Genomic DNA, 144179 nt, shown 5'->3' on the forward strand with positions numbered 1-144179 from the left:
AAAACTTCAGCATTCCCTGATCAAATAGACAGCATTAGTTATCACATTAAAGCACTAAGGCAATAGTACTTACAAAGTGATCTAAATTTCATGAATGACCTTCATGAAAATAAGGAAGAATGTTCAATAACCAGTTTTCAACATTACACTGATGTACTGAAGAGTTTTTGCTGTACTCTAAGGCAAGAGTAAACGTATTGGTTCTCTTTTCAACTATTTCTTGTGAGTTTCATACCTGCAATTCTATTTTCCTTCTGTTATGCTTTACTTTTACCCAATACAGAATTCAATAATCCATGTATTTTCACTGTGTCTCCACAGTTTCAGCAATAGCTCATGCATACTATCAACATTTTAAGAAGCATTTATAAATGTAATAGTTTTCTTAAGACCTGGGAAATAAAGAATAAAGCCTTTATTTAACATGCAGTAAGTTTTAAAATTATTTAGATTTCCATGCATTTGGGGAAATTCCTATTCTATTTCTATCATCACTTCTTTCTACACATGGGTGAAAGTTCATGCTCTTTGAAGGTAAGTGGATCTAGCTAGCATTGTGGCAGCCCTAAAAAGCCCAAAGGGAACACAAGCCATGCAAACCTGGAGCACAGCCAGTAGCCATGATCTGCCTCAGCTGGAATCAGAGGGCAGCATTTGTAAAAATTATGCTCTACTTTCTGAGCAGGTGTGCCAAATACAGCAGCTGAAATCCTGAAAACAAAATGCCTCCCCCTGCCTGAAATCATTTCAGTGCTTCCAAACAGAACATACTTGTATTCCCAGATACCCATTGATTCACAAGCCATGCCCTGGTCCTTTGTTGTAGAGGAGAAAGGATTGGTCTGTAATGTACTCTTTGCTACCATTGCTTTTCAACTCTATTACTATTCTTCCTGGAGTTCAAGAAAATATATCCTCAAATCAAAGTTTTTCATATGTTTTCTGTTCCCTTTACTCTGAAAAAAAAAACCTGATGAAGCATCAGTTGTGTGATGCTGACTCATAAAGACATATTAAAAAATTTAAATGGAGCCTGACCTAAAGGAGGACGTTCAAAGATATGCAAAGAACACCAAGAAAAATAATGGGAGAAATTACTATGGCAATACATGTATAGTTTGGAGTCTTACATCTACTAGAAACCACTATGCTTTTGGAAAAGATCAAGACAACTGATAGGCATTTCTCAATCAGGAAAAAGAAATTCAGCAGGATTTCACTTTACGTCCACACTTAATTGCAGAATCACTTTTCTAGTTTCCAAAGCGTGATAATATGTGTACTAACTTTAGGATTTCCAACAGTGAACTGAGAGTTTTAATACTGCAGAACTGGGAAAGAAGGAAGGAAAGGGATCAGCACTTTGACCCAACTTCCATTTGCCTTACTTCCAGACTTCAACAGGGTAAATCACTTGAGTAAAGGGAGTAGAACATTATATTTAATTGAAAACTTTGTTTTCAAATTTAACTCTTGATTCCCTGTAGCACAAATTGAGTTTTTAGAAATTCTGCAATGAACATTTAAGGTAGAGCTGATTTTTTTTTAAAGCTGTTCTGTCTGTTTAGTTTATCACAGTATGCCTATGTTGTTATTGTTTCAACATATTTGTGATGAGGCATACCCTTAATTCCTGCAGGAGGTATCTTAATTTGTATTTTTTTACTTAGTTCAAGTTTGACTCCTAACAATCGCTGGGAGTTTTCTTCCTTTTTCTTTGAAGTATTATTTTTTTTGCTTTCATGGTTGTTTTTTAAATTCACTTGTTTTCATTCACTAGCTAGTTTCCACAGGAAAGAAAAGAAAACACAAGAAAAAATTGTGAAGACAGAAAATAAAATAATGGCAATTTGTTCTTTACTGATAAAATAATGATGGTGCGATACGTAGGATGCCAGAATCTGAGCGACTGGAATTCTGGAGGAAACCCAAGGCCATCTGGTCAAAAGTCTAAAAGTTCAGCACTTCTGTGCTTGGCCACAACAATTGTTGTTGTTACTTTAAACAGAAAGTAAATATGTGGGTTTATTTTTTCAAAAATGAACATATCTATAAAATGTTTTTTTAAATTACGCAACATTCTGTCAACACTTCAAGATTAATTCCTGCCTCCTCTTTTTGTCCCTCTTTCAAACATCTCTTTGATAAAAATCATAGAACAATATAAATCTGGATATGAAGAGTTTTTCACTGAGATATATGATGCCTCTACAGAGTACAAAACAGAAGAGGATGATCTTCAGCATATCCTGAGAAATTACCTTCACTTATTTCCCTATCCTTCCCAGCAACAAGAGAATGCGACCTAGACTTTCCACGTGACTGCGAAGAAAGCTAGTGAAAAGGCATTCAGCTACCTTTTAGATGGGTTTCATAGTGAAGACATGATCTTTTCGCATCTATAATACAGCAATTCATAAAATAATAATTCTAAAGATAACCCCTGTGCTACTTCTTAATTTCTCTTGTGTGTAAAACACTGAAAGTTACAAGTTTTAGTATAATGCCACGTATATTAAAATAAACCTAAATGCATCTCTACAAACAAACCAGGTCCCACAAACTTTCATTATTAACTTCTGTTCTTACAGTTAAGATTTCTGCCAATTAAATGGGGGAAATGTATAATACATACAGACCATGTCCAAAATACTGGAATATTATGCTTGTGAGAGGGTTCCTTGTATTTTAATCTTCTTAAAGTCTAATAAAAATATACAACACACTCACTTTTTTATTGATATAATATGGGTCCAGGTCTTCCAAGGGCTCGGACACCATTCCTGGAGGTATGTCGCCATAAATAAATGGCAGTGTCTTTCCTGCCTCCAAGTCGCTATTTGGTTTTGGGCCATCTTCATCATCATCGTCTTTGCGTTCTTGTTTGGATTTTTTAGCTTTTTCTTCATTAACACGCTGTTCAATAGCTGCAAGTGATTCTCTTGTGAAGTAGCGGAAGCTGTCAGGTCCTGGTGGTACCAGCACTGATTGTGCCATCTTTTCATCCTGCACCTCTTAATTACTGTTTAGCCTCTCTCATAAAAAAGTGCTAAAAATATATATACATAAAAAAAAAACACAGAAAAAATTTAGAGCAACACAAATAGCTACAAATAATATAAAAGAATATACCTTCATAGAATTTTCTGTGGAACATCTTGTTAAATTCAGTAATTATCATCCAAGACGAGGCTGCTGTGAAACAGATTTTTTAATTTGTTTTTATTTCAAGACAAACCATTTTCCTTTGGAGCTGGCCTCTTAGAGTTGTCTTGAAGGTATCAATTCTTAAAATATTTAGTTTCAAATTCATTTAGTGCTTATGACAATAGAGTATCAATTCTACAGACTGTATTAAAAAAAGTCACATACAATACAATAACATCTTGCCTTTATCAAAGATAATGCTGTCTGTTCTAGTGAATAAAGCAGGAGATGTTTTCCACCGCATTCAGTGTGAGGAATCAACAATCCTGAAGTGTTTCTAGTTTTGTGTTGAGGAGTGAGACTCCAGACAATTCACCTCCTTATTATCCCAAAAGCTGCACCTTGCACTAACCCTCCCTCTAGCTACAAGGACCAGAAATGACTCCTAGAATCCACTACTGCCATGTACGGCCAGAGGGATCAGTTGCAAGCAATGCAAGATGCTCTTTTTCTTTGGGTACAAATATGCTGCTTTTGCAAAGCTGCCAGCTCAGGAAACAAGATTCAGGCATAAGCACCTGTATTCAGATCCCCTGCCTGGTAACATACTGTGCACTGGAAGAATTGCTGAATTAAACAAAAATGATCTTTAATCATTACATACTGCATTTATATCTTTTATGTCTGATACCATATCGGCTGTATATATTTTGCACAGTTTTCACTAACAAGAGCAGACCCATCTCTTCTTAATGTCTCCAGACAGTTCAGTTAAAAAGAACAAGTGGAAAATATTCCCAATGCAAATACTTTGATCTGAAAACACAAAGGGCATCTTTCCTGTAGCCTTCAAGAATCTTTCTCAAGAGTCTTCCTCCTGAGTAAGCACATTAAAAATATAGCAAATGCAACAAAAAAGTAACAACTTCTGAGTAAGACAATATACCCACGAAACAATTACCAAATTAAAACAATACAATAGTTAGAAATACAATCAGCATGATCCTATTTTACTGTCTCACTAAATATACATATTCCAGTACAGCTGCAACAAATTCATATTTTTGAAGCCCGCTAAATAAATTGCAACATGATGCTTTCCTCCCCTTTTCAACCATACGCACACAGCCATTTACACCTATACGGACATCTACACACATCCAAACTCCTGCAGGTCTCCCCGTGAGCATGCTCTTCCATTGCGGGCAAATGCACCTGGTGCATTCTGTCATGGACGGTCTGTAGCAAACTGCTGCTGGAAGCTGCACTATTAGCAGTAGAAGGGTTAATTAGGAAAATGAAAGTGGTCCTGCAGCAGAATCCTGTTAGATTTTATTGTTAATTACAGAAGAAGAAAAAAAATAAAAGGCATAATCCTGTTTCAATACTGCAGGAAACAATTTAAAAATTCATTACCAGTGAAGAATCTTTCACTTATGTGGGTTTGGAATGGCACCAAGGAAGACTGCAGCTAAAATTCCATCATGTCTTTTCCTTTTTCATTTTTTTCTTTCCTTTTTTTTTTTTTTTTTTAAAGTCTCCTTCTACAGACCACACCTAACTTCCTGCTGAAGGATCCTGGTTATTGAAGTCAAATCTCGCATTTCCTGTGCGAGCCTACTAAGTGCTATAACTCTTATGGCCACTAGATGGTACTGATAGACATCCATAAACGGTTTTAGAAATGGTAAAGAATTTTTGCATACTCGAACACTTGCTTAAACTGAGACTCTGGGACTAAAATACACGGGTTTATATAACCAGCCAGGTCTCAGGATTCTCAAACATTCTTGTGAATATATAGCAGCTACTGCTGATGAGACCATAGCTGTTAAACTGTGAGGGTGACACAGAAAGAAAGTGGGTGGGATAGCAAAGTAAGAGAAACAGAAAAATGGAGGTTGCACAGGCAGTGTACCATCAAAGCAGTTCCTGGGTCTGGATTATCAGCAGTCTGGATTATTTTAAGATATAGCTTGTATGAGTTTTCTAAAGTAAACTCATACAATATATTTGATATGTATTCTTTCTAAATGTGGGAAAGCCAGAGAGGAAAGAATGGCAGCTCTGAATGTTCACTGCAGTGATGAATGCCTGTACAGAAATCACCCACGGTAGCAGGGAGCCAGACTGGATGATCAGGAGCACTGCACACCCCTCCCATGTAACAAATCAGTAAGACAACACCTCTGGGCACCACATCACCTAAATGACATCCTACTTCTTTTCACTCTCTTGCTTTCTCTGTTTTTCTTATTCTTACTGATTTTCATCAGTGTTCTAGACCAGGGTGGATGGGACACTGAGCAGCCTGGTCTAGTGGAAGGCGTCCCTGCCCATGGCAGGTTGGTCCCTTCCAACCCGAACCATTCTATGATTCTATCATACCTTTTCTCTCACTGCACTAATAAAACTTTTTTAGCCTCTTTCTTTCCCCACCATCGATCTTCTGTCATTCCCTCCTTGTCTTATGCGTACCCAAATCTCTTTCAAACTTTTCAAGCAACTCATTCCTGATTCAGACTTTCAAGCAATCATTTACTTCTGCCTCTCTGCCATCTCCTTTCCTTCAGCTGTGAAGTGGACTAAAGGAGCTGTGGAAAGTAAAAAAGAAAAAAAAGCATAGGTCACTCTAAAGTGAGAAAGGTTGGAGAAGGAACGAATACAGTAGCTGAAGAAATGCCATTGTGCATTTGAAAAAAGGACAATGAAGAGAGGGACAAATCCTGATAATTTGGTTCTTTGGTAATTGTAGTGAGAAAATGAACAGTCTGACTGGATCCAAACACTGGTTTTGAAATTTTCAGCAACTAAGAAGAAAATGTGTCAAATGAGAAATGTAATTTAACCACATCACAAATATTGATTTGGGTTTGGATCATTTAAACATTACACAATATTTTAAAATAATGTTAAAAGCCTTTTCTAAAAAGTCTTTTATTTGATAAGGTTTTCTAATTTCACAAATGACTCAATGAAATAAATAGAAATTGTGTAAACACTTCCATGTAACCAATATTTTTTTTGTTAAAAAGCTTTGGATGAAAACTTCTGGCTGGCTCTAATTGGGACTGTGGTTTACTTCGAGCTGCTCTGTAGTCTCACGTAAGAGGATTATGAGACAGCACAGATTCACAGTAGTAATGCAGCTTCTAACTACAAAAGTATTTTCATTATTTATATGTGTGGATATGTACATATGTGTGCATGCAGCTACTGATGAAAGTTGCAGTAAACCAAGTACCTGACAAGCTGGGCTAATTCACAATATGGAAATGGACCTTCATTCTGCCATCAATGGTATATTAAGTGTCTGATTATTTGTTTCTTATTGTATAAGTCTGAAATTACCTGAGATCTCAATTTGATTTCCACCAGTGCTATATGCTATACAATCCACATGCATAGTATTAGGAAGGACAGTGAAAAGTAAAGACAAAAAGGAAATAGCCAGTGGGACATTGTATCCCATTGCTTAGATTCTTGTGTGTACAGTCTTACTAGGCTGTAAGGTAAAAAGAACAAGTATTGTAGAGAGACAGAATAGGTAGGAAATGCAATACGATCTTTGTAGTCTAAAAGAGAAATATATATACTTTTGAAGAGGAGACCACAGTACTACATCTAGAGAAGCTAGAAACAATCCTTAAAAATATATTGAAAAAATTAAATACTACATACTATAGTAAATGTAACAGATAAAATTAGTAGATATAGGAAGGGAAAATGACCAAATGAAATAGTAAATACCAATCAAAAACCAATCCAACATAACCTGCTTCAAAAAACATGGACAAAAATTTACCTAAAATATAATAACTGAACAAGAATAATTCTGGTAATATGTAATTTCCAGCTGCTGTCTAGCTTCCTACCTACAGCCCTGGGTACATTTTATGAGTAGTTTTATCACCAATGCTATCCACCTTCCCACCTCTCTGGCACATCTGAAAGCTTGAAGTGGACTTTGACTTTTAAACATTTTGCAAAACAGTCATGGCCCATATAAAGGGCAGAGTTAAAGAAGTGTTCAGTGTCATATGTAAAGAAAATCTGCATGAGGGTGAATGATTTTTGACAGGACAGAGCTGAGAGAAACTTCTGAGTTTTTTCCTGGCAGTCTAGGAGCCCTTCATCTACAGACAATCTTGATTAATAAAATCAGAAAGCAAACAGATTACCAGATTCTCCTCAGAAATCTATAAAAATTAACTGTCTACGTTCAATGTTAAAGCAAAGCATTAAAATGTACAAGTGGCAACGTGCCATCATTCAGGGGTTTTGTAATCCTTTTACTCTCCAGCTGTGTGTTCCTATACTATGTCACAATTGTCCCTAAGTGCATGACTTTTCATTTATATAGTTCTGAATTTCATCTCATTCCAGTAACATCATCAAGCTCATCTTGTCCAATAGCTTGCTCATTGACAATGCTTCCCAACTTTGTGATAGCAGCAAATTACATTGGCATATTTCTACTTTCTTTGCTGAAACAATCAAATTTTAAATAAAATCTGTCCCAAAATTATAACAGTGACAAGCAACTTTGAGCAAAGTGTAGGTTACTGTGATACTTGCTGTAGTTTGCAAATAATGTTAATACCACTTTGAGAACTTTAATCTTAAAAACACCAAAAAAATCAGAAATTTATACTCTAAAATGAAGTATTATTTTTTGCATTTAAAGAGAAAAAGGGGTAGAGGAGGGAAAATGGAGGTTTTTCTTCTTGTAAATAATATACATTCAAACTTGTAAATTGTATACATTTAATCAAGTACACTGAATCTAGAGAAATTCCTGACACCTCTTCCCCCCATGGTACTTAAAAAACTTACTATACTACTAAAGTATTCATGATGATCTAGATGACTGAAAAACATGTTCGTTAGCTTTGCAGGCTACATGAAACTGAGAGAGCTACAGGTAAACTGGAGGATTAGAATTTGAAATGTTTTGACAAATAACAAAATGGTCTTGAAAAATGATGCAATTCAAGAGATACAAGTCCTACATTTTGTATTTAGGCAAGAATAAATAACTAAAAAATTAGAGGATTAGGAACAAAACCCCACCAATAGCTCTACAGGAGAAGATCTAGAGTACTTAACTGCATTACATACCAAGCATGAGTGAAAACTGTCAGTTTTGGAAAAAAAGCGCAAGTACTTAAATTTATAAACTTGTGAAATCATCTTCTACCCTTCTAGTTGGAGCAGTATGTCCAACTTGGGTACTGCATTTCAAAAAATATGGGGCCACCTGGAAAGAATTCAGACCACAGTATAAAAAACAAAACTTAAGAGAAAACATCCAAGGCATTGTGGAATTTGAGTTCTTTCTGTCTTTATTTTACATTGAAAAGTTTGATGGAAGAGACAATGACAGTCTTCATATGTCTAGAAAGCTCCTCCAAGGAAGAGGCATATAGGCAAACAGGTTGTGGGGTTAAACTGCAGCAAGAGGGACTTGTTAGGAAAGTGTTATTTTTACTTTTACCAGTGAAAATAGAGAATGAACAGAGCAGACAGACCGCAATCCTTCAAGGCCTTTAAGAAAGGCTAGGCCTTGTAAAAAGAAAGATCAGTGATGAACGTGAGATTTGTAGCAAAACTGATCAGAATGAGAATCAAGAAACTTGTAACAGGCCCTTACTGTTTTAGGGTCTTAATGAGCATAGGTTTCTCATTGTTTTGTGCTGCTCCAGCTGTTAGTTTCTCCCTGGGCCTCAAGGGAGCAAAAGCTTATTGTTTATATACCAGAGCAGCAGAAAATAATGGGGTTTTGATTTCAGTCACTGTTGGCTGAGAAAATTCTTGAAGAATCAGTGGGGTGCAGGATACAAAAGAGTGACATCATATGCAGGAAAGTCCCAAGGACTTCTTTACGAAGAGACGAGGGTGCCTAAGGAAGCATTGGTGTCGAATAGGAGAGATCTTCCCCCAGTTTCTCTTTGCTCACCCCTGTCTCCTTCCAGCATTTTCATTTTCCCCTAATCCAACAAAAAGAAATAAAACCAATCACATTTAGAAAAGCTATTTCATAGTCCATTCTCTTACTTGCAACTAGCATCACTACTGTTCCTATACATGGGTAGAACAAGTGCTGGAAAAAACCCTGTTCTGTCTCAAAGGGCTATAGACCTTCTGGATATGTCAGCACCCCATGGCACTGCATGAAAGATTGTATATGATTGCCCTGTATGAAGGTGGAAGGTTTACAGCTGGTGTGGTACATCTGTTAAGGTTTATGGTCTTACTACTCCACTGCTGAAATTAGTGGACGGAAAATAAAAATCAGTTTTCCTGCAACTGAGGTCTGTGTGTTTCATGCTACACTGCATCGTGTCATCAGTAGTCAGAGCTCTGACAGAGGTCTCTTCATCCAGTACCTATGTGCTGAATTGTGAATTTGAACAGTAGGTGTTTCTATATAACAATTTTTTCCAAATGGCTTGGAAGAGTTATATAAAAATACAGCTTCCTACACATTGTCCAACATTTTAAATGAATGCATAACTAGCAAGTCACCTTTGAAAATACATTTTCTGAAAATCTTAAGCTGATACAAGGTGGTGCTGTCAGAAGGGACAGCCCCATTCTCCACCCATTCTTGTCCTGGTCATTTCCCACTGTGATGGCTTCGAGCACTTCTGCATCTCTGCATTTTAGCCATATCAGCTCACTGGACTGCCTGAAAACTACAAATAAGTGGCCAGATGTCAAACAGACCAAAGAGCTGATCCACCACACTACAGAAATTAAGAGGCTTAATACGTCCCCTCACTTTTAGAGTGCAAAGGACTAGCTGACTGCCTACAGTGTCTTCCAAATTTTAGTGCTTCTCCTAAGTGCAAAGCTCAATAGGGCTTAAAGCGCCAGAGTATGAACAAACAGACCTTCAGTGCCTGAATGCTGAAGCTGAACAGAGCTTTAACAACTGTACAGTCAACAAATATTAGCATGGATCCTGTACCTAGTGTAGAACCCAGTATAGGTAGAATAAAAAAACCAAAAAGGTTTCTCAAAATGCCCAAACCCTAGCAAATCTAGGGATGAAACAGGGCTAGCATTCAGTAACAGCAGCCTCAGGACTGCTCTTCCAAGATCAGAAGGTGACCAGGATCAACCTCCACCTTTCAACATGGATATCAGGACATCAGGACAGCATTTTATGCAAAATATGTGGCAAGAGTCATCTAGCGTGAAAATAGGTATACAAAAACCTCTATTGGGAAAGTTTGGGGGTTCTTTCAGATCAGTTTTCTCACTCAGTCTAAAAGTTATTTCAGGGTACTGCCCATAGGGCTATGGCAAGAAGTGCTCCAAGGAAGTATGAAAAATACATTGCTAAAACTTGGTTGATTGTTATTTTTGCTGTTAGCCAGTAACTGGCAATGACTTGCATTTGGTTATAGCTACATGCTCCATTTTCCTCTTTATCAGAAATGATCTCTGAACAATTGCTGATTTTCAATCAAATGTCAGTGAATGAACAAAAACGTTACTTGTTTTTTTCAGGTAAGACACCCTGAAGTACTTCTTTCTAGCATTAGACAATTTGGTATTTTTCACTTGTTGAAAATACCGTTCTCTTTCTGTGTACAGTAAAACAAGCATTCTGCCAGACTCAGGTGATAAGTTCCTCCAGTTCTCCAGGACTAGAGGAAAAAGAAAAGGGCAATTCACACCTGGGAAAGATTCAAAACAACAGTCCAAGTTTCCCCTTTACAAAAAGGGATACATACTGTCTCCAAAGCAAACAGCAAAGTGGGAGACAAAGTAATGGGAGAAGAGCATTTGCCAAATCCCTAATGAAGCTGGTTAAGTGATTAAGGCCTTTCAGCCATCAGAGGTGGGCTTTTCATCAAATCAATCTTTGCCCTGATATCTGTTGTGAAGAATGAATCCCCACAAGTACATTCTTGTATAAGTAAGTGTCAAGCTAGATATATATCCATTTTTAGTGTGTTTGTGTGGGGAGAGTGACTATACAATTCAAAGATGTAATGATAACAGAAGTGCCATATGTACGGGATGAGCTAGATATTTCCAGATGCCTGAATAGGAGAATGTGCTGATTACTTATGCTGTTAATAAAACATGCTGTGATTTCTTTCCCAAAAAACCAGAACCCTGAGTTTAACATTCCCAGTATGGGCATTATGTAAAGATGTTTAGAATAAAATCTCCATTAATCGTAACTACAGCATGGCTACAGAAAATTCAGTCATATATAATTTAGATCCTTTGGGATAAAGGATGCCAGGTTGATGGGAAATTTTAAAATGCCCCTAATAACTGCCTAGAAATTTTGGATGAACAACTTCAGTCGTGATTCTGAACCTACTGACAAGTGGTGTGGAAAATCCATTTCCACTTTTATAGCCTCTTGCCATCTTCTGTTGCAAACACAACCTACAAACAAAACTGCTGTGGTGGTTATTGTTTACATAAGCCCAGGTCAGGCTGCCACAGAAAAGCCGGGCCCAGCACCCCTCAGGCCAGGGCGCAGGGGCCCAGCACCCCTCAGGCCAGGGCGCAGGGGCTGCAGCCGGCTTCCACTCCAGTCCCAAAGGCTCCTCTGGCCTTGGCGGAGCCGGCGAGCGGCGCCACGGGCGCTGCGGAAGCCTCGGGGGAGGGCAGGGCCGGGCGCACGCCGCAGTGCCGAGCCGAGCCGAGCCGAGCCCACCCCACCCGCCGTGCCGCCTCCAGAGCCCGCCCCCGCTGCCGGGCGCCTCAGGTGCGGCAGCCGGGCCGCCGCCCGCGGCCTGCGCGGGTGCCGTTGCCACACGGGATTGCAACGAGCGCAGACGGGCAGCGCGGTGCCGCGAGGGAAAAGCCAGGCCGGGGAGGCGGGCGGGGAGCGGCCGGGCTGTGAGGGGACGCGGCTCTGCAATGGCGGCGGGGGCCGCCGGCACGGAGCGGCGCCGAGGGGAGCGGAGAGCGGTTGCCTAGCAACCGGCCCGGCGGCTGCGGCACCGGCACCCGCGCTGCGGCCTGGCAGACAGCGCAGCGCAGCGGCAGCGCCGCCCGCGGGCTGCGGGGACTCCCCGCGAAAACCTGCTCCAGGCAGATGATTTTTTCCAGAAGGAAAGCGTCCCCAGCCTGCTCCAGCGGGGCCTAATCAAACGGGGGAGGCAGGAGGGGCGGAAAAGAGCGGGCTTTTAGCGTAGCGTAGGTAGCGGCAGGGTTGGGGGGAGACAGGCGCGGAGGGGGCCGCGCTCCGCGGGCTGCGGTGGCTGCGCCTGCTGGAGGCGTCGGCCAGAAGGAGCCGAGGCCCGCTGTCCCCAGCCCGGTCCGGGCTGTCCCACCCAGGCGGGCAGGAACCGGGGAGCACCATCCCTCCGGTGAGGTGTGTTCACCGGCTGTGTTGGGTGCGGACAGTCAGCCATGCTGCTGCCGCCTGCTTGCGGGCGGCCAGTTCCCTTCTTCAAGTGGGGGCGGTTGTTGTTTTTCTGGGGTTTGTTTGGTTTTTTGACTACGAAATGGTGACTAAAACCATAGAAACAGACATGGGGAGCTGGATGCTGGGACGGTTTTTACATCATCTTCCCTTTTAAAAGATGTTGCCCTTATTTCAAGCTGTTGGTATGTTTAAAAAAAAAAAATATAACCTCCTCCACCACATGCTAAATAACCCTGACCTTAGGTTTGGTCTATAGAAAGCACATCAGGAGGTACGTATCTAATTTGTAACTTTGCAAAATAAAGAGAATCTGAATCTAAATGGGGTATTCTCTAAATAGTCCTGCAATTGCAAAGATAGTGCATTAGTAACAAACACAACTGCCTCGTGAGGAACTTATTTCTAAAAGCAAAACACAATAGACACTAAAAGCGTGAGGACCATCCCACAGAGGGGAAACAAACATCTCCATGGATAACATATGAGAATTTTCCCCCTGGGAACTGCACTGCCGCTGACAGGCTCCCTGCGGCTGCACAGCACCAGCTGCCGAGGGGATCCTGCAGGAGTTAACGTAGCTTGAAAGAAGAATTAACTCCCTGGATATCCATCAGCTTCCAAGGGCAAGATGCCACAGACTGTATTTCCTCATCAGCACTACTCATGCCCCTACCTCCATGTCCTACTATATAACTGCACCTGGAAACATACCAAGGTCTCTGAAGCAGGCAGAAACAGAAAAAGGCATGACTGAAAAGCACAACTCCCTTTCCCACACCTGGTCTCCACCAGATTCCCTTTGCCACTGGAATGGAAGAACTGGCTTTGTTTCAGGGAAATGCCACTTCAAATAAGCCAGAAGCAAAGTCGTTTCAGTGATACTGGAAATTAAGTCATAGATGAAGTCCCATGTTTACTTCTAAATATTCTTTTAGTCTTACAATGGTTTATGGGTTAGCAGTTGTTACTATATCCTTAGGGATAAAGTGCAGATGGGTCCAAGCTAGCTACTAGTTACAGGTTGTCTTGTTTCATAATAATTACAGATGGGGCTGATGGTACTGTTTGTTATTGAGATACTTGACCTGTCCCATTTTCCTTTCGTTTTATGCCGCCACCCCCACCCTTCCCTTGCTTACTTAAGCCAAACTTGAAGCACTGGGGCTAAAATTTCCTTTTTTGCCTGAGGCTGATTTTTGGATGGAAGCTGCAACTTAAATGATGCAACTATTTCTAAGAAAAAGCTACAGATATATATTTATTTCTAAAATTTTATAGCTGACAATTTTCGAAGCATGAATATGAAGCCCTGCAGAACCTCTTGCATAACAGCATTCTGCATTTTGGACTTTTCTGTTGGAGTGATAACTATAACATTTACTCAGAGTTGAAAGCTTTTGAAAAAGTAGTTTGCATATATTTGGAAGAACACCCCAGAGGTTTAAAGGTGTGAATTCCAGAGATAATGCCTTTTCTGTTGATGTTTGAGTGTCCAGCTGAGAGGATTTTCCTGCAGCTGGTCTTTGTGGACTGTGCTGACCTAAGAGTGGGAATGTTTTCCTCTTTCTGTTCTTCATGACCCTATACATTGGTTATTTGAAAATAATAATAATAAAACAAAACAAAAAAACCCCAAGAAACCAGAAGGAAATACAGAAAGAAGAAAGAATACAGAAAAAAAAATAGGAAGAAACAGAGACATATCTGGGATTGAAGACTGGCAGGAGAAAAAACCTCCAGGGAAGTGATATGTGGAAGAACTGTCAGCCTGGATAAAGAGATTGTCTCAAAATTAGCTGTAGTAGTCCTGGAGGCTGGTTGGAGAGACGTGAAAAGCTCAAGGACTTGCAGATTATTATGACGAAGAAAATAATCTAGGTTGATCAGTTTGGCCTCACAGGAGACTAGACTGGGAAAAAGTGATGGAAAAGGGAAGAGGGGTAGGGAGGAGTCAGTATAAGGGGGCAAGCTGAGACAGGACAAAGCAAAAAAGCTTCGGCTCGATGGGCAAGAAAGGGAATAAAAAGCTGAAATAACTGGACTGCAATTAATTGGAGGGATGGACAATAAGATCTGAAACTGAGTTTATAGAGTACTATATGCATACTTCACAGACCCCTGAACCTGTCATCTTTAAACATAACTTCAGTAACTCCTGATTGTTCATATGGGTATCAGTATGATCTCCCTAAAATTGTGTACAGACACTCCAATAAGAAACACTTATTACTGCAGGAAGGAGGACTCAAATGACAGCATTTGCAAGAATGAAGATCTCACTTTCAGTCCATTTGTCAGTAGATACTATAATGCAACACTCACTGTCTTCTGTAGTACACAATATGGATGAGCTCTTAAAAGCAGTGAGATTTGTTTTGGAGGAGACTTCCTTGATTCATTGGTGCTGCATGTGGATTGGGAGAAGTGACTAGTGGGAAGGAGAAAAAGGACAATAACTACGTGGGCAAAAAGTACTGTCCTTTGTGCAAGGTCTGTATGCTGTCCCAGAGAACTGGATGTCACCTCTACCTGTGTCATGAGTAGGATTCACCTTCCGTGGTGTCAGATGTCTGTATCTGTAGGCATGCACGTCTAAGACAATCTGAACTCCTTTCATATCCACTGGAGAAAAATGGGTCCTTCAAAAAGCAATTCTTCTGACCCATTTTAGATATCTACCTCGAGGAGGCAAGTTGTGCCCTAGAAGTGCCTGTTTCTCTACACTGTATAGGGAGATGGGATGAATTCTACTCAGTGTTCCAATATGATGGCAGGCAACTCACTCAAATCACTCTTTTCACAAATCATATGTTTGATTTCCAGAATGTAAAGACAGCTTTAGTTCAGTGTCCCATAACTGACTGCTTGATTCTGCCACTTAACACACTTCTAATGCAATTTTAAAAATGTGAAATATTTAGTGGAACCTTTTATTTCCGCACTGCTTTATTAAATATCAGCCATTTATTTTTCAACTATTAACATTATTCCCACTTCACATTTTGAGAAACAGAAGCACATGTGGTTTTGGAAACAGAATGACGTATGAAAATATATGTTGCATACTGATACACATTAACAGAGGCAGGGCGGGAACTGAATATTCCTGTTCTAGTACTTCGCATGTATGTTAATTACTGTAATTTTAATAGTTATGATTTATTGCAGCTCTACCAACTGTCCAAAACTTCACACTACAGGCATCTCTACAGATGAGTAAGTATATCTTTTAAATGAAGATGTCACCAGTGTGACAAGGTTGGATGTATATTCAAAATTTGGCAACCAAAAAGGAAAAATTAAACCAAACAGCATGAAATTAGATCCCATGATGAATAATATGGCTGGTGACTTGTGCAGAACAGCCGGGTGTTACACAGCATTTCCCAGCCTATCATGCAGGAACCATTAGAACACTTAAGAGCTACAGCTTCATCCCCCCTCAGCCTCCCATGCAAAGGAGGACGGCAAACATCACCACTACTCCCCGGTGACCTGACCAGCATGTTTGTTTCTCTGAGTAATGAAAAGCTTAGACAGATATACAACATTAGGAAGCAACAAACAACTCTCTATTAAATTTAGAAGATTTTTTTTATCTGAAAGGAAACAGAGTAGTTAATTGGCCCACAATTAAATAGAATTGCCATTAAAAAAAAAAAAAAACAACCCCAAACCAACAAACAGCTTGCCAGGGCCGGTTTCTGCTTGCCTTTTATAGTGTCCTGATAACCTGTCAGATCAAGAAATAAATTAGGAATATTCTGAACACTATAACATCATATTTATGGATCAAGTTATCCTGAGGGACAAAGTGCATATGGCAGACATATGCAGTTAAGCAAGAACAGAAAGATAATATCACTATTCCATCAAGAAACTTGAAGGGCCTGAGGGAGCAACCCAGACTCATAAATACAGGACCAGAGAGATCACTGTGAGTGTTTATTCTGACACTGCACAGTGTGGCTTATAACAGTCCCCTGATTTAACATGACCCTCAGCTGGAACACGCCAAACTCGTGAGAGTCTCTTACTGTGTCACCTGATGGCAAAGTATTATTCCAATAACATGGGTGCCTTATTTTATACTTAGACATCACTTTTCTGGGTAGTGAAGTTAAGAAAACTTCTATGCCACTTCTCCTTTCAAGTATAGGGATTTGTCAGAAATGGAAAGCTGAACAGTTACACCATATATTTACCCAAATCTAACTATCTCCTGATTTTTTTCACAAGAGAGGAAAAACCTCATGAAACATATCTCAGAGAACCAACAGCAGTAAAATTCAATCACTCTCTTTAAAAAAGCAGATTCAGTTTCAAGGTAACTTGAAAAAAAAAAAAAAGGTGAGGCTTGTTCATTATAGTATCCTTTTATAACTATGGGGAAAGGAAGGATTGTTCAAGATAATCTACGGAAGTCTTGGCTAAAATACAACTGCAGCCCATCATAGCTGGGTGTTTTGGAACCAAGGTTTGTTCAGTGGAGTTTGACAATTTACTTCAGTTTGGAATTATTTCTAACTGTAAATTTTCTTTGAGTATATTTCATTTGCATTTGTTGGTACATGTGAATAAAGCAAGGGAGCAGATGTTGAAAACCTCCTCAGGAGAGTTTATCCTTTCCCACTATGTTTGAGCCAGCAAAACAGGTTCTGATTAGAGGGAATACAAGAGCTCCCTAAAGAGTTCCTAGAAGCATTCCTGGCTCACAGCATCACCTGCCACCTGGAGCTGTACCACTGCAAAATTTTCCCACTGGAGCCATGCACACCACACTGCTCACCTTTGTACAGGAACACAGATACACGTTTCAATATTTGCTTTACAATGGATTCTGTTTTTTTCTCGTATGAACTAAATTTGTGTACACTCCTAAAATTTCACTTTTTCCCCCCCTACATTAAATTGCTTTCCCCCATCAATCACTCTCTTTTAGATTCCCAGAGGATATTTCCTTTCCTTATCACAGTTTCAGAGCTGTTTGCCCATCTTCACAATATTTATACCAGCTCACTCAATTCCTGCATCGTATCCATCATCTCTCTCACTAAGGACAGATTATTTTGAGAACGTGTGAATCCTTAAATTAATTTGGAAGTGAGGTCAATACTGAGAAAAGCCATATAATCCCTTTCCTAGCAATGGAGAATGCTTCTGGGTTCCCAGCCTCTGCCACTCCATAGAGCAAGATATCAACATGAGTAATAGCACCCAAGTGTCCTATATAATATTAAAGGTCATCATCTTCATACTCCAAGGCTTACATTCAAATTTAATATTTGTTTTTTCTTGAAGGATACTGGTGGAGTAGAGTAACAAATTTCTCTCTGTGCAAAGACTAGCCTGCCTTCAGCTTGGCTTAGAGGGCCGAAGCTTTGCTTCAGATCAAAGATCATGTAATTCATAACAACTACAGCTGGCAAAAGCACAAGTATATTTTTACAGTCACAAATGTTGCAAAATGCTTTAAATGTTAACTTTCACAGAAAATATTGAAAAAAAATAATTTGAAACAATAACTCTTGAAAAGATTTTGTTGTGTATGTTTAGTCAACAAAACTACAAAAGCAAACTGTCTGCAAGATGTAAAATGTTATTCTATTGAAAAGTGACTCTCAAATCTGCCCAGTAACACTTAGTCTGTTGCTTCCTAACAAAATTGATTTCCTTAATAATGTTAAAGATTTGCATCTTACCATTGCTACTGATAGTAAAATTGGGCATTTTCTGTTGCGTCTATTAGTATTTTGCAGAAACCAAATAAAAATAAAACAGCTTATCCTGCATCTCAGCATTTTCAAAGCATATTCTCATTGCTTTGCTAGGAGAATTTTTCAGTAGTATTATTGCGGTACCTAGGAGGCTGTCTACTGTCAGCAGTTTTGTGTTACTTCCCATTCTACAAAATGGAAACCTGCCCCTGCACTGCAAAATGTAACCTGTGTGAATGCATTTGCTATCAGGTTGTTTGCACAGCCATCACTGAAAGCTCAGCCTGGATACAATCATGCAGTGTTTGCCCCATGTCTGCTTTCAGGTTAATGCATCTACAGAAGGAATATTTTTTCATTCTGCCTGGTTTCGGTAGTTATCTTTTAGTTTCCATGGTTTTATTATTGACTATCAGTAAAGCGAAAGCATATGAAGCTCACACACTCTACAAATATACCTGTTATCCTCTTGTGATATGACCTTGTGTGCCGCAGTCCCAGTTAGAACAACCTCGCCAGACTTCCAGCGTGGAAAACTGATCTAACAAAGCTTGCCTTGTGGCCCAAAAGGTAGGATTTTCCACTGGTTTGCATTTGGTACAAGTATTTACTTATAAACAAAATACAATGAGTATACTTAGAGATAGGCAGTCAAATTTCAAATTCCCTGGGCAGAGTTCTTGTTTCATAATAGTTGTGGTTGTATAGAAATTTGCCATACACTTCCCTATAATCACATCGTTTGTTTAGATGCTCAGGTGCTACTTCAACCTTCTTTTTGTTGGCATCTATTTATGGAACTCATTTTTAAACAGCAAATTCAGACCAATGTCTAGGGCAAGGACACTTGTTTCTGACCTTGCTCTATCTGTATGAAGTTTATGATGCATTAAACTGGCCACTATTCTTCTTGAGATCAGACTATCAATTTTTTTCTGCATGGGTGTGACTCCATTTTGTATACGTATGTGGAATCTGGCTCCTAGTATATCTCTGATCCTACCGAGAAAAATGCAGGAGTCTAGAACATGGTGTATTGCTTTTGAGAACTTGAGTCAGACTCCTAATTTCAGTGTGAGTCATTTACATTTATCATCAAACAAAACTGCATTAGGGTCAAAGTCTGCTGAGGATTTTGCAGTTACTCTGAGGAAGGTGAGATGTGGTGAGGATGTTTCTGCCCCACTCAAAGCCTGCTGGTAATAATGTCAGAAGAATGACAGCAGCAGATGTGGAAATATTGTAGCTTTAATTCAGTTAGCTCAGTACCAATGACCAGAAAGCTATGGAGTGATAGGCTAGCAGGCCGAATGAGTAGCCAGAATAATCGGGTGGGTTGGTACAGTTCCATAAAGCACGTACACTGCATTTGAAAACATAGTACTAAGCTGAGAGCTGGCTAAACCTACTGCAGTTGTACTTTTTACTGCAGGGTTGAATTGTACCCAATATTTTTGGCTAAAGTGAGTCCTTTGACATCCTCTAAACATACTCAAAAGCTGTATGTTACGACTCCATTTAAGCCCAGACAAGCAGCACCATATGGCATAAAAATCAGGCATCTCCTCTTATGTGACAATTCCACATTAGACCACGAGAAGACCTCTTACTGTATGTTCAAAACCTGGACACCCATCGTCTTAAAACACAGTCTGCTAACGTTACATGTTATGAGCTTTTCCGAGTAAGGTAACTATACACTGCATAGAGCAATCATTATGTTCTTTAACACGAGCCTCTTTCTTGATGGTGGAAGTCAGCATTTTTGCTGCATAATGGGAAGTAGCTGTGGGGATGTCCAGAAAGAGGAGTGAGAACTGGCTAGTGCTAGCAGTTCAAGAGCTCACCTGGCCAAAATCAGATTCTGCCCACATTCAAGGGAAGATGAGCTAAGAATCAAGAAGCAACTGCAATTGCAATTACACAAAACCTAAGAAAACTTCATATAGAAACAATCACTGAACTTCACACAGAAAGACCTAAAAAATTTATTACTGATTTTTTAATATTTTTTGATCTTTTTTTCTATATAGTATGAACAGAGCTGACAAAATTTTGTCTGCTTAATAATTTCCATCATGAGAATCTCTTCCTAATGCTTTCAGCTTTGCCAGACATTAATTGTTGGGACTGAATTTCTTTGTGCTGTTGGTCTCATCCTGATTTCTTTCTTTAATGGCACTATAAATGGTGAGATACTTCTTTCAATGAAGTTACAAAGAAAAGCTTAACTTGACAATGCGGATCCATGTGTCCTCATGACACTTCTTAATTCTTTCAGCTTGAATGCTTATAACAACAAAAACTTCACCACTTAATAGAAAAAAATACATCTGTAGTCTGCTTATTAGGAAAAGTTTGAAAGTATTATTTTACTAATCTACAAGTTTAAAAACCAAAAGGCAAGAACAATGAATCTATGTTATTAGGTTTTTTAATAGGAAGATTAAAAACCATTTTTGTAATTATTTAATGAGTATGTTGGTAATACTGCAGCACTAAAATATATTTCCCGCCATATTTTTAGAACTTTTGCTACAATCTCTTTACTCTGAATTTTGTCAAGCAGGCTGCTCAAGCAATATAAGAGTCTGTATTTTGTTGTTCCTGTTTAAATTTCTTGAAATCTGGCCACTCAGCATCTCTCTAAAATAATTGCTAAACGCGCTCAGAAAAAGCTTCTTAGCAGCTTGCAATAAATACTTACAGAGCTGCCACATGTTGACTGTGTTTCTGCCTAGCATTAGCAATTTAGTGCAATTGATAGCAATAGCTGCTGAGGCATCAAATGCTGAAACCAGGAGCAGAAGCAAAGCCCTTCTGCTGGTCCCAAACCAGCTGGAGGCAGGAAGAGGAAGCAGCCTAACAAATTGGAGGTGAGGGTAGGAAAAAAGCACAATAGTAGGTTCAGAAGCAGAAATAAGAGAGGTAATGTTGTGAGCTTGGAAACAATAGGAATTTGAACTGAATAACATGAACGTAGTTATTCAATGCTTCTTAAAATTGTCCTCTTTCAGTATTTTGGTCCCAAACCCTCTTTACTGCATGTCTTCCCTAATATGCAGTGATTACAGAATTATTATTTTCCTCCTTAGCTATTTTTTATGATTCTAAGCCTTATGGTATTTAGTGGTTCACACCACCATTTGCCTCCCCACATTAATATCTCTTTGAAATCAAGTACATTATTTGAAGAAGAACAGGAGATTCAGTCCACCATTGGCATAAACGTCTTTTAACCCAGCACTTCTGAGACTCGTAGGTGTCAGCGAAAGGAGAAGGAGGCATAAGAAATGGATTATTTCGAGTGGCTTCAGGAAGCCTCTAGAAAGGAGGCCTTCACAATCCCCGATGCCTGCTCAGCAAGCGAGGGCAAAGAGAGAGGAATGGGGGGGCTTTGATGCATGAGAGGTTGCTCCCACCCTGGGGGAGTACAGGACCAGGGTATGCTGCTGCAAAGGATCCACACTGTCCTCTGGAGAAGCTGTGCATGGCCTTAAAAAAATGGAAGCCACACAGTAAAAAGCTTGTTCGTGATTTTCAGGCTCCAGCGGAGAGCTGTATGCATAAGAAGGGGTTGCAGTTGCATTTGGAGCCTAGTACGATTCAAGCGAATAGGCTATATTAGATTTCAGTGTCCTTTCTGTCCCCTCTGCAGGAGAGTTTAGGGGCTACTCAGGGGTAGAGCAGGGCTGCAGGTCATGACCCAACACATCAAGGTCCGTGATGAAGAAACTGAGCAAGCAGCGCTGACAGCGTAACTGCTGCTGGCCTCTTGCTCTGGCTGCAGAGTGGGTCTGCTGGTCCCTGCTGCAGGATCTGATGTTTATAGGTATAGAAAGTACACTTCAATTAGAGTCGTTCAGATGAACAATACTAACAAAAGGGCTTAAATATCTCCTAAAATTAAGTTTTACAATAGGCCCTCCCAGGGCCGGCTTTCTTTTGGGGACAACTTTCACTTGAAGTCCTCCAGAAACATCCGACTTCATTGCCTCTGAAGGGTAACTGGATCATGCTTTGAGGCAATATCACTATTTATGTGTTCATATTTCCCCAAGACTAATGTTCACAAGTAACATACTCAAAATCTGTAAGAATTCAGCTTCAATATTTTCCTTTAAGGCTTGCAGAAGCCAAGTGGATTTTCTTTTTATTTTTTAAATGTGAAAGTAAATCTATAACTCATCTTAAAGCTATATGTTTGTTTACCCTACTAACTGCATTTTATGAACTGCAAAATTTCTGTGATTAAAAAAAAATACTCTCTCCCTGAACATTGGTGTAGTCTAAAAATCAAGAGAACAGAGCCAGGTACTTATCTACTTGCCTAATACTAATAACGTGAGTCATCCTATTGACATGCCTTTTTGTTGTTGAATTGGGGCCTATAGACATAAGAGAACATCATTTATTTAATGCTTTTGTCACTGGAGGAAATTGCAGAGCATTTGGATGCGATTATTAGTCTTTTCTCCAGATCTATTCAAGAATGGATGATCCTTTACCATCTAGTCAAGATATCTTCAGACATTACAATGGCTGAGCCATACCCATATATACATATTGTAAACATTGGTCAGAAAAATCCAAATGAGCATAGGTGGCAAGAATGCTGTGAACCTTCTTAACATTTCACATGTATCTAGGGAATCATCTAAAGCCAAGGCAGCATCTAGCATTCAAATCCCAACAGGCAATTTTCTGTTGCTTCACTAATCACCACTAAAAAATAAAGTTTACCTTTTCACAGGTAAGATTAAGTGCTTTCCTACTTACCACTTTATAATAGAAAGCAAAATGCATTTAAACTAATCACATATTCTTTTTTCTCACATACTGGCTACAGAGCCCTTTCTCTGGTTTATGACTATGTAAATCATTGCATTTCTACATTATTTTTCCCTGACTAAATAAATTATTGCTGTAAAAGAAAAAAACTGGAGGTTTGAAAGAAGAGTCGGGGGTACTGCATGAGCTTCCCACCTCCTGAGTCATTCTGCTGTCTCTCCCAGTATGTATCATCTAAAAAGATGATGAAAGGAATATTTTTTCCTTTCTCATGCAATATGGAATTAAGTTTTTACAATAAAAAAATCATTCTTATATCTATAAAATGATTCACAAAACACATGTGTTGCATATGACATTTGCAGCAGTGCAAAACCATGTTTAGTCACAGAGAAGTCCTCCATTCTGTCTTCCATCAGGGAGAGGCTGTTTTGGGAGATGAGGGAGGGGAAAATCCTGTAAATCTCCTATACCTCACAGAAACAAAATGATGAATTTAGGAAGTAAAGAAAGCCTCTGACTGAATATGGTATAAAGAAGCAACAGCACATTTCTGCATTAAAACTGGGTAATACCAGAGATCTAATTGTATGCTTTAAATTACAGTCCAATTTGTATTCTGGATACAGCACCAATATAGCCTCCAGCAGAAAAAGAGAACACTTGTGGATGACCACCTCAAAACAACAGCAACAAATTACCACTATTAGGATGAAAAATACAAACTCAATTGTAATTATAAACACACAATCTTAAAAATACATAGGACCAGAGAACTCCCAAGAGCAACAACATTTTTTATTATTGTGCTAAGACCTAATTAAATACTATGAAAAATCCATGCAGTGGCAAAGATGGCTATTACTGCCTCTCCTCTTGTTCTATTAATATTAATTGAAAGCTAGGTGTGGCACCACAGGAGAAGAATCTTGGTACAAAATAACTGGAATCTATTGACTAAGCATTTTAATTAAATATTGTATTGTCTTACCTGATCAAAAGAGAATTACAAATCATGGTATAAGAAATATCCATACACTTGTAGATGATGAGGCTCCTTCTACTGCAGGTTCAGGTTCCTGGGAAAAGAAGCTTGTAACTCTTAATTTCACTGAAATGAAAAAGGGAAGAAGTAAAGAAAGAACCTCGCCATGAAAGCAACAAAGGAATCTCTGCAGTATTCTGTAGTCACTTCGCCTGCTTCCTGTTCTAGAGATTCACTCTTTGAATCCCAGCATCGATCAGAAAATTGGTTGTGGGGAATAAAAGAGGAAGGGGAGGGAAAGGCTGAGGGGGAGGCAGGCGGCGGCACGCTGCGTGCGAGCGCCACCTGCCGGCGCCGACGGGAGCTCGGCCGGGTTCTTGCGCCGTCAAAACTGTATTTCTGTTTTATAGTCGTATATTAGCCCTTGATTACACAGCTTTTAAATGAAGTAAGTAGGTTAGGACTAACGAATGCTTATATATTCTTAAAAATTGGTTTGAGATTTAAACTGCAAAACTTTTTTTTGAAATAATGAAGTAGGTATTTGGATACATCTGTACACAAATAATTGCAGAAAACTAAAGGTTCTGCCAGATGTCTTTGTTTCACTATGTACTAATGCCATTATGTTTAAAAATGAAGAAGTAATTCTTTATTCAGAAACACCACTACAAGTGGTTGAGAATAAGAGCACCTACTTTTTTTCTGTTTGATTATTGATTCTGCAAAATATAAATTACATTTATATCTTTATAAAAAGCCAGAGGGAAAAAACCCCGTAAGATGAAAGGAATTGTTGCTTGGATTTAACAAGGACTGTTACATTGTTGCTCAAGAAAAATTTCGTTGTGGTGATCTGTTTTGCTTATTTTCATCCCAGGCTGTCCTGAATTTTATAGCATCCTGAAATGGCTCTTTCATACTCTGGAAGCTATTAGTTGCAAAAGACTAATATACAAGTTGTCTGCCTCACCTCAGTTGTCTCTAGCCATGATCCACCTGACAGCAGTTTTGGATTTACTGTTACTAAAGCATGCCTTATACTGGAGAGCTATATAGCTGAGTGTATCTACTTTTCTCTCTCTATTTCCTTAAAAGCTTTCTATCTCTTAAACCTGCTTTGTCACGTCAAACAGCTAGCACACACCTGCATGCAGGGCTGGCTCAACAATTCTCAGCTCTGGAGGAAAATTTCATTGCACCAAAACATGGGGATTGGGAGAGGAAAAAGTGCAAAAGTTAACTAGGAATGCATCTAGATGAAACACATGGATTTTTTTAATTGGGATCCACGATCTAACTCATCAAAATGATCACTAATGTCAAGACAGGGAAGTTGCTGGGGAGACTCCCTTTCAGTAGCATCTCATATTTGTATCAGCTTAAACCATTCTTCACGGTTATCACAAATCCATGGAGTGACACTTCTTCAGGAAAAAGATCAATTTGTGTGCTTGACCAATCCCTACAATGGGATCTTAGACCATGAAAGAACTCCAAAGTCCGAAAATAGTTCAAGTAATGATAATAGGTCAAAATACCTCATGTGTGAGCATAGACTGAGTATTTTAGAAATCCTATTGTCACAAAAAAATACGCTCTCATTTGACCTTGTTTTAAGGAAATTTTCCCCTATCCCCTGTAATACTAATTTATATAAAAAGTAGTAGTTATACCTTGAAAAAGGATTTCACTGAAAAATACAGACGATTTTTACTCACCCCTATAGCAGCGCCTGAACGGCGGGGGTGGTGGGGGTGGGAGGGGGGTGGGGTCGGGCGCTGTCCGCGGTGCTGAAGCGCACTCTGCCATCCCAGGGGACCTGGCACTCGAAATGCCCGGAGTCTAAAGGTCTAAAGGTCATGTGACTTTAAATGCTTGTGAATATACTTTGGCAACTTTGTATAAACATGGAAATGTACCATGAAAGGATTTAGGCCTACTATAAACCTATATTGGTGAAGGTGATATTCTAAAGCTTACTTTAATGAAGTCACCCCTTGAATGTACTTTTCACAAAACAGTTATTTCATTGGCATATGTAACATTAAAACTTCGAATATTAATTTAAACTACTTCACAAACCAAACAAAAAATTCTATGCTATCTAAAAAACCCAAAGATCATTTGAATTAATAATATCTGCGATATTAAAAGTGAGATAAAAGTATTATAAGAGATTTTGAGGCTGTATGAATCTGTATTACTTATAATAATACTAATATATAATACTTAGCTGTAGAGCAGCCATTCAGTTAAAGGAGTACTGGGAAGAAATATGCATTTCAGCTCCATTATAAACACTGTTTTCTCTCTCCCAAACTCAAAGAAACTGTTATTCTTTTTTATATTCTGTAATCTTAATCCTTCTACAGCCTATCACTCTTTCAATTTTTTAATCTGTAGGTATATGACAATGACATCTTAATAGTAAAGCTCATTGGCAAAGATAGATTTGCTTTTCTGTATCTCTGTGAAGAGTACAATGAAAATGAAATATGATAATATCTCATATATACCACAATAAAATGCCACAATAAGTGAAAGACAATAAAAAATTAACTGCTGAAATTCACAGGAATTTTCTAAGTTTACATTTTCCTATAAAGACTGCATTTGTCAGTGGCACAAACTTGCCCAGTTACAAGTACATGAGAAAATAAAGAGGTTTTTCTGTGAAAAATTCAGAACACTGTAAGAATCAACAAAACTCAGTGAATCTGTCAGAGGTGGTTCTGCATCTACTAAAGCTCTCCAACAACACCTACAAACATCGTTTATTTATGGGTTAAGTAATCATTGTAATAGTAATTGTATAGGCATAAAAATATCCCTTGAATAAATCTCATTTTCTGATTTTCTGATTTTTTTATTTAAATATCTTAAAAACTAGGATAGCTAGAGGAGTCTTTCTGCTTATTCAACCAGGCTGATAGAGCTCCTTTCTACCACAAATTTCTCTTTTCCTCTCAGAGCATGGCTAACAGTCATCTGTATAAAAAATAACCATTCTATTAAATCATGCAAAAACATTTACCCGGAAGAGATGGAGCAAAAGGTCAACCTTCAGTTTCCACAGTGCATGGGATGTTAAGCCTAAGGAGTAATGCCAATAGCTATTCTGGCCAACAGACACTTATCTACGCTTGTCTTTTACATGCCTCAAAGAAATAGCTGTTTCACATATTTAGAACCCTTACTTTTCCTTGTCTTTTTATCCATAAATCTCTCAACTTTTAAACTCTAGACCTGAATCTGTAAATTGCTAAGGCAAAAGACAGGTCTGCAGAGTGAGCAGGTTCATGGTTCCTTGAAGTGTCATCTTATTAAAAGACATAAATGAATCTCAATCAAAACTTATCAGTCTTTGTTTAGTTCTCATGAAATCAGAAAACCTATCATTCTTGCCTTTAACGTCTGAGAGTCAACTTGGCAAATTACTCATTGAAGTGAAACTGAACTTTAAGATGATTCTAAATATGAAGCATATTTTTTGACCTGTTCCAGAGTTACTTTAACAGAAATTACCCTGGTGACTACTAAAAATTGGCAATCTTTTAATTTTATTACATTTCTTTCATATCTGACGTCTTTGCATCTGAGGTGTATTACTGCAGGCTGCCAGTTTTTTATGTCTGCCAAAGAGGAAAGAGAGCTTTGGAATTTAAAAGATTTCTGAACATTTTTCTACGTGATGAAAACTATTTGGCAATCTTGATAATTACTTTTGAAAAATAGAATATGTTAAATCACATTCGTGTTTTCAAATTGTAAAGCCAGTCATTTCTTGGCTGCCTAGGGCTAATACTGAAGTCACTTTTAATGGCCAATGGTGAAGACAGATTTGAAAAGGAATGTGTACAACAGTTTTTGAAAGTACATATCACTTCCATTTGCTCTTTGAGACATTAGTATGCCCATAGTCAGAACCATTAAGGCATTCACTTGTGCTAACTTCATGATTCAATGCACCAAAGAGTTTACATGTTCTGTATCTTTATCATTCGTGGCTGAAAGTAGATGAAAGTAGAGTTATTTTCCTTTAAAATACTAGAGTCAACTGTTTGAAATTTTGTATCATTTCTCTCAGCATAGTATATTTTCATGGTTTAATTATAATGGTACTATTTTTAGTGTGGATAACTGCTAGGCTTACTGTGAGATGCAGAGAAACCGTCTAATGCAAAATCAGCTTGGCAAGTGTATGTTATTAAACAGAGCAATTCTTCTAGACATTCCAGCTTTTAAAGACTGGCAAATAAATAAATCATAACTTGAGGTTTGCTTAACAAAACCTCCCCTCTCTCCAAGTGATGATTACCTTTCATCTGACCAATTAAACCACATGACTCAGTAGCAATAAATGGAATGAAAACATATGAATGCAATCTTTCTGTTTATAGGTGTCCTGGGAGAACATTATTACATTTTGTTACTAGCTCTGCGAGCACTACTGCACTTGTTGCAGAGGTATCATTTAATTCATTTGTCCATCTCTTAAAATCTGTCTATCTGAAATTGTATTTGTTCACTCTGAAATTGCTTGCTTGCATTTCATCTTTCTTTATTGGTCTTGTCATACATATATAGTAGATTCTTTTGAACATGCTCTGTGTCCTGTGAAAATATATATATATATAGTGCCTAAACCAGCAACTTCCTAGGCCTGTCTGGCCTCTTTGGGCATTACAAGGAATATTAAAATACTTCTTCAGTCTTGCTCTCTACAGCATGGCTGGCTAACAAAATTAGTTTATCCTATAGCCCCTTCTGAAGTCAGGAATTATTATCTCCATTCCATAGGTGAGGAACTGAGATACAAACATACGTTATGTTCTGGAAGTTACACAAGAAGCTTCCAGGCCTTAGATACTGAAACCTTATTATCTGGGTCAGCACCTGCTCCCTATTCTAACTCTTATTACTCACATAAATATTTAGTGGTTTTCAGAATCCTCCTGAGCCTGTATATCTGTAAATTCTTAAGTTATGTGTCATACAAAAAAGTATTTCCTATTGAATTAGTTGCCTTCTACAACTCTCCTTTGTTGTGTTGAAACATACAAAAGAAGTGTTATCAAGCAAGATTAACAAGATTAGAAGGAATGTTGCTTCTAGCACTTAGAAATTCCTAAACTACTTATTGTGGTGGCAACAGATGCAGTGCTACGTGCTAGAGGATAGAAACATCTAGCATGTACATGGTGGGAAAGCTACATTTTCCCAGTTAACCTACAGAACTTTTCACCCGCTCTCTCACTAAGTAATTAACAATGCCAAGTGAAGTTGGCTGTGAAGCTCCTGCAACCGAGTATCACGCTAGCTAGACCCACCTCTAGACTGAGGATTACTGGCATAAGAAAAAATCTTTTTACTGACCAGTTATTTTATTATTGTCTGCTGCTAATTGTCTTGAACTTAGAAACCTGTGGCACTGGCTACTGTTAAACCACTAGACTAAACAGATATCAGTCTCATATGATGATCTTATTTACTCAAAACATAGATACAAAAGAATCCTACTCTATATACTTAAAGCGTGTGTGTATATGTATATACTGTATATATAATGTGAATATTTTAAGACATCTCTTAGCTTTGATTGTTGTGTACAATTAGTTCAGCTCACAATAATTTTATAATTTTGATTGTAGTTCATCTGAATGACAGGAAAGTTGTAACTGGAGATTAATGTTTTGGAAGCACTTAGGCACATGTGGAAGGTGGTCAGAGTGGTTTATGCTTGGAGACTTATTTTTAATTCTTATTACTAAAATGGTGGAATTATTTGGTATGGCCTTCATATCGTTTTTCTGCAACAATAGAAAAGGTCTAACTATTAGTAGTTACATTAATGTTAGAACTATTCTGTTGTTATTGAAAGCTATAACTGTTAAAGTACAGATTGCTAATCACATATCTTTATTATGATATTATTATGAATACCTTAAAGCAGATAATTGTTCAGATAGTATGCTTTATGGCCTGTTAAACTACTTGAGCAGTCAAAGACTTAAGATACTATGAAGTCCTTATACTTCTAAGTGATCCTATACAAACAGAACATTATGTTTTCACTGATCCTACAGAGAGGACTGGAGTTGAGGCATAGCCTCAGGCTCCTCTTTATTTCAAGAAGTTCTGCAGTTCTGTGCTATAGCATTTGACTGCTTGCCACTTTTTGTATTTTCTTTCCCAGTTTTGAAATTCCACATGTGCAACCTACATGTTTTTGAATAAAAAGACAGACACTGCAGAAACTCCTTTGCCAGCCTACCACAGATCTTCCTTAAATGTTAGACCGGATTCTTCCACTGCAGTTGAGTGTATTGCCTTCCCTAAAATTTGCTTACCACCCCATGCGGCAGGCAGATTATTAGCTGGAAAGCCACTATATCAGGTCCATGGCTTGTAAATATGCATTATTAACTCTGGTACAAAAGCAGGGTTTTTCTTATTTTGCACTCTAGAGACAAAAGGAGAAAGAAAAAGAGAGAAACCAAAGGTGGAAAAATAGGTTTATACACTTGTGTCAGCCAGTCTTGAACTTGAATTAAAATCATATCCACCACACTTAGCTAAATACTGCTGTTGAGGTCACTTTCAAAGGCTAATACAGGTAAGTAGTTGAAGGAATAGTTATAACAACATGTCTTATATTTTGATGCCTTTAACTATGTTAATATTCACAGAAGTGCCTGAGAATTATTCAAGATAACTATTGCCTGAAAATAATGCTATTAGTCAAACAAAATATTTGATGTTAAAACAAGCTGATGTCTGTGTTGCTGAGTAGTTACATGCAGGCTATGTACAGGACTTGCCCTTATATGAGACCTCATACAGGAGCAGTATCCAGTCATGTTTAGCACTTCAAAATTATTTTTCTCTTTCCAACTAAGATACCTCAACATTTCTGTTTCAGCTGTTTAGTTAAAAGTTACTGAATAGCTTTGCATTTATTCACTCATGACTGAAAGCATAACTGCACCTGGGGCAGGATTCCCAGACAAACAGATTCTTTAGAAATGTCAGGGCTTTTCAAGTTATATTGTTAAATGTAACTTCTGAAATAAACTTCCAGTGATGATTCTTTAAAAGTTGTACTAATATTTTAAATTGAAACCAGTGCCAGGCTGGCATTGTTATAAATGACATTTGTCAAAATAGTCTATTTGTTGTTGTCTTTTGAATGACCACTTCTGATTTTCACATCTGGCAGTTAACTATTCGGTGGGGTGTAGTGAGGCAGAAGAAAGGAGGGAGAGAGCTTTTGTATACGTCGTATGTATATATTTGGTATACACATATTGCATATATACATGTACTTGCATAGCATGCATTGCATATATACATTTTATATAGATTTGTGGTGAAAGATGATTTTTTAAAATTAAATTTTCATGTTAAGAAATTTAAGAGTGTGTGTGGGGAAGTTGTTCCATATAAATGGTTTGGTGTATTTATAGTATAAATGTGTATTTATGCATATTGCATAATTATTTGTTTCAGCCCTGTTGTTTCACTGGTAGATCAAAAAAGGGCAAAGGAATTCTTAAGAACTCGATTCAAACTCTGTTTCATTAAATCAAAGACTCTGACTGGTTTCAATGAACTATACAGGCAATCCTGTACATTGATTAAAAAAGAATATGAGCCATATATGAGCCATATTAATAAATGAATATTTGCCATGGCTTTGTTTGGCATGATCATTTCTACAAATAAAACTTTACTTTTCTGGCTCTTTTTTTTTTTTTTTTTTTTTTTTTTAGTGTGAGGGTTGATAATTGAACTGTTTAAATCAGTGACGCAACATTGCTCAAATATCAGACCTACGCCTATGAGAAGGCTATCTTGGTATAGACTAATACATTATGTATAGTCATTCTGCCAACTGGTATATTACAGAAGAACGCAATTGATATAAGGACACCACCACAGAAAAGCAGGACTAGGGGTTCTGTAGTAATACGATGTTATCCTAACCATCTTTTGGAATGTTAGCACACAACAATTAGTTATTCTAAGACAACCCTGTCATAAAAGTTGTCAGAGAATCAAATCTCTGAACCAACTCAGGTTTAAAACATGTTTTTACACACTTTTTTCTGCTGGAATTATACTGCTGGCATTAAGGACTGTTTCCTATGTTTTAATGAGGTTGAAATCTTTGTTCTGTAGGTTAGAATTTCTTATTTTTCCAGCAGAAACAGATTCAACATGTATAACACATCTTAACTATGATGTTACTAGATGATAATTATATTTTAATCATGGCATAAAGACTTTCTAAAGAAAACATGCAAAGACAACTAAGAAAAATTTTTATCATTAAAAATAATAAATAGAAGAAATGCAGCATGTAAGCAAGTGAAAGTTCTATCCAAGGACTGGCTTGATTTTCAAAACACAGCACAGTTTCAAAACAATGTTCCCAAGCAGTTTAAAATCCAGACATCATCTTCCGTTCATCAACCTATGAAAGCAAAACCAATGCTTTAGAGAAAAATGAACATTTTTATTAAAAACATATTCCTTACTTCTAGAAGTTTGAAAATGTAAATAATAAAATCAAAGGGAGACCAAATATTTGTATTTTTTTCATATAAAACTGGGGTATATGTTCACACCCTCAAAGTCTCTTTGAAATAAAAGGGGGGATTTGTTTGAACAGATTGATCAGGAGCATCACAATGTGCCCCAGTCAAACAAGGGAAGTAATGCAGCTGCAACTGCAAGCTGGGGGCACATCTCTCTCACTTAATATACAGAGATTATTCTGTACATACAGAATACATACAACCTCTGAAAATGTATTTCTGTTTGCTGTTATTAGCCAAATTCAGGAATTTGGTGTTTGTATCTGTCGATCATGCAGCAAGCTTAATTGAAATGGACTACTCAACATAAATGCTTAAGGATTCTGGTTTATGTATGCTAATTTAAATAGGGGTATCTGTATGATATTAGAGATAAGGGACACCAGTTGTAGGCAGTTGTCACCACTACTGCTGCTTTGTGTAGTTGTGATACGGTAGCAGCCATCAGGCTGGATACATGCTGGCTGCCCTGGAATCCTTGCTTCCAAAAGTATGTGACCAGTGGGACAGAGAAGGGGCTATCTGTAGCCACTGCTGAAAAGGTACGCAAAGGAAATACAGGGGCTGCCAGAGAGCAAAATATTGTCTCATATACTCTTTTTTTCTTGTTTTGTGGAATAACATTTGTTCATTAAATCCCACATGACTGAATAAAGCTGGTAGCTTGATTTTAAATTAGTTGGGAACTCCAGTGGTCTCTGACCCAGGGCTATGAGTTATTATATTGAACACACTTGCAGACATTGCTTAACGGTTCTACATCTTGCTTTCCACTGACACAATACTCCTCAAACTGACATGCAGGACAACGGAATATGTTGCCTGAAGCACATTGTTCACTCAATACTGTTGCCCATGGACCAGGCAATGATGGAGCCACTGCTCTAATAATTCTTCCCAGGATGGCCAGAGGAACCCTAGGTAATCAGATGGAAATCTGCACATGCCCAGGAATCCTGTCTAAGGGAAAGACTTTGAGCTATGCTTTTTACATAAGCATAGTACATTTTATGCACAATAAAGAAATTACCATGATGCCAAAAATGCATGGTAGTATTTAATGAATAAGAGTATCAAGACAATCAGCAAGTTCATCATACATGAGTTAGCAGTGCAGTCAGTGTGTGTGCTTTCTTATTTACAGTTCTGTCTCCCTGTGGATTTTTAAAGGAAACAGCACATTTAAAACTAAGTGCTCTGCTGAATGTATACAGACAACTGTTTTTAAATTTAATTATTTTAAGAAAAAAGTCTTTAATAGGGTTATTCAATAGTCACTGTGGTTTTATTGGTCTGTTCCGCTTCTTGCCTGGAAGAACTTACTACACAGGAGCTGTTTCAAGTGTAATGCAGAATAAACTGGGATAAAGATGCCTCCTAAGCTGACGCTTTGTACGTGTTCATTATCTTTACCAGTAGGTGGAGCTGCCACGTTAGGTGCTGCGTTTTTTTCACTTCTCCCCCTCCATTCCCCCACCCTTCACCCCCTCCTTCTCCTAATAAGCTGTTTTCTGATATATGTTGGGTACCATCGAGTGAGACTGAGAACAGGAAGCGGAGGTAGAATCAGAGAGGATTCTGGAAAGGTCTCTGTGTTTTCTTTTCCACAGAGAATACAGAAATGATAATTAATTAGTAAAGCTTTGTGGATGGAAACCTGGACTATTTCAGGAGGAGACATATATTATCATATTATTCTTGGATGCTGGGCTTTGCAGTGATTTATCATTCTCTTTCAATCAGGTAAGATGGCAAAACATTTAATTGTACCCATAATAAATCTTAGCAATATAATCTTTTCCACATTTTGGAATCAGATTGTACCCTCTGGTTTGCTGTTAAGGTAGAGCCAAAGATGGAATAGGGAATTCAAAGCCATTTTGTACTGACTGATTGTGATGATGGTGTGATTTTTTTTTTTTTCATTTTAACCTCGTTAAATCTGATATCTGGCCTCTTACTCTTAATGTGATGTTGTGATGCAGTAGTCTTGCAAAATCAGATCAATTCATAATCAAGGTATACTAAATTAATTCCTAGCATTTTGTAGAAGTGACCTTGTTTCCTAAGAAGAAAAATCTGGTGATATTTAGGCTCAGGAGCAGCAGGTCTCATAAGATTCTGAGCATCTCAGATTCTGATAATCCAGGAATAAAATCTGTGTGGTTTGTAACAGCTATTTTCAATATATATATGGTATTTGAAGAAATTCCCTTATTAGCTAGATTTTGAAAAGATATATAAGAAAATATTTTCTTTCTGTGCCATTTTTTGCATGGTTGGTTGTCTGTGTGTATGAGAGAACAGGCTGACCAACTGTTAATTAACCAAAGGTCCACACTGATGATAGTTCACATTTTGCCTGTAATATTACTGTCTAGTTTAATACGTGCTTCTTAATATGACTGTTGAAAGAAATCAGCACAAGGATTATTATATTTCTTCATATTATTGTCCGTTGATATATTGTCTCATTCATTGTTATCAGTAATAATTAAATCTGTCATTTATTAAAGGTAAAAGGAAAATATTGAAGATCACTTTGACATGTGAATTCTTTTACCAGTTGTGGTTCTGCAGACACATATTCACATTAAAACTATGTATGTTACCATAGCGTTATTTTGGAAATTATTTCCAAGAGAAAACGGCGGGGGAGGGGAGGGGGGAGCCAAAAAAGCCCAACTATACAACAGAATAAAGAGCCTACTGTTTGCAAAACACCATCTCAATACATACCAAAAAACAGAAAGCAGGATTTGGTCTCAGGTGGCACTCAGAGCAGCAACTGAGGCCTGTACCTAAAGTAGTGATGTTTTTAAGTATAAAAGTTTTTAATTTGTGTTTTTTATGGTGCCAAATCATTGTGCCTGTGGTGTCCTTGTGTAACTTCAAATTAAATAATTTATAATAGTGATGATGTTTGTTTTAAAAACATACCATGTTTTTGATTTCATAAGTGATTTGTCAAGAAAACAGTTTCAGAGGACTTTTTAATAGTTTAATATTTAATCTTTGCTTCTTGCACATCTCCATTTTGGGTGGAAAGATTGTTAAAGACTGGAATGCGACCTGCTGCAGTAATTTGAAGCTTCATAGCACGTCTTAAACAGATGTGTTGTTTATTAGGACTTGATATTTATAGAAATTACACTTGTGTTGTTAGGTTATGATTTTTCTCTCTAATGAGCAGAAATTAGAAGCCTGTACTGATTTTCTTAGCAGTGCCAATTAAACTCAGTCTTGTAAAGTTCTGTTTAGATAATACTAGATGCTAGCAGAGGTAGAGACTTTCATGTTTTCAATGGAGAACATGAAACAATTCCTCTGTGCCCTCTCAGATTCTGTCAGTGGTAGTCTGGTCATTTTCCTTTATTTTCAGGTAACCTGGAGTGGGGAAGGATCAAGGAAAAGAGAAAGTATAGAAAACATGGGGTTTTTAATCAATATGCTGAATGACAAATTTTGTGTTTTCATCTCTTTTTCTTCATCAGATATCATTAAATGAGTTAACTTGTACCTTAAGAAGATCAGGCACAGAGATAAGTTTATTTCGCCTTATTATTCGCCTTACTCTTAAGAAGAGTAAGGATTTTAGAAGCAAAAAGGATGGTGGGATGTGAGATGGAACTTTCTGACTGATGGTATCCATTTCCTTCTGCTGCTCACATTCTCAGCCCTATATAATTTGTTATATGTATGCTATGTATTAATTACAGTGCTGGAATCCCACAACTTTTGATGGATCACAGAATAGCAGATGCTAAGAGAGTTCTTTTTATAAGGCAAGAAAGCTGTTATCTTGTTCTCTAAAGTGCAGATCCTGGCCCTTCTTATCCGTATTCTGTTCTTGCCATAAGGTGACAAATGAAAAAATTGCTTGAACCCTGCTTGAGTTAAACCTAAGGTGAAAAAAATGCAAATGTCTGATATTTGGTACCTGATTTGTTAAGATGATCTGTTTGTTGAACTCTGAAAATGACTATTGAAAGTAAGTTTCAGGAAGTTACATATACTCTGTTCTTTATCAGGAAATTCTAGTTAGAAGTTAGAAACTTAACTTTCAAAGGTCTAATTAGGTTATTTGCCACTCAGTGTAACTCTTCCGTATTTTATTAGCTTCTAGCTGTTAATCAGTAATATGTACTGTTGCTATTTGTAGGGAATATTGCTTTTTAATCCTCAAATAAATAAAAGGTTTAAAATATCATCATAAAATTGATGCTCACTAGTTCAGACTGCTTACAGAACAAATATACACATTGAGCTGTGGCTTCAGTGAGTCCATCAAACCAAGTGTCAACCACCATAAAATCCATCTATAGGAAACTGCGTCCTCTTCATTGGAAAGCTGCTGTTACTTATTACAGCTACTACTTCTGATTAAAAGCGCTGAAGCGCATTGCCAATGGCATCTCTCTCTGAGTTTGCTATTGATTGCCCTCCCATAGGACCTTGATATTGCAGCTGGTATCTTGCAACCAGTTCATCTGCTTTCATCAAAATCTTCTTTATGAACAACTGGAAACCTTAGTATATTACTGTGATAGTGTTATTGCTTGATTTTCCTTGTCTTATGATGAGGTAAAGCTCAGGGACTAGGGATAAGAGCAGCTCAGGCAGGGACTGTATTACTTCAAAATATAAATATAGAGTAGGAGCACCATATGCTCTTGAGTAACCATAACTTGTGTGTACTACCACTGTAATCCTAAACAGAAGTAAGCCAGTTAAATTCTAGGTCACAAAACTATTTGGTCTCTCTTTTCTTCATTATCCATCCTCAAATGATTTAATTCCATTAGAAAAAAAATCCTGAAACAGAAGTACCAGCCAACCCACCCCAACACTGTCATTTCAAATTGTTAAACTTTAAAGTGGTTGCCAGTCTTGGTAAGGTCTTGCTACAAAAAATTACTGTTCACTTACTCTACCAACAAAGACAGATAATGGAATGTGTTTTACAGTAAAAAATGCAACTAAAAAGTTAAAATTTAATTGAAGAGCTTAAGGTTTTATGAAGCTCTTTCACATGTACAAAACTTAAGGAACAGGTTATGCTCAGATTAATTATTTGTCTGGTTATTCATTCTTTATTGTTATTGATCTCTTCTTACTGAGTAGTTTTACTTAGGCAAGTATAATCATAGAGCTGTCATGTGCGCAGGTCCTGTTTTCAATCTGGAATTGTTTATCTTGCTACTTCTGTGGATTCCTAACTTGATCTGTCAACTTGCTGGATGTTCAACATGTGTTGAAGTCATTATATATGTATAGATCAGATGAACAGCACATACAGCTGACTCCCTATACCTGCACTGCATCAAGCACATCCTCATATTTCTTTGCAGGATTTCTTGAATGAAAGTATGAGGGACACTAGTAGATTTGGAAGGATATCACAGATGACAGTATGGAAAATGGCTGAGAAGAGTATCAGTACTATTGGCTCTGTGATCCCCTTTATATATCCCAGTATAACCACTTAACAGGAAGATCTTGAGATAGATACATAGCAGGCATTTTCCATTTATGGATGATTTATGCTTGTTAGACATTGCTTATTTAAGATTAGGCCCTCCTTTCTGAAACGAGAGGGGAGCAGTGTTTCTGGTCTTTTAGGGTAATTTATTTTAAGAACAATGTAAAGTGAGAAACTTCTTTTATGTGTGTGTGAAATTTGGGGCTAGCACAAATTGTTGCATGCTCTGCTTAACTATAAAATAGGATTATATATGATTATATATGTTTCTAAGAAATTACAAGAACTTCTAAGAAATTTGTATTCAAAACCACTACGGCAATGCAGATTGTGAATTAAAATAAGCAAGGAATAAAGGGAAATTAATTGTTCACAGGAGAAATAGTTACTCTTATATATGGCACCGTAGCACTATGTGGCCTGGCTACTGTAGTCATTGAGAAAAAACCTGCCATCTTTTCTCATCAATTATGTCTTTTCACTGTCTGGTAGTCCTGGGATAGGAGTAGAAATTTTCTGAGCCTATATAGCCTGAATATGGGCCCTTTTGTGTCAAATTCTTGCCTACATTGCTTCGAGTATCCTGAAAAGTCTGCCCTTTCTTACTCGTTATTGTACTGTCTTTTAATATTTGGACACACTGAGGAATTTCAAATTTATGTTGAATAAAAATACATTCTCAGAAAGCGAAAGTCCTTGCTTTGGTTTTAAATATGTCCAAATAAGAAGTTTTCAGATGTGAAAGTGAATGCATTTTCTTTGCAAACATCTCTCACTGCCTTCTCAAAAGACAGGCACAGAGTACAACTGTGTTAACTGTACCAAGACTTTGATACAAGAATATTTTTATCTTTCTATTCATATTTGAAATATATGTGTGGCAATCTTGGAAACCTGAAGGTGAATTCACCTGTGTCCCACCTAAAACACAGGAATTTTTTTCTCAGATGTAGTTAACATGATACCAACTCAATCTCCTTGAGCACTGAAATTTCTCTACAGTTACTACTGTTAAAAGCATTTACTTTTGAATGTATATCTAATTGCGCTGTGGTTAAGTAATAAGGATCAAGCTGGTGGACTACAAAATCAGGGTATTAAGTTATAGGAATGAAGAAGCCCTATGCATTTTAGAAAAGTTAGCCTAACTCCACAGTGACAGTCAAAAGAAGACATTTTTCACCATGGATAATTGGTTCTTATTTGAACAGATATTTGATTGTGTTTTCTTAAAAAGCACTCTTTAGAGGGAAAGAATACCCTAAACCTAAACTGTATCCAAAACCTCAAGTTTCCTGTGATAGCTTTTATGTTACACAGAGAAAGAACACTTTGAAATGATGAGTGAAGGCATACACCTAACTTGCACTCTTGCACCCTATCAAGGAGCAAAGCAAATTGCACTTATCGCCAACAGCTTTGAATCTTTTTTAAAAATTCTCATTAATTTTATTTTAACTTAAAGCCCAAACAGCTGTAAAACTTGTGTATGGTAGATGAAAGAAAAAGTGCTAGGGTTTACATTAAGAAAGGCAATTGTTATTTTAGGTCTTGAGTGGAAAAAACTTGATGACAGAAATAAGTAGTTAATCTCAAAAGGGCCAAAAAGTCCAAGGTCAGATTTAACTGAAAGAGGGCAATCCTTCGTTCATATGAAATGTCTGTCACTAATATTTAAGGCCAAAATGTTCATGTGAAGAAATCTGTCTTGAGACAGAAATTCTGACCAAAAGCAATATAACAAAAAAATTCAACCTGTGTTAGGAAGCAATTTCTTCCTACTGAGTGAAGATGTAACTGAGTATCAAGAGTCTTCCTGAAAGGTTTTTACAAACACCAGTTTAAGTTACTTGCCGTATATTTCCTACATATCAACTCACTTTAGTATGTGTTACAATAGGAAGAATACTAGCATTCTAGTAGCTGCTGTAACGCTAGCTATTATTCTGTAGTGTATATTACTTAAAGCTGTAGGCCTCTAATCAGTACAATATTTCCTGAATGTACTGAAATTTCAGCATTACAAGAGACACCTTTTAAAGAAGTGGTAGAACTTGTAACTCACAGGCTTTGCCTCTTTGGATTTATTACATAGGGGTAGTGGCTAGGTCAAAGTCATACTTCCATAATCCATTTAGAAAATGTTCCAAACGTAGGGCTTGGTTAAGTTTTGTTAGGTACTTCCATGATGCCTGAATGAACTTAAAGAAATCCATGTACAGTTTTCATATGCTGTGTTAAACCACAGATATAAAGCACTCTATTTTCCTGTTGACTTTCTGTGCTTTTTCCTACTTGTGTAGTAATGATAACATTCAGCCAGGAATTGTGTGTAAGCCTCTCAAGCCAGAAGTTCCAATTTTTTCTCTTTCAGTTTCCTAGACAACTGTCAGAGTCTAAATATGATCCATTAATCTTGTGCTATACAAAATTTATTCTTTCATATTTTGTATTGATTAGTTTCTGGGGCTTAGCAAGGCTAGGAAAGTAAGTGTTCCAGCTGCATAGTTCTTCATGATTCAGTTAATTTTCTGAGTTTAGTTTTTTATATATTTTTAGGTTTATAAGCAATATTTTCTGTTGCAAATGCATTTTTGTAAGTTTCCCTAGAAAAATTTAGAAGAGTATTACTTTATAAACAGAGCTTTTGATTTTTTTTTTACAAAGCAAAATCAATACTGTGATCTATTTAGATATTGCTAACTGGTGTTTTATTGTGACTTCTTTAATACCTTCACAGTGGATAATGGTATGTTCTAGTGTTCCACTTATCAGCACATTTAAATTTTAATATGAGTACAAAAATTACTAGGAATTAGCTAAATCTAGATTATGGGGAACACTCAACAAATAATTCTGAATCTGGACAATTAATTTTGTGTGTAACTGTTTCTTGTCAATCTAAAACTGGGTTTTCATTTCTATAATCACTTAACACTTCACATGTCCATATGGTTGCCCACAATTTCCGTTCATTGTCTGACATTTGTCTCTAACATGTGATTTCACTTAGTTGAAGCCATCACTGTCATATTGTCTTATAACCATCTTTACAAGAGTATCTAATTTTGAACAACCTGATTTCTTTTCTAAATCACATTTCAGATGGAATCACACATTTTGCCACAGGATAAAGTGACAACAATATGCAACTATCTTTTCCAGGTCATCATTACGTTGAAAGGGAGCTCAAGTGCATGAGGATATAGGTTGAAACTTTTTTTGAAGCAATATCATGTCTCAGAATTTGAAGGATATTCTAACCAGCCTTAAAATAAATGCTGATGCCATATAGATGGAAGAGCTTGAGAAATAGTCCCCCAGGAAAGAACATATATAGTCTGTCCATCAGGAATCACCACTGACTAGGCCTGAGATTTTACCTATGATTCAGTCATAGAAGCTGAATCAGGATAATCTACCCCAAATAAAAATTATTTTGGTCAATATCAGCCAAAATAATTCTCTATCATCACCTTCAGCTACAGTAAAACTGTATGATCTGGACCTGCCTATAAAAATTTCTAGTCTTGAGGTGAGAACCAAAGTCATTAGATTAAAAAAAACCCGAAAGTTTGGCTTTTTTTTAGTATATTGCAATATCTACATTATACAGGGGGAAAAAAAAACCTAAAAAATATGAGATGAATTATTAATTGAAATCCTGTAATGAAATTACTCTGACATGGCCCAGGCCTATTATAAATTCAGGATAAAGGGCTCACAATTCTGCCAGCCTCCTTCCTTCAATTATTGCTGTGACTCCCATTGATACCACTGTACTACCAATAATGTATGGCATTAGTAGATAAAAACCTGCATCTCTTATCCGTTGGAGATACAGCAAGTACAAACACAGGTAGGATGTAATAAATAGGGAGATGAAGACTAGGTGATAGGGTTACATGTGAAAAAAGGTTCTTTGCCTTGTGCTCTAATTCAAAATACGGATTTATTGAAATTAACCTGCGCTATTAGTGTTATTAACAATTTTCACATAAAGATTAGTTCCTCAACACACATTGACTATTAATTCCTTACATTTTGCAAATGGGCAAATATTTTAACTGTATAGAAGTTACGCTCCCTCTTTTGAAAACAAATGTCATATCAATGCTTAGTATTAGTGATTACTCTTTTATTAAGAAGCTATAGTATCCCTTTCATATTATTTTAAAACTTGCACGTAACAGCACTTACACATTTTGCCTATTTGCACTGTAGCTGACTGTGAGCTCAGCTTGCTACTTCAGGGGCAGAATCCAGCCACCCAATAGGCAAAGGGATGGGGAAATCCCCTATGTACCCCCAGGGAAAGTTGCATTCAGTGGATAATATGCATTGGTGGATGAGTATCATTGGTGGCAGTAGGAGAGTCATGATCCCCTGAGGTTAGCGCTGGAGGCACAGCTTTCAGATGTCTTCAGTGGAACCTCTCCAGTAGTGACTCACCACAGTAAGATGTGCTGAATCAGTGCATTACTCAAAATGACCAGAACATTGAAGGAGTTTTCTGCTAGCAATCGTTGGAATGACTTCACGTGACTATCAAATAAATAGAAGCAATAATTGTGGTACCACTTGCTGTATCTTTAGGAAACATAATTATAGATTAATAGTAACTAGTATTAGGTAAATTCTCTGTTAGTTTTTGAAATATATTTTTCTGTAGGGGTACTTGAAGATCTGTCTTTAAAAACAAGAGCAGCAGTGGTCTAGTAGAAAACTTTCACTTTCTGTCTTCCCACCTTCTGTGTTCTCTTTGACCCAATCTGTGTCTACACAGATTTTATTTTATCTACAGAGTTTCTACAGTGGCTACTCATTCTTACTACATTTGGAGAAAAGTATCATTAAGGGCTGCTTTGGCAGGAGCAGACACCTAGGAGAGTGATGTCTGTTTCTTTTCTTCTCTAGGAGTAAAACCAAAATAACAACAACATTTAAAAGTACAAAAAGAGCCATAAATTTATCTAGTTCAAGTAAGAATAAATGCCTCAAAGACATTTCATCTCAATCTCAATGTCTGAAGACTAAAATTTGCAAGTTGTAAGGAGACCATTTAAAGTTAGTGAACCAGATACTCAGATTATTAAAGCTTTAAAGACTGAGGAAGCCATAGCCAAACTTTGGTCAGCTCTTGCAGTGGTGCAAGCTTTAAATTGAAGAATGTGGAGAAGAAACTATCTTTTTCTGCTATTAAAATGCTTGAGATGAAAAAAAAAATTGTCACACAAACACTCATACCAACATTCTCTAAGATAAGTAACATGAAGATGTGTCCATATTTTCATACAAATATAGACTGAATTAGCTTCTCTTCCTGGTTAAAGACAGTGAATCCCTTAGGGAATAATGTTACACTGTGCAGTTCCCTGAGTGACAGATGAGAACACCCCTGTTAGCCTGGGCACAGTTATCCTGTGTCTACTAAAGACTGCACTAGTTATGCAGTAATCTCAACAAGACCCATTTTTCCCTTTTAGTTAAAGCATGCAGGTAAAAGAATAAATGGATTTTTTGAAACATATCACTCAAAGGATATTCTTAAATGGACTGTTGGTCTGTGTTATGTTTTGTGGACAAACCCATGTTTCATCCTGCTTTTCCTACATCTTTTTGCTTTTAGGTTAGAAAAATGTGTCTACACGAATACGTAGAGTTATCTTTGTCTGCCACAATTAATTTTGAGAAGCTTTGGACACAGGAACAAAGAATTAGAGAGTCTTGAAGAAACTTCAGTCTTGAAGAAGCTTCAGCTCCCAAGGAGAAACTTTTCTTACCAATTGCATTTTCTGCTAGAAATGCGGCCTTTTTGTTTTCATGATAGCAAAAGATCCAGTGGCTAAATGCTGAGATTTGGCATTTCTTAGAAAAATAAAGGTAAGACTATCTTTTCTGCTCAGCCAAAACAAAACAAAAGTGATGTTTCAGTTAAGATGACCATTTGATATAGCACTATATATCTTCACTAAAATATCGGTGGGGAAATGAAACAAACATTTTAATGAGGTCTAGCAGTAGAAATTTGTGTTACATGTATTGTAGCTATTTTCCTTTAGAATGTAAGAATCTTTAACATTGGAATATATTTGTAAAATATTAAGTAATTAATTCATTAAGTACTGTATTCCAACTAGGCTGATGGGCCAAGACACTCTTCCTCTTAAATTGCATATGGTTTTCATTTAGCCTTTTTCAGGTTTCTCCAGTACTTCAAGTATTCACACTAGATCTCTTTCCACACTTTTTCAGAGGCAGCTTATGGTGTTAAAGAAAATGTAAGGCAGACCTGCATTTAAAGACTTCTTAGAGGTTTTGGTCACTTTTTATAATTAAATGGGTCAAATGATTTGTTTTGGGGTTTCTACAGCTTGCGGGTATGTATTGTGCACTGAGAAATGCAGGTTCATTTCTTTACATATCTAGTTTGGATTACTCCAGTTTACTAAGTAAGCATATATGGCCTTGATATAAGAATCTTAATCCACTATTTCCACTCCTATGCAGGAGGAGACAAGAAACAGGAACAACTTAATTCAAAAGTGAATGTTGCAGGTAGAGAGAAAAGAAAAGAGATGAGTGTGGAATGGCAGTGGGCAAAAACAAAAAAATAAGTGGGGGGAAAGACTATCCATAGCAATGTCTTGATGAGGTAGAGCAGCGTCCAAAAATATCCTCCCAAGAAGCAGCTTCTGGATCTTTCAGACAGGTCTGAGATTACTTTCCAGTCTCTAATCTAATCTGAGTGTTTTCCCATTGGCCTAGAATTTCGCTCGTCAGACTGAACGTCATGTATTACATTCTACCCAGATTTGCAAACTCTTACAGTACTTTTATTGAGGTTCTTAAGATTTAGTTGATGTGCTTTCACACCTTATTGCAAGTCATTACTGAGGACATTAAATAAAATTGCATGTAAGATCCCTGAAGCACCACATTAGTATTAATTCATTAGTATTTACTCTATTTACTGTTCTTCAGACAGGTTTCAGCCAATGTGAACTACCAATTCATATTTAGCCACTTACCACTATCCTATTCTAAATCCTTCTAAAGTAAGGTTTTATTAAGGATGTATTATTTCTGTTACATACCCTTATTAGTTGATTTCATAGTCTCATAACAAGGAAGTATTTTTGTCTTCTGTCATTTATTAATTTTATTAATAAATACCTGGTGGTAATTTAATTATTTTTATTTTGGATAGTTACGTAACACTAATGCCTATAGGCTACTGAGGCTGACTGCACAAATCCAAACAAAAATCATAGTCATTCCTACAGATAAATTACAGTCTAAGGAAAATGAGACAATAGATGAATGATAAATGTTGGAAGGAATGGAAAAAAAAGAAAGAAAATCCTACATATTAGTCAGTTAGGACCTGTAAACATAAATTACCATAGTTTAAACTAGTAGATTAAATAATCGGCAGGTTCTTAGCAGGTGCTAAATGCTGGAGGCTGTTTTCAGCTTTGAGGAAGTATTCCTTTCCTTGAAAATACCTACTTTTGTGGAACCAACATTCATGGATTCCTTGCCTTAGGACCTGTGCATAGTTTTGATGTGATATCTCGTTATATATCTCAAACCTGCAATTCATTGCATTGACCAATTTGAACTACAGTGACATTTGAGAGCTCTTTTTTTCTCTTTAGAGTTCTGTTTCTTATTCAAAAAATTTTAAAGCAGTAAAAAATAGTATAAAGATGCCAGGAAAAACAAAGTAATATTTTATGAAAAGATAATAATCTGTAACTGTAAAAAATACTTCAGTGTGCTTCAGCAGATAAGGGGATAGTTTTTGCTTTGTGAAATTATCCTCCATGCAAAAGTACCTTGAGAAATTTCAATAAAAATATTTTATATTTTTTTATCTGTATAATATATTAAAATATTTTAGGACATCTTCACAATGAACTAATATTTACCTATCCTTTTGTTTTTAGGACAAATTGAATGCACCATTACCCAATTTGAAATTTTATCAAAGCATAGTAATTTAAACATAATAATCTTCAGTTCCAGAAAACTAATGCCTGAATTTTGCAAAATAAGTTTGCAAATACTGAGGGGGAGTTAAGATAACTCATTTCTTTAGACTCTTCCTGCATACCCTCCCTCTGTACTCCTTTCCTCCTTGGGACACGGGTAGTTTCTGTTGAGGCAATTTCCTGACAACATCAGCACAAAACAGCTACACTTTTTACTTCTAAAGCTGCAGAAAATAATCTCTAGCTGATGCTGAAGTGGTGCCACTAGCCCTGTTGTTTCTGTCTCTCCTACTGTGGGAGCCCCACCTTTTTGATTTGGACAAGGATCTTTACTGGCCTAATGTGAGACAGCCGGTCTTATTAACACTAATGATTTAGAGCAGAGTTTGTAATCCAGGTTTTAGCATCTGAGACACTATTGCTGTGCTTGGCACAGAGGAAGATACTGTTCTCAGATTACAGCCTCTTGAATAAAGGATTAGCATAAGAAAATTACGATAGTTGGTCATTTTACAGATTCAATTTGCTGTCCTTGCACTTATTCCAACTCTAATCAAATACATGTGTGTTTGCCAATGTTGCAGTTTTAATGGAATGAAAATCTCAGTAGTCAGCTCTTTCAAGGTTTCAGCAGGAAAATAATTCTAATGCCAGCGCTGTAAAAGCAAAAGAAACCCCATACCAGAAGAAAGACTGCAAGCCTTGCTATATCTCCACCTTGAAAATTGTGAAGGGTGTATGTGGTCTGTTTCATGCAGAATGCAAATAACCTGTTCAGTGACCTGATGATTTTAATAAATAATCATAGTATCCACCTGGTTCTTACACTGACACTTTCACTTTTACCATTTGCCTGATTTAAGATATTGTAAGAATAGATACTTTCAGGCCACTTCTCGCTTTTTCAAAGATTCACAAAAATTAACTTGACATCATTAGCACAGATATTTCACTTACTTTGAGTCATCTTCTGTGTAAATGGTGAGACGATAATTATATTAAAAAATAAAATTTAACAAGTTTTCCATGGACATAATATAATTAACTGAAATATGCATAAAATTTAGAACATATGGATTCTGCTTATTGCTTGATCTTATTATTTAAAGTAAGGGACTGGAGGAAAACTGGAGAAGGATTTACAGAATGCAATGCTCAAATATAACAAAATGGATTTATTTGGCAAAAGCATGTCTTTATTAAATTGGAGCTTTTTTTTTCTAATGAAATCTATCAAATTTTAGATCATTACGCATATGGTATCTAGGTCCAAATTGTATTTCAAATATTTGAAATTATTTTTGCTGAGCTGTATCAGGTACTGAGGGGCCTGGACCACATGCATTTTTGAGACTATTCCTTTAAAGATTGATAGCTAATGAAGGCTATTCTGAAAGTATTACACAGAATTCTTTGTCTGAATTCTGTCCAGTATCATTCATGACCTGGCAGTTTAGTTACTGGATAACAAGCGATTTTAAAACCAGTGAAGGAAGAAGAGGAAAGCTATCACTTACAAATGAATGGTTCTTGTTCAGGGCTCAGTGTAGGAAACAGAATTACTTTTCTTTCATTGTTCTATTAAACTACTGCATGTATATCAATAGTAGTCAACTACATATTTGTGTATTGTTCTTTTAAGATTTGTAATCTGAATGAAAACACTTGGGGCATATTTAGTATAGGAAAAATCTTGTGTAACAGCAGCAGCCAGGGAAGACACAACTGCACCAGACAGTAGTGGAGGCAGGACTCAAGTAATGTTTCCAATTTGTCAAGAAAACTTCTTTAAAAACTTGTTTTATGACTCTCTGAGAAATACAGTGAAACCCCAAGTCTGCTAATATTACTTTTCCCAGTCATTCATTGACCCCTTTGTGAACTTCTAGCAATACAGATACATATATTTCTAGTGAGGACAATGTATTTTGTTACACCATTCATAACTGTAACTGTTAACAAAAGAAAAGCAGCCTAACCAAATGCACTGAACTATAAAAAGAAGACAGACCCACTGATGACTCTAGGAGGGTGCACCTTTTGAGACTAGTTTCATAGAAAGGGCACCTAGGTCAACAATTTGAATCACAGACCTGCAAAATGTGAAATAAAGGAATCGATTATTCAGAAAGACCAAAGGGAAACCTCAAACGTATACTTATGTTTATTAATACTGGATGGGCAAAAGCAATAATCAAAGGAGTGTGGACTGTATCCAGAGAATGTGTGTGCTTTTAATTCTCAAATAAAGGACAATTTTTATTTAGGATCCTTATAACTGGGAGTTAAATTAATAAACAACAGGTACGAGCAAAGGCTTCCATCTTGTGCAAACTAAAAATTAGTAGCAGAAGTTTCAGTGTAGCAACAGGTGATAAAGTTGTCTGCTGGAGTCTCTGTTTGGCTTAACACTTCATTTTTCAATTTATACTGCATCAGTACATCCAGCCCCTCCAGGATCTCTGTGATTCCACACATTACATTAACTCATGGGTCTCCAGGATCTTCCTTGAGAAAAGCTTTCTCCATGTCTACATTCTAGTATATTTTATTTATGAATTTAGGGACAAGTACCTCAGTTCTGGTTTTGTGTCACTTAGATGCTTAGTGCTATAATCTACCCACCTAGATTATTTCAGTGATCTCAGTGCTGATTGTACACACTGATGCTGTGCTGTGCTCCAGAGATAAAGACTTGAGGTGGCACAGGAGCAGGTTTACCCATCATATCATTGGATTGGTAATTTAGATTTAGGAATGTGCAGTTTCATGTCTTTCCTCCAGTTTTCTGTTGTAGATTCTTAAAGCACTTCTTAACACGCCCCTCTACCTTCATACAGTATTACATTTTGCGGGGGTCATTTGAAAAGGAATCCTTTATTCAGTAAGATCATTACTGTAGCGCTTCATGTGTGTGTGTATGTGATTCCTACAAACTGCTCCAGGAAGGTGATAAGCTTTAGGAGAAAGACTATTGAATGAATGCAAATTAATATAATACTATGTCTCAAATCTAGATGTGTCAACCAGATGTTGCACATTGATGAGGTAACGTAGGGAAGACTACATGGCTTCATGTACAGAAATCACAATTAGAACTCTTTTCAGGCACTGAAACTCACTCTTAAAGATTGGTTTTCATAATTAAACTTATTACTACACTATGTCACAAACTTTTCCAAAGTAGACATCAAATAAGGCTATATTTTCTTACTTGGTGGCACTGCTCCTTAACCAGATCTGCTTTCCTTCTGCTATTCTCTCCCTCTAACGATTCAACCTTCTCCATTGTGCTGTACAATGCATCAGTTTAAGCAACTGGTCCTGCTGTAGAAGGACCTGGAAGAGAGAAAAGAATATTATTTTCAGCTGATGCACTGCAGGGCTTCGTGAAAAGACCTGTTGTAGAGTGGAGAGTTTGGTGCAGAGAACAGGAAGAAGCAGCAGGGACTAAATCATCCAGCACTGGCACCAAAGACATTCGTAGGGAACCAGAATCTCAGATTTCAAAGTAGTTTTAGCCTGAAATAAACTTATGACATGTGCGGCATATGACATAAATATAAATCTTATGACATAAAAAAAAGGAGCGGCATTCTTTTCCCACAGTCTTGATCATACATCCTGTTTCCTTTTACTTAAAAGGCCTGTGATTTTGATTCACAGCTCACGGACAGTCAGTAAATGCAACCTAACCTGCTTTGGTATCTAACATTAACCCTCAGCACAGTAAACTTGTCAGTAAGAAAGAAGTATGCTTGTTTCTCTCATAGTTCAGTTGCTGTCATTTAAGCAGCATTAATCGGACAAAAACTTCTTTTGTGTTTAATGAAAGTACTTACATGTGTAAAGTTGGGTTACTGATACTTGAAGAAATAAGTGAAGGTATAATACATTAACTGGTAAAATACAGGTTTACAATTTTCAAGAGTACCTCATAGAATATATATTTATGCTTTAAAAAAAATCTTTAAAATATATATGTTGTTAAAACACTTGTATCAGTATTTTGTTCTAACTGGGAGAGTCTAAGGATGTAGGCAAAGCACTGTTTGTGGGCAGAAGTAGTGTCTTTTTCTAGACCAGCAGGAAAAAGCTGAAAAATAATTTATGAAATATCTAAATAAATTCTGAGCAGTTGCTTTTAACTTTCATTCAGCCTTGAAATATGCTGCTTCTATTTCAGGCCTGGAAAGGGTTTCTGAGCAAATGTTGGACTTTTTCTGTTGGTACAATCTAGTTTTCCTAAATCATCTAATTTTCTTTTATAGGTCATTCTTATGCAAGAGGCTAAAAGTAATTAAATTTGCAGGATGAAAACATGGCACAGGCACTGCTGGTACCACCAGGACCTGAAAGCTTCCGCTATTTTACTAGAGATTCCCTCACAGCTATTGAAAAACGTTCTGCAGAAGAAAAAGCTAAAAAGCCCAAGCAAGAACATACAGATGATGATGATGAAAATGGTCCAAAACCAAACAGTGACTTGGAAGCAGGAAAAACACTGCCATTTATTTATGGTGACATACCTCCAGAAATGGTATCAGAACCTTTGGAAGACCTGGACCCATATTATATCAATAAAAAAGTGAGTGAATAATCTTTTGCACAAAACAGAATGTAATTTTCTACACTGGAAAAGTTCAATCACAAAATAGGATGGTTGGAGCCATGAAGTCACTAAATATGCAGAAACAGAAACATCTTTTCATTTAACAGAATTGATTTATGCTCTTCTATATTGTGAATCATTCAACTTCCATGGAGTTACTTGTTACTTACTTCATTGTAAGGAAGTTATAGCTTACTTGAGCTTGCCTGAACTCAAGAACATGACTAAGTTTTCCTGATTTCAAGGTAGCATTAAGACTGGTATGACAAATAAGGTGTTCCAAGCATGGCTTTGCAGTGGAGATCATTGTAGATAACCAGGTAGCATCCATTCAGGTTAGTGAAATAAAGGACTGTAACTATACTTCATATCTGTTACAGCAATATAACAAATGTAAACCTATATCTATGCACATATGTATAAAAATATATATATATATATATGTAGCATGTATTCTGTGTAAATCCTGGGTCATATAAAACTACCACAATGAAAACTGTTGCTTTAGGTGCTTTGGATTGCTATGACAGATCTCTGCTGCACAGCTGTCAATTGGACATCTGTGGCAGACACAACAGAAAAGCTGAGTTTTGAGGAAGGAATAAAAAAAAAAAAGACAGTTTTGTTGAAAGTTTTCATACAGATAGAGCAGAGTGAAGAGTTCTGTGTTGTGAGAGAAAAGTAATGTGCCTGAGTTATGTGTGAGGCTATAACACAACTAGAATATCAACAGATGTGTTCCATGAAGAATGTGAACTAAACCAGGTGTACTTCCCCTTCTGATCTGCACAGTCATACAAAATCCTCATTTTCACATGATCCACAAGCCAAGGACTTGGAGATAGAAAGGCTAGTTCAAACAGATCCATTCAAGTAAAAAGTTTGCCCCTTGAACTTTTAAAATGTCAGGATTGGCAGAAGAGTATATGGGTTCTGGTCTTGCAACAATAATGCATGCACTCTAGAAACAGACTACTATTATATGACTTCAGAGAAAGACAAGGAACTAACAAGTACATCTCCATAGCTGGAATTAGTTGTAAACTGTTAAACTACTCTAGGATCTGAAATAGTCCAGCCTGCAAATAGCTAAAACCACCTTATGTCCTGTACAGTTTAGTAAAAGTTACAGTTGACAGTAAAAGCAGGTTCTCTGAACTCTATCTGCTTGTTTCTGCATTCTCCTTTAGCAACATCAAGATGTGATCAGTTCCTGATAGACCTGCAAAGTGTTGTGGATAATAAGAGTGAAGGAAGATGAAGCTGTGGATAGTAACCCTAAATTAAAAAATGCGGAAGGTGTTTTATGGACAAATGCTTGGGATTATCTTTTCCCATCTCTTGAAACAGAGAAGGAAATGAACACAGTTGCTCTGACGCTCTGATGACAAAACATCCCAGGCTACCATTGAGATAAGAAACTCTATGTTGAGCAACTACAAAAAAATGAAGACATAAAATATTTTAAACTGAAAAGAAGCTCATCTTGTTAGGAAAGAATCATGCCAATAGTACTCTCAATTTTGTGGCTAAATTTGTGTTTACCTTTGGTTCACAAACCTGTTTTTAAAATTATGGCTTCAGTAAAAGGAACTGAAAATAAATCAGAATCCCTAAGTAACGGCATAACCTAACAGTTGCCAAAGTTAAATAAACAGTGCTGTAGATAATACAAATATTAACATTATTAAGAAAATTTAAAGAAATGAAATCTCAAAGAAGGAGTGTTCCCAAGGGTTATTTTCATTTATATGCTTTTGGTTATATCAGCAGTTCCATGCAGATCCTTACTTACAATAGAATTGTGTGCACTAAGCCCTTTTCTTGACTAGCTGCAAAAAAAATTGGGAATAAAGTTGTGTAAATAAGTTTAGGAGTAAAGTTTTCTAAAGAAGTCTTCTACAAATGAATCAGAAAACCTGAGAAGTAGTGAAGTATAACTTCTAAATGCCAAAGCAGTCAGGTTTTTTGGAACAAAAGCGTAAAAACTCTGCCTACTGATAGACTTAGTCTATGAGAGTAATTTGTAAACTGCAGAATCTTTTGTCATAGGTAACGTCTGTATTTACCAGTCTAATAAGCTCAACAGAAAACAAATGGACATCTTAAATGATGAACGAGAATTAGTCATGCCTCCTCCAGTTTAGAGCAGAAACTACTCTTAATCATCAACTTGTCAATGCAGAGAAAATCATCCGTGAATTGTAGTCTGTCCTCAGGCTCTGCTACAGCGGTGACCTTGGGACAGGCAACATCTTTCTAGCATTTCTATCTGGCTGCAGGACTGTAAGGCAGAGACAAATGCCAATGAGTGTGAGTCCATCCTCTGTCATCCTCAATGCTGTGCTTGATGTTGTTCTGTGAACAGGCACTGGCAACACTTCTTTACCTGTTTTCTTTCCTACTGTAGAGATACTTGCTTTCTCTCCCAGAGATGCCAGACCAGATAGGCAGTAAAGGCCATGGAGAGGGCAGCATTTTTCTGATCACAGCCAAGTTTTTACAGACAATGGAAATCAACATGGAGAACAGTGATACTATATAGCTCTGCTGAGAGTGTAACAAAGACTCTATTATGGTAACACAAAGCAGAGCCATTACCATTGACAAAGAGCAAAAGGAATGAAGAATAGTCATGTCCTGAGGATATTTCAAACAGCACCAAAGATGCAAGTAAACCTTACACACAAATACACTTGGAATAAAAATGAAAACACAGGCAATGACCGCCAACAGGAACAGAATGAAATGAGCACGAACCACAGGTTTATCAGGTCAAGTTTTAAAATACAGTAACTACCTAAATTTGGTGCTCACATATAGGGAAAATAAGAGCATATTGTTAAAAACTAAACCAGCATTTTTTTGAAGAAAATATTTGTTGTTATAGGATGCCAAATTCTGGCATATGTACACCTCAGACTACTCAGAATGATGTCAGCTGGCAATTTATCAATCCCTTTTATTGTTTCACAGATATATTTTTAGAAGACACAAATAGTTGATATTGTTATTAACAATCTGAAATTATAGCAAAATTTGTTTTAAAATTATGGTTGTTTAGTGACAGGTGTTCGTCCTTGTCACCATATATATGTGTGAATATAATTCTGTCAAGTATTTGTTCCAAATTCAAACTGGTGTTTAGAATGGCTGTTTTGCTGTTTTGGTTTTGTTTGTGTTTGCTTACAAGGTAGAATATATTTGATTAATTTGAAACTCTGACTTTAATCAAAGACTTCATTAAAAATAAAATAGAAAATATTTTAGTGATGAAATGTTGCATTTTGCTATTATTAACTGAAGTTGGTGCTGATACTTCCCACCAATTTTAATAACATCAATATTCAGTCTACATGCTGGGAAATTTAGCAAATTGGAGAACTGGCAGTAGAAGGCTTAATCGACTGTGTTCATAGAAATCAGTTATTTTCCTATCACAGGTAGACAGTAGAATGGAGCGTGAAACTTCCAGGTGGAGAATGGATTCTTCTAGGAGGTAAAGACATTTATGTAGTCAGCACTGTATTTTAATTTTGTATTTCTTTTTTTGCAGACTTTCATAGTATTGAATAAAGGAAAGGCAATTTTCCGGTTCAGTGCCACATCTGCCTTGTACATTTTAACTCCTTTTAATCCCATCAGAAAAATTGCCATCAAGATTTTGGTACATTCATATCCTTTTTTCTTAATGTTGATTTAAGGGTTGCCATTTAAAACTGTAATTAACAAAATAATACTTTTCATACAGATATACAAATTATGTCCATGTGGGTGTACTATGCCAACTAAACATATGCTGATCACACTTAAAAAGCAGCAATATCACATGTGAATTGCAGTATGATCTTCATTCCTACTGAGAGAATTCTCTACTGAGCCACCTAAAGCTGTCAGAGTTTAAATATCAGGCTTTATATACAAAAGGAGACCTTATCCCATACTAAGCCCTGCAGCTAAGGCCAAATTTGGAGCAAACCATTGCACTTGAATATATCTAAGGTCACACTTTTACCAAGACTAGCAGTACTATTCATGAACTAGACTCACTTAGCAAGGACAAAAGAGTATGAATGAAGGGCTGCTTTGTCAGGAATCCTTCTTGAGCATTGTGTTTTCAGCACTGGGGTAGGTGTCCTATAAAAGATCCAGGTCAGAATGAAGGAGAGTATTTTCAAAAATATTTCAATCATGTTCAAAGAACAACTTGGGCGTAAACAATCAACCTCTGCCTAAAGATCTTTTAGAATGATTTTGCTGGCTTCAATGAGTAATTACGTTTGGGTACTTATTTCATATTTTTACAGACTTAAGGATGTGTTTAAGTTTCATTTAAATCCTAAACCTGCCATAATTCCAAAAGTAATGCATTGTTTTACAGTAAGTGCACCATAACATGCCAGATGGTATACCATTTAGAATGGATAAAATTACGTGTGAAACTGTATTTTCAGATTTTATTTGGAATGTCGTGTTCTTTGTACATATTTTTATACACTTAATATTTCTAGTACTAATTTCAGTTTTATAAAACTGCCGTAATTTTTTTACTTACGTGCCTTGACTACAATCTACATTATTCAGCATGCTTATCATGTGCACTATTTTGACCAACTGTGTATTTATGACCATGAGTAATCCTCCAGACTGGACAAAGAATGTAGAGTAAGTTAAACATCTTCTTTATTTTTACATCTTTTTTTGTGTGTAACTCCAAACCAGAAGCATTTATGGAAAGTTGCATGCCAGCATGGGTTTTTCCAGAGTTATGCAGAATCAGATTCCATGAGATCATCAGTATCTTTCTGGTTCCCTCCTGAATAATTCAAATGGTTTAAGAGTAATGTCTTGTTTCAAAATTATGTCTGAGGAATATCTGAACTTCTACCATAATGTACAAACATGAGCTCTCTTCCTTGGGTGTTCTGAGCTGTAAATCAGAAAAGGAGCTCCAGAACTACAAATGTGATTTAAAATTGTTGCATGCCAATGGTGAGGCCAGCCATATATTTCATGAGTATCCATGATCTCAGCACAGTGGGACATTCATCATGGCTCACTGATGCAAACTCACAACTGCCAGCCACAGCAAGCACACACAGCACTCAAACCACTAGAAACTCAAACTGCTCAGAAGGGGCCATACCTATGAAGGAGTAACAAAGAGCTGGCAGAGTAAGGAAACCACAAAGTATCTCTGCTTCTCTTTCTTGTTCACAGTTATACATGCATATTTGCTCTCTAAGCAAATACAGATACACATTTTCCTTTCAAATATTATAGAATCATAGAACGATTTAGGTTGGAAAAGACCTTTAAGATCACCAAGTCCAACCGTTAACCCAGGACTGCCAAGTCCACTATTAAACCATGTCCCTATGCTCCGCGTCTAGATGTTTTTTAGACACTTCTAGGGATGGTGATTCCACCACCTCCCTTGGCAGCCTGTTCCAATGCTTGACTACCATTTCAGTGAAGAAATTTTTCCTAATATCCAACCTAAACCTCCCCTGGTGCAACTTGAGGCCATTTCCTCTCCTCCTGTTGTTTGTTACCTGGGAGAAGAGACCGACCCCCACCTGCCTACAGCCTCCTCTCAGGCAGTTGTAGAGAGCGATGAAGTTCCCCCCTGGGCCTCCTTCTCTCCACACTAAACAGCTCCAGTTCCTTCAGCCACCTCTCATAAGACCTGTGCTCCAGCCCCTTCACCGGCTTCGCTGCCCTTCTCTGGACACGCTCCAGCACCTCTACGTCCTTCTTGAAGTGAGGTGCCCAAAAATGAACACAGTACTAGAGGTGCAGCCTCACCAGTGCTGAGTACAGGGGGACAACCACTTCCCTTGTCCTGCTGGTCACTGTTTTGGATACAAGCCAGGTTGAGTGTCTTTTTTTCTTTGAAATAATACTACTCATGAAAAACCTGGTTCTAACCACTTGTGGGTTCTTTCACTACCCCCTGTTCTCCAATAACCATTATTGACTTCTGTTTATTTATTTCACTGCATTAAGGAATCTTACTCTGAATGCTGTATTTAGAAACTGCACTCTGTTCCCAGTATGTTCAACATGACTATGGCTTGTTAGGGTTGCTGAGAGTCTGAAAGGAGACCAGTAGGGTCTGTAGGCAGATTTCCTTTATCCCAGAGGTCCACACAGACCCGTGTGGGTCTGAGGAAGTCCCTGCATTTCGCTGGTTATAACTGACTATTCTGTGTTTTTAAATGAATGGTTGTTCTCACACGAGGTAAATTGGTAATCATGCTCCACACCTTTAAAAAATAGCAGTCTGGGCATGCTTTCTTATATTTAATGATTATTTATGAAATAAACTTGTATTAAAGGCATGAGTATAGTTATTACCAAGAACTGACTTTCACAAAGCTCTCTGATTTTTACATTTAAAAAAAAAATCTTCATTTTTTGTTACACTTAGACATCTACCCGATTTGTGAATGCAAGCAAATAAACAGGTCTGTGAGTGCCGGAGAATGTAGATATAAAGACCAAAGTCTGAACGTATCTATAAATACTAGAGTCTGAAATTATTTGCAAGCACAAAAGCTGAGATTAGATCAACCTTTTAGAAAATGAACAGTGTATATGTGTCAGGTTCAAATTTCATCTACTGAACAATGATTATATTCTTAAATGTTTGGGGCAAGTTAAGTTCATTATTTCCTCCATTCACTTCTACATACTTCTTTTCTTGTAAGTCATCTTTGATAAAGAATGGCATTGTCTATAAGCATAAATATGCAAAAATTCATTATTCCTGCTCTGCTGTTTTTCAGGTACACTTTCACTGGAATTTATACCTTTGAATCACTTATCAAAATTCTTGCGAGGGGCTTCTGCTTAGAAGGTTTTACTTTTTTGCGAGACCCATGGAACTGGCTTGACTTCAGTGTCATTTTAATGGCGTAAGTGGTTCAAGAACTTTTTAAGCTTTTAGGGCATGAAATTAGTGACAAATATTATTATAGTACGTATATTGATTTGAAGGTATTTAACTTCTGTAACCTGTGAAGTTTAGGCACTGTATCACACATTCTAGTGCTCATAAATGAAAGTAAAATATGGCAGGAGCCAGCATCGAGCTGAGGGACACTAATTTCATGTCCTACATTTTTCTGCTCACCAGAATGGAAGCCATACCTTTGACTTCATGTCACCACCCTATTGCAAACTAATTAGTTTAATTAGCTGTTCAAATACAAATCAGTGAGTTTCGCTTCATTGAAATTTAAGCAAAATTGATGAAAATAAAAATTATAACAGTGAGGTGTACTGAAGAGACAGGTAAATTTTGAAGCATGATTACTAATATTGGCACAGAGGTTTTGAAAACCCACATAATTAGTATAAGCTCTGCCTCAATTCTGAATAACTGTGATTTAATCCTACAGGTATGTAACAGAATTTGTAAACCTAGGCAATGTTTCAGCTCTTCGAACTTTCAGAGTATTGAGAGCTTTGAAAACTATTTCTGTAATCCCAGGTAAGAAGTAGTTGGTGTAAGGTGTTAGGCCCCTCGTATCTCCAACTGTTATTTGTGTGCTGTCATTGTGTTTGTGTGTGAACTCCCCTATTACAGATATGTGACAGAGTTTGTGGACCTGGGCAATGTCTCAGCGTTGAGAACATTCAGAGTTCTCCGAGCTTTGAAAACAATATCAGTCATTCCAGGTGAGAGCTAGGTTAAACACCGAGGCTGACTTTCGTTCCATTGAAGTTGAATTCACTTCTTTTGAGCATAAGTCTTGCTGTTTGCTGCTCGTGTTGCCAAAAAAAAAAAAAAAAAAAAAAAAAAAAAGTTAAAAAAAGGCATGGATCATAAGCCTGGATTATGATTCTTTGCCTTTTCAGCACTAGCTTCTTTTATTTTGCAAAATCAGCCTTTGAGTTTAACAGATTCTTGCATGAAACATAAAATATGAGGCCTATGGGTTATTTTGCTTTGTTTTTCTGCATTTTGTTACAACAAGTTGTCTCTACATTAAAAAAGCTTTAGCGCTATGGCTTTCTTGATTTTGAATTTTTTCCTTTATTTTACACCTAAAATTGACATTAGTCTTAAAGACTACCAAGTAACAAAAAAAAAAAGCTACCAAAAAGGACATAAATATTGAACAGGAAAGTTTATCAAATGCAAATGTTTTTTTTTCTTCAAAATTACTTGCAATTCTATCTCTGTACTGTCTTCATACTATTGTGAAGTCATATGTAATATTAACTGGAAACTGAATCATTGGCAGAATATTAAATGCAGAGAAAAATTAAAAAATTAAATCAAAACTGTAAAAGGAAAGCATGATTGATAAAATTTCCTGCTTGAGAATAACATTATGTATTCAATTTATTGGAATATATGTACATTACATATTCATAAAAAAGAATCTTTTTCTTTCATCTTCACAAGCTCTGAGGCTGCTCATGAAGCTTTACTTTTTGAAAAATAAAAAATATTTTTTTAAGTGTCTGCATGACATCTTAATTATACGGGAAGGGCAAAGATACTCTTTGATAAATCTGTGGATCTTTTCTCTTTGCAGGCCTAAAGACTATTGTAGGAGCCCTAATTCAGTCTGTGAAGAAGCTCTCGGATGTAATGATCCTGACTGTGTTTTGTCTGAGTGTATTTGCACTAATAGGGCTGCAGCTGTTCATGGGCAACTTGAGGAATAAATGCCTGCAGTGGCCTCCAGACAATTCTACTTTTGAAATAAATGTTATTTCCTACTTTAACAGCACAATGGATGAAAATGGTACATTTGTTAATATGACAGTGAGCACATTTAACTGGAAGGATTACATTGAGGATGAAAGTAAGAATGTCTGATATAACTATTTTTAATATATTTTTGGCTATAGTATGCAACTATTTGTGTACAAACAAAGAACATTTGTATTTCTGCCTTATGTAGAACTGCTTAGGGTCACTGACTGACAGAGATCAAATACATACAATAAACAAGTACAATAACCAGAAGGGCTCCTAAACAAACTACAAAGTGACCAGCAGCTAGCCACTTCGATTTTATTACAATTTACTTTTATTTTGCTTTTTAGTACTTTCCACTTAATTTGATTTATTCACGTATATTTCTAATGCTTTCTACACAGCTCATTTTTACATTTTGGAAGGACAAAGAGATGCCCTACTTTGTGGTAATAGCTCTGATGCAGGGTAAGAGCCTTTCAAAAATCCTCTGGTATGTTCTGTAGAAAAAGAAATAACATGAAACCTATCTGTAGCAGTTGTAACTCTGTATTTAGCCATGTTAAAGAACTTACAGAGTTTTGCTGCTAAACAATGATTACTTAATTAAGTCAAATTATTTTACTTTCTGACTAAACAAAATAATAAGTTATTCTTCCAGCTTGATTGGAAAATGATGTTGGTGTTAATGATAAAAAACTCTTGTAAAGTCTATTTTGGAGATGCACTGACTGAAGAAAGTAGGATGAAAGCAAAGGTTAGAACTGAGAAAGAGATTATGTAAAATATTAAGAAGGCGTGGTATTGACTTCATAATTCAAGACTGAATCTTTATTTTTCAAGCCTAACTCTTTTCCATTACTGGAAAATTCTGCCGTACATATGTGCCCCATTATGAGCCTAGAATTCTTAGCTGAACTCCAATACCTAAATGGCAACAGTGAACTCAGCATTATGTGGGAGATCCCTAAACGTACAATTGGAATTAGCTAATAATATTGTTTAATCTTTCTGTAACCTTAACAATATTTTAGCAATTATTTCTGCCAGGAAATTATTCATTTGGCATAAAGATTTTATTTGCAAAATGAGACTGAGGAGAATTTAAATATTTAGGCCATTTCAACAGCTGGAAAGGGTATCTTTCATTTATAGTCTTATTAGTTCTTTTCTTAAGACTTTTTTTTTTCCCTGAGTGAATTTAAATGTAATTCATGGATTTCCTGTGGAAAAATAATGCATATTGTTCCAAAAAATAATAAATATGTTCTAGAAAGAAAGAAAAGTTGTAACAAAGTACCTCCTCTTTGTTTTTCACATAGGCAGTGCCCAGAGGGATATATCTGTGTGAAAGCTGGTAGAAACCCCAACTATGGTTACACAAGTTTTGACACATTTAGTTGGGCTTTTTTGTCACTCTTTCGGCTAATGACTCAGGACTTCTGGGAAAACCTGTATCAGTTGGTAAGAAATTTTTATGACATCTAAAGTAAACTGTAGGTGACATACAAAAATATATGATAGGCTTATTTGTAGATGAGCTGAAAGCATAATGTTGTTGCAGTAACAAAGATAAGTGGTAGAATAATACATAGATATGCTTTCTACTCCCTAGACACTACGTGCTGCTGGGAAGACATACATGATATTTTTTGTTCTGGTGATTTTTCTGGGTTCTTTCTACCTGATCAACTTGATCCTGGCTGTGGTTGCCATGGCCTATGAAGAACAGAATCAAGCAACCATGGAAGAAGCAGAGCAGAAAGAGGCAGAATTTCAACAGATGCTGGAACAACTGAAGAAGCAACAAGAAGAAGCTCAGGTAATGAAGAAAATTTTATTTGCCGAACAGCCTTGTTCTTCAGGCAAGGATAATATTTTTTTTATGAATTAGAATATGTATAAATTGCATAAAAATGCAATGAGTTACAGAAAGAAAAAAAGTCTTGTTTACCACAAAAGTTATAGAAGTGCAAATAGGCAATGAAAATCAGGAAGTAATAGTGCCTAGGGGTATGGTTCAATGATGGACTTGGCAGTCCTGGGTTAACGGTTGGACTTGATGATCTCAGAGGTCTTCTTCAACCTAAATGATTCTATAATTCTATTAAGATAAAATAAAACAAAACAAAGAAATAGCAAAAAGAAAAGCTAATGGTACAGAAGAGAGTTCCACTAAGGTCATCAAAAGACTAGAAGTAAAATATTTGTAATAAGGGTGTTCTAGAAAACTGATTTCTGTAGCCATAGCTCATGATACTTTTATGTTACAGATCTTACGAACAGCATGAAGAAAGTCTAGTGACATTACTTCTGGTTTACAGTCTGAGTGAGAATTGCCAGGCTTGCTGTACTTAATAGTTCTTCCCCAGCATTCAGAAAATAGAGGGAAGTATTGAAATCAGAGTTATTTTAGGTTTCTACCAGCAAGGTATTTCATCATGTCCCTAATTCAAGCACAATGAAGTCAATCAGAAGTTTATATATCCTTAGAACAGACTAGCAATATTTATAACAAAGGTATTACTTCAGAGTACTTTTAAAGTAACCTTTGTTTTCTGTGAAAAGAGAATAAAATTATTTAAATTTTTATGCAAAAAAAGACATTTTAATATATATATTTGTGTGAGGTTTTCTTATCTGAAAGTAAAATATATGCAAGAGTTCAGCTCTGTGAGTCAGACATCTGCCTAGTTTCTGGACTGATTTTCTATTGCTTTTCATATGGCATATCATAGTTTTCAACAGGACAATTTTTATTAAATGATAACAAATTAGAATCTTCTATGAGACTATAGTTTTGGTAGTATTTTACAGCTTCTTTCAGTAAGTTAGAATGATTCTGTAAAGTGCTGCCAGAAAGTGAAACTGCTTCTTTTTCTTGAAAAGAAAGTTTTATGCATGACCTGTGAAATCTAATTAGCATATCTCTATTTTAGGCATTAAACCTTATCACTTCCAAATCACTAAAGAAAAACCAGAATCCTACAAAATTCAAATAAAAAAAAAAAGTTAAATATCAGAAGGGAATAGGTGGTTGTTTTTTTTTAAAAAAAAACACTGATATTTTCATCCATGAAAAACACTAAATCACATTATATCAAAAAATACCAGGAGGCACATCTAGATGTTTGTGTGTTTAAGAGGGGGGCCAGAGATGAAGCTGATCCAGAATTAGGAGAAAAATAGAACCATATGAAACAGAGAATACAGGGAAGGCTGGATAATAGCCCTGGAAAGTTGTTACTTTTTTAAATGAATGTCCACTCAATTCATTATTAAGGAAAGCAGTATTACAGTGAAGATCCCTTTTGTACATGAAAATATTAGCTGGAAGTAGGCATTACAAGGTGAGACAAAAATGAGTATGGGACCCATCTCTTCACTCCCTTGACACTGAAAATACTCATCCATAAACCTAAGTCATCACAGCAGTCTTTGGATTGCTCCACTTGTTTGACCTTTGATGTCAGTATTATGAAGTAGATGGGTGATAACTCAGCGTCTGCTGCCTTTCTTTCTGTTAGAGCATTTGAAGGACAACATCATGAAACCAGTGTGACAAAATTTTGAGTATAATTTTTTTGAATTGAAAACACTTCAGAATCCTTTTAATACCCCATTTAGCAGAAAAAGTCTGTATCAAGTCAACTTGTATAGCATGGGTTAGATATTGTGGTGCGGAAAGCCATTAATTCATACTATGAGGTTTCAAACTATCCTTTCCTGCTGTAGAGAGATATGTCATCATCCCTGAAATATGTGGCATTGAATATATGTTTTGCTGGATAATTACTGGTCATCTTTGTTATATAATTCTAGTTTATTGCCATTTACCACGCCACCCTTTTTTTGTAAGTTCACAGCAGCCTGTCAACTTCCCAAACATAATTTCCACTGCAGAATTTCATTGCAATCTCCCAGGCAGTTCTTTCTGGGAAAAGTACTGGAAACACTCTCAATTCTTCCTTTATTTGATGACTAAATGAACTGGTTTCCCTAACGAACCAAGTGAGGTAGGCTGGCCACTGTCAGTGAAGGTACTGGTCCTAAGTTTTGGGATGGCTTTTTGCTCCAGTAAGTCATCTCATCTCTTTGTATCAGAGAAGAAACCTAAACTTTTTCTCCTCTTTGGCCATGTCAGCAACAGACAATAGAGTTACTTGTGTGTATCTATAATAAAGACCCGGAGTGCTGTTACAGTGGGAAATGCAGGAAAGCAAACGTGAAGAGGGGTTGCAGACATGTCTAGAGGCTGTGCCTGTTGCCAGGCAAGTTTGGGGAGTGTCCTTGCTGTGAAGACAGTGAGGAAAGGATGGATTCAACTTCTTGCAGGCTGCTAGTTGGATTATGATATACTAACTCATATGGTGGATGCTAGGAATTAGTTTTCTCAAACTCAAAAGGGATCAGCTAAATTAGATTATGACATGGGGCTTTTCTTGAGAGAAAATGGGGAAGCAGGTCTGAAATACATGAAAAAACATCATGTTTCTACTTTTTTGACTGCCTTAATTTTAGACCAGTGTCTTGTGCAGCGAGTAAATTTGCAGGCACACCAAATTGGGAGGTAGTGTTGATCTGCTTGAGGGCAGGGAGGCTCTGCAGAGGGATCTGGACAGGCTGGACCAATGGGCCAAGGACAGTTATAGGAGATTCAACAAGGAGAAGGGCCGGGTCCTGCACTTGGGTCACAACAACCCCACACAACACTACAGGCTTCGGGAAGGGTGGCTGGAAAGATGCCCGGAGGAAAAGGAGCTGGAGGTGCTGCTCAACAGCCAGCCAAATATGAGCCAGCAGTGTGCCCAGGTGGCCAAAAAGGCCAAGAGCATTCTGGCTTGTATCCAAAACAGTGTAGCCAGCAGGACAAGGGAAGTGGTTGTCCCCCTGTACTCAGCACTGGTGAGGCTGCACCTCTAGTACTGTGTTCATTTTTGGGCCCCTCACTTCAAGAGGGACGTAGAGGTGCTGGAGTGTGTCCAGAGAAGGGCAGCGAAGCTGGTGAAGGGGCTGGAGCACAGGTCTTATGAGAGGTGGCTGAAGGAACTGGGGCTGTTTAGTGTGGAGAGAAGGAGGCCCAGGGGGGAACTTCATCGCTCTCTACAACTGCCTGAGAGGAGGCTGTAGGCAGGTGGGGGTCGGTCTCTTTTCCCAGGTAACAAACGACAGGAGGAGAGGAAATGGCCTCAAGTTGCACCAGGGGAGGTTTAGGTTGGATATTAGGAAAAATTTCTTCACTGAAATGGTAGTCAAGCATTGGAACAGGCTGCCCAGGGAGGTGGTGGAATCACCATCCCTAGAAGTGTCTAAAAAACATCTAGATGCGGAGCATAGGGACATGGTTTAATAGTGGACTTGGCAGTCCTGGGTTAACGGTTGGACTTGGTGATCTTAAAGGTCTTTTCCAACCTAAATTATTCTTTGAGTCTATTCTATGATTCTTAGTCTTTAAGGAACAATGTTTTTATTTTTCTGCTGAGGCTGATGCTTCAAGTAGTTTATGCTATTAAACAATGAGGAGCTATACAGCTCAATACTTTACCTTCAGTTCAATTTGTCTGTGTATATTTGCATATGCAGGGGTGTACAACCAGCAGTATTACCACAGTGGTAATAAAAACAGTTGATAAAAGCCTATAAAGTTGTTAATTTTTCACCTACTAAGAATACCTTGCTTTGTGACCTGACAGGCAACAGCAGCAGTAGCAGCAGCATCAGTTGCATCAAGAGATTTCAGTGGTGTAGGGGGATTAGGAGAACTCTTGGAAAGTTCTTCAGAAGCATCAAAGTTGAGCTCAAAGAGTGCTAAAGAAAGAAGAAACAGAAGGAAGAAAAGAAGACAGAAAGAAATGTCTGAAGCAGAGGACAAAGGAGATATTGATAAGTTCCCCAAGTCCGAGTCAGAAGACAGTATTAGGAGGAAAAGTTTCCGCTTCTCCACAGAAGGAAGTCAATTGACATATGAGAAAAGGTTCACATCTCCTCACCAGGTACAGCACTATTTTTTTTATTAAATCATGTACATCTACTCTAGTTTGGTTTTGAATGACATTAAAGCAGCTGCACATGTTGGAATTTATGTAAAAGGTGAGTGAAGAAAAAAACCAGTGGTAGTACCATTAAAAGTGTTGAAGTTTGGTATGGTTTGACCCATTCTATTAGAAAAGGGGTAAAACCAACATACCAAAGATAATTGTAAATTTAATTAAAACATTTCTGAAAATTAAGATGCATCTGGTAGGTTGGAGAAAGAATCAAAGACTCTTTGATCAGTACTCACATATTTGCATTAATCAACCATAGGTTCTCTGTTCTGCATCAATTTTAAAACTGTACCAATATGTGGGGTTTTTTAGCAGACCACATCATCAAAATACCCTGCATACGAAATTCCACACTATCATTAGTTTCTATTGTTTTCCTTAATTAGCATCTTTAAGTGGCAGATAATGAGAGAAGTAGCTCTAGTAGTTTACAATAAAGACAAACTATGTAGACATCATCTGGACTTATAAGGATTTAGTCATACTGTTCTTTTTCATTACAAATTCATTATACAAGATGGAGCATCATTGCAATCATAGAAAAAAATATTTAGGAATGACCTCTGGAAATCATTTAGCCCAAACTTCAAAGCTCTACTCCCTTAAATCAAAAGATCTCTTCCATCGCTTAAGGATACCTTTGCCTATTTCAAGTCTACACACAGTTATGGTATTTGTAGAAAAATCACTCAAAATGCATCTCTTCAAAATAATCTTGTCTGCTCTCAGCTAATAGATGACCTTTAGCTACCAATACTACCCATGTTTAACTACCAACGTTTATGGCATTTAATGTTCATATCAAGTGTGTTACTTTACAGACTCAAATATGAGATTCAGTGGCAGAAATGCTTCTCACTGAAATAAAGGCACTGAGGGGAGGAAAGCTTAATTTGAAACAAAACCTCAGTAATTAGTCAAGTATAAGGGATGATGCCTAGTCTGAAAAAGATACGTTGCCTGCATATAAATGAAATAAAACTGAGCTGCTACAAGAGTGGAAGGATTACAGGCTGTAGAACTGGTAAAGGGAGAGGTGGTTTATCTTGTTAGTCATGCAGTTAGCTCCCTGGTGAAATAGGTTGGCAGAGCATGAAACGACACAGTCGAATGGTAAGAGGAGATTATCATCATCTGCCCAGTTGGCCCCTGTTGAGGTTTAGTCCTTTGACACAGTATTCCATTGCAGATGAATGGTGCAGCCTGCAAGAAAAGCCAAGCTTTCCTTTCAGACCTTACTTTCCAGGAGCATGTAGACGCATAGGTTTCTGCCTCTACATGTGTTAGAATTGCAGCCATTTGGGCTTGTATCTTTTGTCTCAAACCAACAGGGGCTTGCAGAGCAGGCATTACTCCTCCCAGATCACTGAGGGGCCTGATCCAATTAGTTGTGCTCAGAACATGATAACACATATTGGAAAGATTGGACTACAAACAAAACATAGCAGTCATGGAAACATTCTCTAAAAAAAACCAAGGGCAGTGGTAGTAGTCAGATGCAACCTAGTGAGTGTGTGGTTTCTTGAAGGATTGTAGATTGGCCAAATACATTTACAAATATATGTACAAAGGGTGTAGTACCACTTGGTCAGAATTCATTGTTATGCTCTATAGCAGCTAAAGCTTTTTTTTTAGATAAAATTATCTTTCAGCATAAACAAAACAGCACTTTTTCTCCATCCAAATTTACATAAATGGGTTAGCAAAATAATTTGGCTGATATTCTTCAAGTAAATTGGCCTGAGGCTGACAGCCAGCATAGAAGATTTCAGCCCAAATTATTAAGATTTGGTATAGTTGTAAAAGCAGAAAAAATACATCTCATAACAATAAAAACACCTTCCAGCCTTTATAACAGGCAGTACTGCCAGTTCAGAGCACACATTATGTCTGTGTATGTATAAATCTGAGTATGAATATACAGAGTTACATATGGATTGATATATGCACATATTGAGTGTTTGGTTTTCACAGTATTAATATAGGCTTATATATTACAGTGCAGTTTTCACGTTCACTTTAATTATCATGGGATAAAACCCACTGCTATTGCAAGTGAGCATTTTCCACCTGCAAAACGAGTGAAAAATTGAGAGCCATCTTGAACCAGGTTTTTTATGTTCCAAGATGAGAAGATCTGTACAAATGCAGAATTGAAGAAAGCTTAATGCAAGGTTTCTTTTTTCTGCAATAAGTACTCATTTTATTTATTCATGAATGCTGTTAATAAAATATGTAGCAAGGGAGAAGAACATTCCATTAACCAGCTTCTACTGTAATTAAAAGATGAATTACCAACAACCACTAATTTATTTTTCTCATTTGTAAGAGGATATCTTTAGATAACTCTGTGTCTCATGAATGGCTGCTTTAAGCTGCCTGATGGCCAAGTGGTACCTTCTGGTAGGTGTGCAGCCTGCTCTAGCCTCCACAGTGCTATATGCACAAGTATGCTATTAGTCATGTTCATACTGTACGTCCAGAGTTTCCCCAAGCCACTGCCTCTGTCTTTTAGTTTTAGAGTACTGCATACATTGTTCCCACTATTGAGCTTATTGTGAAGAAGGCAGACAAGTTGTTCACATCAGCTTAGATGGAATTTAATGCCAAACTTGAGACCACTTCTGCCTCTAGCAAATAGAATAGAAAACAATGATCAGTGACCATTATCAATTGTTGTCCATAGGAACCCAGGGGATGAAGAAGGGAAGGAAAGTAAAAGATTTTAACTCTGTTCTCTAATAGAAGGAATAGAAGACAAATACCTGCAAAACCTTGATAGTGATGTTGACAACTGTGTCCAACAGTCATAGGTCTAAACAAATTCAGCCTGCCACCTTTGTTCAAAAATGTTCTGCACAACTTTTCCTCAGTCCTGATACATTACATTAAAAAGAATTTTTCCCTTCTACTTCAGGTCCCCTAATGAGCACATTCCCCTGATACTGATAGTATTGAAGAAAAAAGTGGCTACCCTTCCTCCAGCACTGTAACTATTCTTTGAAAAGCCAAGAACTTCGAACCTCAGTTCTAATGCTGTTTTGATTTGTATCAATTCTTTTACAGTCTTTGCTAAGCATTCGTGGTTCCCTGTTCTCACCAAGGCGCAACAGCAAAACAAGCATTTTCAGTTTCAGAGGTCATGCAAAGGATATAGGATCTGAAAATGACTTTGCTGATGATGAGCACAGCACTCTTGAAGACAATGAGAGCAGAAGAGATTCTCTTTTTGTTCCAAATCGACATGGGGAACGGCGCAACAGTAATATTAGTCAGGCAAGTGTGTCATCTAGAATGGTACCAGCTGTTCCAGTAAATGGGAAGATGCACAGCACTGTGGATTGCAATGGAGTTGTTTCTTTGGTTGGAGGACCTTCAACTCTAACTTCACCTACTGGTCAGCTTATACCAGAGGTAATTATAAGTAAACAGTTTCGTTCAGGCATGGAATTTTTTTCTTATTGGTCACCTCTGCATGTCTTATAATTTCTTAGAGCTGTGAGAAATAACTTGCAATACTTTCTAAATAACAGAACATAAGGGGAAAAAAGTCCTTAACCTGGTATGTCTGAGCCTCAGCAAAGTATTATATTCTCCTTGACTATAGCAAGGGATCCACACATAGAAAGAAAAAAGCATAAATTGAATTTAACAATTTGTATACAATTTCACCTGATCAACAAAGGTAGACATTTGATAGGTAACTTGCAAATACATACAGGAAACCACTTGCAAAATTAAGCAGAATGCAGTTACTAATCCCATGATAGTTAATTGAAATAGCCCTTACAGAATTTACGTTGAAGATGCTTTTCTTATCACTTACTTGAGGAAAGTACGTAAAAATCCTCTGTACCTTTGTAATTACTTTGTATTTCAGTCTGTTTCATATTTTTTCATACATAGTATTTTAATATATATTCAGTATGGTATTTTGGTGGCTATAATGGCATTGTATTTAACCTGAAAATATTTTGATAAGTATTGAGATTTCATTACTACTGTTACACATTTATTTTTATTTTTGTTTCTCTCCTATCTTGATATAGACCTTCATACCAGAAATTCAACCAGATTACCTCAGAGGTTTTGTGTTTATAGTTCTATTTCAGAAATACATTCACTTGAAATTAGCCATTTAACTCAAGAGCTTTCTTTAAAGAAACAGTACTAGTGAATGCTCAGAAATGGTTTTTCATCTTCACACTCAGATGACTTTGAAATCCCTTATGAGTTCTGCATGTGTTTTTGTTCTTTTTCTGGATATGGAGAGAATAATGAGAAAAAAAGTGAGTGGTTTCCATGAATCACAGAATCAGAAAACCAGAAACCAAGATTTAGGAACTTTTTAATCCACTCCTGTGTTTAGATCCCCAGGCCACACTCCAGAAGAAAAGAAGAGCAGCTACCAGGACACCTACACGCTGCAGAGTAGTGACACATTAGGCACATTTAAATCAGAGCCGGGTAATAATGCTTAGCAAAGGCGATTAGAAGCCATACAGAACAGAGAAGGCTTGCACGTTCACTGCAAGAATATATCACAAATTCAGTATGAGCTTTTCAGTAATAATTAGGTAGAAGAAATACTAAATAAGGTAATTTTTTTCTCATACAAAATTTTCCAACTACACTTATCACGTTAGGAATGTAGTATATAGAATTAGAGATATAATCAATTCCTACAATTATAGTTATGTTTCTTGTATCAGAGTTACTTTCTTAAATAGTAGTTCACTTTCTGTACTCATGCTTTAATTATTTAACATGATTAGCTGCTGGAAATTAAGGTGACAAGTTTCAACTTTGATCATTTTTTCTTGAAAGAATAATAATAGTCAGTAGCAAAGAGATACCTAGCAAAACTTTTGTTCACTCATTGCTCCCACATTGCCTTGGTATTATGTCCCCCACTTGATTATTTGTAGCACTGTACAAAATTCCCACTGAATTTCTCAAATTCCTACAGGAACAGAAACCTTCACTTTGTAAGAGAAGTCTAGGATGCTGCACAAAGATGATTTTGATTATCAGTACAGTATTATACAGTAAATATTATTAATTGGCTGTTGAAAGTTGGTTTAATTCCTCAGTATTTCATTTACAGGGCACCGCTACAGAAACAGAAATAAGAAAAAGAAGACTGAGTTCTTATCAAATTTCCATGGAAATGCTGGAAGATTCTGCTGCCAGACAAAGAGCAATGAGTATAGTCAGCATACTTACAAATACAATGGAAGGTATTTGATGCATTTTATCTGACAGGCAGTTCAGTGAATTTCTGTTAACTACATGTGCAGCACAATTATGTACATAATTACCTTTGTACGTGTAAAACTGGACGTGTGAAATCTCTGAACATCAGGTACAAAAGGCTTTTGAGAATTTCTAAGATCATTTACTAACTAGCATTTCTAAATGCTTAGTCATTTAATTTTCATGACACTTTCCATAATATTACTCTATTGAGTGGACTAACAACGACAAAATAATCATAGCTAGGGGACTGCCAGAGCCCCAAACAGAAAGTACAAGGATTTCTTCATATAAAACATTAACAGGATCAATTAAGACACACAGGAATTGCTATGAATGGCAGTGATGTGCTAGAACAGTCATTGCCTTAAGGCATAAAATCCAAGGATAGACAATAGGAATTTGGAATGAAAAGAAATAGTTTTAAAGAAAACAAGCAACTGTAATCAACCCATGGCAACGCGCATGAACTGCCTTCCTTAAGCATTTCTTAAACCTTCTTAGGTAAGTATATCAAAGATAAAAAGATACTGTATTTACTATATGAGAAAGCATACATTGTTGGAAATGTTTTGCTTATTTAATGAAAACTGAGTACACTCACACTACATACATATGCCATTAAAATACTTTTATAAGCTTAAAGGATCTATCTGCTGGATACTGGCACAGTGTGACAGCTGCCTGGTGGATGTCCGACAACACATGTTCTAAAAGGGCAAGAAATTACCAAAAAAATTTACAGTGTTCTTAGGATTACTTTGTCAGAATTAAAATATAGTTGAAGTCCTTTGCTCTCAGATAAACAAATAGACCCCAAACTAATAGTCAGGAATATAAGGCTTATATCACCTGTTTTCTTCTAAAAGTATCTGCAAGCCATTCTCACAAACACGTGAAGTGTGAACTGTTGGTACCTCTTGATTCTTGTTGTGTGCAGTTCTTAGTTCTCCTCCCAGGTAGAGAGGATATCTCCTTAGAGGGTAATGGCTTTAAGCTGAAAGAGGGTAGATTTAGATTAGACATTAGGAAGAAATTCTTTAATGTGAATGTGTTGAGACACTGGAACAGGTTGCCCAGGGAAGTTGTGGATGCCCCATCCCTGGAAGTGTTCAAGGTCAGGTGGAGTGGGACTTTGAGTAACCTGGTCTAGTGGAAGGTGTCCCAGCCCATGGCAGGGTGGTGGAACTAGGTGATCTTTAAGGTGCCTTCCAAACCAAACTATTCTATGATTCTATGATTCTCTTCCTCCAGTTGAATAGTTTGTCCTTCCATTCTTCTGGCCAGAAGAAACAAGTCAATGTAACTATATCATCCTGATAGTCACCTCCTACCCACATCTGGTTTCCATTATTCCAGAAGTTGCTAAGTGCAAGCAATGGAATCTTCTGTGCCAACTCAGTGTCCAGTGTGAGTGGTCACTTTTGTTCAAGGCCAGTCCCATCCCACATCTCAGCATCCTGAGTTACATGTTCAGAAATGTGATTATTCCACCCAATCCATATATTCCTTTGGAAGCACTGCCTTTGTTATGAGGACTTTCACTACTTACAACACCCTTTTCTGCCTGGAGGCTACAGTCTGATTTAATGGAAGAGCTTGTTAGTTTCAATGAGTTTGAGGCCTCTGGCAACAGCTTTTAATTTCCTGCAATTCCACCCATACAGGACAATATTAGAGGCAAAAATCAATTCACCGGGCCTCAAAGTGTAGAGTTTAGCACTAAATCCTTATTAACAAATACAGTAAAACAGCATGTTTGCTATTTTAGCAAAATCACCCATAAGAGTCATGATGATGGAGACCTTGTGCTGTAAGGGATGTCTGAAAACTGGCAAATTGCAGATTTGGGTTGATGCCACTATGCAGAAATTTAATTGAAACTGTTGTGGCCATTTCTTACATATTTTGTAGTCTAAGTATTTCTCACTTAAGCAAATATCAATCTTCTTTCTGGGCTGTCCTTAAACATCCCATCACATTAGACATTCATCCTTGCTATTATTAATTCAAAATTTACTTATTCTGTGACTTTGGAAATATTGACAGTGAAATGGAAGAAAAAATAGTTTGTAAAGATTCTAATTGAGAGCAGAGCTGTTCTGCTAATACTAACATTCTCTTCTCTTCCTCAATTGATAGATGCTGCAACTGTACAAGAATTTTCAAAGTCAAATGAAATTTTAAAATAAGAAAACAGGCATTCTGTATGTTAAAACTATTGATTCAAATAAGCAATGATAAGTATACACACTGAGTCATTTATCTGTTATGATATTGTAGTGGTTTAATGTAGTAGCAAATATAATACTTCTAGTAGCTCAAATCAAAATATGTACTCATGTTATATACTTAACAAAAAAAAATTATATATATTTATATATAGCTCACTGATGACGGAGTCATGTTAACTTTTAATATCCAAAATTAAGACATCTGCTGTAAGTCAGTCAACTAACCTAAGCTAAATGTCTAAACTCTCCCTACTGTCATGGGAAAGTGACAACCACATTTCTCTGTTTAGATAGATGTCTGAGATGATTCACCCTTTAGAGACAACTTCACTGTCCACTGGTTGTAGAGGAGCTTAAATAAACTAGAAGTTTAAGATGGCTAAACATAGGTGAGGGATATCCTGTGTCAGCATGAGCTGTTTATTTGAATGATTTAATCTTTTTACATATTTTAAACAAAAACTTCCAATAGATATAATTGGAATAGTCATTATTTGTTAATTTTGTTCTATTTTTTTTTCCAGAACTTGAAGAATCCAGACAGAAATGCCCACCATGCTGGTACAGATTTGCAAATACTTTCTTGATCTGGGATTGCTGGAGTCCATGGTTAAAAGTAAAACATGTCGTCAATTTAGTTGTGATGGATCCATTTGTTGATCTTGCTATAACTATTTGCATTGTTTTAAACACCTTGTTTATGGCCATGGAACACTACCCAATGACAGAACAGTTTAGCAGTGTCCTTTCTGTAGGGAACCTGGTAAGTGCTTCGTCATGCAGTACTTGGGGTAAAAATACCTGTTTCTAAAAGAAAAAGTGCATAAATGCTTTACATTGGTTTAAAATTTATTCCATTTTGGTTTTTATAATCAGCTTAAAAACTGTATATATGATTTTCATAGATAAAGCGATTTTTACTGGAGCCTTTAACTTTCATGAATTATTTTGTAACCACTATAATGAAATAACTGAATATGTGTGGAAGTACAGTCTTCACTGGATTGTCATATTTCTTGAAGTCTGCCTTGGGGTTTTTCTGTAAAATATTAAGGTAGATTATCTAATTTTAGCCATAGTACTGATATTCTAGCACAGAAAATATTTTTTTTCTGCAGGAAATTGATGAAATATTCAGATGTCAGAATTTCTCTCTGTATTTTTTTAAATTACACTACAGTGAAAGTACATCTCCAAGAAAGATATATTTCTTGTTAGCAGTAAGTCCTTGCCACTTTAGGTAACTTGATCCAGAGATTTAGGGTTACATGTAATTACTTTTCTGAACAGCTGTCTAAATGTGGCATAACACTTAAATGTTCTTGTCTGTTTCTCTCAATTTGCTTCTAATGCTCAGGAAGCAGAGGACTGACCCTTGAAATTGTTTGTTTCAGAAGAATATTTGTACATTTTTAATTTTTTACCAGGTCACATAACTACCAGTAGTTTACACAGGAGATGTATGGATTGACTCACACAGCATGCAGTCCTGAAAATCAGAACCAACCAAATGTTCTAAACTAATAATTCAGAAAGATTAGTTTTGAAAATTCTGCTAATATTTAAATGGAGCAGTAACAGATTTCTTAGTCCAAGTATGTTTTAAAGTCTAAATATTTTCTTTATATGTACTGGTAGTACATCCTTCTATGACTTTTTTTAAAAAATAGAACTAAAATTGAGCTTACTACCTATGTGTTCTTGTGTGCATTAGTTTATTTTCTCCTGGACAAAGATCTGATTGCTGGCATATTCTTATATTCATCACAGATTACAGAATATTGTCTTTTAAAATGTTGTTCTGTCATATTATTAGAACTATTTCTCTCAAAAAATTTATACTTACAAGGTCTTTTGCCTTTTCACATCTCATATTTTTATGGTTTTTTTTTTTTATTCTAAGCTAGCAACAGTCATATTTTTAACTATCTTTGTAACAATCCAGTATCCTTAATTAGGACTATATATATCTGCAGTGAATACTAGTCCTGCTGGTTTCAATTAAATTCTCTGTTTCTCACTGTATTAATCTATTAACCTTAATTTGGTGATTTCTATTCAAAATATGTTAATTTACTCTTTGCTTGTGACATCATGGTCTGTTTGAGGATAAATTAAATATGACAAATATGACTCTGTCCTTTCTGTAGCATTTTAACAAGAAGGAAGAAATAGTTCTAAAATGCAATGATTCATTTTCATAGTACTAAAATTCATTCAGTACTTAAAAGTCTTACCTAATTACAAGAAAACTTGAGTTTACTTCTGTTAAAATGTATTTTTATGTATTTGAGGATGAAGTTATGCTCAAGAGAAGTATTTTGAGGATGGAATGGATTATTTTGTGAACAACATATTTCAAATTGAAATGTTTCTCATTGTTTTTTTTTCAATTATTTTGACAAGTATGACAGTTTTGTCAAGTATAATCTTCGTTGTGTTCTATATACCACAGATAGCAATACCTGTTACATTCTTCTGATTATTTCATAGAATCATAGAATGGTTTGGGTTGAAAGGGACCTTAAAGATCATCTAGCTCCAACCCCCTGCCATGGACAGGGACACCTTCCACTAGACCAGGTTACTCAAGCCCCATCCAGTCTGGCCTTGAACACTTCCAGGGATGGGGCATCCACAGCTTCTCTGGGCAACCGGCTCCAGTGCCTCACATTAAAGAATTTCTTCCTAATATCTGTTCTAAATTTACCTCTTTAGTTTAAAACCATTACCCCTTGTCCTGTTGTTACAGGCCCTACTAAAAAGTCTGTCCCTGTCTTTCTTACAAGCCCCCTTTAAGTATCAAAAGGCCACTAAAAGTTCTCCCCATAGCCTTCTCTTCTCCAAGCTGAACAACTCCCTCAGCCTGAAATATCAATTTATTTGTATAGTGTTTATTGCTATATTTCTGGTTTCTCAAAATAAAACACTTAAAAAAAATACTAATATTTACACTTGGACAATGGTGAGTATTTCCACAGCATTATATCTACTTCCTAACCTTCTTAAATTAAAAGGTAATAATGAGTATAGTTAGTGTTACATAAATATGTCTGCTTTGCTTCCATAAAACTTAACTGTAGGAGGACTGAGAACAAGCTGGATAAAGAGCTATCACAAGGCAGAGTAGTATACTGTAGTAGACTTCTGGATCATCTAGGATACCTTTTGCATGTTGTGCAGATTATTCAAAAGATTTTAGTGGCTTTGCACTATGCTTCAAAGCTTCTTTATTATGCTGCCACAAACCACTGATCACTACTCATTGCAAAAGCGTTAGGTTAAATTCTGGACTTTAAAACACTAAGAGGCATTGGTAATTTCATATTTGGGACTTCTAGATATTTCAAAGAACATTATCACTATGAAGTTCTTTTTCCCAAAAGGAAATAACTATCACACAGAATAGTAACTGTGCATGAAATCTCTATATCCTTACAAAAAGCCCAGTCTAAGAAACTCCAACTTCCCCTGTCTATTCCACCCATACATTTCAACTCTGACCTAAAAGACAGAACTTAGAAAGTCTGTCCTTAGAGAGTCTGACTTTAGAGAGTTTTTTTCTAACACTTGTGTTTACACTGCAAGCAAGAAAAAAAATGCTGTCAAGTCTTCTTTTGCTGTACTGGAACTATACTCTAGAAACAGGACTGAAAGCACTGGATCATATCACATCATCTGCTGGATGGATAGTTCAGCACATATCAATCAAATACAAACCGGAGCTGAACTGCTGAATGGTGAATAGCTTTTAATCAATCCTCTGCCCTCCTGTATCTGTCCCGATTTAGGGTTTTTTTAATTATCAGTTTTTAGTCTTTAGAAATACTTAGATGCCATTTTGAGATAGTAATCAGCTCTTTTTTATAGTAACAGGTATAAGTAACAAGTGTGAGAACTCCAACTGGCTTAGAAAAATTTACTGAGGTATATAAATTTCTCATAACAACTCAACCAATTAATTACATTTTGTTTTAGGTATTCACTGGGATATTCACAGCAGAAATGGTACTAAAGATAATTGCCATGGACCCTTATTATTATTTCCAAGAAGGCTGGAATATTTTTGATGGTATTATCGTTAGCCTTAGTTTAATGGAACTTGGTCTCGCAAATGTTGAAGGACTATCTGTTCTTCGGTCATTCAGATTGGTAAATACCTTGATAATTAAACACTTGCATGCATTTTGTCTCAAAAAAAAAAAAAAAGCTAATATCTGTACTAATTACTAGTGTCTAAAGGATATATTATATACTTAAATGGCTCACACGTTTTTCATATTGTCTAATTTGAAAGCTATATTTGATAAGTACAAGTTTAAGGTATTTGACAGTTGATATCCTTTGATATCTTTTGATATCAAATTACCCTATTGATATCCTATCCTACTGATATCCTTTGCCAGCATAAAATGCTACCTTTTGAGAAGTTTGTAAATCTTCATTATAGTGATTTCATTAAGGTTTATCAATGCTGAATAGCTGTAAAAACATATTGCCACCAGCGTAAAGAATCTTAACATTTTTATTCTTTGTATTGTGAATATTATTTTGTGTTACTTATAAAGCCCCTACGTAGGTCCTTTCTTCACAACATTTACTTTAATGAGCATGGAGAATAAACATTTAGTAACTCTATTACTCATAACAAAGAGTCATAACAATCTGACTTTAGGATATCACTTAAAATGAAATATTATTGAGCTTCTACTAGAAATGTCTTTTTTATAGCAATTAGTGTAGTGTACAAACTAAGTTCTAGGTACGTTTACTACAGACACAAGATTCCTGATTTAAAAGTCTCTATTACTAATAGTTATCACATTACTTGAAAACCTAGGTTATTTCCTAATATATAGAGCAGGAAGTAGTGACTTGGTTTATTATCACCAGTTGCAATGGTATCCAACTTCATATACCATGGTTTGGTTACTGAATATTATATTTAAGTTAGTGTTTATGATTTGAATAGACATGATAATATCAGCATCAAATTGTTGCTTCAAAAATTGTTGTCAAACTAAAATTGGAAGACCTAGTGTGGTGCTGAGGGAAATGTGGAACCAAGCCAGCAAAGAGGGTTTAGTGAAGGTGATGGAAAGAGTATGAACTTCCAAGATGTTGTTAAGAATTGTTCAGTAATCATCTGTAATTAGATGTTTAAATAATATTAATAATACTAAAAATAATAAATTCAAATGTGGTACAAACATAAATTATGGGTTTTTTTCTATGTGCATCACTAAGATGAAATGCTGAACACTGCAGTTTAGGCAAATACTCCATGCTGCCTAGTTTCCATTAAAATAATAATATGTTCCTACTGAAGAAAAAATTAATCTACAGAAACTGATATTCTCTGCTAAACAACTTTGACCTAGCTTCTGTTTCATAGCTAATACCAATGATACCTCTGCATTTCTGTTTTTCAGCTTCGAGTTTTTAAGTTAGCAAAATCTTGGCCAACCCTAAATATGCTGATTAAGATTATTGGCAACTCAGTGGGGGCTCTGGGGAATCTGACCCTGGTGCTGGCCATCATTGTGTTCATTTTCGCTGTGGTTGGGATGCAGCTGTTTGGGAAAAGCTACAAGGAATGTGTCTGCAAGATCTCCAGTGACTGTGTGCTTCCACGCTGGCACATGCATGACTTTTTCCACTCTTTCCTGATTGTATTTCGAGTGCTGTGTGGAGAATGGATAGAAACGATGTGGGACTGCATGGAGGTCGCAGGCCAAACCATGTGCCTTATTGTTTTCATGCTGGTCATGGTGATTGGAAACCTTGTGGTACGTGATGAACATTTCTGAACGTTAACTCTGATACAAAATGTACATAACTTACAGCTAGACAATGAGAATGTTTGTCATGCTTCTATTTAGAATTAAAAAATAAATCTGGATGTGCTAGGTTTTGGGTAGAAACATGATGATTCTCTTCTCCCTTTTTTCACTCATTTCCATACACTGAAGTACTCACTATGGGTCCAGGAATTTAGGAATACACCAAAATCTCAAATCAAACACCCTATCATGGGAGTGCTGCAGCAAATTTAGAGGTGCTGTTTAAATAAAAATGTCTTCCTAACTAGTCTTGAAATAAAGCTTATGCTGCACCAGCTTCTGGGCAGCTGCACCTTTGGAGAAAAAAAAATCTAATGGACTTTTTTATACCCCTTACAGCTAATTCCAGCACTAATGCTTCTGACTTAATAAAAATAAAGCATAATGTAGCTGTTCTTATATAAAATATCTTGAATTTATGTACCGAAATTTTGGCCTCTTTAGGTGAGGAAAAAAAAAAAAAAAAAGAGTATAGACTGATTGGATGTCCATTCTAAAAATGTGTTTGAAAGCTTCTAACTAGCAAAATTATAGAAGAAACCTTTATAAAAAAAATTTAAAGCAAGCTGACAAGTTAAAATGCCAAAAGTTCAACTGATAAATATTGGATCGGGGTGAACTTAGGATTGTAATTAGAATGCACTATTTATATGTTTTCTAAGTTTCTTTTACTGTTAATCTATGCAGTTTGTTCTGATATGCACATAAAACTGTATTTCATTACCTGTCAAAATTCTCTTATTTTAGTGATATACTTTAACATGATTTAAATTTTTATAAAATAGAATTCAAAATGTTTGTATTCTAGTTGTTTACATTACCATGCAATCTTGAAATTACATTCCGCACAAATGTGCAGAGCGCCAGAAAGCTAATTATGATCAGTAATCTGCTCTACTGTTTTTTTAGAATCATAGAATTGTTTAGGTTCAAAAGACCTTAAGATTGTTGAGTCCAACCCTTAACCTAGCACTGCCAAGTCCACCACTTCTTATATGTATTTATTTACTATATAGCTTTATTCTCTCATCTTCTAGGTGTTGAACCTATTTCTGGCCTTGCTGCTGAGCTCATTTAGTTCAGACAACCTTGCTGCTACTGATGATGATAATGAAATGAACAATCTCCAGATTGCTGTGGCAAGGATTCAGAAGGGAATAGATTATGTTAAAAAAAAAATACAGGAGTTCATCCAAAAAGCCTTTGTTAGAAAGCAGAAAGCTTTAGAGGAAATCAAAGCACTTGAAGAGCTAAACAAGAAAGACAGCTGCATTTCCAATCATACTGCTGTTGAAATAAGCAAAGATCTCAATTATCTTAAAGATGGGAACGGAACCACCAGTGGTGTAGGCACAGGAAGCAGTGTGGAAAAATATGTAATCGATGAAAATGATTACATGTCATTTATAAACAACCCAGGCCTCACTGTGACAGTGCCAATTGCAGTTGGAGAATCAGATTTTGAAAATCTAAATACAGAAGAATTTAGCAGCGAATCTGATATGGAAGAAGGCAAACAGGTAGGATTTTTTGTATCTTAATAATTGTAGTCATGCATTTACATATTTCTTAATTACTTACTTAGAATTGTTTTAAAACTTGTATCTCATGTAAATATGTTTTATATTTTAGTATTTTATGTAATTATAATTCAAGAAAAAAATTACCCTATGTGATGGTATACTACAGGGTCTTTAGAGTTTACATTTTTAATCCCCTGTTTACTAGCATTTGGAAGATGTATCATTTTAAATATGATTATTTCTTTCACAATTTTGTCAGGTTTTAGGACTAGCACACATTTCATAAAGCATTCTTTCTGCAGTATCTGTAATGCAATCAGGATTTATGGAATAAGAGTATTGTAGAAGGCCAAGAAACAATCAAGAGTATACAGCTTTGCATACCAAATCAAATATAAGCAGAGAAAAAATATTTTTTTCTATATTTAGGATAGTTCTAAAAATGAACACTGATACATTGTAAATCTGTGATGTATTCTGGATTATCTAGAAAGTTTTCTGGGTAATATTTTACAGATTTTGTGTTCAAAGACTATGGCTGGCTGAAGTAATCCAGATACTAATTAATGTCATGGTAAAGCAGTATCTCAAGTTATCTTGGAGAGCAGAATAACCTTGTAATACATATGCATGTGGAAACAGTTTACTTGAAAGCCTTATTCTATTATTATTGCACAAAGAGGTAAAAGTTGATCTAAGAACCAGAAGCCATGTACTCCAAAATATAACTGACTCCAATACCAGAAGTGATCATGAATAGGTGATAACGGTATTCAAGAAAAACTTTGTATGTTGGAATAATGATCAATGACAAGCCAATAAATGTATTAGCACAATAAAATTTTATTTGGTGCCATTAGAAATGTAGGAACTCTGAGGTTTAAGGGATCAGGACCCATGGATAAATATGTTTTCAATTAGATTAGAAGCTACGATGTTGTGTGATAACTCATTAATATAAAAGGGTTTGTTTACCGTAAAGCAAGCTCTTTTATAAAGGAGTCCTGCATTCATGACTGTATCATGGCTGTTTAGCTGCCATATTTACAAATATGCTATACTCCTCAGCAATACCAAACTATATTGCATAACATTAATGGATAGCCATGATTCAGTTTATCATAGAATAGGGTTTTTTTGCTAAAGAATAGAAAGGAACATAGTATGTGTGTGTTTGCAGCTGCAAAGATGGTTGCTCTGCATAACAATTCTGAGATTAAAAGCAAGATATTCTATCTGAGTTGCTCATTTATGAGGCAGACATTTTCAGTGCAAGTATATGATAGTATAGGAGTAGTGCTTATCCATGACAGTTTAAGAATACAGGAAGTATAAAGTGATACCATTTATGAGAACAACTAGTATAAAAATAAAAGCTGTCAGCGTGAGTCTGGGCCTGAGAGTAAGCTGATCTAATAAAAGTTAATTGCCTTCCACTATGAACCTTTAGCAAAGTCTTCTAAGTCTTCTCATATATTCTGATGTCCTTTAAAATGACATTTTATTATAAATTTGCTGCTTTCCTCGTGGTTAGTTTTGATAAATACAGTGATGATTGCCTTCCTAGTAACTCCATCTTATGAAGTTATAGGCTCAAAAACTTTCCAAATATGTTACTTTTTAAAAAGCTTGTAATATGCATTAGGAAGCTGGGAGGTTTATAAAGCTGTGCAGATGCTAAATGTGGTTACATGACGTATCAGCTTCAGCAGCAGATCTGGCTTGGGAAGTTCCTGTCCACACCTGGCTCTTGATCCCCTGGCAGCCTCCTTTACCACTTTCTCCGCTACAGTGTTTGTGGGTCTGTACTATAAGGCATGTCACTGGAGTGGTGTTAGTTAAATAACATCATCCCATAGGTATTATTTGTTTATTTCTTCTTTAAGATAGATTGAATCATTCAGTTTACAGTGTACTGCCATGTATTCTATCAGAACAGCTGAGGACAAAACAAAATGCAATGCAAAGGCAGAAACTCCTCTGTTTTCAAGTGAATATATGATGTAAGTACACCTCAAGAAAATGGAGTAAATGCCCTTGTTATGCTGAGTTCAAAATGATACAAATTTCAAGGTGACTTTCATAAGTCAATTGCTCTGTTCATTCCCATCTTTGTTTGGTCCGGGCATCATGCTTTTTTGTTCTAAGGCCATCCTGAAATTTCATTACTGTAATAAATCAAAAGGGATTTTGCATTTTTTTTATGGACTTCAGATGTATCCTTATGTCTTCAGGAAGAAACCAAATCCAAAACTCTGTAAAAACAATTCGGAAGTGAAAATTTCAGGTGACTGTGGGAAACCTGCCAGTAAGTGGTGGATGGTGTTTATATTAAGAACTTGTGAAGAAATTTTCAATGGGGATAGGATAAATTTAGGATTTCTGTGGAGCCTCAAGATTTCCACAGAATGTAATAATCATTACTATCGTGAAGATGGAGCATTAGTGCTTCCCTCAAGTTCTGCTCACACACAAATGTTTAGCATTTAACTGTTTGATATGTGTTTGTACAGTGCAAGTGTGCATATTGTGAAAGGTATTTAATAAGACAGGAATTTCTTACCAGTGTCCTGAAAATTGTGAATTCTATATTAATTGCACTTTCTGTTCTGGATTCCTTATTCCATTCCTTCTGGATGATTTTTAGGGAAAGGATAAAGTACTTTTTTTATTGTGTGTATAAAAGTCCATCTGCTTTGGTAATACATGAACAGATACCCTGGCATATGACAGGAATTTTTGAAGATTCCCAATCTTCTCCTACCAAGTCAACAGTACTGTTGAATCTTTTGCTGCCTTCTGATTGTCTTTTGAGGAAGATAAAGAGTATATTGGTGCAGTGTTTAAATTACCTCTCTAGACCGGTACACCATCATTTGCTTTATTTTGCCTCTCAAGGGATAACACTGAGACAGCATTCCTGCTAGGAGAAGGCCTGATCTGCAAAAGGAGGGGTAAGACATGGGGCAGAACTTTCCCTGCCTTAACTGTGGCAGTACTTAGCACTTAAAATACCCTCAGAAGGTATCCTCTTTATTAACTTCTTATTTAACAACAGAACTGTGAGAAGCTAGATATGCACAGGAACTGTAAAATGAACCATTTTTTTTCTGGTGTCTTACTGACTGTCACTGCTGTTAAGAGAGTGGTTATTTAAAGTCTGTCAGCAATAAATGTCATGCTAGAAGTGGGGCAGGAACTCTGTGCCCCTGAGAAATATGCCAAGAGCAGGTCATTACTATAGAAATTGTAACTGCAAATAACTCTAGCCAGCAAGTGTCTTTCTGAAGGCTGGTTCCTTTCTTTTTCTTTCTTTCTTTTTTTTTTTCTTTCATAAAAAAAACCTTTCTAATTAATTTGCTAGTTAATAACTTCCCAAATCTGCCAGCATCAGTGCTGGAACCTGGTTGCACGTTCCAGACCTAAACAACATCTTTCTAACACATGTCGCTAGAAATTTGGAATGTCTCTGTTTGGATGAAAGAAAACAGTAGCATGTATTAGTTTTCAGTTACCCACTTCTTTAGAGTAATAGTTGGCTGAAAGTACCTAAAAAAAGCAAACATTTCCTTGATACTTTGAAAGAATTTTTTTTAATATCTACTAAAGTGGTGCAATACCCCATGAAATAACCATTAGAAATAACAGATTTCTGCTATGAAAATAAGATACTCAAGATAATTTACTTTGAAGATAATAAGAAAATTAGAAGTAACTAAAGGGGATAATTTAGTGGTTTTTAGTTAGCATTGTGGATGCTGTTTTTGTTACAAAATATGCTTGCTAATCAGTGAAATGAATAGACTATGTTAATCTTTCCAAATACAAGACTCCTAACTATTGTATTTCTGTAGCACTTAACAACTGTTCATTACATCTGAATCACAACTTCATGAATAAAGTTTTGGATTTCAACATGGAAAAGTAATTCCAAAGATATTCATCTGTTACAGAAAGCTTATTTCACAACTGAAGAAATACATATACCTACAGGCCTCTATTGTTCAGAATTTCAAAAGCCTTTCTATCTACATTTTATGTACAGTAAGTGCAAATTCAGATTGGAGAAGTAAAGCTGCTCAATTAAATTCTGAAATCAAACCGGATGGTTTTAATAAAATTAAAATTATCCTTCATATTCTAATCCACTGAATTTTCAAAACAATAAGTTCATTTTTCTGACTGGCTTCACTAGTTCCTTTGTGACTTAAGTGAAGTAAAAAGAAAGGAACACAGTTATTGCATTCCCAAAAGTTAAGCATTGCCATTGTACTTCAATAAATTTCTTAGCTAAAACATACCCAGTAATGATTTGATCAATTTGTTAGATGATTTTTTATCACATTCCTTTTAAAATACCCAACAGTCAAAATTCTCCTTTTCTAAAACTGACTAGTTCTTGGACAGTGTCTTCAAAAGTTACTGATTCTTTAAGTTATGGACTAGCTGTGGATAATCTAATGAATGAAACCGTATCTCTGGATACTGATGGGTATCCAGACACTGATCCAATCCCCTTTTGAAACAGAGTGATTATAGATTCAGAAGTATATAGCATACTGAATCTAAACTAGAAACTTACACAATATGATACTTCACCAAATTTAATTTGAACAGAAATGAAGGAGGTTTATTTTCATTGAGATCTATAAGTTCCAGCACCATTATTAGAGGATGAAGGAGACATGGGAAGACGTGCATCTTCAGAGTATTTTGCTTACTGTATGTACATTTTTTGCAAATATAAGAGATAATCCCATCGTCAGTTAAATGAAGACTAGAACATTAAACCAAAACAACCCTTAAGATTTTCCTTAATATGCATTAAGTACTACATAAATACTGGAATATTTTCCAAATCCGCTAACCATGTCTTTATTAATTCATTCTGGTTTTATTTATGAATCATAATTTCAGAGTGTGGATTATTAGGTCTAGCTTCTGCGTTTCTTATTTCTCTAAAATAAACTAAAGTTCTGTAGAGAAGTTTGTTGAACATTTCAGGTGGTATGTATTTCCCTTTTTGCCAAATGATCATAAAATATTTAATAATTATGTTTTAATTGTATTAAAGCCATGTTTGAATTAGAGATTCCAAAAAGAGGAAAACTAGAGATCCTGTGTCTTGAACTTCACTGCCTACCATTCTTACTTCTCACAGGGGTAAAACCAAGCTGGAGCAATCAAGAATGCAGCTCTGGTGCTTTTTAACCAGGTAGAGCAACGTGTCACCACTTTCACACAGGTTACCTAAGCAAGTTATACATATATATGTATATATATATATAATCACTTTTTAATGGATTTTGACTGGCCTGCATGCTATTCAGCTATGTACCTTCCCTATCCATTGCAAGACAGTAGAAACATGCACAGCTGCTCTCTGCAGAGTCATGGGACTCACATCACAGCATGGTCAGGTGGGATTGGCAATCCCGACGTACGTTTCTTAACTCTGCTACTGATTTTTCTGGGTATTTTAATACAGTCTTCAGCAGTAACTGCATGCTCTACAGGTTTTGAAGTATGGATCATAAAAGTACTGGAATGTTATACATTAAAGAGGCCAAAGAAAAAGGGAGCATGCATAGTTTTTACAAAATAAAAACAACCCTTTTTGATTCAGCCCTTATAAATGTAAATATTTAATGAAATGTTTTAAGTGATTTATGTGATGATTACTGCCACAACTTCAGCTTCTTAATGAATAACATTTAAACTATTGTAGTAGCTAATCGTATAAAAATTACACTGTTATACCATTAAATCTACAATGCACTGTAATTCAAATATTCAGGGTGCTACAAACTACATTCTGTATTCATTTGGGCAGTGCGTATCTTGAGTTTTATAAACTGTAAGCAGAGCAAACAGTTTCACAACGGCTAAAATTATACCTAGCAAATAACCCGCCCTTAATAAACTTTGAAAGCAAAGCGTTTTACAAATACCCTTTTCTTAAACTTTAAACTCCTTTATAAATAGTGGTACTTTGAAATGTGTTTCATGACAGCAGTCTGTGACTGAGTTGGGGGACTTCACTTGGTGTATGTTAGAAAGACTATGGAGTAGCGAGCACCATTTTTATAAAATTCCTTGTGTATTTACCCCAGGGTTTTTTTCATTATAGGCAAGCCTAATCTCCACTGGTGGATAATTGGCAGAGCCTTCAGGAATAGGGACAATAAATAGTGCACAGCAGCCAAAGTTACATGAAACTAAGGAAGCCAAATTATCCTAGTACAATTAGGCATCAAAATTTTGTTGGGATTGAGATTTCAGCCCTACATCAGGATTCAAAGCTATTTCCTTCAGGCAGAGTCTTACTGGCTTCAAAAGGCTAACTAAATAGTTCAGTTTCATTGATTATGCCATAGTTTGATCTATCTATATTGTAGTATAAATTTCCCAGAGCTGCCAAAAAAAATAATATTGGTGTGTATTGTGAAAATTCTTAGATTTTACTGATTAAATTTTAAACCAAGATATGCTTCAAACTTCAAATAAAACTCTTAAGGAAAGAGATTTTAAAGTTTTCTTAATATTGTATAAAAGTCAAATATCATAACATCTGAGATTTAAAGTCAGTTTAGAATCACTTTGGAATCACTGATCCCCATTATTTTATATTTTGTCACTCAATTACAGTGCAGCTTTCAAGAATCAGAGTACAAAACCACATGGCTGAATTTCTAAAGGCAATTTGTAATGGCTGAATCCCCTTATTTTATTGTCACTTGAATCATGAAGCCATTTGTAAAGCTTAAAATTTTAGTAGCCTGCTCTTGCTCTTATTGAAATCTAGAATAAAATCAAATGAGAGCAAGACCGGGTCTTAAGTGAATGCATTTTCTTGTAAACGGGCACATTAACATGCTGTTGGTCAAAGCTTGTTTTAATGATCCAAGCTGTTGAAAAAAGATGCACTGCTCTGAAAGGACAGTATGGAGGCTGATTATACGTATATTAACCAAGTATTTGGGTTGGTGATGAAGCATTTTTTTATGTTTTATACTATACAATAATATTTATAATACTGTTTTAAAAGAACCATAATCCCATTGAGGTAGTTTTATTTTTTATTTTATTTTTGTTTGTGATTTCCACAGTATTGCTCAGGCTTCTGCTGTAGTCAAGCATGTTGTTTTGCTGATTCAGGCCTTGAGAATGCTGCATCATAAGCAATTGCTTTCAAGTGTATCCTTGTAAAGGAAAATGTGAAGATGCAAATACGTATTTACAGGGCATGGCGTGTCCTAGAGGCTAATAATCTCATTTATAAGGTGAAAAGAAGATTGTGTTAATCCATCACGTATCTTGAGTTTCCTAGTAGTTTTATTAGTTTTATTGTTAGGAAAGAAATCATTAGTGACCTTATTTAAAATGCAATGGTTCTTTCCTAATTTAGGGTCTTGAAGCAAAAAAGAGTATTATTAACTTAATGAGTTTTTTTAAATAATTTGTTTAAGATGATTTAAAAAATAATGAAAATGCTTTATGTGAAAAATAATGAGAAGAATTATTGTAGGTTTTGTTTGTACTGATTATAAATCACATTTCTGTCACTGGGTTTTTAGCAGCTATGCTGACAGGACTATCTGCAACAGAGTTTACATGGGAAGATGCAGATAAAAATTGGTTGCCTTTTAACTGGCATTCATAGATATTAATAATTAATGATTAATATGAACCTTTATCTTGCTACTATTAAGCATTAATTGACTTAATGATGATGGATCAGGCCATGAATTAGTTTTAATTTTCCTAACTCAAATGTGGGAGATTATTATTGTCACAATATTTGATTTTTATTTCATGAAGAAACTGCCTATAATTTCAGTAATAGGTTTCGGACTTCTTATTTCTTTGTATTACAGTGATAGGTAATAAGATAGTTAATCTTATTTTCTTTTTAAAAGAGAGCCTTTTGTGTGGATAATAAGGTGGTGTGCTAATTATGCTTAATATAGTGTACGCTAATGTGCGGTTTGGACTGTACATGTAATACAGAAAGCAAAGCTTAAAATATTCTCACGATGTGAGGTACACAGTATTTTATTTCAGATTTACTGATCTACATGACCAGTAATAAGAGTATTCCATTTAGAGGCAATATGTCTGTAATTATTTTACATATATAAATTTTGGAAATCATAGAGGAAGTGCAGTATGAAAAAGGGAACATGATATTTTAACATGTTTGCTAAGCAAAAATTAACCACTGAAAACATCCAAATCTCAATGTACTTACCCAAATAGTTTCACATTTGTCAGCGTAATTTTCCATGTAGGGCAGGTCATAATATTTAAAAAGGGAAAGACTGGTTTTCAAACTCATACCTGTGTGGTTTTCAGAAATCTTTTCTCTTATGCGATATGTTCTTTATTTTTGGTCCCAGTGCAGTAACAGCCATGCAACCTGAGGTCTGAGTGACCCTATGTTGACTACATCTGCACATGTGTGTGAAAGGCAGCCTCTTGAAACTTAACCCTGAAATTATCCATCACCCAACATGATTATTTTTTTTTAACTTCATTCATCTCATGTAAGAGTTGAATATGGGGAAAGAATGGCTTACCAAACTATATAAAGATATATGTGCCATTTATATTATTTCTGGCAGAAAAAAGCCCTTAGCTCCCAATGCATGTTCTTGGAGGGATTGCGTTGTAACTGAAGAGTTAAATAACTAGTTTTAATTTGCAGCAGTGCCCCTGAAGAAGTGAATACGTGAATACATGGAAATGCCGCTTCAAAAAGTTATTGTTTTATTATTCGATGCAAAATCATTCAAATAATCTGAAGAGGGTTTTTTTATTATTATATACTAAAATTACCACTATCTTGAAAACTAAATATGAAAAGTAATTGGTATTAAGCATTTTCTCAGAAAAAATGTATAGAAATGTCTTCGTATAGGTCAACGGGTATGACCAGATCTGCTTAGTTGAAAACACAAATCTAGTCTGTGACAAAATGTTACATCAGTGCCTGTACAATTAGAAGTATTTAAGTTAGAGGTGCATTCTACATCCCCCAAAATTCCTATGCATTATTGCTACATGGTATAAACCAGAAGTATTTCACTGCTTTTTAATGTTGCTTTCTGATTACAAGCCCTATTTCACAGTAAAAGTGAATGTATTTTGGAGGAAAACAATTAAAGACACAAACAGTATTGACAACTGAAAAGAAGTTAGAAACTCTATGTCTGATTATTGCATTAGTTGTGTACATCTTTAGCAGGTTTGTCCTTTCAAAATAGGCTTTATTAAAAGGACAAAATTATGGGCAGTCTTGCATGACTGATAAACACCTTGACCTGATCCAAATTTCAATGTACTTGGTAAAAAGTTACATAATACGTAAAAAAGTTGCTTTATATCACTCTCCAGTTCTTAGAGTTCTCAGATCTAGAAGTGCTTTTACCATAGTAAAAACTATAGTATTTCACTATACACAAAAGTGGTAGAATGATAGAAAAATTCAGGATGAAAAGACCCCAGGAGGTCTCTTAAGATGCATAGGAGACTGGAATGCAAAGAAGATATTTAAGATCTGGTTATTTATGCTTTTTGCAAAAATTTAATTGTGCAGAAATTTGCCATTAAATGCCATTAAATTTACAACTTTTTAATCCAGATATGGTGTATATTTGTGAAAACACCATCTGTAGTGGACATGAAGATATATGTGGAGCTTTCTGTTAGTTCATTTCGCTGGGAAAACTAAGACACATTTTCAATATAATCCAGTATAGTAAAGAAAATGAAATAACTTGAGAGTGTGGTACATGCAAGCTCTCCAGTTTTAATACTACTGTGAATACTTCAGAAGTCTTATACATGGATCAGGTTAGTAGCCAAATTATATTTAATTGTTCCCTATGAGAAGATAACCTGGGAAACGGAACTATACAATGTACATGTCATTACGATGGAGATGCATATTTATCACTATAAATTCCATGTTCTTCAAAAGTCAAAGAATGGCATGATTTGATTCAGTATAATTTTTTACAGAATATGTATCTAATAAGAAATTTTTTTCCTGTGGTACTTTACTTGCAGAAACTAAATGCATCCAGTTCATCAGAAGGCAGCACAGTTGATATTGCTCCTCCTGGAGAGGGCGAGCAAGCAGAAATTGAAAGTGAAGAAGCTCTTGAACCAGAAGCCTGTTTTACAGAAGGTTGTAGAAACTGCTGATTTAAGAGATGTATTAGTAAAATGGCATTATTACTAGGCACATTTAAGTTCTTGAGAGTTTCAAATCTGGTGAACCGCCATGACCTCAACAATCAAAAGAAAATACTCTTTGCCTAGAATGCTGGAAATCAGATGCCAAAACAAGGTTTCCCTGGTCTTTGAGTAACTTTATCTGCCTGGTCACTGCACACATCTTGTAACTAAGAAACTTCATTAACTTTTCTATTTTAAAATGCTTTTCAGTTATTTGAAAGGGCCCTTGAAATTTGGAACAAATTAAATTTTTTGAGACTCCATCAACAAAGGGAACAGTTACATGCCAACAGCCAAAAAAATCAGTTTTTTGGATTGAGTTTACTCATGATTATATCTACTACCGTCTGGTTTCTGTGTATTCAGATATTCAGATATTTGAAGCCTATAAAAGAGTATTCCACTGTTTAAATTAAAAAAAAATATATAAAATCTGTTAATATGTTGATGCCGCAGTAGAAATTGACTTTGAAGTAATTTGCTTTTGGATCCTAATATCTCTTAATCTAATGCAGGTTGTGTGCAGAAATTTCCATGTTGTCAAGTAAGTATAGAGGATGGCAAAGGAAAAATTTGGTGGAATCTTAGAAAAACCTGCTACAGCATAGTTGAGCACAACTGGTTTGAGACCTTCATTGTCTTCATGATTCTCCTCAGCAGTGGAGCACTAGTAAGTAAAAAAAAAAAATTGCAGATGCTGAAATATTTAGATATCTCCTTAGAAGCAACATCAAAATTCAAATTTTCTTCAGAAAGACTTGTTTTGCTTGGAGTTGTATAAAACTACCTGCATTCCATCTTTTCAGGATGGAATGAAACTTGGCCCAAATTTGAAAAGGTTTGTTGAAATTCACATGCACTTTTTTAGTGATACTTTTTGTTTACTACTGTAAAGTTGGCACAATTTTATTTAAACGAGCATTCAAGATTTAAATTGCCTGCCAACTTTCAGCATGTTTGTCAAGAGATTTGTGTAGAAAGGACCATTGTTAACTGTGAATAATATAGCTAAATGTATAATTTTAAGTCTGTAATTCCTTCTAGGCTCAGCCACTTGGATTCTGCTTATGAAAGACCATACAAAAAAAGGAATAAATACTTCATTCTGTTCCTTTTTTGAAGGCAGGAGATAGGCAAGAGTGTGACAGCAAATTAAACTTTATAGCTACTTCCCAACATGTAAATCATTACCCACTTTTCCAGCTTTACTCCAGTTGAACACTTGCTACAGTATCAATGTGCATTGTGTACATTCTAGCAAACACATTGCTCTTTAATTTGACATTTAGACATAAGTTTGATTGATGAAGGATAGAAATGTAATCTCCCTAACTGCTTTCTAGAATGGAATATACATAACTGGAACAGATTGTTGTGTAAGAAAAGGGGGGGGGGGTTGTGTGTGTATGTGAAAGTTTCTTAATACCACAGCAGACAAAAATTCGTTCTTTGAGTTTATTTCTTCTTTCACTAGTAAAATAGGATATGTAAATATTCAACCCCAGACAGGGCAGAATACATAAAGTTGCTCCAGTTTGTAGTATGGTTAAAGATGGCAAATACATAAAATAAGAGTATGCAGATGAACAAGAGGAAATTTTAGCTCTGACCTACTTATTTTTTATTATTTACTCATTATTATTATCATGTTTATTCTGTGAAACAGTAATATTTTCATATGTTTTTTCATAGGCTTTTGAAGACATATATATTGAACAGCGCAAAACTATCAAGACCATGCTGGAATATGCTGACAAAGTTTTTACATATATTTTCATTTTGGAAATGCTTTTAAAATGGGTAGCATATGGTTTTCAAATATATTTTACTAATGCGTGGTGCTGGCTGGACTTCCTGATTGTTGATGTAAGTACACAGTCTTAAATATTGTAAAATTCATTAAAGTTCTTTATGTTGTAAACCTCATTACTACTAAGTAATCTTATAAACATGCAAAAATAATTCACATTGTATAGTTATACTGCATTAGTAATAAAGTGATCTGGATGTGTTCTTTAAAGTACATTTATATGGCAAAAGGAAAAGGGTGTCATCAGGCTGCTCATTCTTCATGGTTAAGAAGTTCATACCCAGGTTGTATAAAATGTGAGGTTTTATAAGGAAAAAAACCTAATTTTGTAACATTCTATTTTTAATGGACTCTGATCTTATTACCTCATTGCTTAGCAAATAAGACACTACATTGTGCCAATTTCTTCTACAAACACTACAGCTTTGCAAGTGAAACAATATATTTGGTCCAGATTTCATCTGAGTTCTCAGAACTTTGTCCCCCAAAACTATCCTGTTATCATTTTCAGAAAGGCAGTGGTTATTTGGTCTAAAAATTAATTAGTTTTAATAGGGTGATGATCTGCAATAGTTAAGTCAGCTATAACTCGGCAGGGTTTATGATTGAAGAGAATACAAGGTTTCTTGGCTGCTTTCCCAGTTGTGTTATACTTCTGTGCAAAGGCCTTGCTTGTGTTGTTAGAAGGGATCAAAGCTGGTTTTACTCCCAGGATATTTTGGGCTCTTGCCTTCACACATTATCTGACCCAGTTCATTGGCTATACATGTCCTCAGTGTGGAACTGAGAGGCGGCATCTCAGGGCAAACGTGCAATGTGCAATTATAGTAATTTCTGCCCAAGTTACTGTATTTCTTGAGAAGTTTGCATAAATCCTGTTCCCATAAATACTTATTCCTTACAAATATATGATAGAAATTTATTGGATTTCTGATTCCCAGAAGAAAAAAAACTTAGCTTGATTTGCCCATAACTCAGAATGGAAGACCTTCTCTTTTTTTTAAACTTTATACTGTTAATCTCCAGCTCTGTCCTGAAAATCTACACTAGAATGGAGTAGTGTGAACGGTTTTCTTAAGAGGATGTTAATGCAGAAGACAGATGCTCCAGGATTATGTTAAGAATGATTTTTTTAGATGAACTACAACTCATGTTTTAATTATTCTTTTTGTAACATAAACCTAAACAGATTATTCTAAGCCATACCCCATGGTTTCTGAATAATAGTTTAGCTTCAGAGACACTGTTATCTAAGCAGGCTCTCAGAATTATAAAGAACATCATCATAAGCAAAGCAGCTTATTTTGCCAACTTTCTAACTTTATAAACAAAAGCATGACTAAATGAGATTGGAACCTTCTACTTTTGAAGAATTATATTAAATGTTTCAGAAAGTGGTAAAAAAATGTCTTACTGTGCCTGAGGCTAATTCAGCAAATCCTTTAGCACCATCAGACAGCACTTGAAAGAAATATATGAACTCATGTTATCTTTCCATAGAAAACCAGAGAACCTACAGGCAGTTTAAAAAGGTGTGATTCAGTGACATGCTCCCAATGAGAAGACTAGTAAGCCCTTCTTCATTAGAGGTGACTAAAGTTAATCAAATTGTTTAATTCCATCCTCTAAAATTCTAGAGTAAACGCTGGTATCTCTCTAGGGCTTTGACCTTTAGTATCTTACATACCTGAATCTCTCACTGTGAGAAATAGCCATAGTTGCTCTCAGTGATTGTGACCAAATTATATTTTAATAATTACACAAAGAAATTACAATTTTCAGCTCTTGTCAGTTTGCAGCCATGACAGATGACCCTTGGTACATCTGGGTACCTCAGTTTAAGACCTTATCATGCCATCTCTCCGCCCCACTCCTGCTATATAAAACAATATCTGTAGCAAGGAGCAGATATTTGGAAGGAGTGCCTTATCTACCCAAAATCACAATCTGGTAAATTAGTTCGAACACATTTAACAGTGGTTTAAGTAAAGAGACTGAATTTTGGATGCAGGCAGCCAAGAAGCAGGGACATATTTGCTTTTTTGGAGGAGACTAATTCTGGCAGAGATAGCCAGGGAAAGGCATGAGACAGACAAACCCAGTACAACTAGATGCTACAGAGTACGTCATCCTATACCTTGGTTTTTGCTCTTACCCTCTTACTCCAGAAGCCATCTGTCATGAGTTTATTATGTGTTGGTTTTGTTGTACAGCTGTAATGACTCTAATTGTCTTTGTTGCTTACAAAGCTAGGAGATGGGACATCAGGGAAGGAAACAGGGAATCTGGGGATACCCAATGAGTTTGTCAGTTACTAAATTTTTTTGTGTAGTTTTGTGTTACGGTATGTATTCTTAGATAATTTTAAGTGGATACCATTTTACACTGTATATTTTTAAACCTTGTAAATTAGTCCTATAATTCAGCATAGGCACTTTATTTCTAAATTATTTTGTTAATTACTTGTACTTGAATGAAATGGAAATAAGTAACATTTAAAACATGTCATGTTTTTGCCAAATACTGTGGGGCAGTAACAAATCTGCAAGTAGAATGAATTATTTGACCTTCCTGCAATTGCTTATGCCTGGTAAAATTTCAATGAGTACAGTTTTTGAACAATAAAATGTGGCAAAATAACCTTTCAGTTGGGCTTGTTGTATAGTACGTTAAAAGTTCATCATATTGATGACATACATAATATTTCTTCATATAGCTAAAACTGTTGCATGCTTTTTGTTAAAACAGTTAAAGTGATTTAATTAAACTGTGTTCTCAACCTTTTTATTAGCTTTTCAGAATAATTAACTCAACAGCAACATTCTGGAAAAGATAAGGGTCACATTACACTAATATACTAAATGCTGCATGAACAGAGGAAGAAGCAACTGCTGCCCTGACAACCTCATAATAAAAATAAGATGAGCATATTGATGTGCTGAGAAACCAGATACAGACAGTCACTTTGTCTTCCTAGACAGTCTTATATGTCTTCATGTGTATCCTAACATGGTACACTATGATAACATTACCTAATCCATAAATTAATGAAATTAATTGATTAATTCAACAGAATATTCAGATGATATATGCATGAAACCTAAAGCTCTTGTTCAATGAGTTCAGGAACAGAACCATAGCTTGCAATTATGCATCTAAACAAAACAAATTTTGAATACGTGCCAGTAAAATACCATAAATTAAGAGTCATTCACCAAGTACATATAGAAAAAATGATAGCATCTTAGCAAATGACCATAACATAAGAAAAGCTACATAAGGCATAAAAAAGGCTACATTGAGTCCAGTGTCCTGTCTCTAAGAATGTCAAAAATGCCTACCTGGAAAATTGATAATATAGTATCCATCTTTCAAAAAATAAGAAAAATCATTAACTTCTCAATAGAAAGAAAAATCTTCAGTGGTTCCCCCCCTTCCCCCCACCCTCCACCCCCCTCCAAGTCTTCCAGTTTAGTTTATTCCTCCTAGTTAAGTGTAATACCCAAACACTTAAACTACATGAAAGACAGGAAAAGCAGTGTTGAAAGTGAGGACGGCCATATTGCCCTGAGGACCTGGAATCAAATCACATAAATTAGCCACCTCACTAAGTAGCACAGAATTCATACAGATTAAATTTTAGGCCTAAATAGAAATAAAGTCAACGTGGAGCTGTATGACCAATGATCTGGCTTGGATAACAATTCTGACTGAAGATCTTGAGCAGGGTTAACTGTGACTGCTAAGTTTCAAAACATTTTTTTGTAATAGATAGTCTACATTCAAAGATCTGTACACAAAAATATGGACATACAACCCTCCAGTTCTAGGAAACAAATGTAAAAATTCTGTCCATGATTTTGACTTCATTACTGCATCTGCATGCATTCCTATTTCAAAAGAAACAATTCAATCTATTTATGGGTGTACAGAGACATTTATTTTCTTACCTACTAGCAACAAAACAGGTGGAACAGATGACAGAAGACCAAGGTAAGAAGACTGAGAAAACCAGAGCAGTACAGACCAGGTGTATATACTTATGCTGTATATACAATGATATTCATATCAAAGAATTCCAAGCAAATCTTCACCTCCCATTTGAACTTTGCATCAAAGGAAAACGTTGTTTAAAACAGATGAAGTATTTCTCTGTGAAACAACTTCAGGTTTATGATGTAAGAACACTAGCACTATGGTAAGAAAGCTGCAAATAGGTTGAAATGGAAAGCACAAACTAGGCTGGAGAATGACTTGAAAATTGCTGATATACCCAATGCCACTGAAGTTACAGGAGCTCCAGCTTGTATTGACTCTGGTGAAAAAGATAGCTAAGGCTCAGTGCTAGTTTGAGGAGAAAAGTATAAAATGAAGGAGCCATTAATGTGACTTCAACCTTAAAAGAGAAGTCTTGCTCTCCCAGCAAGAGACATTTTTTAAATATACATTTCATAGTTTCTTTTCAAGCCGTAAAATGTACTGTCTTTACACTAAAGTTTATTGTCGTGCCTGGGTATCTTCTTGATGTAAGTGAATCCTTAAATATTCTATTAAAAATACAGAGAATTCCATTACTTGTTATCTCTGGAATATATTAGAGGCAGCAAAGGATAAAAAAGAACTCCCTCACTGTAGAATCACAGGACAAATAAATGGTATTAATGACAATTATTAATAAATAATTAATTACAATAATGAATGTAATGGCAGAAACAATAATGTTATCTTTTGTAAGTGAACAGACTTCAGTTACAGACTACAGAAAATCAGTAAGATTTTCTTTCTAGTATGCTTATAGATATAGCAAGTTCCTTTACAAACTTATCCATTGCAACAATAAAGTAAGCCTGTCCTTTGATAAAAATAATTCCATCCTGTTATGTAATCCAGTGGAAAGGTACAGTGATACGAATTCCCTAAAATACTGTTTTCTGTTAGATTAATATACACAGCAACATAGTAATGAATAATTGATTTCTGTCTGCTCTCAGGTTGTTCTTTCGAGACATGATCTTGTAAATCTTGTGTTTGTGATTCATCTAATTGCTCTTTATGGATACAAGTAACATAGGAAACCACCTTTTCATATAATGAGCAAAATCTTACCACCATTATCGGTGAATGCCTATTTCTGTACAGCCAATTATTTAAAGGACTCTCTAGACCAAGGTACAGAAATGAACATTTGAGGAATTTTCTCAAGGACTGGATAAGCCTATGTTCATTTATGTGTCTTCTATGCTTTTGGTGGTAGAACTGAATAACATATGAGTAAGGTATGATATTTCCCCACTCCTGTCTCCAAAACTGCTCAAAGTAAATTAAATTCTTTCACATTAATGCTGTTTAAAACCCAGTTCCATTTGAGATGTAAATTAATTGCTCCTTACTAAAGTGGACTGGCTAATAATAAAATCCTAGTAACATGAATCAGGAGCTCACAACTTTTGTAGATAACAAAGCACTCACTGCTTTAATGCTAGCATCTATTAATATCTATTCCATAATATTTTCCTATACTTAGAAGAGAAAAAACCCCAAAAAACTATTGAGAGAGTTTTCAGGCAAGTGAGAAAGTACCACCTCTGTCAACATATATTTCATAGATACCCTGGCCATTGTTGCTATGAACTGAGTATCTGACTTAGAAGCAATATTTATAAGAAAAGCTAATTAAACACTACATTATTTAGCATATTATTAGTTATTATGTATATTAATTATATTGTCGGTAGTTAATAAACTGCCTTACTTTATGCAGAATTTTAAATTGCTTGGAAGGTTGAATCTTAACGAAGTTGTTGAAAGTATGGCAATTCTGAAGATTTTATCCTTCACAAATAGAGTCTTTCCATCTGACTGTTAAACCCTATCCAGCTATAAAGGACATTTAACAGCAAGTCATGAAAATCGTGTCATTGAACCTCCAAGGTCACTATAAGCAAGAATGGTGTTCTTCCATTTGTCACTTGATATTTCTGTTGATATTTCTTTATTCTTTGTAAATAAACCATTTTATATAGAACAATGTGTATAATTATATTTTTTTCTATATTTTTATAGGTCTCATTGGTTAGTTTAATAGCCAATGCTTTGGGCTATTCTGAACTTGGTGCCATTAAATCACTTCGGACATTAAGAGCTTTAAGACCTTTAAGAGCCTTGTCACGATTTGAAGGAATGAGGGTGAGAGAAAATGAATGAGTCTGAATGAATGTATGCATACAAAAATTAATGTAGAATTGTGACAATCCTGCCTTCTGCAAAGAACTCCAGAATAGGAATGCATGCAAAAATATGTGGAAAAAAAATGCCTTCTAACATGTCCTTATATACAAGATGTGTACAGCTTACATTCGGAGATTAGACCTTGAGCTCATTAAACTTGCCTGCTCACTGCTGCATAGTTGTGTTATCCCAGGCCTCTGACTGTTAAAGTTTCCATTGATTTGTGGACTTATATAGAAAAGTAAAAGGACATGAGAAATTTTAGAATAGAGCATTGGGCGGGGGGGGGGTTCTCCAGTTTAGCTGAGGACTTTATTTTATAAATTTCTGTAGCTTGCTTCTATTCTCAGTGTGTCAGTGGTTCAGGATGGAACAGGATTAACTGGAAAATGGAACAAAACAAAACAAAAAGAAGGTGAAGAAGATGACAACAGTGACACACCAGAAACTAAAATGCCCTGTGGCTCCCTGTCTACCTGCCTGGGGAAAAATATCCCACAATAAATGCTGTAGTATTAGGGAAAGGTTCTCTGAACAGATACCTGAAATAAGGTTGGTGCTGGAAGCATAGAAGGGGAGAGATGGGAAAACATTTTCTCAGCTAGTGTCCTTAACTTCGTATGAATGCATCTGCTGCCATCTTACCTCTCCTCCTACACAGCTAAATCCTTCCTGTCACGGAAATATTTTCATATTCTGCCAATCTGACAAAAAAAACCCAAAAAACCAAAAAAACCAAAAAAACCCTAACCAAAACTCAAAACCCTAACTATTACAAGCTGTCTGCTGAAAATGCGGACTGTGCTACTTCCTGGAAAAACTGATGCATAAAAAATTAACAAGGTAATGTTATTGAGAAATCTTTAAATTTTTCACATCAAAATACACAAATGCTACAATACATGTTTATAGTTTAGTCATATGTCTTAAGTTTCCAAATAAATAGTGTGGTTCCTGTCTGGGTTAAGGCTGCTGACCACACTAGCCAGTGCAGGGGACTGTGCCCTTTTGCACATGGCCATCACCACTGTTTTACATGATTTGCATTGCAAACAACACAGAAGTCCCTATCTAATAAATGGGCAAAACCTCTATTGATCTTGGACTACTTTCAGTCAAAGTAGTGAACAGAAAAATACCACTGTTTTCAAAACCGTACAAAAAAAATTACTGCAGTCTCTACTGATTTGGTAGAAAATTATTGTCAGAGTATCTGCAGCTTTCTTCTAGTTCAAACACAGTAAGAAAATTTTTGCCAAGGGATTTAATCTGGTTGTTTACTGCCACTTCCCCGTATAGAGTAGCTCAACTGTATTAAATGCAGCCAATTAAAAACAAAACCCTAAAGGATAAGTGTAAGAGTAACTACAGTGAGCCAAGCAATTTAAAACCAAGACTTACAGCACACGCTGTTAATACCAACTAAATAAGATATGCTTAATTATGTTACATTGTATTTAAATGCTAAAATACACCAATATAAATAAAAAGTTTCTGAGAATAAAATCATTAGTAATTACAGTTTTACATGCAGACATTTTTATTTAGTCTTCCACATAATCATTTTTTGATCTTTTTGTGGTTTATTTTCTATTTATAGACTTTGATTTGTATTGTTGGAATTTAACATTTATTTCTCTCTTTCTCTAGAGCACACAAATTCTAAGAATCCATCTTGCTACTAACAGGTTTTCTTTTGCTTTTTGAGTTTTTTTCAGACTTTTGCATTGTCTTGGTTTCCATATTATTTTATTTCTTGCTTTTTGCAATCTCATTAGTTTTTATTGAACCTTAAATAACATTTCCACCATAAATTTTTAATGTAATATTTTAACTGTCCATTCCATATTAATACTGTTTTAACATTTTTAAAGTAGTTTTCTTTTCCTGTTCATAAACTAAGTGTCTATTTTGTCTAATTTGTACACTAGGTGGTTGTAAATGCCCTTGTAGGAGCAATTCCATCTATCATGAATGTATTGCTGGTTTGTCTTATATTCTGGCTCATCTTCAGCATCATGGGAGTAAATCTGTTTGCTGGCAAATTCTATCACTGTGTCAACACCACAACTGGTGAGATGTTCGATGTCAGTGATGTCAACAATTATACTCAGTGTGAGGAACTCATTAAAAACAATCAAAGTGCCCGATGGAAAAATGTGAAAGTAAACTTTGATAATGTAGGAGCTGGATATCTTGCTCTGCTTCAAGTAGTAAGTAAATTTATATCTTTTCTTTTTGCTCTTTTTAAAGAAGTCTAGGGAAAATGAGCAAGTTAAGACTGTTAAGTAGTAGAATAATTTCTTCATAGCAATGATGTACAGTTTACACAGTTCTATTGCATTGTTACCTGTAATTTTCGTGTTAATGATAGCAGATTAAGTTTCCATTCCAAGGGTAGGAAATACAGTCTCATGATGATGATAATAATGTGAAAGTAATAAGTGAAAAAAGTCCATGAATCTTTTGGTGGTGCACAATATAAACTTCAGGAATGCATTTCATGAGCCTTTACATGGTGGGCATGGCTCAGAGATCCCTATAATTATTTAAAAGATCTCTCCCCTGATTTATGAGCTCAGTTACCTTGTAAGACAGTGGGGTAGACAGCAGTTTAAAAGAGGGCAGACATCCTAACTGACTGTCCGGTTTCCTGTGAGCAACTACTTTCAGCGCCTCCCACATAGCCTGTTCCTAGGTATCATTACATATCCACAGCAACAGTCTTTCACAGTCAGATCTATTAACCTAGGCACTTTTGACACTGTGAAATATTTTTTCTTTTGTCAACAGCCTGGTCAAGGTAGAGTGGATTTTTCTTCATGTCTATACTCATCTAAGGAACCAGTTTGTAAATTAGATGGTAAAAATAAAAATATATTGACCCGATCATCCAGTGCAGTTATTTGTTTAATAGGAGCATGAATTTTCAGACCTGGAAGTGGATTTAGGGAAAGGAATCATAAATAATGCAAGATCTGAGACTGGGGTACCCAGTGTTTCATGTAGCATGGAGCCAATTCTTTCTGTATTATCATAATACTTGTGTAACAGGTCTGAAGTCCTCTGTGAGAAGCAGGAGGTGCCCATGGGAAGAACATGGATAGTTACTGATAGATAGATCCTAATAGAGTATTAGGTCTGATTAATCATATAACGCTTTCTCTTGATGTTTGCAGTTAAACAGTACTTGCTACTAAATTAATATGTTTCAGTGAGAAGTACATGAAACTACAAAGACGTTAAACTGTGTGTAAAATAGGAAAATGTAAAATACTTCTATCACAAAAAATATGACATTCCATTAACACTTATTAAAAAGACATTATAATATACCAAATAATATTATGTTACTTTTAGTATTATCCTTGTGGAGTATTAGATGTGATTGTATTGCATGGCATGTTCATTCTATTTATTACTGCTACTTATATGGAGTCTGTAAATTTTATTTTCCCTTGAAGTCCTTTTCCTATGCACTGTGGTACAGAAACATCTTTGTTCTAGGTACTGGGCATACCTTTTATTTATGCCAGAGGAATAAACCCTGTTACAGGCTCCTTGGCTTAGAACAGAGCTTCTGGTAGCTGGCATCTGATCCAAAACACAAGCAAGAAAGCAAGCAATTATGTTTAAATGATCAAGCTCTGTACAATCGCTTGTCTATACTTTGGCATACAGCTTCATTGTATGAAAAGCTATCAGAAATTTTATGAGATTGTTACTGCTCTGGTATCACCAAGTCATCCAAGAACGATATGTTTGTCCCTTCTGTCCCACAGCAGGTCAGTACCCCTAGCTGACCTTAATTCCCAAATGAACTAGCTGACTTAAAATGTTTTTCCTCTAAAGTTGATGTGACTCTCATGTACTGAATAATGATTCTAATACTCTGACTTCAGATCTCATTGCTGCCCTTGTACTAGAATTTAAAGTGTATTGTCTTATTGCCAAGACTTGCCTCTGAAGATGTACAAGGAAAACTTTAGTCTCTTAAAGCTGTGTCTGAATGTCATCCATGTCATCCATCCAGACAGTGTTGGTCTTTAATTACTACATCACTCCTGTGGACCTTTTGTTCTTCTTCACTTTCTTCATTTCTTTCCGTTCTAATTTTTCATTATTTTCCTTTTTAAATCTTCCCTTCTGCCCTTTACATTTCCTGCAGAGATTAAGGGATCCTTCAGTGAGTCTCATGTCACCACTTCAGCTGATTGTCTCCACTAATATTCTCCCTCCACTCTTCTCCTGTATTTATTGCTCTTATCAATATCAATTGCTCCTCTTCTAATATTGCTACACAAAGTGCACCAAACGGCTGTCAATTGTCAACTGAGCCAGAAAGATCTATGAAGCCTGGCTCCAAGCATGTTCCTAGTAAATTTGTGTTTCACTGCAAGGTTGAGGAGGACGTGAACACTCCCAGAGTGCAAGTTATCTGCTGTGAAAATTGGCAGCTGGACCAGAGTACCAGAACTACTTCTGGCAAGCACAGATGCCATATACTTCTTGGGATGGTTCCTCTCCTGAGTCTCCTCAGGAGAGATGCTCTTTATCTGTTCATGTCACAGGCTTTTTGGGTCTTTTTTTCTTTGTTGTGAATAAGCTTGGAAACCCTGGCTAATGACAGGCACTCACATCTTCAACTAGCATGTCACACCAACCCTCTGTTGTTCCTCAGAAAGTGGACATTCCCTGTCCATGAAAATCACCTCCTTAGAGCAATGATGGCAAATCTTTTTTACTTTTTATTCTACTTAGACAAAGTCTCTATAGGAGTTCAGCCCAAAGTTTTATAGAAGTTAATCACAACTCTTTTACAATTCACTTTTTAGTACTCTGTAAATCTTATCCCTCAAGAACCACTGTATATTTTGATTTTAAACAATCTATTATTTTTAATTGTGTGGGAATAAAACATTTTTTAAAATCCCATGGCAGTTTAGCCCTAGCAAAAGTGTTCAGACTGACTCCATCAATTGGTGCTGTAAACCTGATAAAATGGCTGTTACCATGAGTGATTGTAGTAGAGTCTACCTGAACATCTCCAGTGATGTCTATCTGAGTCTACCATTCTCCATCTGCAAAGTAAGCATCTGCAGCTTCAAACACACTATGCCCTTGCCGAGATCTTCAGAGCCCAATTTTTAATATTTTTGGAATAGCTAAAAAATAAAAACTAGTATTACTATGAAAAATATGCCTGTGTGGTTTATACATTTAGATATGATTTTATTAAAAGTTAAGGTCCAAATGTTGTGACCTAGTTATTTTCCACATTATGAATTTTTATAGGGAAAATAAACAACTATATTTTATTTCTAGGCTACTTTCAAAGGATGGATGGATATTATGTATGCTGCTGTTGATTCACGAGATGTAAGTTTAAGACTTTCAAAGATCATCTATCGGTTATATTCTGCTATAGAGTATAGAATTTAAAACACATACAATAACATTAAGAATTATAATCAGCACCAATACATATTTCTTCCAGATACATCTAATCTAGAAAGGAACTTTCAGGTAACTCCATGAATCTTAGAATTTGTAATGGAAATAATTAATCCCACTTCCTTCTGTTTAGCCAAATAAATTAATTTAACTGGACGTTTTTGGGAAAAGCTAATGGTAATGAAAAAAACAATGAAGAGTTTTTTTAACCACTTCCTTTGGTAATCATAAGTATGGATTAATTTAAGATTATGTAATGTAATTATTACATATTGACTATATTAATCTTGATTTGTAATTTATAACTACGCATTTTGTTGTTTCTTTAGGTTGAGTACTTATGTTATCTAGCTATTTAACTCCAACTAGATTTTAAGGTTGAAGATCATCTGTTAATTTTTCCAGGGATTAGAATTTTATCTTGGCTACAAAATTAAAACTGTTTTTACCTTGTGCAAAAAAGTGCCACATAAATGCCTGAACTTGTTCTATACAACCTAGGTTATAGTCACATTAGTGATATCTGTCATCACACAGTGTTACTTGTCTCCCAGCGTAGGATATCCTGTTTTATTACCTTCAGCATTTCTACACTTTAGTACATGGTGCAACAGAGGTGCAGGCACTGAGATGCGGAATCCAGAAGAATTGAGACAATAACAAAATCTTCCTTAGAAATTTTCCTCAACTTAATGGATTTCACAAAACTCAATGACTAGAAATTTATTGAAAGCATCTGTTCTTAGCTGGATGTAAGAACACTCATGTAAGACCAAAAGAGTTCCAGGGAGATTTAGGCAATAGTAAAATTGATTGATTCTGTTGCATAAAAATACACTGAACATAATATAAAATATTTAGATTTATGCTGTTAAAATTTTAAGTACTAATGACTACTCTCAGTTCCACATTGCTTCTTCCTTCTATATAAGGAATTTTGTGTATCTGTACATACATAAACACATCTGTGTGTACATTTACTTTAAAATTCCACATGAGTAATCATTCTCTCAGCTTTCAGTTCTCCAAATATTGATTGGAGTGGACATGTTGGGTCTTTTTAACAGCTGAGTGCAGTTTACAGCTTTCCTAGCTGAGATAGCGTATATTATTAATAAATTATATACATTGGGTTTTACAACTAGTATTCTCATGGGTAATAAAATATATACTATTTTGTAGGTAGAAGATCAACCTAAGTATGAGGACAACTTGTATATGTATCTTTATTTTGTCATCTTTATCATATTTGGATCATTCTTTACCTTGAACCTTTTCATTGGTGTCATTATAGACAACTTCAACCAACAAAAAAAGAAGATAAGTATTTAAAATGTTTCCATAGTGCTATAAATTATTAGCTATAATGAATTAATAACTAATTTATGTAAAGCTAATAAAAATGAGAAGTTATTTCAAGTCCTTGAGTAAAAATGCCTTCTTTTTCTTTAACATAATCTGTGTTAAATCTGTGGATGTGATTTTAACCTTTGCATTTCAGCATTTTGACAAGCAAAGAGGGACAAATCATGAGGTGGTTCATAATAATTTGCAAATTGTGTAAGAGCTTAAATGAAGATGCAAACAGGGAATGTGCATTATTCTTTTGATTAAATGTAATATTATCTGCCATGGAAGAGAGGGTGGTTTTTATTAACTTTAAAGAATTAGGATAAAATAATTTTAATTAATCTTATAAACTGTTGACACTTAATGAAGATACAATATAGCATTGTGTTTATGCAACAGATAATAGTTTGGCAAGCTGATTAAACAGTTGGTTAAAAGTCCAATAGACCTCACACGAATAAGCTTAAAGATGCAAATAAAAATGTGTACAAAAGAGCTCTATTTTTCTAACATTTTTGTGAGAAATGAGATGAACTTGTTAGACACAAATCCAACCTATAATCAGCGATGGTAAAGCAAAGGTATAAAAGGAAGCAAAATTTTTCTGTATACATTTGACACAAAGGTATGTTTAAAATAATTATATTGATAATGCATAATTTTATTCAAAATAACTTTAAAAATCTAAAAATACAAATAGACATATTTAAAATAATTTGAAGCCTCATGATTCTTAGCCTTCAACTGCCAAAAAGAAATGGAACCTCAGGATCATTCTAAATATTTGTATGCTGTGAAAAACAATTTTCATATGATTTGGTTTTATTCAATCACCAAATAAAAAGCAGCAATACCAAACAATCTATGGTAAAAGTCAATTGTGAACTACAGAAATTTTTCTCTGTGAAAATATTCGTTAGCTTCTTAAAAGAGCCATAAACATGTCTGGGGCTGCTGCCTCAGTTTCTATCAGTTATGCCCTGCTTTGGGCTTTGATATCCAGTTTAACAAACAATGACTTTGACATTGTGTTTCCATCTGACTTAGTTCAGACTCATCAATAAGCACAATCCATTTATACTGAAATTCAGTCACTCAGTTGCACATCTGACTGGCAGCATTTGCATCTGCAGACAAAGGCTAATTTGAGTTCATCAGGGTTCCAGTGCTGTTTTGATTATTAATTTGCTATGATGTGATTTGGATTACTTTTATTAAGTCTATATCAAAGGTGGGGTTTTTTTTGCTGTCATTAAAACCCTCAGATTAGACAGAAATGTTCTCCCTTGACACAACCTGTGCCTCAAGAGTTACCTAACTTTTAGACCTGGCTAGCTGTAATCCTAAAAATCTATCTAGAATTTGGAACATGTAAGGCACCAGTCAGGCTCCTATGTACTAAATATATTCTCATCAGCAAGTTATTTAACAGCATCAGTATAGTAAAAACCATTTTAGCCATGCCAGCCAAGGTGAGCGTGAAGACACTGGGAAAATTCAGCCGTTAGCCTGACAAGGCACCAGTAAAGGGTGGGGTTTTTTTGCGTTAGGAATGCATATGAGCATCCACGCTATAAATACCTGAAAAAATCAAATATAAATGTAATATTATGTTACAGAGGGACATACTGTAGTTAAATGTTCTATGTGTAGACATGATACTGATCAGTTTTGGTATTATTTCTTTACTTTGGAGGTCAGGATATATTTATGACAGAGGAACAGAAGAAATATTACAATGCAATGAAAAAACTGGGATCCAAAAAGCCACAGAAACCTATACCAAGGCCAGTGGTAAGAGTGATTTGATTTTTATACTCCTAATATTAAATACTCATTTGGGAATATAATTTTAGCCAAAAAAGATAAGGTTATATGTCTGGAAATAAAATATTTTTTCCATTTATTTTCTTGTAAAAGTAGAAATTGTCCCCCTTTTTTGAATTCAGAGGACTAGATCATTCATGTGTCATTTAAAAACATACACTCTGAAGTATGAACTGTAGCATTTAATAAGTTTAATGAGATAAATTTCATAATTTCCTGCCTAAGTCCTAGAAAAGTACAGTTGATTGGATCATTTATTAGTTCTTGTTACCCACAGATAAACCTAATTTTTGGGGTTTGCTCCTCCCAGATGATTTGTAGGAAATGGGGATGCACTGACCCTTGCTGCTGAAGACAGAAGGGGGCAGTGGTCACCTAATGTGAAAGAGAAAAACAGGTGCAGACAATCTTACAAAATAAAAGAATGCTCTAGCAAGTAAAGCATAAAGTAGGATGAATGTCTCTCTAAGAAACTACTCTGTTATTTACTGAACGCCTACAGTGTTTGAAAAAAATAAAATACTTGTTGCCCCTTACACACCAAGTGGTTAAAAATAGTCTTTCTAAGAAGAGACATATGGCAATAAACATTTAGCTAAGTACTAAAGGAAAACTAGGGCTGTGCAGTCATGGTGTGTTTGAGACATTTAACTTCAGTAGTCCAAGATCTCACCAAGCACAGTTACTGAAGGAAGAGAGATACATCTGTGGGGATTAGTATTCTAAAACCAGCTAAGAATAAAGATAAGAAAATGAGTTTCTATGTGCCTGGTACTCTTGCTAGTTATCAAGTTATATCACCTTTTTTCACACCAATAATATAATTTGTCAATGTTATTACTATTATTATTCATAGTTTTCCTTCCTGTCCCATCAATAAACAGTGGTACACTTCTTGATCCACTCGAACAAACAGGATGAGACACAAACCAGCATGAGTTTGGTGTATATTAATGGATGCATCATGAATGGATCTTGCCCTCCTGAATCTTGCAGGGACTTGCTTTCCCATTTTGCATTTTTAAAGACAAATATTTTCAGAGTATAAACTATATTACTTTTTCTGTTTGGGTTTTTTTTTCAGAATAAATTCCAAGGCATGGTCTTTGATTTTGTAACCAAACAAGTATTTGACATCAGCATCATGATACTCATCTGCCTTAACATGGTCACAATGATGGTGGAAACAGATGACCAGAGTAAAGAAATGGAAACAATTTTATCCCGAATTAACCTTGTGTTCATTATCCTTTTCACTGGAGAATGTGTCCTGAAATTGATTTCACTTCGCCATTACTACTTCACTATAGGCTGGAATATTTTTGATTTTGTGGTTGTGATTCTCTCCATAGTAGGTAAGAGCAAGTCCTTTGAAGAAAGAACTAGCAGAAGGAAAAGAGAACATTTGTACAAGGATGTTATGATACTGAATATGAAATTTTCTCTTTCCTATATGACTTACATCTTGATTCAGATCTTCATACTTTATAGCATACAATATATGAAATGTTGTGTGTAAGATTTTTATCTCTCCTGTTAGTCACTGTCATCTTCTATATCAAAACACATAAAGGAACTATTTGGCACATTAGATTAACATGTACAAATATAAAGAGGAATGTTTAGTGGTATATGTGAACTAATCACAAATTTGCTTTCAGTACTAAAACTAGAAAAGATGTGAAGGTGGTGAGATTTTTAATTGCTTTTGCTAACAATGGTCTTGGCAAATATTTAGATTTCTGTCAATTAAAAGCTAATGACTCTCCAAGGTGCAAATCAGTTGTGTGACAAAACTTGATTCTTCAAGAGTGATACACCTGAGAGAAGCTGTACTGATACAGTGTAGATCCTCAAGTTAAAAAAATCATGGATTTGCAGAGATTAAGCCAATATACTCCTTCATAAAAGACAGTGGTAAAAAGCTCAGCTTCAAGAACTAATTGTTCAGCTTCAAGAACTAATTATATCTAAAGGCAGAAACTTTTCTTTCCAGGCTGCTTCAGGAGTAACTGAAAGCTTAGACAGACACTAGCTACCATGCCACAAGCAGCCTTTCTTCTTTTACTTATTTCCCTTCTCCTAGACAGCATTTCAACATAAGGAAGGTGCTTTCACCTTAGTAACAGGTTTCAATAAAATGTAATAACTTTCATGGCGTTTTGTTATAACATAGACTGTCTATACTGACTGTTTTGGAGACAACAATAAATAAATCTTACTATAGGTAATGAACGAATAAATTTTAAATTATATTTTAAAAATTCTTTTTTTTCCTCTAGGTATGTTCTTAGCTGAGATGATTGAGAAGTATTTTGTGTCCCCCACGCTATTCAGAGTCATCCGACTTGCCAGAATCGGTCGAATCCTGCGTCTCATTAAAGGCGCTAAGGGAATCCGCACTCTGCTTTTTGCTTTGATGATGTCGCTTCCTGCTTTGTTCAACATTGGCCTGCTGCTCTTCCTGGTCATGTTTATCTATGCGATATTTGGCATGTCCAACTTTGCCTATGTCAAGAGGGAAGTTGGGATTGATGACATGTTCAACTTTGAAACGTTTGGCAACAGCATGATCTGCCTCTTTCAAATTACCACATCTGCTGGCTGGGATGGTTTGCTAGCCCCAATTCTTAACAGTGGGGAGCCAGACTGTGACCCCCATAAAGACCACCCGGGGAGCTCCGTTAAAGGCGACTGCGGCAACCCTTCCGTTGGGATTTTCTTCTTTGTCAGCTACATTATCATATCATTCCTGGTAGTGGTGAACATGTACATTGCTGTAATTTTGGAGAACTTCAGCGTTGCTACTGAAGAAAGCGCTGAACCCTTGAGTGAGGATGACTTTGAGATGTTCTATGAAGTCTGGGAGAAGTTTGATCCCGATGCAACACAATTCATAGAATACAGTAAACTATCAGATTTTGCAGCTTCGTTAGATCCTCCTCTTCTTATAGCAAAACCAAACAAAGTTCAGCTTATTGCAATGGATCTGCCCATGGTAAGCGGTGACAGAATTCACTGCCTTGACATCTTGTTTGCTTTCACAAAGCGTGTTTTGGGGGAAAGTGGGGAGATGGATGCCCTCAGAATACAGATGGAAGATCGGTTTATGGCGGCCAATCCTTCTAAAGTCTCCTATGAACCAATTACAACCACATTAAAACGAAAACAGGAGGAGGTATCTGCTGTCATTATTCAGCGTGCTTACAGGTGTTACCTTTTAAAGCAAAAAGTTAAAAAGGTGTCTAGTATATATAACAGAAATAAAAATAAAGAAGGAGATGGACCAGTTATAAAAGAGATAATTATTGATAAACTAAATGGGAACTCCACTCCAGAAAAAACAGATGAGAGTTCCTCTACGACTTCCCCACCATCCTATGACAGTGTAACAAAGCCAGACAAAGAAAAGTATGACAAAGATAAAGCAGAAAAGAACTACAAAGGTAAAGATGTCAGGGAAAATAAAAAATAAAGATTTAAGAATTCTGTTTGTGGGATAACATGTTTACAGTCTTTGAGAATGAAGCATCAACTGGACTCCTGCAGGAGGTTTATGCCAAACTGTCAGTTTTTACACACATATATATATATGTGCGTGTGTGTGCGCGCGCGTATGTGTGTGCATATATATATACATTATATATATACACTAATGGTCAGTGCCTATAACAAAACAGTGAACCTTCATCATCAGTCTGTGACTCTGTGAATCAGGGTAACAAACTTGACAAGAGGTTACTGTTTTCACTACAACTGACACTGCTAAGAATGAGGGGGAAAGTGGCTCCACAGAGAACATGGAGCATGAAATGAGTGGGAAGTGATATGTTTTTGTGTTTCACATACTGCAAAACATATAGAACGGTAACTCTTTTCACTGTTTGTAATGCAACTGCTACATTTGTCATATTTTTACAAAATCAGTATTAGTGTATTTATCATTTTTTAATTCACAATTTGTTTACTATTATATGTGACTATTTTTGTAATAGGTTTTGTGTTGGGGAAAGAGGTATGAGGACCAGGTGTTCTACTCTCAGATTCTCTATAATGTACAGATAGAAGTGATTTGCATAGACATGCTGCACTTTTCAATCATGCATAAATAAAAATATGACATTGCACAAAGGTAAAGATTTTAAGAACTTCCATGTTTCAGGGTTGCTCTTAAATTTGAGGTGTTCTAACTACTGTACGGCTGCATCCAGATTATGTGCATCCAGATTAATGTGCCTGGAAAGTCTCCTCTAATTTACAGGAATCTGCAATGACTTATTTTTATGCACGTCATTAAACATTAACAAGTTCTTGGTTTTGTTAAAATATTCGCAGCTTAAAAATACTGTGCAGTTTCTGCACTGGAAAAATAGCTTCACCAAAATATACCTGGGAGTTCTTTCATTTTGTTGTGGGGTTTTTTTGTTTTTAAACAGCTCAAATTTTTCTCTAGACTGTTCTTTAGTTACTGTCTTCTTTCATTATGGCCAGCATCTAATAAATCCATAAAAAACCCTTTGCCATGTAAATATTAACAGTATACTGTAGTGCATATTTGAGCATAGAATTAAATGGCTTTGCCATGTGGAATTGCATCAGATATGTACCACAGTATGAGCAATTCATAAGGGTTCAACAGGACATGTTGTATTCTGTGTCATTGTAGATCATTCAGAGAGTATCACTGATGCATGTCAATGCTTTTGCTGCTGTATCTTGCTCCTTCCACTGTCCACAGTCTCCACTATAGGAAGCCATGTGTCAGTGGTGAAGTGAATCAAATTGTCCAACCAGACCTCATTCTTTCAAGTCATTAAGCAATAGTTTGCAGCTATTTATGAGCTTCTTTAGTTTTGCATTTTAAATTTGAAGTGGCTACTATATGGTGTAGAATCAGACTGTACAGGCCATATTGCAAACTGTTTAACCTGTTGAAGATGTGGTTAGTATATATAAATAATGTAAAGAAATACCATTTGGCAACAGTTCTGTATATAAGAAAAGTGTCTTCAAGTTTAGATCACTATTTCTTATATTTCTTTCCTCGTTCACCTGGCTTAATTTCTGACCACAGTAATTTTAAACTGGCATCATCACACTATGAGGAAAAAAAAAAGTATTTGTAGACTATCTTGTTTAAATATTATATTTGCATATATTTCAATGTGAAGTAAATTGTGTAAATTTGGAACCCAGCTTGTCTCGAAATAGTTATATCTGGTAACAGGACATAGCAAGGAAAGTATTAGGGAAATGTGAATTTCTAGCGCTATTTCATCAGAAGTTCCAAGACAGTCTCATTGTTCATGAAGTCCTTGCTATCTTGCAGTATCAGTTTACATAGCCTATTCTTATTATTTTTGAATCACACTGCACTAGACTTGTAAAAATAGAATCCACAATATTTCCCAAGAACAAAATGGCACATTTGTATAATCAAGGACATCAGGACATTTTGTGTTTCATACACAAGTGAACATTAAATGTAGAATCTTTCTTTTACAAATGCTTTTGACTTGTAATGTGTTGGTGAAATGCATGCAAGAAATTGTTATTATCATAAACAATGTAAACAATATTACAAATGAGCCAAAAAATAAAGATTTCATTTTTTGTATTGTATTTATTTTTCTTTGTCCTTCTGTTGGTTAAAGCAAGATAAAAACTGGCTTTGGTACAAATAAAGAATGCTTTCGTTATCACTAGAGCTAAATACCTTATTCTTCACTTTTTAAAGGGTTTTCCTATGTAAAACAATAATAAAAAAAAAAATCTAAGTACTTTGACCACACCCCATTGGTTTCTACTTCTTTGTCACCAGCATACTGCCTGGGGATAACACAGGACACCAACACATTCTGCCCCAACAGCCTTTCTCTCAGCTCTCAAGAGCCCTTCCAAACTGTAAAGGCAGTCCTCAGTATCTAAGGTTATTTTAGCTTGCCACATTGCTGCTACCACAGCTACCCATGCTTTACAAGTCTTAAATATGCAAACAAACTCTCCAGCAACGTTCCTCTGTTTGGTCCTATGTAACATTCAACCAAAAGGCTCATTGCAAACAGGTAACATTTGTTTTTAATGTACAGTGATCCTTTTTATTCCAGTAATGCTCAAAACTAATAAATGCCATTTCACTTGATCTCATAAGAAAGGGACCTTGCTGAAACTCAGCTGTATTAAGTAGTGTTCACAGTCATAATACCCACAGGCTACACGGTAGCTTTTGACTTATAATGGATCCCTTCGTGCTGGTCAAGGGCAGAAAGGTATAGTGCATTGAAATACAATATTATTGAATTTAAAGTTTTATATTTCAAAATTTGCAGTAAGTAGAATATTCCTGGAGTTTGCTCACTAGCACGTTTCCAGTGTTTTCTTTATCTGTGGATATTATGTCATATTAGCCGTACTTTGGCTAAATATTAAATTGCTTGGACAGCCATGAAATAACTGATGGAATATTCTAACACTACAATCTATTAAGATCTCTAGTATGATGAGCATCAGCAATCGCTGCAGCAGGGTCTCTGAGCTGGTGTACTATGCAATAGGGAAGCCGTATTTCCTTACAGGAATGGCTTTACCTACACCAGAAAAAATGTCTTACCAAGAACACAAAGAGTTGTCCAGACTTCTCATACCATTAGTTCCTGGGGCTCATCCCTAGCCCTCTTAGAATACAGGGTTAAAGCTCAAGACATGGGCTTCCACAGTTATCTGGACATCCTTACAAGTACCTGACCTCCAGCTCAAATTAGAGAATCTTCTAATCACACTGTATTGATGTCAATATGTAAACCCTTGAAGTCAAAGTTATGTATATTATTTATTCCATCACTCCTTTGATTACCTTATCTAACCTCATAAATGATTCCATTTATTTCAAGACTTTTGGAGCTATTCCGCTTCTTTAGTCCCTGACTTCACTTCTAATTGCATTTTACTTATACCTACTCTCATTACATGCTCAAAACATCATCTAAAATCTGCAGAACTTCTGCTCTGTGAACAGGTTGGCAAGCGTTCTGATGAGGAATGACAGTTCATCATTCATTTTCAGGAACCTGGAGTCTCTTACAGTACTCTGTAAGATTACTGTACCCAGCTTCATTACCAAGCACTCTATGTGGGAAGACATTGACAATGCTTTTGGCCTTTTCAGCAGGAAAGGCTGAGGGCCCTGGTTTAACCTGAACTGGAAATAGGCTTGCTGCTTTGAGGGCACATATGTTGTCCTAATTACCCTGTACTGCTTCTGTGAACAACTTCTTCCCTTCCACCTATTTCCTTTTTCCACAGAAATCAATAAAGTTTGTATCATTTAAATCTCACATTATACACTCCTCTCCTGTGCTTCCAGATCATTTGAACAGATATGCCACTTGAAAGAACTCCCTACATACTACTAGGCAAACCAGTAGTGATGGTTATCCCAGTCAAGCATAGCTTTATATTCCTACCACATTGCGCTGCTTGTCCCTCTCCACAGTTTACAACCAGCAAAGGAGGATCCCTTACTAGCTACTAAAATCCTCGTTGTGTGACTATACTGATCCATGTCCATGATAGGTGAATTTTCAACATGTCCAACCACAGACAAAACGCCTTCCACTCTGTATGTCATGTATTGCCAAAATGAGAGTATTAGTAACGCTGACAGTAGAGCCAGGTCACTCCCATTGTATAAGTTCATTACTCACTGCTTTTATTTAATGAGGTTTTAAAAGAAAAAAAAATCCACATGGATGCCCAGAAAGGAGACATTCCTCTTCATTGCAAATTAATTCATAGGGCAGCACAGCTTAATGCTTTTCCCAAGCAAGTGTTCCCAGATGTCCCAGTGCCTCATATGAACTAATGCAACAATGCTAACATGTGTGCAGTCATAAAAGAGTAATGAGTTTGCAGAATTAACTGAAACTAAATCATCACTAACAAAGGAGGAAAGCTCAGTCTGTGTTGGCAAAAAAACCCAAACCAACAAACCAAAATAATTTCCTCCAAGAAGCAGTAGACTGGCCAGAAGAACAACAAGTGGGACTGCCATTGCAGCAAGTCAGGATCCCCAGCATTCAAATGTATTTACTGTGAAATTCGTTAATCCATTAAAGGAAATCGTGAGTACTCAGCATTTCTTAGTCCATTATGAATTACATACTGTACTTTATTGAAAAAAACCCAGTCATTTAGAAAGTAAAATTATGATGGGAATTAATAAAATCAAGGAAGCCCTCACTCACAGGGTTCATCTCCATTATATGACTTATATGTTACATCACTATTATTGCTACATGAATTGTTATGATTGTGTAAGTATTTTTACATTGAAGAGCTTAACTCTGTTGAAGTGCCATTTGTTGTGATTTTTATGCTCATGTCTTTAGTTCTTCATCTAGACAGATAAATCCGAAAAACCATAAAGGAATCAGAGCAGGAAAAAAAGATCATTGAACTAACAACAAAACCTTATATTTAAAATAAGTTTTCATTATTTTCTATCTGTTGCCCATTTCAATAATATTTGGTTATCAAGACAGAAATGAGACCCAGGGAAGAGAAGTACCACCATGTGACTGAGGCTGAAAACCACAGAGATAATTCATTATAAATAGACAAAGCAAATAGAAACCACAGTTCATTAGTCATGTGTTCAAATTACCGAGCTAGTTACAATGCATGTTTTCTAAAAGATCATGATTATTTCACATGCAATTTAATAACAAGACAGGATAAGGTAAAGGGGGATGGTGGAGTGCTGTGATCTGTTTCCGCTAAACACCACAGAGCAGGGATGTGCTTTATCTTTGTAATGCAACGCATACTCTCCACCACTTTACAAATTAAATACTTCACCCTCACAGAAGAAAACATGCTGCAACATGAGCCTCAGCTAAGCTAAAAAAATAAATTGTACTGCAGCAGCCTAAGTAAACTGAAGCCAATTACCGTCTCTCAGGAGACAAGAAAATCACATGCATCTCTGCAGCAAGTGCTATGTTTGATGCATATGAGAAAAGACATATCATGAACAATTTATAGCAGTAAAGCAGGCATTAGTTCCCAAGCATTCTACACTTCAAGTACATTTCCTGTATAATAAAAGCTATTTAATGGGTTTTTTTTTCCTCATAACTTACATTAAGGGGTAAGGGGGGGAAAATTTTGTATCAGCCCTAAAACATATTCTTCGTTCTTATAGGAAATACATTTAAGAAATATAAAAGCATTTACCAGACCTTACATAGCATTCCTGTTTTTTTATAAAACCGTAAGGTTCTCATGAGAATTTCAGTATCAGAGGGTTATTTACTCTTTATTCTAAAACCCTTATAGCCTGTACATGGATCACAAATACTCTGCCCCATCAGTCTCCTAATGTAGAAATGTTGGGTTTGCTTTCAGAAGGCATAGCCCCAGGTATGTGCTTACAGCAAAGTACAAGCAAAGCACAGTCTTAATGAGTGAAATCGGCCATCCTAAATCAAAGTGGGTCATGCTGCTTCTTCCCTCAGTCTAATGCAGTGATATCAAATCCAGCAAACCAAAAGAAGCAGTTTAACAACATGCCTATAGCAGCAGCTATATTCCAAGTAACACACACAGGGTTTTATTTAATTGTCATACAAACGTTGTACATGGTTGTATTATAAGTTTCTTTCCCAGAGAACTGGAACTGACTGAGTTCAACAGCCACAAAAATTTATAGTTCTTCACATTTTTTCTCTTGTTGCTATTACAGGAGGGTGACAGTGATGGGTCTAATTTTACAACTGCAGGAAGCTCAGTTCTGGTATACACTTCAGAGATCCCAGCTCTGATCTAAGGGAGGAAATTGATTGACCCAGAAAAAAAATAACAGCTTTTTGTCTCTGCTGAATACCAAAGGCCTTATCCTACCTCTTCATGCAAATAATCAGAAAAAGATCTGAGAATCATGTGAAAGTATGCAATGGGAAAGCTGTACAAATTCTCTCTCTCAACTAAGAAACCTTAAATGAAATATGTAAACAAAAAAAGATACAGAAGAAAAGAGGGATAGTAGCTTTAATTTGCATAGGCAGATCCTAACATGTGGGACACATATCATAGGTATCATTTATTCTTTGGATGGAATTTTGCTACTGCAACTCCAGGCACCAGGGAACAGCACAATCTCTTCAAACTCTGAAAGTGACAAGGGACAAAACTGGCAGAGCATATGCTGCTTCCATGAATGTGTTCTGTGTCGAAAGGATGTTACTAACATCTCCCATCTGCACCAGGCACATCCTTAATTCATGTGTTGCAGGGTTTGTACAGAAATGAGGACAAGTAATGATTTTTATTTTACCATTATCTTTGTTTCATAATGCAGCATTTTAACCCAGAATCCATATTTTGAAATTATTAATTTACATGTATATTTTTAATTATATGTCTTAGACAAAATCCTGTAACTGCTCCATTTAGTGCACTTTTTTTCTTTTGTATTTTTTCTTTTCTTCCAAAAAACAGAAACAATTTATCTGGTTCCTCCAAGATGTGCAATAGGAAACGTGGAAAGGCAGCAGTGGTATTTGAATTACCTACATCCTCTGTGCCCATGCCCTCTGGGTTTCTGATATACAGAAGAAGAATTTCAAGAGTTCCAGATGAGGACATGAAGCAACATCCAACTTGCTGGTCATATACATGGAAATATATACGGAGTGTAAAAAGCTTTAAGGGTTTCTTGGCCTCCAATGGGCAGCCCTATAGAGGAATCCCCAGTTCCCAGACCCAGTATGATTATAGGTTTTTGTATACCGTGATCCAAGTTCATTAGAACTCTGATGTTGACACTGTGTGTCTTCACAATTGACAGGCAAGAACAAGTCTTGAAACTTAGTAGGTAACTAAAATACAAAGCCCCCCATTGTTTTATTAGTCTCAGAACACTAACCCAGAACAAGTAATGTTTTTTAGCTAGGTGATTTTGCTATTTAATTGTCAATGAAGCAGGCAGGGCAATTTGACAGCTGGGCTTGTAAATTTCAAAGCTATTTTGAAAGTCTGTATCTCTTGTCTAACCATTCTATTTTACAGATTGTATGTACATACAAGAATGCTCTTTGTTCTACTTCAGAATAAAATGTGTAACTGACAGTTTTGGAAGACAATGGTTGCTCCTAATTAATTGTTCTGTGGAATTTGTCTAGCTGAAGCTTGAGATTGTACATATTTTACAGTAAAATGATATTTCTATATTTTCTAGGTCACTGCTTCTTTCTGTTCCAAAATCATTAGGAGCAAACAGCAGACTGAAGGAACTGCTGCATCTGAAGATGGAGTACCAAGGAGACCACCCATTCTCTGCAGCTCACCACTGCTCCTGCACTCCTTCACACCACTGAAAACAGACAGAGTCTCTTCCCTTGGGGAAACTCTCACTCACCACGGGGACTTACACACTTCAAGGAAGTACTAGCTGGAGTCTTTTCTTCCATTTAGCCAATTCTCTCTAATCAGTTCCTCATTAAAAAGTCAAGGCTTCTTCCCATCTTTACTTCTCCTCATGCACTATAATTTTTTTTCTGTCATCCCACATGAAGCAGGGAGCCCTTCCTGTTGTCTGTATATAGCATTCCTGGCTGAACATTCCAACACTGAATAATATCAGTAACATCACAGATTACAAACTTTTCCACAACTTATCTTCACAAGGTATTACACATAGACAGAGCAACAGCTGCATGGTCCTTAAAGTCAAATTTCAGTCACATAAGAAACAACAAAAAAATCCCTTCTGAACCAGAAGGCCAGCTTCCATTTAGCTTTTTCTGTCATTTCAAGTCTGACAGTGCTTTACCATTTTTCACTTTGTTACTTAACTCTCTTACATCCCTCTCAAGTTTCTCTCTCCTTACTCAAACACATTGCTTCCTTCAGTAGCAGAGACATGTGCTTGCACTGCTGCAAAGCAGGAATGGAATTTAAACTGCAAATATACTGCAGCAACACCAACTCCAGCTGTGATCTTGGCAGATCTCAGAAGTGTAAACAAGGCCATGCCAGGTCAGACCACAGAAAAGCATGTAGAGGGAAAATACTGGCAATTCCTTAGGTGGCACTTTTTGAGCCACTCGAATCTGAAGTCAAAAGATGATGCAATCCCAGTTTTCAGCTATAACACCAAGGTCAAACTACATTTAATCACTGAAAATGCTATTAGACCTCTTTTCACAAGTGAAAGGTGGTGGTCTGTGCGTGCTAGGCACAGTCCAGATTCTTAATTCTACTTACCTAAATTGCTGGGACATACTGAGGGAAGACACAGCTAAAGGACTTTTTCCATTTACTCTCATTAACATTTCCCACCACAGATCACAACATGTCTACATTCTGTCACTAGATATGGTCACAGACACAAAGACCTCCCTTCCCCTTCAGACCAGTGCTCTAAACCACTGCCATGGGAACGTGCTTTCGCCTCAGCATAGGTATACCTTTCCCTCTGAAGTGTCTAACTCTGGGAAAACCTACAGTCAATATAATGCAGAAGCTCAGGCAGTCTGACTAATCCTTTTGCCTTTCTAATCCACATAAAGACTTTAACCAGTAAATGTGAGCCACCCCTGTAACACCTTCTGTAGTGATGTATTCTTTCCAATTCCTGCATTTCAGGGAGCACACACCCATGCCACAGGGTAGATGTGTAATCAAGTGCAACCCATACAAAAGAACCCACAACTAGAAGCCTATCTGGATGCCCTTCCCCCCATTCAGGAATTACTATCATCTTACAAGAGCCCTCCCTAAGGGCTGTATGTAGTCATGGTGACAGGACATCACCACCTGTCTGCCCGTGCGATGGAGGCGATGAGCCAGAATACAAAGCTTTGTTTTGCTGCTGCTGAATGCATGCAGCACATTTCCAGATAATCTCATCCAATTAGAAATCAAAGAAAATAAAACCAGTTTCCAAAGCATAATATCTGAAAAGAGTTCCAGATTAACAAAGTTTATGAAAATGAATCAATAAAACAAAGTGACTTGAAAATTTACATGAATGGACATGTTTCACATTCTTTAAAATGTAATTTTGAGCATAAAATCAGAAAAGGTATGCTTTATGTCCAAAAGTGTAAAATGCAGGCATTACAGAAGCAGATTTTACAATGGGCTGCAATTGTTACTACGTGCTGCTTTTATTCCAGTGGAAATGCACACAAATTCTTATGTACTGTTTGCCTGCAGTTAACAGTGTCCAGCTTGCCGCATTTTGCCAGTTTACAGGACCGAACATCAGCCGACCAAAAAATCTCAGAGAAACTGGCTAAACTATCATGGTACCGCACGGTGAAGGGAAGAAGTAAACAGTATAAATAATGAAATAAGCAGGCAAAAATGCATCTCAGCACAGACAGGAGACTGAATATACAGAATGGGAGCAGAGGAATCCCTCCTTCTTACTCCATATATATGATCTATCCCTTAAAGTTATGTGTACGCTGTGGAACTAGGCAGCACCTCACAGCTCTTAGATGTGGGTGTACACCCCTAACTTAGCTTGATGTTACGCCGGGGAAGACACAGTATCTCCTTTTTCTTCTCTTCCCAGCACACAGGATTTCCCCAGAAAAGAAATGAAGGCTGGTAGGTATTTTCAGTGTTCAACAGGTTCCCTGAAATGGGTGACTGGAAGATGAGGACTAAACGGCAACTTGTAAAACTGTCCATCTTGTGGTTTAGATTTACTGTAGACACCATTTCCAGATACTGCACTGCTGAATTGAGTTGGACCTCTGTTTCCTTAAATGGGCAGGAGATGCTAGACACCTAGAGCTCCTATGGATCCATCCATATGTGCTGGCTTTCCCAGTACTGTGGACAACAAGTCCAGCTGTTCATCTAGCATTGCCAAGTCCACACTAAACTATGTCCCTAAGCACCACATCTTTTAAATACCTGCAGCGATGGCAACTCCACCACTTCCCTGGGCAGCCTGTTCCAATGCTTCACCACCCTTTCAGTGAAGTTTTTCCCTAATATCCAATCTAAACTTCTCCCGGTGCAACTTGAGGCCGTTTCCTCTTGTCCTATTACTTATTACTTGGGAGAAGAAACCAACATCCACCTTGCTACCTCCTTTCAGGTAGTTGTAGAAAGCAATAAGGTCTCCCCTAAGCCTCCTTTTCTCCAGGTTAAACTACCCGAGTTCCCTCACTGCTTCACCACCTTTGTTCCATTCTCTGGACACGCTCCAGCACCTCAACATACCTCTTGAAGTGAGGGGCCCAAAAATGAACACAGTACTAGAGGTGCAGCCTCACCAGTGCTGAGTACAGGGGGACAACCACTTCCCTTGTCCTGCTGGCTACACTGTTTTGGATACAAGCCAGAATGCTCTTGGCCTTTTTGGCCACCTGGGCACACTGCTGGCTCATATTTGGCTGGCTGTTGAGCAGCACCTCCAGCTCCTTTTCCTCCGGGCATCTTTCCAGCCACCCTTCCCGAAGCCTGTAGTGTTGTGTGGGGTTGTTGTGACCCAAGTGCAGGACCCGGCCCTTCTCCTTGTTGAATATCCTATAACTGTCCTTGGCCCATTGGTCCAGCCTGTCCAGATCCCTCTGCAGAGTTTTCCTGCCCTCAAGCTGATCAACACTCCCCCCAGCTTGGTGTTGTTTTTTAAACTAACTGAGGGTGCACTCGATCCCTTTGTCCAGATTGATGTTAAAGATATTAAACAGAACTGGCCCCAGTACAGAGCCCTGGGGAACACCACCTGTGACCAGCCACCAACTGGATATAACTCCATTCACCACTACTCCTTGGGCTTGGCCATCCCGCCAGTTTTTCACCCAGGAAATCATATGCTTGTCCAACCCATGAGCAGCCAGTTTCTCCAGAAAAATGCTGCAGGAAACTATGTCAAAGGCTTTACTAAAATGCTGTCTGCCTAGCCTTACAGCCTTTCCTTCCTACACCAAGTTGGTCACCTTGCATTGAAGGAGATCAGGTTAAACATTCTTTCATACTTTACAACATAATTTGTAAACAGTAAACGTTTTAACTTTCAAATAGTTAGCAAAGATAACAGAGTTTTGATAAAGTTGGGAAAAAATTAAGAGTGGTTCAGTGCTCTCAGATATGTTATTCATTCAATTTTGACTAATTCTTTCCACTGCACTAAGGGGTGCTTATGCACTGCCTACAGTCACTTTCTTTCCAACATATACCTATTTGACAGAGGCTTTCAGGCATCAATAAAAGATTAAAACTTCATGTCTAAAAACAAAATTCAGCAAATGCTGAAGGTCACATATGCTAAAGTCAATCTGCCATCTTGTGGGTATATACCACAATACATTGTTTTTTAATTATCTTCTAGACAATTTATTACAGAGAAAATTAGTATCTTGATTCTATATATTAACTGCTTGAGTACACCATAAAAAATTTCTGGGAGATACAAATACTATCTACCACCTGGTAGGTAAAACATATACAATGAGTTTTGTATGTCCTAAAGAAGTAACTAAAGAGCAATATTGCCTAAGATATAGTACTAATTCTAGTTGGCAGACACTAGGCTCTTGGCCACTCTGAAAACTTAACAATATAGTTCTAAACAACGAATTAACATCATCATAAATTAGTGTAGTTAAAAAAAAGAGACAAAAAATGAATCAGATTTCTTCCAAACACAGGAAGAAACATTAGCCAAGAAAACTTATCATCTCTTCAATGTGAAATAGAATCAAAAGGAGTGAATTTTGCCTAGCTGTACAACAAGACTCAGGTGTTGGGTTTTTTGCTAATAAACTTATTAATAAATTAAATCCACCTGGAACTACTACTGCACATTATCTCAACACAAGTTGCAAAGTACACTCATGAGTTGCTTAGTAAAAACTTTGTTACTGCTTTGGCTGCCAGTTGAAATGAACGTGATATAGAACGAGCATCTATGCAAAGATAAAGTCCAGATGGCATCTGTAATGGTACAAACATCAAAAGTTTGCCCATACATATAACTGTCAGTAAATTATGACCATCAAAGAAAATAAATCTTAAGTGTGGTTAAACACTCCTCTAAAATGCAAACAGCCCTTCTTTCCTTCCTATGTGGAATATTATTACATTGGTACAAAACTATGTGATGAAATTATATTAGTTTAACTGGTGACTAATTCCAGTAGTGTAATGAAATCTTTGTCCCTGGCAGGAACTTCCAAACTGTTATCACACTTCACATGCATTATTATTTGTTTTCATTCTAATGAAAATCTCTCTCTAGTCATGACTTGTGGAAACTTTATAAAATTAACAGTAAAACATTGATTCTACATTAAATACAGATTATTTATTTCAATATAATCCTTAATTAAGACACTTTTACTCATCTCTGATAATGACTATTTGCAAAGCTATGAGTCTTCTACGGCGCTTTCATAAGGTATTTCTACTAGATAGGAGTAATACTCTAATATGGAGGTGTCACATATCTAGTGCATTTCACTTTTTGAACAATTAGATGGCAAACCTATGGTTGTGTTTTAGCAAAAGGTAGTTAGGGTGCTTTAATAAAAATAATGAAATGGACCCAAAGTACATGCAAATAACATTTTAAACCACCATAGTTAAGAGCCATGATGTGTGTTCACTAAGAATTGTGGAAGAGATTAACTTTTTTCTTAAGCAGGATTGAGGCATTTACTCCATTCTTGGGTTAGAAACCTCTAATCTTTATGGGCTAACTAAAGCAAAATAGCTAGTTTCACTCAAAGTGAGAAAAAGGCTGAAGAAACAGCAATAGAAAGTACTCAATAGCTTATGTCCCTCCAAACAAAAAAATGCTATTCAAAAGAAAAAAAATTAATGAATATTTGGGATATATTGTCAGACTGAGAAAGAAGTTTACAGAGCTTTCGGCTGTTTACTCAAAGATAACAATCTTAGCAGTAGTTAGGCAAGGAGACATTGCAGACATGCTGGTGGTTTTGAGTCCTTGAATGAATCTGGCTGAGTATAAGAATTATATCACAGGGAAAACAGGATCAGCAGAAGAGCTCTATCAGGTCACCTCCAATGTAGCTGATTTGGAGGAGGGGACAGGATAGGCAAACATAACGTCATCATTAAATTAAGCATACTATTAACTATTTTCATGGCAGACTAGCTTGGTAGCCTATTGAGTCAAAATTCTACCTTACCCATGCAAAAAAAGTGATTATACCCATGAGATCAAAGACAAGAATGTATTTTTCCACTTTTAAAAAGAAAATACAATAAGAGATACACAAATTCAGATGTGACACAGATACAACAAATAGTGTATAATTTTGATTTATTTGTACAATCCACCTGGATTGTTTCTGCTACACTTTGAGTGTTGTATGAGCTACATCATGAGGCATTGCTTAATTTCAGTTCATCATCATCAGAAATGGAAGTCTGCCACAAAACTAAGACATAGATTTTGAGCTACTAAACTTTCAGGGGAATTACTGCCAAGACTTTGGTTCAGCTTACTTTGAAATTAAGTATTGTTTGCAAATCCAACTTCTAGATAGGATATATGATTTTGAATAAAAATCCTTACCATCTCTCTGTATCATTCATGACATCCTACACTGGTTTTGGTGTGATATCTGAATATAAATATATTCTAAAAATGCTTCACACTGACACTGAATATCAAATGAAATCAATTTCTTCAGTTATAGATAACTTTGTCTTTCCTTATAATGTACATGTATTATAAGTACATATAAAAAAGCAGTTCAGAGAATTTCATGTATAAGGATTCAACAGTGTTACACAAAGGTGACATCTCATTTATGGATACTAGACACTATATGGATGTCTTCCCATGGTTCAAAACAGGCAGTAAATCTGAATCTGTAAACTAAATGTACAGATTCTGTTTTCTGACACCTACATGTGAGCATGCCTCACGTCTACCCATCAGAGTGTGTAAGGATGTTTCTACACCATTTAGGACAAGTCAGATCACACCTGTTAAGAGTGACTCATACAGATAAGGCAACAGGTTTATCAAGAGATAGTTGCCATGGCAAAAAGGTAGTGAGTTCAGTTTTGTATGAATCAAAAGAGAAATAACCTCCCAAATAGCTAGGCACTATGTTCAGTACACTTTGTGGTTTTTTCCTTCTGCAAATATTACTGAGCCAGTGCTATATAAACCACTGAACCATATTGCATACCTCATAGATGCACCTTCATTTGGAGATACTGTAGTTTCACTAAGTTCTAATACTGATGAGCTACAAAAATACCAGATGCCTCTATAAAATACTTTTCTTAAATATTGTAGACATATTTTAGAGTCAACGTGCTTGACAACATCTGGCACACAAAACTGGCAAACCAGAGTGGGTTTTTTTATTATTATTTTAAAGAGAAAAGGTATGAAACTGATGCCAAAAAATATTGTGAAACCAAATAATCCATGAACAAGCCAGTGTAATGACACTAGTAAAAGATGAACAGCAGTATCGAAACAGAACACTAAATTACTTTCTAATTTAATGCTTTTCATAATATGTCATGAATATCTGAGAAAAGGACTAAATACCACCACTACAGCTGGGAAGGAAAAAACAAGATGGTTCATGCAGTTAGTTTTAGCCCAAAACCCAGTTATTCTTTAAATAGAATTAGCAGTAAGAATTACAATACAATGCATAATACACTGTCATTAACTATTAACTACTTTGATTTCAAAGGACTTCAGGGAGTCTGTGAAATACACATATGCAAGATACATAGTCTCCAAAGCAAGTCAACTGTATTATAAAAGGACAAATGCCATCAAGAATAGCTCTGCTAGAACAGTAAAAAAAAAAATCCAGTTTATTCAACAACCTTGTATTTTATTTGCAAAAAATTAATACATCATATATGAAAAGATGTTTCAGATCAACTTGAACAACTAAAAACCTCCACTGAAGAAAATGCCTTAAAATTGCACTAAAAAATTTTTGTTGCTTCAGTGCTTCTCACATATTACATTCACTCGGATTGCGAATCAATTAAATAAATCATTCACTAAGTTATGTTATTCTGTTGTTTCCCTTCCAAATTCAAATTCCAGGAACAGAATTTGAAGGGCAAGCTAAGTTATTTCTGGCTTCTCTACTGACTCTGATTGAAACATGTTCTGGTCCCACAGGCTATAATTTACCTATAGCGCTCTCCAAGTAAATGCCTCACCTTGCCACCTCTTTCCTGCTTATATCCCCCTCCCTGCTTCAGTCCATAGTAACGAGCTATCTCCTTTCTGATATAATCTGAGACCAACTATTCTGTGGTATTTAATTTTGAAGTTTATTGTTTCTATTTCAGATCCCAAAAAGGGGTTTCTGTGAACAAACGCCACTTTGCCAACTGTACTAATTGTTCCAAGAAAACATATCACCTGTATGTACAATTCCAATCTGGCATCTGGTAGGTAAGACATGTACAGCCAGTTTTCAACAACTTCTGTGTAGTTGTTTTAGTATTTCAGAATGAGACAATGAGATGAAGAGATTACTGCCCCACTTCACACATTCTATCTATTTACGGCATTTGTACAGACTGCATTGCACAGTTACTACAGTGATTTGACTGAGAATTGTATATAAATTAATAGAAGACATCACAGGTTAAAACTTTGATAAAATGATAGCAAAGGTTAAATGCTGTTTTGATCCTTGGACAGTTGTGTCATATGGCTGCTATTGAACGTGCTCTTTGCCTCAAGCCTTAAGCTTTTCCTTGTATTATTTCTTGATCTGTAAAGAAGTGATGAATAAATCAGCTAGGAAATGTTATTTCTTCCTTCATGTAAAGTGGGGGAAAGAAGGGAGAGTAAGATTCAGTAAGCATAGCGGACTATGTGGTAAAGTCAAAGAAACCAGTGTATAAAGAGAAGTGGAAGCAGTAGCATCAGAACTGATAATTATTTACTTACTAGAGTATTACTCATTTTTGAACCACTGAAAACTTCAGATGAAAACAGGATCCTTTTCATTTTTTATTTAGTTTTAAAGGAGCTACCTATTTGCCCAGAGAAAAGGTTTTGTTAAAAACCCAGTCACCCAGTGAAAAACAGAACACTATCAATCTAGCCTAGTAATTTTTGCAAATTTAATCTTAAAAAATAAAATAAAATTTCCAAGTGAAGCAATGTTCTAAAATAACAAAGCCATCTTCCTCCATTTCTGTTCTATTTAAAAAGCTAATGTTTTGAGTAAACCCCACACACTATCAGAGTGAAAGAGTCACTAAACAAATCACAAATTGTACAAGATCATCTATTTACATATATTCATGTGTTTCTAAAATAGAAGCAGACAGGAAGATAGCATGCAGAACTGGAGGAGATAGGCAAACAGGAAGATATAATAAGACTTTAATGTGGACAATACGCTCAAGATACCAAGCACTGCAGTAAGATTATATTGTCTCTATTCCTATACTATTTCTGAGTAATAAAAAGGTGACAAATGCAAAAGAAAGGTATGCCACAGAGACAAACAGTTAGTTTCTTAGGTTGGTATTAATATGGACTTTAGCCTGAGCACTCCACTCATTTATAGAGTCTCAGATAAATAATATGGAAAACTTAAGACTAATAAAACATTAACAATTTTCTTTTTCAGTTCTCATGAAACTTTGCATTTCTGGTTCTAAAAGGGACTGGAAACTAGCAGGGATAAATGAAGTATTATTCCGGTGCTATTTCCCAAGGTGTCATAAAACCACTGAAATCTGATAAAGTTTTCTTAATATCTTTCTTATTACTGTCATAACGAGGCAATAGATTCAGAAAAAGAAAACAGAACTGAACTGCAATTAGGTCTTCATTAAGAAACCAGGTTGCATTTTAACTCACTAGAATCAATTCACTGATAATACTGGCTATGAAGAGGCAGCATAGATAAGGTGGAGCACAATTTAAAAAAAAATCTCACCACGCCTTTGGAGTGTTTACCCCAGTTACCACATGTGATCCTGAAATTTTACTCTCAACAAATTGACAGCTCAAATCTATAAAACAGTACAAGCTGAGCATAAACTGCCACCATGACACTACATGTTTTCAAGGGTAGTCTCTATATAACCAGTTGTGAGTTCAGCACTTTAACACTTGCCTTCATACTTCTGACTAATGGTTAGATAATAAGGTTTTGTAGTGAAGACAAGAACTATTAGCCTGTTTATGCATCACTTTAGCAAGCTGAATGGCTTACTGGGGACATGGTATGACTAACACGAGGTAAAGGAAGGAAACAGCTTTGTGTCACCACATTTCAAATGAAACTCATGGTTAAAAAGATGGTATGACTATGTAATCTGGCACAATCCTGTTCTCTTCATGGTGACCATGAAGGTTACCCTAGAAAGGACACCAAATTAGGGAAAGCACTAGATCAGTCCTGGTTAAATGCCAGCCTTACTTAGATACCATGGGTTACATTTTCAGTGAAAAATCTGAGCAGTTACTCATTCAGAGGATGGCAGTTAAATTAAATCCAAGTAAGTAAAAACCAGAATTATAATAGCTGAATAACTAGTAAAAAATAATGGTTAATTCATGGCAGGATGCAGTAAGAATACTTTAACATTCTTACTGACTTGCCTAATCCTAGGAAAATCCTTCTGCTTTTATAGACCACCACTGCAGTACAGCAAGCAGAGTTTGTACATAAACAAGATGACCTAGTTTTCAGCATCTGCGAGTCTTAGCTTGAAGCTTGTTTGTTACTTGAAAAGACAATTAAAATTTAAACGAGTGTGAAAGACAAACTTATTTTCCTTGAAATTCTGGAGAAAAAAAAAAGAGTTATGCATTAACTAATATTCAATACAAAGTCACATCAGAATTCAAAATAAAAAAGGATTATTAACAGTCATATTCTTTGAGAACAAAACAAATCAGATACTAAAATGCATGCAGAAATAGACAATAGTAGAGGTAAACATTTCAGGAGATTTGGTTGGGTAATTCCTTTCATATCATTAACCATCTAAAGGAAGTTCCACAAAACACTTTCCAAGTAGTAAGTTCTGAGGTGATGAACAAAATGACCTATCTATTTTTGCATGGAATGCATTAAAAATCCAGGTACTCAACTTGCCACAAACTTCTCATGAAAGGTGACTTTTTAACATCAGTATTTACATAGAAGAAAACAGGAATAAGTTTGCCTATTTTTAATTTTTTTTCCATTGCATTTGCATCTTATTATTTAACTATGCATTTTAGGATGGATTTACTGTTATTTATTGAACATGTTACTTACTACAAGCCATGAAGTAATACACAAACCAAAACAATTTCTGTTCCAAAGAGCTTGTAAACCAGGCAAACACAGGAAAAACTGTCATTGGACCAAGGGGCATTACAGCACCCATTTTTCAAGGAAGATAAAGAACCCAAATAATTTATACCTCTCAGTGTCCTGAAAAGAGTTCTGGAAGACAAAGGTGCCAGAACTTACTGTATGCTATACTAGCAAACTATTATGAGCAAATTCATCTTTACCCCATCACTGCTCCAAATAACTTTTTAGTTAAAGCACAAAAACTGAAGTCAGAAGGACTATATTCTGTTACAAGCTCCTCCAAAGAACTTCAGATCTTTGGCCAAGACCATTACCTATTTTCTTTACTTCATTCTGCATTAAGAGTCCAAATGTCACCACTTACACAAAAATGCACTTTATATCTGCATAAACAAGTGTTCTAGACTTTCCCCATGAAACTACTTTATGTAAGGCATACAAACTATTTTGATAACAAAATCTGGTGCACAATACCATGAACACTTAAGAATTCTGCTTCCACAGACTGTGGCATTCATAAAAGTAGTAGCTGATAAATTAAATATGAAGGATAGGAAATAGACTAGTCACAGGAAATTAAATGTCCTTTAAAGTACACATCGTCACTCTTTGCGACCTTACGTTTAAAAGCTCAAATATTATTATACAAATAAATTATCTGATTATGTAAATATCTAATCTCAGGTACATTAAAGAAACAGAAGAATAGAGGCCAAGTTTTCCATTAGTGCAGAAATCTCAATGTTAATATTTCCACATAGTATATTTATGTACTTTCTGAACCTTATGTTTCTCTTTAATTCACTCTTCGAATTGTCCAGATTTCTTTATTTTTAATTACAACCTTCTTTGACCTTTTTCTCTTACTCATATAAAGTATTTTCAAAGGATGAAAGAGAACAGCTGTGTGAATATATGCCCATTACATTGACACTGATCCTGGGTAAAAACATAGACTGGAAAATAAAGACTACAATCAGTTTAGAATCTGAGATGCTAGAATAACTGATGAGTATCATAACAGCTTCAGGAGAACTAAGTCTTGCCAAACACAACTTCTTCCTGAATATAGGTTTATTTGATCAAAGTAACTGTTGACTTCAAATGCCTTGCAAAAGCCTTTTAATAGGCCTGTATGACATTCTGAGAGAGAAAAAAAATCAGTAATATAAAAGCCCAAATCTGTATAGGGTCTGAAATCAATTATGTCTACATAAGTTATAGGTATCCAAAGGTAAATGTAAATGAGTAATTGACATGCTACTAATACAAGGGAGCATTCCCATGCAGATGCTATGTGGCCAGTTTTGGCCAACAGTAAACATAGGCATCTTTATCATAGACTGGAATGTGGTCTTTCATGACATTCTAGAATACTCACTTGAGAGAAAAAGCAAAGAAAAAACTTGATAAACTGAGTTATCAGAAAAAAAAGTCAAGTTAAAATTTTAGACTAAGTAATGACGAGTGAAAACTATACTTCACATACTATTTTATCCAACTGAATAATGAAGAAATGTCATTATCCTCTACATACTCTTACATACAGAAGAGATTCCTGTTACATTTTTAAGTTAAGTGTTATAATACGGTTGGCACACTATTCTCTTCAATATCATAATCTAGTAATACATGCAAAGCCTCATACAAATTCTTGGCATTCTTGTAGAATATCTGCATATACAAAGTGTGAGCTACAGCTCCGCAAAATCACCCCTTTTTTAAAGTATTATTTATGTATCTTCTTTTACTCTCATGAGGAGTTATTAGAATTATTACTAGAATACTAGATAAAATTCTAGTAACAAAACCCCTTAAAAAAATAGAAAATAGCAGGAATTGAAAATTAAAAAAAAATCATAGAAACTTCCCCTTAGATTTACTCTATTATCACACACCTGAAATTAAAATACATTGGCATTCAAATTGCCCAATTCCATTATACTTCTCACCATTAGCACAGCTTTATATCTTAAAAGATATTTCTTTAAATCACATGTAACTTGTTGTTGAAGAATTCTGCCTTAGTATAACTTATGTTTGGACTTCTTCCTTATACCATTCCCTCATTCTCTTAGGTAATTCATTTGCTTAGAGTACCATCCAAGAAAAGATTACAGGTTAGCATCCTGGAACCTATTGGCCAGCAGATTGCTTCCCTACTAGGACTGCACCTCTGGGCAGATGGTCTGGTAAACCAGTTTGCTCCATCCAGATTCTCCCCAGATGGGGAGACAAGTGACTCATCCCTCCTGACAGATAAGCTGCTGACATTTCCATCTCTGGGTTAGCTGACAGATTGTTGACACGATCCTTTTATTTTCTTCCTATTCTCTTTACATTAGAGCTGGGAACTCTTAACAGGTGAGCACTCGCTTTCTGCTGCAGTCTGGAGACACCACATGGAGTCAACTTTACTAGTAGTTTAAATTTCAGAATATAAAAATGAAGCATGTGTATTAAAAATCTACATGGCAAAACTCAGTTTGACAAAAAAGTTAAAAGGTCCTGAGGTAAAAAGGCATCACAAGTCATGTGATGAATTTCACATACAGATGTTATTTATCAAGGGAAGAAAAAGACTTTTTCCAAAGGTTTCTTAAGGCACTGAAAAAAGTTATGAACAAATCTTGCTCCATAAAAAAAAAATTAAATCCAACCTCTTTTTTAACTTAAGTGATGAGCAGTTAAATTCTATAAGCAAGAGAGTCTCAAAGTCAGAATTTCCAAAAGGAAATGCACCTTTTTAAAGCAAACAACTGACTTAAAGTTACTTTGGGATTGTAAAAGTGGGTTCCAAAAGTTCTATCTAGCTATGAAAAAAGGACATATAAATTTGAATGACGCTTGGCAGAGATCCATAAATTTTAAGGAAGTTAATCTTGAGGCTGCTCAACTGTACAACACACAAAACCCCCTTTTATATAGCATTGAACAAATAACTCTTCCTAGGACCGGAACCTTACAAGCCCTACAGGATACGGAGAGAGGGAGGACAGGCTCAGACACAGGGTTAGAAGACTAAAAATAGACCACTAATGTTCTAAGAAGCTAGGAAAGCAACCACTAACCACTCTAAGACACAGCCCCATAAACTTCTGATGCCACTAGACTATATTACATGGCACACCAAAATGTGAAAAGCCATTTTTTTAGTCACTGCTTACTAAAGACTCAATACATTGTGATTGTGTTTTAATATTCAAGAAAAAAGCCCCTAAGTTTTGCATCATGATTTTACTATTTCTAAATTATTAGGACACTTTATAAAAATAAAAGCTGACAGGATATTTAACTCTGGATTCTCCTTTCTTTGCCCTCAGTCATCACCACCTATACTTCAACCTTTGAGCTCTGCCCACTGCTTTTTTGCCATTGCCTCTCTCTCACAAACAGCTTGTACTTTTTTTTTTTAATGTTGTTGTGATGTGCTTCTTTAAAATTGCTAAGCTGGAAAATTTACATGTAGAAATAAACACTCAGTACCTCTAAGGCTGAATAAGTATTTAGACATATTCCCCAGCCTCCAGTGTGGTTACTACTATAACATTTTTGCTGAATAATTTCAAAGCACATAGGAACTAATTCTACTGCCTGTATTTTGGATTTGACTGGTACCTGTAATCAACCTGATAAAGAAGAAAAAACCCTAAAAAGCAGAGACAAAATATCTTTTCACTGGAGTGCAAATCTCCAAATATTTTATTTTTAGCATATAAATAACAAATTAGATGATACAATTCTTTATTGTATCAGCATTGATGAACCATTTCTCATGCCTTTAAATGACACTTTAAACAGGCTTTTCTCTCCTCTAATTCAAGAGCCTGAAGTTGCAAAACAAACAATTCAAGTATGACCCATTTTAAATACCCTTCCTCCTATTCACTATTAATGATTTAGATCACCTACTAGCTTCTAAAATTTCTAAGACAAGAAAAAAAATCTCTTCAGATCATAACAGAGAATGGAAGTGATTCTTATCCGCCTGTTTTCAGTGATAATAACAGTGACGCTGAAAATGTGACTCTTTCCCCAATTACCTGGACAATAATGCAGAAATCACTAAATAGATTGGAGACGTTTAAAAGGGGAAGTGATTAAGCATTTATTTTTGAAGTCTGTAGGACAGAAATTACTCAAAATAAGAAGAATGCCTCAGATTTATAAACATAGAAATTAGTGTTAGACAAAGCACACTGGTAGAGGGATTAAAAAGTAACAATAAAACAGAGTGCATGTTATAACACCAGCATCAGTGCTGTAAAAAACTTGAGCATACATTTATTTTTAACAATTTTTAGAACATTTCTGAAAAGGTATTACCTAAACAAACAGATGGAAGATACAGCTAAAAATTACCTCTACAGCTTCTGAAAGAGAGAAGTCTTGAAAGGAGGACTCATTTATCTGTCCAGGGCTTTCAGTCTTATCATTTATTGCTTTTCATTCAGCAAAAAAGAATACTTTTTATAAGTTTCCTTTGAAAAACACTTTAGATAAACACACAATATAATATGTTTGAGAAGGTATATCCATGTGTCACACTGATTTATCTGAAGCTGAGCCGAGTTAGACTTAGACTGTTGTAAATATGATGTATGGGAAAATGGATTCATGGAAAAATTTTACAAATAGATTCAAGTTTTGCAAGACATGAGTAATAGTCCCTAAGTGAGCTGAAATAGTATTATTAACTTATTAGAAGTATATTCTCTTTGGCCATCATGAAGGAGCTGAAATAAGTAACACTCTGTCTTGAGATAAAGAACTACAAAGAAAGTCTGAAGGATTTCTCCATCTATCATGCATGATTTCACATTACAGGGAAAATATTTGAGAAGTATAACTGACTTGGTATTATAGAATACCTTAGTATCAGGGGAAAAAATTCTGAGTCAATAAGACTTCAAAAATCTATGTTTCTTATTATTATTGCACCTTTGAATGATAAAGACAAAATAAAAAAAGTTAATTAAGCAGTAAGAGAGTGTTCATAGTTCTGTTAAATATTTCCTCCCAATATTCCTAAATCACAGAGCAGAAAAAGAAGATCCCTTATTTTTCAGTTAGGTTAAATGACTTAATTAGAAGATGAGGAAAAAAACTAAACCCAAAACACTATTCAAAATCTACATTAATACTCTGTGGCCTTAAAATAATGGAAATTTAGTAAAGAATTTCTACAGAGATTTCAAATCTAATTGTCTTCTCCCCAACTTCAACACAAACAGTGCACTTTTTGTAACACATAATGTCTACATTATCATCAAATACAACTTTAGAGTACTTCTGATATTTTATAAAAGCTTCGTATTCTTTGACCGCTATGTAAGACATATTTTCATAGTTCTGTGTGAATAAGTTTTAGTACTTTAAAGAAAATATTTAAGTTCTTGTTTGCTGTGGGGACATCTGCAAAAATAAAATATTCTGTTACATTCTTATTCTGCATTTTTATGTTCATGATTTTGTAATCAAAAAATGTTAATCCCCTTTAATAAACAGATAACCCTTTTTGGACAGTCAGCAAATTTAGGATTTTATAGCAAGAAAACATTTAGTTACATTACTGAATTAAACACTAACCCATTTGAAATTTTTTCACATGACACCATCTACAAAACAATTGAGCTAAGGAGGAACAGTGATACCAATATTTCGTGCCTGTTATAGCTGAATTCTGTTTCCTGAAAGAAGAATGCTTACCAACTGTAAATAAGTTCACAAGGTGTATTCACTAAACGTGTTTAAATGGACTCAATAGTAAGAAAGGAACAGTTTCTTCACAAAATTTTCTGACTGCTTATATACTAGAGCTCCTCCAGAGTAAGTGCCTTTCCCCTCCATTTTATTTACATGAATATGTAAATAAAAAGCAAACAGATTTAAGATTTTATATACATATCAGTACCCATAGGAAGCATGCTTTTTCTGCTGACTTACTGAAGAGTAGCTAGGCCATTTTACAATGAAAAACAAATCAATGTTCAAAACAATACATTCAGGGTTGTTTGTTTTTTCCAAGGAATAAATCATCATCAACAAAAAGCACCATTTTGCATACAGATTTGTCTGACAAAGATAGTTAAAAAAACCCAAAATATTCTGCAGCACCCCAATAAAGACAAAAAACCCTCTACCTAAATTTCAACATACTCCAGGAATTCACAGAATACCAACATGCCCACTTGCTCCTCTCTAGGCTGACATTTCTTTCCTGTTTCTTAGACATGAACAAGTACTGCTTGTGGACAATTAGAAACTTCTATGTAAGAAAGAGACATTATTTTATTAGAGAGAACCTCTGAAAATAAATCAAAATTAACTTACTGTACTGAAGCACACCATAAGCTGCATTGCTTCTGCATATCCTTAAATGCCTCCTTTCTCTGTATATTTGCTCCTTGTTAGTTTTAACAGGAGAAGGTGAATAGCACTCAGTACTGGACCTGCCAGAACTTCATTATTCATGATGTAGCACCTAATGGGACAGCGGAAGAGCGTTAGCTTTAATAATTTAATAAAAAAAAATTAGAAAGGGGGGAGAAGACAAAATTATCTTGCAAAAAAAACCCGATTTTCTATTCCCACCAACTTCTAGGTTTGAATTCTACCTGTTTGTGAACACAGACTAATTCTAGTGAAATTGCAAGATTCATTCACTACACACTTCAGAATTAACTGTACTGAAACGGGACACAACTATTGAAGGGCAAACTAAATGAGTGAAATCTTACTAAATTTATAGAATAGTTTAAAGATTTGAATCTAGTTATATTCCATATTGATCAAAATTCTGAACATGCATTTATTAATCAGCAGTCCACTAAGTTTAGAGTTTCTGAAAGTCTTGCTAATCACTGCCAGCAAATTTAGAAACTAGAATCCATAACATTGAACCCAGTAGACTCAGGACTGGGCTACACCACAATGTGTGGGGAATTTGATACATGTAGGACCTTCTCTTTCTGTCTGCAGAGGTGGACATTTCATTGCACTATAAATGATTATTTTCAGATGCTTGCATAAACTAAGTCGATTTTTTTTTTTTGCAGCATATGCTAGTTTTTACTTAAAAACTATTCTACAGCTCCCTCCCACCATATTCATCTCTATATTTCTACAGCTCCCTCCCACCATATTCATCTCTATATTTCGCCTCATTTTTTAACAGGAAAGCAAGAGGGATTTTTCTAATTGAAAATGCCTTTCAGCTTTCTCTTCCTAAGACAAGACACACTTTAAAACACAAAACCGAATTTGGCAGAAACTGAACATCTTTTTATATTTTATAAAATGGAGACCTGCAAGTAAATTCAATTTGTGGTCAAGAGAGACACAATGTTTCCTTCAAATGTATGGTAGGATAGCTCAAAGTGCCTGTAAAATGTGTTCACTGATGCAAATGCTTAGAACATTATCTACTGCCAGTAGCTGCACTACTGGCAGTAGATTACAAGTGCAGAAAATATCTATCTACTACAGCAGAAAACTGACACTTTATACATGCTCACAGCTAGGCAGAAAAGTCTAACAGAGTAAAAGCATTTTTAATAATGACAAAAATCAGGTTTTAGATAAAACTTTTCATACATCATAAAATCTTATCTCACTGAATTTGTGCTGATGAATAAAAACATTAAACGAAATTGTTTACTATAGGGTTTTTCCTATCTTTGTAACAATGGGTCTTTAAAATCTGAAATAGGCACAACCTGAGATCTACAGTCTTGAAAGCAACAAAACCATGCTATAGTGGCCACCTAGCTTTTATGACTAGTACAATTCTCAGTTTTGAATTTCCTCAGTGCACTGAATTTCACAGACAACTTGAGATTTAAGTGAAAATGTTGTTGTTCACGTTTTATTAGGCCATTCTTTCTTTTTACTGTCACAGTTCTGTGCCAGAAGAACATTTCCCATCACCTGTTGACAGACCAGACTTATGAAATCTGAAACTGGAAAATTTCTTTCATGGATCTGTACAGAGCAGTAAAGTCTTGATGGGAATGATACCAGATTACACTGGTCTAGGCACAATTCAGTAAGTTTATAGGGAAGAACACAAGCACAGGATGTATTGCTGCTCCAATGATGGTTTCCACCATAGCTTCTTTCCACATTTCAGTCTCATTAAGCACGACCACCTGAGATTAATGTACATACACAGCCACTGTGATAATTCTTTTCCACCATGTTATCTGAAGGTAAGAGAAATCACAATCAGTTAGGTTCAAAGAGACTTCTTGAGATCATGTAGTCCAACGCCCTTGCTCAAGGAGGGTCACCCAGACCAGGTTGTACAGCACCATGTCCAGACAGTTTTCGAACATCTCCACAGACAGAAACTCCACCACCCCTCCAGGGAACTTGTTCCAATATTTGGCCATCCTCACAGTAAGAAAGGTTTTTCTTTTGTTCTGAGAGAATTTCAAGTGTTTTAATTTGTGCCCATCACCTCTTGTCCTATCAGTAGGCACTACTTGACAAGAGCCTAGCTCTTTCTTCATTCTTTCCCAGCAGGTACTTATACATGTAACAAGATCCCTGCTGAGATTCCTCCAGACTGAAAGTCCCAGTTCTCTCAGCCTCTCTTCATATGATGGATGCTCCCACCACTTAATGATCTTTGTGGTCCTTCTATGGACTCACTCCAAGAAGTCCACATATTTCTTAGACCGGGGAGCCCAGAAGCAGACATGGTACTCCCCAGATATGACTTCATCAGTGCTGAACACTGAGGAAAAGGATCACCTGCCTCAGCCTGCTGGCAGTGCTCTTCCTAATGCAGCACAGGGTGCAGGAAGGCACAGTGTTGGCTAGTATTCAACTTATTGTCTACCAGGACCCCAAAATCCCACTCTGCAGAGCTGCTTTTCAGCCACTTGGGCCCCAGCATGTACTAGCAGGACTTGGAACTGCCCTTGTTGATCGTGATATCTGTCTCTGCCCAATTTTCCAGCCTGTCCGGGCCCATCTGAATGGTAGCACAACTAATCAATGCATACAGTATTGTGCAGTAACTCCTCACCATCGTTGTATTGCCTGCAAATTTGCAGAGGGTGTGCTCTGTCCCATCATCAGGTTATCAACAAAGAGGTTGAACAGTACTGGCCCCAGTATCAGTCCCTGGGGTGCACACCGATTATTGACTTGCCTCCAACAGAACTTTGTGCATTAACATTATTCTTCAGCAATTAACATAAGAACTTTGGTTTGTTTGTTTTAAATTCATTATTTTTTTCTTGGTTCAAATTCCATAAATATTAATACACATGCTACCAATTAAATAACTTGTGAGTACAGTTTTTCTCTTTGACCATCTGCAGCCGAAAGAACTTTCTGAAGCAAAATGGGAAGGAAATCCAAGTACTAAAAAACCTAAGAGCACATGGATTTAAAATGGAGACTATCTAAAGACAGGTTTAAGTCACTGTGTCCTCAGTCTGTGCCACTAATTTCTGAAGATGTTTTTATTCTGCATTATCTTTGTACTATTACCAATACTGCATGTATTTTACCATCACTTCCCTTTTGACAGAATTAGGTCTCCATAAACATGTACAGATCTGGAAGCAGAGTAGAAGTGTTTGAAAACAGACATCTGAAATGTTGGGCAGCATATAAAAGCCAAAACATTATCATTGTTTTTACCACTATTTGTCTTATATCATATAAGGAAGTTACACTGGATTTTTTTTTTATACTAGTATCACAACAACAAGCCAAAATTGTAAAGACCTTTTTCTTCTGAAAGCAAAGCTGCTGTTAAATTCTGTCACAAAGCACTTTTTCCACATAGAACTGCTAGTAAAGCAAGTGGGAAACGTGCTTGAATTCCAGCTCCATAGGCTATGGGACCCTTGCCATAAGACCAAAGAGTCTAACTACTCAAAATCCCACATTTTAGTTCATTTAGTTCATGCACAGTCCCTGTGGTGTTTTTTAAGACCATTATCCAAATGAACACTTGAAGTTACTGATATCATATTTGTGGCATCAGGGTTTTCTAAAGATAAGTTCAGGTGCTCCAACACCATCAAGGACTATGTCTCTAGAGTTTTAACTCCATCAAGTGGTCTTTAGATCAAATAGAGCTAAGGTAAGCTCAATAATAATTAAGAAACCCAAAAAACACCACAACTAAACACCACCACAAATAACCACTAACACCACTCACTGGTCTGTCAGGTTGCAGATGCGAGGGAGAAATCAAGTAACAAGCCAAGAAATATCCTTGTAAAAATACATTATTTTTTTAAATCCTCCATGCCTTAAGTGCTGCTTAAGAAACTGGATTGCGCTAGGCCAGCTTCTACAATACTAAGCAGAATTCTGCCATCAAGGATGCACTACTCAAAAAGCCCTTCATCTAGCCCAAGCATAGAGAATTTCATTCAGCTAAATCCAATGTATACAATCAGCAGGGTAAAAGTAGTATGTGAACTATACTTCTGGAGCCAAGGTTACACAATAACTAGATTGATATTGTATAAATTGATTCCTTGCTATTTATAGATGTTAACTGATTTGACCAATACTGTAGCATGCATTTTGCACATGTATGTGGCTGGGTATTATTCTCTGCCCACTCAGAGTATTTATATGTACTAGATGTGTTGCAGTACTTTGTTAAATTACTTAACACCTTAAAATGCTGTACATACAAAAGCTGCTATTATTTTAAAGAAAATAAAATTCTCAGATACATCTATTCAAAATAAAGCCCAAAAGAAAATGTTTTTAAAGTGTATCATGTTAGATATTAGCTTTGTAGATTATGTTCACCTTCACTAAAATTTTTGCTTGTATTATTAAACATCATTTAAAAAGACATAGTGCAGTGGAATGTATTAAAACACCCAGACAGCTGCAAAATATTTATGGAAATTGTGACTGAAATATCTTACGATTTGAAAAGAAAAAAGGAATGAAGTAATTTTCTAAAAAAAATTGTATACAAATATATACATAAAATACAAGTTAGAGACACTAAAAAAAACACCGAAAAGAATATTGCTTATGTAGAATACCTACTGAGATACTTTTAAGTCTATTCCTCATTATTTGCGAATGTTGATGTTCTTGGGCCTAAAATTAGACTTACTCGATCAGTTATGTTGCGGTTCTTGGCTGCGATACCCTTTCAGCCTGCCCCTACACTGCCCTCTTGTGCCCTAACGCGGTAATGCACTAGCTCAAGATTGTTTCAACAGTGAGCAGCTTCTTCAGTACAGAGAGACACAATGGGAAATGAGTGACATAGCAGTTGCACGCATGGGAGAGAACTCCTTGGCCTTAATTTGCTGCTGCAGGAGGATTCAGAAAGAAAAACGAATTTAACACACCCACAGGCGTTCTTTTCTGAACTGGCACTATAGATCAACACTATTAAATATTTATTTTGCAAATAAAACTAGTTCACTAATTATTATAATTATTCCTATTATGTGAATAATAATTATTATAATAACAACCATAAAAAACTGTAATTGATTTTAAGTGGAAATAACCTGCTGTAACTCAATATGCAATTCCATCTCTTGGCTGTAACAGGAATCAAGATATTCAACTCCTTCACAGCAATGTGTATTTCTTGGCTTTAAGCAAGTCTGTGCTTATCCTGCTTGTAATGACTGTGACATTAGTGCACTTCTGAACCAAATCTGGTTAACTGTACCAACAACCTGCTGGCCATTACCTGGATCTTGCAGATATTTTGAATTTTATTTTCAGTTGTGTTTACCCTTCTAACTTTCTTACATTTCTAGCACCAGTAATCTTAAAATCATCTTTAAAAAGCATTTAAATAATATGGTAACTCTGCTGCTATACCAGGAAATCAAAATTTGGAAATCCTGGGCAAAGTTATTCAGCTAGTTTTCAGTTATACAAATTGGATGCTTATTTGCATACGTTATTTATGTTAGTAAAAACATGTAGTGAGGAAAAGAGGAAAGGAATTGATGGAGGGTCATCTTCAATAGTTAGAACTACAATAGCAGTAATCCATAACTGTATCTAATAATGGAAACTCTAGCTGCAGTCCTTTCAACAATGTCACTAACGGTTGCTGTAGAAATAACAATGTCATTAAACCAAAACTGAAAGCAGGGAGCATCTGGAAGCTCAAAGCCCAGTATGCAGCATCTCTAGTGTTAAATTTCTAACATTAAAATTTATTTACAGGATTGTATTTCTCACACATAAATCATATTCTTTCAGTCTGCTTCCCACACAGCTGCACCTCCACCCACCCTACTTCAAGGCTGTACTGTTTGTGCAAGGTAATATTCATCGCTGCATATAGTAAAATGATTCTACCTCCAGTTACCCAACAGTGCTTCTTTTTCACTCCATATCATTAATAGTTAGTCATCGAGCTATTATTCATTCTCCGAATGCCTAAATTGAAATATCACTGATAGGTTTACATCCTTAACAACCGCACATAATATGGAGAACTGTATTTTGATTGGTTGCATCTTCACATGTTCCCATTTCTGCTTGCAAACACTCTTGTTGTTGAGGAATGTGTATCAACAACAGGCTTCAAGATATTTCATACCAGTTAATATTTAAAACATGTCTTTACCTCCACAGCAATGTCACTAGTTTGAGTTACTGCAGATTTTCAGCCCAAAAGTAAACCTCTCTGCCAGCCAGTACTAAGCCAAGTACCTGTTAAGCCTTGGTTCCGGTACAAAAAAACACATATGTATACGTATCTCTGATTTTACCTTAAATAATACTCCTTCTCTATATGTAAAAGCATGACATGTTAAATTACCTAAAATATTTGATCGCATAGTGAAAATTATTCCTGTAAACATAAATGCTACTTTTTTTTAAAGCTTCATATTTATTATATTTTACCCAAAAGAGTTACTATATTTTACTCAATTTTACTCCACATACACAGTAGGGAGCACCCCAAATAGATGAGGTAAGAGTGAAATTCTTTATAGAAAAAAATGTGTTGATAGGCACAGTCAAATTTTATACTCACTAGGAAAGAGTGCAGGATATGCAAGGACTTTAAAAAAATATTGTATCTAACTTTAGATACATGTTTGCATTAGCATACTTTCGTATAATACAGGAAGGGGTGTTGGAAGACTACCTTTTGCTATACTAAGCCTGAAGTGGGTTCAATGAGGTCAGCTGCTATTTCAACATAGACCCAACTGAACAGACCCTCTATCATCTATAACTTATCCCTTTACTAAGATAGTAACAATGTTCAGAAATGAATAAAGTCATAAGGTCAGGGAATACTGCAGCAGCAGGGATACTTAAAAGCTGACATCTCTGTAAGTAAATTCTCCATTTGGTAAGGAAAGTATGTTTACTGTTCGAATCCCATGTCTTGTTTGTGGATGTTTTTGGGCCAGTATTAGCAAAGGACTTACAATTCTGCATTCCTTTTAGACCGCCCATGCTTCAAAAGCACTACAAGCAAGCCCAAACACCCAAACTTAATACAAGTAATATCTCGGCACACAAGGAACTTTTGTTCATGTAGTACTACAGCAACACCTTGTTCCACACATAGACCTAGCCACTGCATCTTACAGTCACAGATTATTTTACCCACAAACAAAGAATTATTTGAATTTTTAATAAGGGAGGTGAGAATAACAGGGACCACTGTTATTCCCTCAGACTCCAAAGAAAGCTAGAAAGGTCCTTTACCCATTTTCTTCCAGGATATTATCAACTCAGACAGTACAAGGAGGTTTTCTGCAGGTCTTCCAAAGGAAGGCAGAAATGGAGAAACAGGTAAGGCAGTGTTTCCTGAGAAGCAGAGAGTAAAGTGAGGCTTCTGAAGGGAGTGCAGTAGCAATATGGGTCTAAAATGTGTAGGGAAGTACTTAACACTTAAACCAGAGTGTGTCCATATTCCTTTTTATTTTTTAACAAAGAAGATTAAGTGACAGAGGGGACAAATAAAATAAATAAATACAAGTATTCTATCACATTCTACCCTTACTTCTATCAAAGAGTTGTTCTCAGGTAATTATGCACCTTGTATGCCAAGCTCTTCAAACAAGTGCCTCCAATAACTCACCTAGACATAGTATGTTTTCGGCATTGAGGGAGATGATATTTTATAATAGCTTCATTTGAATTTGTCTGTTGAATATAGATGTGTGTATATATACCATGCATATATTCACACAGTTATCAACACTTCATTTTCTTCCCCCATTGAAAATACTGAGTGTTAAAAAAAAGGTCTTTGTCAGTTATCCATACTGAAAATAGAAAAAAAATTATTAGCAAATACTTTATTGTTATAATTGTATGCAGTTATCCATTCCTTTAGTTAGTTGTTATTGCCAATGGATTCTTAGTCTTTCCCCAGTGACGTAGTATTTGTCACTATTCTGGGCATTAATCCAAGTCCAAAGATAGGAATGAAAATTATAGGCTCTTCCTACATAGCTTTCCTTTTTAGCATCTTCATGCAGGCTCCACATTAGCAACTTCTAACTTCTCTCAGATATCTTCCTAGACAAGTCACTCTCCAAATGGATCAAAAGTGAAATAAATTCAGCTCACTGCTACAGGGGAATTAATT

The 144179-nt window shown here is 36.0% G+C and overlaps 2 protein-coding genes across 3 annotated transcripts in view; one reads left to right on the plus strand and one right to left on the minus strand.

The window, feature by feature from the left end:
• LOC308068438 (sodium channel protein type 2 subunit alpha-like) overlaps nt 1-12421 on the minus strand; it is a 70294-nt gene extending 57873 nt beyond the window's left edge. Inside the window, exon 1 of the mRNA XM_080399061.1 lies at nt 2731-12421. Within this exon, the coding sequence (XP_080255187.1) occupies nt 2731-2997 (267 nt within the window). The 5' untranslated portion in view covers nt 2998-12421. The remainder of the gene's footprint in view (nt 1-2730) is intronic.
• A 20103-nt stretch (nt 12422-32524) lies between these two features.
• Nucleotides 32525-118674, plus strand: LOC308068440 (sodium channel protein type 2 subunit alpha). Of its 2 annotated transcripts, XM_080399070.1 has the most exons (27): nt 32525-34392; nt 43761-50716; nt 54297-54433; nt 55325-55405; nt 57532-57660; nt 58147-58238; nt 59293-59565; nt 59864-59927; nt 60782-60923; nt 61075-61281; nt 65153-65452; nt 68573-68920; nt 70614-70746; nt 73521-73759; nt 76975-77148; nt 78429-78785; nt 79877-80359; nt 90434-90554; nt 91120-91274; nt 92297-92470; nt 98478-98600; nt 100574-100855; nt 103968-104021; nt 105279-105416; nt 107136-107240; nt 108358-108628; nt 109556-118674. In XM_080399070.1, the coding sequence occupies exons 2-27, from the start codon at nt 50450-50452 to the stop codon at nt 110746-110748; spliced, it is 6042 nt and encodes a 2013-aa protein (XP_080255196.1). In that variant the 5' UTR covers nt 32525-34392; nt 43761-50449; the 3' UTR covers nt 110749-118674. The 2 variants fall into 2 exon arrangements, with proteins under 2 accessions (XP_080255196.1, XP_080255195.1); XM_080399069.1 differs by lacking the exons at nt 32525-34392; nt 43761-50716; nt 54297-54433 and having other exon boundaries at nt 54440-55405.
• The last annotated feature ends 25505 nt before the right edge of the window (nt 118675-144179 follow it).

This window comes from Falco punctatus (genome assembly GCF_963210335.1).
Source record: "Falco punctatus genome assembly, chromosome: 8".
NCBI classification, from domain to species: Eukaryota; Metazoa; Chordata; class Aves; order Falconiformes; family Falconidae; genus Falco; species Falco punctatus.

Coding starts and splice junctions, on each gene's coding strand:
- LOC308068440 (XM_080399070.1), top strand. CDS start 50,450: ATGGCACAGGCACTGCTGGTACCACCAGGACCTGAAAGCTTCCGCTAT. Junction 58,239..59,292: donor AACTATTTCTGTAATCCCAG/GTAAGAAGTAGT, acceptor TTCTCTTTGCAG/GCCTAAAGACTATTGTAGGA. Junction 98,601..100,573: donor CACGATTTGAAGGAATGAGG/GTGAGAGAAAAT, acceptor TTTGTACACTAG/GTGGTTGTAAATGCCCTTGT.